The sequence below is a fragment of the Ranitomeya variabilis genome, chromosome 1 (assembly GCF_051348905.1).
Source record: "Ranitomeya variabilis isolate aRanVar5 chromosome 1, aRanVar5.hap1, whole genome shotgun sequence".
Taxonomy (NCBI): Eukaryota; Metazoa; Chordata; class Amphibia; order Anura; family Dendrobatidae; genus Ranitomeya; species Ranitomeya variabilis.
Genome location: NC_135232.1, coordinates 638,541,796 through 638,685,974, shown reverse-complemented (window position 1 = coordinate 638,685,974; position 144,179 = coordinate 638,541,796). Strand labels below are relative to the sequence as shown.

At 45.4% G+C, this 144,179-nt stretch overlaps 2 protein-coding genes across 4 annotated transcripts; one reads left to right on the top strand and one right to left on the bottom strand.

Annotated features, from left to right (window-relative positions):
• Positions 1-80,934: 80,934 nt before the first annotated feature.
• Positions 80,935-109,316, bottom strand: NUBPL (NUBP iron-sulfur cluster assembly factor, mitochondrial). Of its 3 annotated transcripts, none has more exons than XM_077261067.1 (11): positions 109,119-109,316; positions 106,023-106,170; positions 105,105-105,139; positions 103,251-103,341; positions 101,472-101,511; positions 100,318-100,408; positions 100,126-100,219; positions 88,782-88,867; positions 87,376-87,496; positions 82,257-82,339; positions 80,935-81,902 (listed from the first exon to the last, which is right to left on the bottom strand). In XM_077261067.1, exons 1-11 carry the CDS (start codon positions 109,224-109,226, stop codon positions 81,849-81,851), a joined length of 951 nt encoding a protein of 316 aa, XP_077117182.1. In that variant the 5' UTR covers positions 109,227-109,316; the 3' UTR covers positions 80,935-81,848. The 3 variants fall into 3 exon arrangements, with proteins under 3 accessions (XP_077117182.1, XP_077117185.1, XP_077117190.1); XM_077261070.1 differs by having other exon boundaries at positions 81,715-81,902; positions 106,023-106,166; positions 109,119-109,244; XM_077261075.1 differs by lacking the exons at positions 101,472-101,511; positions 103,251-103,341; positions 105,105-105,139; positions 106,023-106,170; positions 109,119-109,316 and having other exon boundaries at positions 81,715-81,902; positions 100,126-100,243.
• DTD2 (D-aminoacyl-tRNA deacylase 2) lies at positions 109,311-121,323 on the top strand. Its single transcript, XM_077261085.1, has 4 exons — positions 109,311-109,360; positions 111,187-111,297; positions 115,772-115,841; positions 119,380-121,323. The coding sequence occupies exons 2-4, from the start codon at positions 111,187-111,189 to the stop codon at positions 119,703-119,705; spliced, it is 507 nt and encodes a 168-aa protein (XP_077117200.1). The 5' UTR covers positions 109,311-109,360; the 3' UTR covers positions 119,706-121,323.
• The last annotated feature ends 22,856 nt before the right edge of the window (positions 121,324-144,179 follow it).

Genomic DNA, 144,179 nt, shown 5'->3' with positions numbered 1-144,179 from the left:
GAGCTCTATGCAAACTGATGAATGTTACCTTGGATTTCTCTACAGCTTATCATCCTCAGACCAATGGACAAGCAGAGCGCACAAACAAAATACTGATGACTTATCTCCATCATTTTTCCAACGGTCATCAAAATGACTGGTCTGATTTGCTTCCGAGGGCTGAGTTTGCGTACAATAACCACATCAATGAGTCTTCTTCCAAATCTCCCTTCTTCATCGTCTATGGGCAACATCCTGGTACCCCTCTACCGGTACTTACTGTCTCGGGTGTGCCAGCGGCTGATCTTCTGTCCGAGGAGTTCTCCAGGGTCTGGCAGGAGACCAAAATTGCCTTGGAACGGGCAAAGGCCAGGATTAAGAGACATGCCGATAAGAGACGTCTGGATCCTCCCTTATACCGGCCAGGTGATAAGGTGTGGCTGTCCTCCAGGTTTATTCGTTTAAAGATCCCCTCGTATAAATTGGGTCCACAGTACGTAGGTCCTTTCAAGGTTTTGTCTCGTATCAATGATGTTGCTTACAAACTGAAATTGCCCGCTTCTCTTCGCATACCTAACTCTTTTCACGTTTCCCTTTTGAAACCAGTCATCTTCAATCAGTTCCATGTTTCTCCTGCTCAAACTCCTTTACCTGTCTCCGACCCAGATGTCTTTGAGTTTAAGGACATTCTTGCCATGAAAAAGTCTCGAGGTAAAACTCTTTTTGGTTGATTGGAAGGGTTTTGGTCCCGAAGAGAGGTCCTGGGAGCCCCGTAAGAACATACAAGCTCCTCAGATTTTATCCAGATTTCTGTCTGGTCTTAGAAAGGAGGGGAGTAAGGGGAGGGGTACTGTCACGGCCACTCCTTCTGCGGCCATGCCTGCTGCCGGGACCACCGCCGCTCCCTCGCTCATACTTACCCGCTGCGGCGCGCTCCTCCTGCAGGTGCGCGTCCTCTCATTCATTCTTCTCCGCTCCCTGGTTCTCGTCGGGTGCACGTGCGCACCGCCCACTCCAGCCCTTCCTCTTTCTGATTTACAGGTGCTCTGTATCTCCTCTCTGTGATCATGGAGGACCGAGACCCGGAAGTCCTTCAGCACTCCATGTATTTAAGGCGATTCCTTCCTCTGTTCCTTGCCTGTCTGTCATTTGTGCTTCTGTGACTCAGTTCCACCTTTGTCTTTGCACTGCCTGTTCTGAGTCTCCGCTTTCTCCAGCCAGTTCAGCTTCTCTGCCTTTCCCAGGCTTCCTTGTCTCCTCGTCCAGTCCAGCCTTCCTAGTGTCCGCTCCGTACTCTGTTAGTCTGGTGTCTCTGTCCTGTTCTGCTTCCTTTGTGTCTTCCCATTCCCAGTGCTCCTTGTACTCAGCTCTTACCACACTGTACTTCATCTTACCTCGCTCTGTCCGTCCTACTCCCAGCTTCTCTATTTTGTACCTCCTACTACCTGTCTCCGGGTTCCAGCTTCTGCGGCAATAGTCTGCCCCTAACGCTCCCTGTATCCCTACCTGGTCAGCTCACCCTTGGAAGGTTCCCTGTCGTGGATCTGCGGGTCCACTCCAAGTGTTCCAAAAGATCTCACAACTGGGAACGGGAGCTGCTGGCAGCATCGCGGGCATCGGGAAGGCTGCGGGGTACACCGGAAGGTAAGAATATCACTTTTTAATTTTTTTTATTATGTTTAACATTATATCATAGGCAGCATCAATAGTAAAAAGAGGGAGAGCGAGAGATCCTGCGTCCATAGGCTTCCATTATAGCCAATGACGGGCAGCGCAGGATCTGTCGCTGAGCGATTTTCCGACGTACAGAAAAAACGTTCCTCTGTGCGTTGTCTCCGCCCGACGGACAGCAATTTTACGACGGATCCAGTTCACAACGGATGAAACGGAAGGCCATCCGTCAAATCCGTCACTAATACAAGTCTATGAGAAAAAAAACAGATCCAGCAGAAACATTTGCTGGATCCATTTTTTTTCACAAAACGAAGCATTGTGATGGAAAAAGAAAGACGGAAGTGTGAAAGAGGCCTAAGCTGGCCTAAAAATCATCACATTTATCATTCGCTTTTTGATTTGTTGGTGGATAGTCAGGCAAGGAAACTGTCTGTGATAATTACCATGGAAGGAAATGGTTCAGTGAGCTATTAAGGTAAAAATGCTGATGCTGGAAGGACAAACATCCTTGGAAGGCAGTGACATTTTAAGTGCTCTTTCATGGTAGAGCACTAAACACCTCATTTGAGTGTGATTTAAATTGCTAATTACTCAGGGATGCAGCAACAGATAGAAGAATAAAGGTGTCAATGGATTTATGTTTCAAGGACTTAAATGGCCATACATGGTTTCATTAGCCGAGAACGGAGCTGTTAAACTGTTAAATTCACTGTTAATCTCTGACATTTAACACATGCTGACAAGGGTGCACGTTTTTCTATACTTCAATCGGCGCGGATGTGACGTTATTGCAGGGCGCCAATGGGTTGTCATGCCAGCCCAGGGTCTGCTGAAGACCTGTTCAGAATACATATCCAGTGAGATGACTGCAGATTCATTTAAAATTCATCTGTTTCCATGTAATTATTGCAGGTAAGTAGGATTGTTCCTGTTTATGGATTTGCAATTTAGGTAAAAACAATTCATTATCAGTAGTGTTCTGTCTTCATACACGTTGATACGGTGTGTGATCCAACATACAGCATAAACCACTTCTGTCTTCCAAAGTAAGCAGACTGTTTTCTGTAGTCTAACTTGTTTATTGGTAACAGGTATTGAAATGCGGTAAAACTATAAGAATACAAATGATTTGAGTAAGTATTGGGCACATAACAGCACAACTGATACTATAACTAGCAGAGAAAGCATGCAGGATGATGCAACTTCTACATGCAACTACATACAGTAACTCACAGATAATAGATTTCCCGGGTACTAGTTGCTATACAGTAATCACATTCTATAGAACACTATATTACAAGAACAAGGATAGCAATCTTACCGGATAAACTAACCAGGGTGGCAGGTAAATGAAGTAGTTCCAACACAGCTGAATAACACGAGTGAACAGGAAAATTCACAGAGAGAGAAAATGGGGAATTCCCCTGTCCCATGATGCTTTGGTGCAATCCCCAGGGGCGTAACTACCGCGGTCGCAGCGGTCGCCATTGCGACCGGGCCCCGCAGGTCAGGGGCCCCGGCAGGCTCGGACTGGCCCACCGGGGAGGGCCCCCACTGCTCCGGGGGCCCCCCTGGCCGCCCCCCACCCACCCTCCTTGAAGACGATACTCACCCTGCTGCCTGCTCCAGCGATGGTCTCGGCGTCTGCTCTGCACTGCATCTTCTTCCTGCTTGTGCGGTCACGTGGTACCGCTTCATTAAGGCCATGAATATGCGCATATTCATGACTTTAATCAGTATCACATGACCGCACCAGCACAAGCAGGAAGAAGATGCAGTGCAGAGCAGATGCCGAGACCATCGCTGGAGCAGGCAGCAGGGTGAGTATCGTCTTCAAGGAGGGTGGCGGCCGGGGGGCCCCCGGAGCGGCGGGTGCCCCTGGAGCAGTGGGGGACACTGGGGGGGGGGGCAGAATGCTGGAGACACACACTGGGGCAGAATGCTGGAGACACACACTGGGGCAGAATGCTGGAGACACACACTGGGGCAGAATGCTGGAGACACACACTGGGGCAGAATGCTGGAGACACACACTGGGGCAGAATGCTGGAGACACACACTGGGGCAGAATGCTGGAGACACACACTGGGGCAGAATGCTGGAGACACACACTGGGGCAGAACGCTGGACAGACTGGGGGCAGAACGCTGGACAGACTGGGGGCAGAACGCTAGACAGACTGGGGGCAGATTGTTGGACACACGGGGGTAATATGCTGGACACACTGGGGCAGATTGCTGGACACACTGGGGCAGATTGCCAGACATACTGGGGCAGATTGCTGGATACACTGTCTGGAGGCAATGCTGGACACACTGGGGCAGATTGCTGGACACACTGGGGGCAGGACTGGAGGCATGGGCAGAATGTAGATACAGGGCATGATTGGAGACACGGGGCAGAATGAAAGACATGGGGCAGGATTGGATCATGGGCCAGGATGGATACGATGGGGCAGGATGGGGAGATCATACTGTCAGCTAATTTTCCTTACAATCTTTTCTTTTTAGGGGATGCAACATGAAAGTTCATCTTTTGAGGGTAAGCTGTTGTTTACAACACTTTTTTCTTATCTTTCGGAAATGTTTTTTTTGCAATAGATATTTACTTCTTAGTTTAACATTGTATGCGTGTGTCTGTATATCATTTTTTTTTTTGGGGGGGGGGGGGGGGCCCCATTCAAAAGTTCGCACCGGGGCCCGCAGGACTGTTGTTACGCCCCTGGCAATCCCATAATGCAACACTCTAGTAAACACTAAGAAAAACACAGGTAATAAATTTATCCACCACTGGGTGGTGCTATAACACAGCAAAACCAAAACTATGATAATAGTGAAACTTTTAATGCTGGACGAACCCCTGTCCTCCATTAGGAAGGGCAGAACACTCCCCGCTTGGCATCAACCGATGCCACCTACAGGTTCTTTTGGCGAAAACAGTAAGACAAGTTCCGCCACTGGTCTGAGGAATAGTTTGCTTTCCCCGGACTTGCCTACTTTGACCTCAACCTTACGGATCTTCCCATCTTTGCTTGGGAATACTTTAGTGATGAGGCCTAGTGGCCACTCGTTACGGTGTGACTGGGTGTCTTTCATGAGAACGACATCACCGGTTTTGATGTTTGGTTTGTCGGTCTGCCACTTCTTCCTTGGTTGTAAGGTGGAGAGGCACTGCTTCCTCCATCTGTCCCAGAAGGTATTGGAGAGACTTTGGACTTGTCTCCACTGTCATCTGTAGAGGTCCTTGTTGCTAAATTCTCCAGGTGGAGCGCTGAGAACGCTGGCTTTCTGAGTAAGTAACATGGCAGGAGTGAGAATGGTCGGATCCTCAGAGTCACTAGAAAGTGAAGTCAATGGTCTGGCATTAATGATGGCCGAAACTTCTGCTAGGAATGTGGTCAAACTTTCATGTGTGAGTCTTGCACTACCTGCTTGCAAGAAAATGGAGTCAAGGATTCTGCGTGCTATTCCTATCATCCTCTCCCAAGCACCTCCCATGTGAGAAGAGTGTGGTAGATTGAAAGTCCAGGTACATCCCTGCTCACTCAGGTATCTTTCCACACCGGTGGTGTCTAGGTTGGAAGGAATTTGAAGTTCTTTCACTGCTCCTACAAAGTTGGTACCTCTATTGGAGCGTATGTGCTTCACGGGACCTCTGATGGCGATGAAACGTCGGAGTGCATTTATAAACCCTGAAGTGTCCATGGACTCAATTACTTCAATGTGGACTGCTCTAACGGACATACAGGTGAACATAACCGCCCAGCGTTTGGCGTTGGCCTGGACTCTTCTAGTGTTCCGTGCAACCACAGACCATGGCCCGAATACGTCCAGTCCGACGTTGGTAAAGGGAGGTTCTGTACTAAGTCTGTCTGGTGGGAGATTGGCCATCTTCGGCTTTTGAGTCCCGCCACGGAGTTTGCGACAAATCACGCAATTGTAAATGAGTTTACTCACGCATCGCTTTGCTCCGACTATCCATAGTCCGGCAGTTCGTAGATTTCCTTCGGTGAACAGTCGGCCCTGATGTTTCACCAAGACGTGGTGATGTTGCACAAGCAGGGTCGTGACATGATGATGTCCAGGAATTATTATAGGGTGTTTCTCCCCAAATTCCACTTCAGCTTCTTTGAAGACGACCTCTGTCATGATCTCTGCAGGCAGAGATCATAGCAAGCCTATAGAGGGACAAGCTCTCGGAAGATGGAACTATACTGACCATGAACTAAGCCTGCCGCGCAACTAGAAATAGCCAGGTAGCATTTCCTATTTAACGCTAGATGCCCAGCTCTGGCCTAAGACCTAAATAGCTAGCAGAGGGAAATATAAGACCTGGCTCACCTCTAGAGAAATATTCCAAAGAAGACAGTAGCCCCCCACATATAATGACGGTGAGTTCAGATGAAACAACAAACGCAGCAGGAAAATAGTCTTAGCAAATTTGAGGTCCGCTTACTAGATAGCAGAAGACAGATAGTATACTTTCATGGTCAGCAGAAAAACACTAACAAAACACCATCCAGAGATTACCTTAAACTCTGGCATTAACTCATAACGCCAGAGTAGCAATCCCTGATCAACGAGAGCTTTCCAGACACAGTAACAAAACTTCAGCTGTGAACTGGAACAAATAGGCAAAACCAAACATGGACAAAAGTCCAACTTATCTAGTAGTTGTCTAGAAGCAGGAACAAGCACTGAGAGGCATCAGATAACATTGTTGACCGGCAAGAAACCACCAGAGAAATGAGCTTAAATAGCGACACCCACTACTGATGGAACCAGGTGAAACAGGAAAGAGGATGACAAGTCCAATTCCACAAGCGGCCACCGGGGGAGCCCAGAATCCAAATTCACAACAGTACCCCCCCCTCAAGGAGGGGGCACCGAACCCTCACCAGATCCACCAGGGCGACCAGGATGAGCCCTATGGAAGGCACGAACAAGATCAGAAGCATGAACATCAGATGCATTGACCCAAGAATTATCCTCCTGGCCGTAACCCTTCCAGTTGACCAGATACTGGAGTTTCCGTCTGGAAACACGAGAGTCCAAAATTTTCTCCACAACGTACTCCAACTCACCCTCAACCAACACCGGAGCAGGAGGCTCAACTGAAGGTACAACAGGTACCTCATACCTGCGCAATAACGACCGATGAAAAACGTTATGAATGGAAAAGGACGCAGGGAGGTCCAAACGGAAAGAAACAGGATTAAGAATCTCCAATATTCTATAAGGGCCGATGAACCGAGGTTTAAACTTAGGAGAAGAGACCCTCATAGGGACAAAACGAGAAGACAACCACACTAAATCTCCAACACAAAGCCGAGAACCAACACGACGATGACGGTTGGCAAAACGCTGAGTCTTCTCCTGGGACAACTTCAAATTGTCCATAACCTGCCCCCAGATGTGATGCAATCTCTCCACCACCGCATCCACTCCAGGACAATCCGAGGATTCCACCTGACCGGAGGAAAATCGAGGGTGAAACCCCGAATTACAGAAAAACGGGGACACCAAGGTGGAAGAACTGGCCCGATTATTGAGGGCGAACTCTGCCAATGGCAAAAAAGCAACCCAATCATCCTGGTCAGCAGAGACAAAACACCTCAGATATGTCTCAAGGGTCTGATTAGTCCGCTCGGTCTGGCCATTAGTCTGAGGGTGAAAAGCAGATGAAAAAGACAAATCTATGCCCATCCTAGCACAGAATGCCCGCCAAAATCTAGACACAAATTGGGTACCTCTGTCAGAAACAATATTCTCAGGAATACCGTGCAATCGGACAACATTCTGAAAAAACAGAGGAACCAACTCAGAAGAAGAAGGCAACTTGGGCAGAGGAACCAAATGGACCATTTTAGAGAAACGGTCACAGACCACCCAGATGACAGACATCTTCTGGGAAACAGGCAGATCTGAAATAAAATCCATCGAGATGTGTGTCCAAGGCCTCTTAGGAATAGGCAAGGGCAACAGCAGTCCGCTAGCCCGAGAACTACAAGACTTGGCCCGAGCACAAACGTCACATGACTGCACAAAAACTCGCACATCTCGTGACAGGGAAGGCCACCAGAAGGATCTTGCCACCAAATCCCTGGTACCAAAAATTCCGGGATGACCTGCCAATGCAGAAGAATGTACCTCAGAGATGACTCTGCTGGTCCAATCATCCGGAACAAACAGTCTATCAGGCGGACAACGATCCGGTCTATCCGCCTGAAACTCTTGCAAGGACCGCCGCAGATCAGGAGAAACGGCCGACAAAATTACTCCCTCCCTAAGGATACCTGTGGGTTCAGAATTACCAGGAGAGTCCGGGTCAAAACTCCTAGAAAGGGCATCTGCCTTAACATTCTTAGAACCCGGTAGGTATGACACCACAAAATTAAAGCGAGAAAAAAATAAAGACCAGCGCGCCTGTCTAGGATTCAGGCGTCTGGCAGTCTCAAGATAAATCAAATTTTTGTGGTCAGTCAATACCACCACCTGATGCCTAGCCCCCTCGAGCCAATGGCGCCACTCCTCAAACGCCCACTTCATGGCCAAAAGCTCCCGATTCCCAACATCATAATTCCGCTCTGCGGGCGAAAATTTGCGAGAAAAGAAGGCACAAGGCCTAATGACGGAGCAGTCGGAACCTTTCTGCGACAACACTGCCCCAGCTCCGATCTCCGAAGCGTCAACCTCAACCTGAAAAGGCAGATTCACATCAGGCTGACGCAACACAGGGGCAGAGGCAAAACGGCGCTTAAGCTCCTGAAAGGCCTCTACAGCATGAGGGGACCAATTAGCAACATCAGCGCCTTGTCTGGTCAAATCAGTCAGTGGTTTAACGACATCCGAAAAACCAGCAATAAATCGGCGGTAAAAGTTGGCAAAGCCCAAAAATCTCTGAAGACCCTTAAGAGAGGAGGGCTGAGTCCAGTCACAAATAGCTTGCACCTTGACGGGATCCATCTCAATGGAAGAGGGAGAAAAAATATACCCCAAAAAGGAAATTTTCTGGACCCCAAAAACGCACTTAGACCCCTTCACACATAAAGAATTAGACCGCAGAACCTGAAAAACTCTCCTGACCTGCTGGACATGAGAGTCCCAGTCATCAGAAAAAATCAGAATATCATCCAGATATATTATCATAAATTTATCCAGAAAATCGCGGAAAATATCATGCATAAAAGACTGGAAAACTGAAGGAGCATTAGAAAGACCAAAAGGCATGACCAAATACTCAAAGTGGCCCTCGGGCGTATTAAATGCGGTCTTCCACTCATCCCCCTGCCTGATCCGCACCAAATTATACGCCCCACGAAGATCAATTTTAGAGAACCACTTAGCACCCTCTATACGAGCAAACAAATCAGTAAGCAATGGCAATGGGTATTGATACTTAACAGTGATCTTATTCAGAAGCCGATAATCAATACATGGTCTCAAAGAGCCGTCTTTTTTTGAGACAAAGAAAAACCCAGCTCCCAAGGGAGAAGAAGATGGACGAATATGTCCCTTTTCCAAAGACTCCTTTATATATTCCCGCATAGCAGCATGTTCCGGCACAGACAAATTAAACAAACGACCCTTTGGATATTTACAACCCGGTATCAAATCTATGGCACAATCGCACTCACGGTGCGGAGGTAACGACCCAAGCTTGGGTTCGTCAAAGACGTCTTGATAATCAGAGAGGAACTCAGGGACTTCAGAGGGAATGGACGACGAAATAGAAACCAAAGGTACGTCCCCATGAATACCCTTACATCCCCAGCTCAACACAGACATTGCTCTCCAGTCCAAGACTGGGTTGTGAGACTGCAACCATGGCAATCCCAGTACCAAATCGTCATGTAAATTAAACAGCACCAGGAAACGAATAATCTCCTGGTGATCCGGATTGATACGCATGGTTACTTGTGTCCAGTATTGTGGTTTATTATTAGCCAATGGGGTGGAGTCAATCCCCTTCAGAGGAATAAGAGTCTCCAAAGGCTCTAAATCAAAACCACAACGATTGGCAAAGGACCAATCCATAAGACTCAGAGCGGCGCCAGAGTCAACATAGGCGTCCGTGGCAATGGATGACAAAGAGCAAATCAGGGTTACAGACAAAATAAACTTAGACTGAATGGTGCCAATGGAAACAGACTTATCAAGCTTCTTTGTACGCCTAGAGCATGCTGATATAACATGAGTAGAATCCCCACAATAGAAACACAATCCATTCTTCCGTCTAAAATTCTGTCGCTCGCTCCTGGACAGAATTCTATCACAATGCATACTTTCTGGCGTCTTTTCCATAGACACCGCCAGATGGTGCACCGGTTTGCGCTCCCGCAGACGCCTATCAATCTGAATAGCCATTGTCATGGACTCATTCAGACCTGCAGGCAAAGGGAACCCCACCATAACATCCTTAACGGCATCAGAGAGACCTTCTCTGAAAGTTGCCGCCAAGGCGCACTCATTCCACTGAGTAAGCACAGACCATTTACGGAATTTTTGGCAGAAAACTTCAGCTTCGTCTTGCCCCTGAGATAGTGCCATCAAAGTTTTTTCTGCCTGAAGTTCCAAATGAGGTTCCTCATAAAGCAAGCCCAAGGCCAGAAAAAACGCATCCACATCGCGTAACGCAGGATCCCCTGCTGGCAATGAGAAGGCCCAATCTTGAGGGTCACCCCTGAGCAAGGAAATCACAATCCTAACCTGCTGAGCAGGGTCTCCAGCTGAACAAGACTTCAGGGACAAATAAAGCTTACAATTATTTCGGAAATTCTGGAAGCTAGCTCTATTCCCTGTGAAGAACTCCGGCAAAGGAATTCTCGGTTCAGATACCGGAGCATGTACCACAAAATCTTGTAAATTTTGTACTTTCGTGATGAGATTATTCAAACCCGCAGTTACACTCTGGAGATCCATTATTGTCAGGTGCACACAGAGCATACAGAGATTAGGAGGAGAGAGAGAAAAAAGACTGCAGCAAGGCAGACTGGAGGAAAAAAAAAAAAAAAAAAATTCCAGCAGACTTCTTATAACTCTCCTTTCTCAACCTGGGTCTTTAACACTTTATTGGCCGGTCAAACTGTCATGATCTCTGCAGGCAGAGATCATAGCAAGCCTATAGAGGGACAAGCTCTCGGAAGATGGAACTATACTGACCATGAACTAAGCCTGCCGCGCAACTAGAAATAGCCAGGTAGCATTTCCTATTTAACGCTAGATGCCCAGCTCTGGCCTAAGACCTAAATAGCTAGCAGAGGGAAATATAAGACCTGGCTCACCTCTAGAGAAATATTCCAAAGAAGACAGTAGCCCCCCACATATAATGACGGTGAGTTCAGATGAAACAACAAACGCAGCAGGAAAATAGTCTTAGCAAATTTGAGGTCCGCTTACTAGATAGCAGAAGACAGATAGTATACTTTCATGGTCAGCAGAAAAACACTAACAAAACACCATCCAGAGATTACCTTAAACTCTGGCATTAACTCATAACGCCAGAGTAGCAATCCCTGATCAACGAGAGCTTTCCAGACACAGTAACAAAACTTCAGCTGTGAACTGGAACAAATAGGCAAAACCAAACATGGACAAAAGTCCAACTTATCTAGTAGTTGTCTAGAAGCAGGAACAAGCACTGAGAGGCATCAGATAACATTGTTGACCGGCAAGAAACCACCAGAGAAATGAGCTTAAATAGCGACACCCACTACTGATGGAACCAGGTGAAACAGGAAAGAGGATGACAAGTCCAATTCCACAAGCGGCCACCGGGGGAGCCCAGAATCCAAATTCACAACAGACCTCCAATTCTTAACAGCCCATCCTGGTCAATGATTGGATCGAGTTTCTTCAAGACACTATCTTTAGAAACAGGTTGGCCTTTATCGAGGTTATCTATTTCTTTGGCGTAGCATTCACGTTGTATGGTACGGATTATAAAGTTCTTGGCATTTTCCATGCTTGGAACGGTAAAGGCAAGCTTGCAGTGGTGCCAACCTTTGCAAGGTTTCTGGATGGCGGGTGACGTTGACTTGTAGGATCGAGCCACATGAATTAAACAAACGAGGGCACGAACAAGTGAGTCCCAAGTTGAGAACCTGTTGAAGCGGTGGGATTTGAGGTGATTGTCTTTAGTCACCGTATGTAGAACGGATACCTGAGGGCGGATTTCCTCATCTGCCTCTGGATCCACCAGTTCAAAGATGTTTGACTCGTCCACATGTGGCGTCGAACGGTATAAGAATGTAGGGCCGGTGAACCAGGTTATGTCCTTAAGGTGTCTTGCTTCAACGGATCTGGTTGCGTGGTCCGCCGGATTGTGGTGCGTGGACACATAGTGCCACTGTTTAGGTTCGGTGGATCTCCTGATCCTTAGCACCCGATTGCTGACATAGACATAGAAGCGACGAGTTTCATTGCAAATGTACCCCAGCACTACCTTGCTGTCAGTGTAGAACTCGACTTCTTTGACTTCCAGGTCCATTTCTGTCGAGATAAGCTCAGCTAACTCTACTGCCAGCACAGCTGCACAGAGTTCCAGTCTGGGTACTGTGTGTTCACGGAGTGGGGCCAATTTTGTCCGGCTCATAACAAGCCTTATGTGGCATTGTTCATTGATGTCAGTTTTCAAATACGCCACTGCTGCAATTGCCTTGGTTGAAGCATCGCAGAAGATACAAAGCCTTTGCACCTTGATTTCTGATGAAGGCACAGAAGCATATGGTCGTGCCACGTAGAGACTCGACAGGGCTTCTAAAGAATTTTTCCATCTTTCCCACAATTCTCTTTTATCGCTGGGAAGCGGATCATCCCAATCGGATGTCTCTTGGGTGAAGTCTCTCAACATCATTTTACCTTGGATAGTTACAAGGGTTACAAATCCCAGAGGATCGTACAAGCTGTTCACATCGGACAGGACGCCTCTACGCGTGAAGGGTTTCTCTTCTTCGCTGATCTGGAAGGTGAATGCATCCTTTTTCAAATCCCAGAGTAGACCGAGGCTCCGCTGCATGGGAAGGGAGTCCGTGCTTAAATCCAAGTCTTTTAAATCGGTTGAGTAATCTTGAGAGGGAAAGGCTGCCATTAGTTTCTGGCTGTTGGAAGCAATTTTGTGCAACCTCAAATTGGATGAAGCGAGCATTTCTTGTGCCCTTTTTAGGAGACTGACTGCCGACTCCTCTGTGGGTGTGGATTTCAGGCAGTCATCTACGTAGAAATCCTTTTCCACAAAAGATCTTACATCCGATCCATACTGCATTTCACCTTCTCTGGCTGAATGTCTAAGGCCATAGATAGCGACAGCAGGGGAAGGGCTGTTCCGGAAGATGTGAACCTTCATACGATATTCCACGATGTCCTTGTAGGGGTCATTATTGCGGTACCAGAAGAACCTCAAGTAGTTTCTGTGTTCTTCTTTAACAAGGAAGCAGTGAAACATCTGTTGTATGTCGGCCATAAATGCTACTGCGTCTTTGCGGAAACGAAGAAGTACTCCCAGAAGTCTGTTGTTGAGGTCTGGACAAGACAGGAAGACGTCGTTTAAAGAAACACCTTCGTATCTGGCACTTGAGTCAAATACCACTCTTATCTGACCTGGTTTCTTCGGATGATACACGCCGAAAATAGGTAAGTACCAACATTCCTCGGAATCTTGAAGTACAGGTGCAATTTCCGCGTGGCCACTCTGGAATATTCTCTCCATGAAGGTAAAGAAGTGTTGTTTTGTTTCTGGTGCCTTCTGCAGTTTGCGCGTAAGGGAGACAAATCGACTGTAGACAAGTTCTCTGTTGTTGGGTAAGCGTTGCCTCTGTGGTTTGAATGGTAAAGGTGCGACCCAACTCTTTGATTCATCTCTTACTATCTCTCGCTCCATGATGTCCAAGAACAGTCTGTCCTCTATGGACATTGCTACCTGGTTGTCTTCCCTTGTCCTGTGGAAAACTGTGCACCCTATATGATCTTGCTCACCGTCGCATGCATGGTCTTCACAGGAAGGATCAGCTAACGGACAAGGTGGAGGGGTGTGGTGTGGCAATTCTTTAATCAGGAAACTGCTCTCGCATGGCTGGAAGAGAGACGGGCGTCCATTCTCGAGGGTATTGGTGAGCATGCTGTTGACTGATGTCGGCCTGTGTGCTCCACCCAAACAGACATCTCCCACAATGACCCATCCTAGGTCAAGTCTCTGAGCATATGGGGCGTTTTGTGGGCCGTTGATCTGTCCTCTAGCCTTGTGGACCCGTAGTATGTCTCTTCCGAGAAGTAAGACCATAGGAGCTCCTTGGTCGAGCTCTGGTATCAGGTGAGCTATACATCTCAAGTGGGTGTGATGAGCTGCTACCTCTGGTGTAGGTATCTCAGACCTGTTGTCTGGAATCTGGTTGCACTCCAGTATTGATGGCAAGGATAAGCAGGTTTGACCGTCTATAGACTCTACTTTGAATCCAGTTGCTCTCCTCCCCGCCATCTCGACAGTACCTGCACATGTCTTCAAGGAGTACGGAGAGCCGGGACCAGCAATGTTGAAGGTGTCGAAGAGAAAGGATTTAGCTAGAGACCTGTTGCTCTGATCATCCAAGATTGCATATACCTTGATCGCCTTATCCCGTTGGCTCGCTGGGAATACTCTGACAAGACAGATCTTTGAGCAGGATCTTCCTGCTACGAGTTCCTTGCAGATTTCTGTGCACCGAGAAGTGACCACTGGGGTGTCCACGTCGGGGTCCATCTGTTTTTCGGCAGACTCTTCTACTTGCGACGATACCCCTGAGGGTGGTCCAGGATGTAAGGCCGTGTTGTGCTCCACACTACTACATTCTGTGCATTTCACACTGGTTTCACAGTTCTTGGCGAAGTGTGAGGTTGTCGCGCAGCATCTGAAGCATATCTTGTTTTCCTTTAGGAAACTCTTACGGTCTTCTAGAGACTTCTCCCTGAAGGCTCTACATTTTAGTAGAGGATGAGGTTTCTTGTGTAGGGGGCAGTATTTGCTGAGATCCTGCGGTTTGTCCTCTTCTGGAGAGGACTTACTTGCCCTGTAAGGAAAACCTGTGGAGGTAACATTAGTTTTGTGGACTGCCACTGGTGTTTTACTGGGTTTTACACCAGAGGCAGCGGTACATGACATAGTGAAATCGAAACTAGGGTCATTTCTAACTTTAGCCTGCTGAGCGACAAAGTCTACAAACACCCCAAAGGGAGGAAATGGTACCTTATGAGCCTGTTTGTAACGGGACCCGTGACTGACCCACTTTTCTTGTAAGTTGTAAGGGAGCTTTTGGACAATCGGGTTGACACCTCTGGCAGTGTCCAGGAATGCCAACCCTGGTAGGTCACCTTCTGCCTGAGCAGCATGTACCTCCATTAACAAGTCGCTCAGTTCCCTGAGCTTTTGATAACCCTTATTTGCTATCTTGGGGAAATCATCAATTCTTTTATACAAAGCATTTTCTATAGCTTCTATTGACCCATAACATTCTTCGAGTCTCTCCCACACCATACGAAGTCCTGTGTGTGGGTACTTTATGTTAATGTTCCTGATTCTTTTGGCATGTTCAGCTGACTCGCTCCCAAGCCACTTAACCAACAGATCTAACTCTTCACTACTGGAAAGATGCAAGTCTCTGATGGCATTCTGAAAAGAGGCTCGCCATGCTCTGTAGCTTTCAGTTCGATCAGTGAACTTTACAAGTCCCTTGGTCACCAGCTCCCGGCGGGTAAAGAACCTTGCAAAGTTCATAGTGGCTGAGTCTGTGCCGACGTGAGCTGGTGTGCTGTTGTTATGCAGTGTTTGTGGTGCATCCTCATACCTGGTAGGAGCTTCTGGCATAGGAAAGTCTGTATAAACCCGTTCAGTGGCGAAGGGTGTCCCTGTCAGTCTGGGCGGAGGCCATACCTTCTGTTCCGTAGGACGGTAGTGGTGATCAATGTCGTTTCGCAGTATACTTTCCTGCTTCCAGTACGGTGTTTGGAGGAAAGATCTCTGGTAATCTGTACAGGCTGGTTGGTGTAACGGATCAGAGTTGTCTTCCACTTTGGGATGTTGGCGGACATATTCTGAGACGCGTTGAGCAGGGTCCTGATGATCAAGGTCTGGTCCGCGTATGTCGCTGCCTCGCTCGGATTCAGGAAATTCCACGGCTTCTAAAAACTCAGCTTTGGCTATTGCGGCTGCTGCTTCTTTTTCAGCGGAAAGCCTTTCTAAGGTCGCTTGCAGGCGGGCTCTTTCTGCTTCTTGCTCTGCTCGCAGGCGGGCTCTTTCTTCTTCTTGGCGGGCTCTTTCTGCTTCTTGCTCTGCTTGCAGGCGGGCTCTTTCTGCTTCTTGGTGGGCTCTTTCTGCTTCTTGGCGGGCTCTTTCTGCTTCTTGCTCTGCTTGCAGGCGAGCTCTTTCTGCTTCTTGGTCTGCTTGCCTTAACTTTAACTGCATCTCTTGTGCAGCGAAGGAGGATCTCACTTTCGCCGCCTCAGCTTCTGCTCGGGCGAGGGTGGCAGACCTTTTCGAGGAAGACTTGCTAGAGCGGCTTGTTTGGGACCTCGTCCTGAGTGAAGATGTTTGACTTGCAGACATTTTATGTCCGTTTGCAGGCTGTAGGACGTCTCAGAGCGGGTAGGGGTGGCTTCAGCGTGGACTGAGACGTGTGGTGCTTGGTGGGCTGCACTCTCGGTACTTGTGACTGTATGGCGGCCGCTGCGGTATCTGCAGGTAGTGCGGTGTGGTACAAGCGGCTGCGTAGGTGGTATTTGCTATCGCTGGCGTCTAGCCTCCCTTTACTGTAATCCCAGCGCCTAGCTTCCGTTTTACTGGCCTCCGCTGGTATTTAGCCTCCGTTTTACTGTTCTGTCTTCATACACGTTGATACGGTGTGTGATCCAACATACAGCATAAACCACTTCTGTCTTCCAAAGTAAGCAGACTGTTTTCTGTAGTCTAACTTGTTTATTGGTAACAGGTATTGAAATGCGGTAAAACTATAAGAATACAAATGATTTGAGTAAGTATTGGGCACATAACAGCACAACTGATACTATAACTAGCAGAGAAAGCATGCAGGATGATGCAACTTCTACATGCAACTACATACAGTAACTCACAGATAATAGATTTCCCGGGTACTAGTTGCTATACAGTAATCACATTCTATAGAACACTATATTACAAGAACAAGGATAGCAATCTTACCGGATAAACTAACCAGGGTGGCAGGTAAATGAAGTAGTTCCAACACAGCTGAATAACACGAGTGAACAGGAAAATTCACAGAGAGAGAAAATGGGGAATTCCCCTGTCCCATGATGCTTTGGTGCAATCCCATAATGCAACACTCTAGTAAACACTAAGAAAAACACAGGTAATAAATTTATCCACCACTGGGTGGTGCTATAACACAGCAAAACCAAAACTATGATAATAGTGAAACTTTTAATGCTGGACGAACCCCTGTCCTCCATTAGGAAGGGCAGAACAAGTAGTTCCTTTGCTTGAGGCACTATATATCATGTCATACAATGTCAAGTAGAAAGTCAATCACTGGGGACAGATGTCCATTTAGCATTTTATAGCATATTGAGGCTCTCAGACACTCACTGAGCAAAAAAAAGTCACAGCACTAACACTGCAACCCCTTCATTCTAAGGATTGTGGAGGTCTCAGAAATCAGACTCCGATCAGGTATTAGATGACAGCATGTCCTAGCAGAATGTCAACTTACTGTTGAAAGAAAACCCACTATCTCTGAGGAGGTCACAAAACATAATTGTTATATACAGGGATGTTGTGAACTCTGTTTTCGGGCTCCCTCTTGTGGTCACAGGTGGTATTATGTGAGTTTTGTTTTTGGGCTCCCCCTGGTGGCTTTGTTTGTTATCCTGCGCATCTGTGGCTGGATCAGCTGCCTCGTTATGCACTAGGGAGTTTCCAATATAGCTCTGCTTCACCTCCACTTGTTGCCGGCTGTCGATGTATTCAGTACTATTCTGATCTCCCCTGATTATCTTCGTTTTCAGTCTCTTCTGGAGAAGCTAAGTTTCTGTTTGATTATTTTTTGCTCATCTGTCTGCAATATGATTTCAGTGTATGATGAGTTTAGTCCAGCTTGCTAATATGTGAGTTCTTGCTGCTGGTAAGCTCTGGGGTACGGAGTTGCTTTCCCCGCACCGTTAGTTGGTGCGGGGGCTCGAGCAATCTCTGCGTGGATATTTTGCTTAGGGTTTTCTATTGACCGCACAGCTCCCTTCCTATTTTCTGCTATCTAGTGTTAGCGGGCCTCATTTGCTAAATCTATTTCATCTCTGCGTTTGTGCTTTCCCCTTAACTCACCATTAATATTTGTGGGGGGCTTTTCTATATCTTTGGGGTCATTTCTCTGAGGCAAGTAAGGACTTAACTTTCCCTCTAGGAATAGGTAGTTTCTCAGGCCGTGAAGAGACGTCTAGGATTTCCAGGTAACATTCCACGGCTGCCTATAGTTGTTTGCGGATAGGATCAGGTTGCGGTCAATCCAGATACCACTTCCCCAGAGCTGGTCGTCGGTTTAGTTTCTTAGCTAGTCAAACTTGCGATCCTTGCCACTAGGATCACAACACTACAGCCGGCCATAAAGTGTTAATTGCATGGCAGAAGCAGGAGAAGAGAAGCCTTGAGGAATTTTTTTTTTTTTTTTGCTGCCGTGTGTCTAGCTGCTGTGTGTCTAGCTTCTCTCCTCCTCTTAATCTTGGTGTGGCTCTGAGTTCAGCTGCTGACATGGATATCCAGAGTTTGGCCTCCAGTGTAGATCATCTTGCTGCAAGGGTACAAAGTATTCAGGATTTTGTTGTTCACAGTCCTATGTCAGAGCCTAGAATACCTATTCCGGAGTTGTTTTCTGGAGATAGATCTAGGTTCCTGAATTTTAAGAACAATTGCAAATTGTTTCTTTCTTTGAAACCTAGTTCCTCTGGTGATTCCGTTCAGCAAGTTAAGATTATTATTTCTTTCTTGCGCGGCGACCCTCAAGATTGGGCCTTCGCATTGGCGCCAGGGGATCCTGCATTGCTCAGTGTGGATGCGTTTTTTCTGGCCCTTGGATTGTTCTATGAGGAACCTAATCTTGAGGACCAGGCTGAAAAAGCTTTGTTGGCCCTCTCTCAGGGGCAAGATGAAGCAGAGGTGTATTGCCAGAAATTTCGGAAATGGTCGGTGCTTACTCAATGGAATGAGTGTGCCCTGGCTGCAAATTTCAGAAAGGGTCTTTCTGAAGCCATTAAGAATGTCATGGTGGGGTTCCCTACGCCTGCAGGTCTGAATGAGTCAATGACTCTGGCCATTCAGATTGATCGGCGTTTGCGGGAGCACAAACCTGCGCACCATTTGGCGGTGTCTTCTGAACAGACACCTGAGTCTATGCAATGTGATAGAATTCTGACCAGAAGTGAACGGCAAAATTATAGACGGCAAAATGGGTTGTGCTTTTACTGTGGTGACCAGCTCATGTTATCTCAGCATGCTCTAAGCGCACAAAAAAGATTGATAAATCTGTCACCATCGGTACTTTACAGCCTAAGTTCATTTTGTCTGTTACCCTGATTTGTTCCCTGTCATCTTACCCGGTTATGGCTTTTGTAGATTCAGGTGCTGCCCTGAGCCTGATGGATTTGTCATTTGCCCGGCGCTGTGGTTTTGTTTTGGAGCCTTTAAAATTCCCTATTCCACTAAGGGGTATTGATGCTACACCATTGGCTATGAATAAACCTCAGTACTGGACGCAAGTGACCATGTGCATGACTCCTGTTCATCAGGAGGTGATTCGCTTTCTTGTTCTGCATAATTTGCATGATGTTGTCGTGTTGGGTCTGCCATGGTTGCAGACTCATAATCCAGTCCTGGATTGGAAAGCAATGTCTGTGTCAAGTTGGGGTTGCCAGGGAATTCATGGCGACGCTCCTGTGGTGTCAATTGCTTCATCCACTCCTTCTGAAGTCCCTGCGTTTTTGTCGGACTACCAGGATGTATTTGATGAGCCCAAACTCAGTTCTCTACCTCCTCATAGGGATTGTGATTGTGCTATAAATTTGATTCCTGGTAGTAAGTTTCCTAAGGGACGACTTTTCAATTTGTCAGTGCCGGAGCATGCTGCTATGCGGAGTTATATAAAGGAGTATTTGGAGAAAGGACTTATTCGCCCCTCCTCCTCCCCTCTGGGTGCGGGATTCTTTTTTGTGGCTAAGAAGGATGGTTCCCTGAGACCTTGTATTGATTATCGCCTTCTAAATAAAATCACGGTCAAGTTTCAGTATCCTTTGCCATTGTTATCTGATCTGTTTGCTCGCATTAGGGGGTCTAGTTGGTTCACCAAGATAGATCTTCGTGGTGCGTATAACCTTGTGCGTATTAAGCAGGGTGATGAATGGAAAACTGCATTTAATACGCCCGAAGGCCGTTTTGAGTACTTGGTGATGCCTTTTGGACTTTCTAATGCTCCTTCTGTCTTTCAGTCCTTCATGCACGACATCTTCCGCGAGTATCTGGATAAATTTATGATTGTGTATCTGGATGATATTCTGTTTTTTTCTGATGATTGGGAGTCCCATGTTAAGCAGGTCAGGATGGTGTTTCAGGTCCTGCGTGCCAATGCTTTATTTATGAAGGCTCAAAATGTCTTTTTGGAGTCCAGAAGGTTTCTTTTTTGGGTTTCATTTTTTCCCCTTCTACTATTGAGATGGACCCAGTCAAGGTTCAGGCTATTCATGACTGGACTCAGCCTACATCTGTTAAGAGTCTTCAGAAGTTCTTGGGTTTTGCTAATTTTTACCGTCGCTTCATCACTAATTTTTCTGGTGTTGTTAAGCCTTTGACGGATTTGACCAAGAAGGGTTCTGATGTTACCAATTGGTCTCCTGCGGCTGTGGAGGCCTTTCGGGAGCTGAAGCGCCGGTTTTCCTCGGCTCCAGTCTTATGTCAGCCAGATGTCTCTCTTCCTTTCCAGGTCGAGGTTGATGCTTCTGAGATTGGAACGGGGGCTGTTTTGTCGCAGAGAAGCTCTGATGGCTCTGTGATGAAGCCATGTGCTTTCTTTTCAAGAAAGTTTTCGCCTGCCGAGCGGAATTATGATGTCGGTAATCGGGAATTGTTGGCTATGAAGTGGGCATTTGAGGAGTGGCGGCATTGGCTCGAGGGAGCTAAGCATCGTGTGGTGGTCTTGACTGATCACAAAAATCTGATTTATCTCGAGTCGGCCAAGCGGCTGAATCCTAGACAGGCTCGTTGGTCTTTGTTTTTCTCTCGTTTTGATTTCGTGGTCTCGTACCTGCCTGGTTCGAAGAATGTGAAGGCTGATGCTCTTTCTAGGAGTTTTGTGCCTGACTCTCCTGGAGATTCTGAGCCGGCTGGTATCCTCAGAGACAGGGTGATTTTGTCTGCCATCTCCCCAGATTTGCGACGAGTGCTGCAGGAGTTTCAGGCGGATAGACCTGACCGTTGTCCACCGGAGAGACTGTTTGTCCCAGATAGATGGACCAACAGAGTTATTTCCGAGGTTCATTCTTCGGTGTTGGCAGGCCATCCTGGAATATTTGGTACCAGAGATTTGGTGGCAGGTCCTTTTGGTGGACTTCCTTGTCGCAGGATGTGCGTTCCTTTGTGCAGTCTTGTGGAATTTGTGTTCGGGCTAAGCCTTGCTGTTCTCGTACCAGTGGTTTGCTGTTACCTTTGCCTGTCCCAAAGAGGCCTTGGACGCACATTTCCATGGATTTTATTTCAGATCTCCCTGTCTCTCAGAGAATGTCTGTCATCTGGGTGGTGTGTGATCGTTTTTCTAAGATGGTCCATTTGGTGCCCTTGCCTAAGTTGCCTTCCTCCTCCGAGTTGGTTCCGCTGTTTTTTCAAAATGTGGTTCGTTTGCATGGGATCCCTGAGAATATTGTTTCCGACAGAGGATCCCAGTTTGTGTCTAGATTTTGGCGGACCTTTTGTGCTAAGATGGGCATTGATTTGTCTTTTTCGTCGGCCTTCCATCCTCAGACGAATGGCCAGACCGAGCGAACTAATCAGACCTTGGAAACCTATTTAAGATGTTTTGTTTCTGCTGATCAGGACGACTGGGTGGCTTTTTTGCCATTGGCCGAATTTGCCCTTAATAATCGTGCTAGTTCTGCTACTTTGGTTTCGCCTTTTTTTTGTAATTCGGGGTTTCATCCTCGTTTTTCCTTGGGTCAGGTGGAGCCTTCTGACTGTCCTGGAGTGGATCTTGTGGTGGATAGGTTGCATCAGATTTGGGATCATGTGGTGGACAATTTGAAGCTGTCACAAGAGAAGGCTCAGCGCTTTGCCAACCGTCGTCGCTGTGTGGGTCCCCGACTTCGCGTTGGGGACTTGGTGTGGTTGTCTTCTCGCTTTGTTCCTATGAAGGTCTCCTCTCCCAAGTTCAAGCCTCGGTTTATCGGTCCTTATAAGATTTTGGAAGTCCTTAACCCTGTGTCATTTCGTTTGGACCTCCCAGCATCGTTTGCTATTCATAATGTGTTCCATCGGTCGTTGTTGCGGAGGTAAGTGGTGCCTGTGGTTCCTTCGGTTGAGCCTCCTGCCCCTGTGCTGGTTGAGGGAGAATTGGAATACGTGGTGGAGAAGATCTTGGATTCTCGTATTTCTAGACGGAGGCTTCAGTATTTGGTTAAGTGGAAGGGCTATGGTCAGGAGGATAATTCCTGGGTTGTCGCCTCTGATGTTCATGCGGCTGATTTGGTTTGTGCCTTCCATGTGGCTCACCCTGATCGCCCTGGGGTTTTTTGATGAGGGTTCGGTGACCCCTCCTCAAGGGGGGGGGGTACTGTTGTGAACTCTGTTTTCGGGCTCCCTCTTGTGGTCACAGGTGGTATTGTGTGAGTTTTGTTTTTGGGCTCCCCCTGGTGGCTTTGTTTGTTATCCTGTGCATCTGTGGCTGGATCAGCTGCCTCGTTATGCACTAGGGAGTTTCCTATTTAGCTCTGCTTCACCTCCACTTGTTGCCGGCTGTCGATGTATTCAGTGCTATTCTGATCTCCCCTGATTATCTTCATTTTCAGTCTCTTCTGGAGAAGCTAAGTTTCTGTTTGATTATTTTTTGCTCATCTGTCTGCAATATGATTTCAGTGTATGATGAGTTTAGTCCAGCTTGCTAATATGCGAGTTCTTGCTGCTGGTAAGCTCTGGGGTACGGAGTTGCTTCCCCCGCACCGTTAGTTGGTGCGGGGGCTCGAGCAATCTCTGCGTGGATATTTTGCTTAGGGTTTTCTATTGACCGCACAGCTCCCTTCCTATTTTCTGCTATCTAGTTAGCGGGCCTCATTTGCTAAATCTATTTCATCTCTGCGTTTGTGCTTTCCCCTTAACTCACTGTTAATATTTGTGGGGAGCTTTTCTATATCTTTGGGGTCATTTCTCTGAGGCAAGTAAGGACTTAACTTTCCCTCTAGGAATAGGTAGTTTCTCAGGCCGTGAAGAGACGTCTAGGATTTCCAGGTAACGTTCCACGGCTGCCTATAGTTGTTTGCGGATAGGATCAGGTTGCGGTCAATCCAGATACCACTTCCCCAGAGCTGGTCGTCGGTTTAGTTTCTTAGCTAGTCAAACTTGCGATCCTTGCCACTAGGATCACAACACAGGGATATGCATATTATTGCTTTTTTTTTTCTTCTGTGCTCATGTCAGTTGTCGATTTGACTTTAAAAGGAGTTTTCGGCACTTTTTAAAAAATATTTAGAAAGTGAGCAAACATGCAATTAATTCACTTACTTATATATAAATCATTATCTGAGGAGCACTGATGCCCTAATTTGCAAAACGGCAACTTGCTTGTTGAGTACAGTCTTCAGTACAAAACATGGTTGCTGATGAATGATGGAAGGGCATGAGGTCCATTAGCGGCATCCAATATCAATGGTCAAAGTAGGTGACTAACAGGAGTGACCCCATGCCACTCCATCGGTGGCTATGTTTCAGATGGGAGCATCGAATTGCCTAGTAGAAACATTATACTAGTAGATGAATGATATAGTTGTTTCCTACACAGTTGTGAAAATAATTAGGAAGTGTTAAGTCATGCAGATGAGCATTTTTCTTTGTATATCAGCACTCGGCTCGCTCTCGAGCCAGAGACTTAATGGATGAACAATCTGTAGGAAGCCTAGATAGGTCCACCAAGGTCTTCTCCTTCATTATCTTGATAGTATCACGCTATCGGGTTGTTGGTCTTCCATTTTTGCCTTGTTCCTTCTATTATTCTGACCATGATGCCCTTCTCCAGTGATTACACTTTTTGTATGATATGTCTAAATTAGGCAAGTGGTAGATTGGTGATCTTTGCTTCGAGTGACATGTCTGGCTTGATTTGTTCCAAAATTGATTTGCTGTTCTTCTTGCCATCCATGGTATTGATAACATCCTTCTCCAGCACCACATTTCAAAGGTGTTGATTCTTCTCCTATCTTTAACGTCCAGGTTTTGCATCCGTATGTTATTACAGAAAAGACAAAATTATGTATAAGCCGTCTTCATCACCAGTGGAATGTTCCTCAATTTGAAGACCTTGTCCAGTGACTTCTGTTATGACCTGGTGGTTAAGAGGCCACACTGATATGACCTGGTGGCTAAAACGCAACATGGGACGAGCTCTGAGAAGGTGGTATCTCTGCTGACCGCAGTCCCTAATCCTAACAACAACACTAGTAATAGCCGTGGGATGTTCCTGACTCTCCCTAGACACCTCTTCACAGCCTAAGAACTAACTACCCCTAAAGAAGGAAATAGAAAGCTATCTTGCCTCAGAGAAAACCCCAAAAGGAAAGACAGCCCCCCACAAATATTGACTGTGAGTGAAGAGGGAAATGACGTACACAGAAATGAAATCAGATTTCAGCAAAGGAGGCCAATACTAAACTTGATAGACAGAGAGAAAAGGATACTGTGCGGTCAGTATTAAAAACTACAAAATCCATGCAGAGTTTACAAAAATGAACTCCACACCGACTCACGGTGTGGAGGGGCAAATCTGCTTTCCCAGAGCTTCCAGCTAGCCTGAATATGACATAGTGACAAGCTGGACAAAAAGAGACATATTTGCAGAGCAATAGAGTCCAGGCAAATGGACAAACAAAAACTTAACAAAAACTTATCTTTTGCAGACAAGGACAGGCCATATGAGAAATCCAAGGAGAGAACCAAATCCAACCAAGAACATTGACAGCTGGCATGAACTAAAGCCCAGAGCAGGTTTAAATAACAAACCCAGGCAAGGCGATTAGTGAAGGCAGCTGCCACAGCTACCTAAAGGAGCAGCAGTTCCACTCGAAACCACCAGAGGGAGCCCAAGGGCAGAACTCACAAAAATACCATTAGCAACCACAGGAGGGAGCTCCAGAACAGAATTCACAACAGACTTCACTGTTAATTTGCCCATATCTGTTCTCCTATTGACTTCTGGTGTCGTTGCTGCATCTTGAATTATCATTGATCCATCAGGTTGAAGTCATTTACAACTACCAGTTCATCGCCATACATCTCAAATGTCTCCCAGTTTTACCTGGCCATAGTCAATATCTTTGTCTTCTTTGTGTCGAGTAGCAGTCTCATGTTTAAGGTTTCCATTTTGACACTCCGTAATAAGTCCTTCATTCCATGTACGCTTGTTGCTATCAATGTTAAGCAGGAGGAGCAGGTATGGCCAGCTAAATGATAGGTTGGTCATCATGCAACTGTACCACTGGCAAAGATTTTTTTTTCAAGAATTTTAATACAATAAGGTCTTGAGGAATGCTGAAATTTGGCTTAGTAGAGGAATTGAATCCAGAAAAGTGAACAAATTACTAAAGTCTACAAGGCCCCCATAGCAAGAAGCCTTTTTCCTACCAGGCCTTAAATCATATCATTTAATAAATATTTACATAAAAATTAGTTATAAAGGCTCTAAATAATGGATTGAAACTATACACTGTGCCGGGAGTATCTTCATCTGTATATTGTGACATATTTGTGTCCCATTCGCCTAATAATGCTGCCAAACAGGTGAAACATTTTGGAGAGACACAAATGTAGTGCTGCTTTTTAAAGTTTTAACCCCTTAACGAACGCCTATAGGCGTTTAAACTGCGGCCGCTAAGGGGCCTTATTTCCTCATTGCCGTTTTAAAACCATGATCAAGAATAAGGGTATAGCTTGTCCCAGAGTCAGAAAATCTCCAGATTCTCGGCTACTGGGGGTAGCGGAGACCATGGAGAATATGATCAGGGCTGAATTTTCTAGTTCCCGATCATGTGATCGCCGTTATTCAGTGAATAACGGCAATCACAGAAAAAAACAACTGTGGCCACTAATACAAATGATTTCTCTCACTTCTGACATGATATATATGTCAGATGAGAGAGAAATGAGACCCCCCCGCGAGTCCCTCCCCCCTCCGAGTACCCAAGCTCCATGCATCATCTTCCTGGAAAAAAATGCACCCACCTAGATCTGATGGCTGGTATCCAGCAACAAAAGGCAATTTTTCCTATTGGTTCCTTTTGATAACTGTGATAGACCCTATCACAGTGATCAAAAAATTAGTAAATCAAATTTTGCTCGCTACCCAAGTTTGCATTGGGTGCTCAGGTATGCGTGGAGTATCGCAAATCCTCCCTTGTTTTTTGGGGGTGTCTAACAGCCACAAAACATGCGAGGCAGGGACTTGAACATGTCGCTCGAGCACCTGCGATGCTTGATGTATACCCAATCACCTTATGCAAACTGTAGTAGCGAGTACTTGTGCTCAACACTAATGACACTTTCAATATGACGACCTAATGTTATCAAGTTCTGTGTGGTTCCTATGGGTTAAAAATCCTCACTATTCCCCTAGTTAAAATCCTTGAGGAGTGTATTTTCCAAAATGGGGTCACTTGTGGGGGGTTTCCATGTTTAGGCACGTCAGGGGGTTTCCAAATGCGACATGGCGCCCGCTATCGATTCCAGCCAATTTTGCGTTCAAAAAGTCAAACCATGCTCCTTCCCTTACGAGAAGTTAAATTTTCATTTTTCCTTCCACATTGCTTCAGTTTCTGTGAAGCAACTGAAGGGCTAATAAACTTCTTTAATGTGGCTTTGAGCACCTTGAGGGCTTCAGTTTTTATGATGGTGTCACTTTTGGGTACTTTGTCATATAGGCTCCTTAAAATCACTTAAAATGTGATGTGGTCCCTAAAAAAAAATGGTTTTGTAAATTTTGTTGGAAAAATTAGAAATCGATGGTCAACTTTTAACCCTTATAACTTCCTAACAAAAAAATTATTTCCAAAATTGTGCTGATGTCAAGTAGACATGTTGGAAATGTTATTTATTAATTGTTTTTTTGCGACATATCTCTTTGATTTAAGGGAATACTTTTTTTTTTTTTTTTAAAGTTTGAAAATTGCTACATTTTTGAAAAATGTCCATTTTTTTCCATAAATAAATGCGTCATATCAAATAAATGTTACCAGTGTCACGAAGTACAATATCATGAAAAAACAATCTCTCAATCAGTAAGATCCATTAAAGTGTTCTAGAGTTATTGCCACATAAAGTGACAGTGGTCAGAATTGTAAAATTTAGATTGGTTATTAAGGTCAAAAATGACTCGGTCACTAAGCCGTTAAACATCAGAGTTTGCTTGGCAAATAGAATACTAAAGACAGTATTTAGGACTCCTGTCTGGTTATAGCATCCGTCTGGTTATAGCATCTGTGGACATAGGGGTTGATTCAGTAAAGACCTGTGTTGTGTACACCAGTCATAATGAAGGACTCACTGGAGTACAATGAGCCAAATTCATTACGAGGTGAATGCCACTTAATAAATCTGGCGCATTATCACTGTGGCATTCACTTGTGTAGAGCCAAAAGGGAAAAATTGTAATCAGCTCACCCTCCAATGGTATCAATGGTGAAAAAGGAGATCCATAGAAATTCTAAAATATCAAGCCCTTAGGTAATGACTAGTGATGAGCGAATATGCTCGTTACTCGAGACTTCCCGAGCATGTTCGGGGGTCCTCCGAGTATTTTTAGTGCTCGGAGATTTAGTTTTTATTGCCGCAGCTGAATGATTTACACCTGTTAGCCAACATAAGTACATGTGGGGATTCCTTAACAACCAGGCAACCCCCACATGTACTTATGCTGGCTAACAGATGTAAATCATTCAGCTGCGGCAAGAAAAACTAAATCTCCGAGCACTAAAAAATACTCGGAGGACACCCGAGCATGCTCAGGAAATCTCGAGTAACGAGTATATTCGCTCATCAGTAGTAATGACCACGGGCAGTCAGGGTGTAGTGCAGGGAGTGTAGGAAACACACCAAACTGGCTTCCAAGTGAAAATGAAAAGAAAATCCAATAAAAACAGAATCTCCAGTACCAGAAGAAAAAAATTAAAACACAACATTTACTCTGTGCAATAAAAACACGATGAAGGAATAAGAATGTTTAGAAAAGATCATTAAAACCTGAAATGCAGAAAAAAGATTTCTAATCCAAAACGAGTAAGTTTAGTGATCCTATTCTTTTTTTTTTTTTTAAACTTTCTTATACCTTCATGTTTATATTGCACAGAGAAAAAATTATATTTTAATTTTGTTTTTTTCTGGTGTAGGAGTTTCCGTTTTCAAAGGATTTTCTTTTCATGCGCCTGTATGTGCCTTGCCAGAAGCACTACTCCAGCTGGAGTAGCATTTCAGCCATGAGAAACGCCGTCAGTTTCAATACATTTTACAGATAGTCGTAGCCACAATATTTCCGTAATTTTGCGACTTTTAAAATTGTTTTACTCCAGTAAACTGGAGTAAACACACTTTAATGAACCAGCCCCATTGCGCTTTACTTCTGGCATACTGTGTATAAATGTAATCCATTGTTTGGACCCTTTCATATAATAAAGAATGTTTAAAAAAATATATGTAAATAAAAGTAATATTTTATGGCTGCTTAGAAAAAGGCTGCTTTGCCAGTGGGGATTTATAGCCCTTTTAGCAATTTATTTAGATTTTTTTTCTGGGAATCAATATAGGCCAATAAGCTCTTCCCTATAGAAGCGTTAGTTGATGGATTTAATTATATATTGCAGTTTAAAATAAGTGAAAAGAGTGAAGTGAAGATTCCAAATGCCGTCACTTAAATCATTTCAGGACATCAATAACTAATCAAGTAATTATCCTGTATCAGCAAGTGTCAGACAAATACATCTCCATTGCAATCAATGTAAAGTGTAAAAAATAAAAACCAAGGTAAGTTTTCAGATATGTATTGATAACAGTTACAAGGTTGCACTATGTGCCAGAAATAGTTTTTCTATACCAAGAAAGCACCACCTTAAAAGCTGTAGCTTATTTTTATAAAAATCAGATTTATTTATAAAAATCAGTTATTTTTTTTTACAAATTTTACAGATTTTTTAAAATTGTTTTTCAAATATAAAACAATACAAACATAAGAAAACAACAACCAATTCTCCACCCCCAAACCCAGACTATAATTTACATGTCCTATGCATTTTGTGCACCAGATTACAGAAAAAGATGCTAATCAGTTTAAATCAAGCGCAATAAAAAAAAAGTCATTTATAGAATCTGTCAAACGCCCTCATCTCAATCTAAGCCATATCTCATATGATACAAAACATTGCACTGCAAACCAACAAAAGCCCATTTCTCAGAATTTGGCACTCTCTTTAAATAAAAGCAATCCCACAAAATATTTTGCTCACTAGGAAACTTGTAAAATTCAATTTGACGAATCACAATCTCTACCTGCAATTGGAAGAACTCTTGATTATATCCCATGACACAATCAATGAATTCCACTCTGCTCCCAACCATCAAAGCCTTCCTTCTAAATGCAACAGAATGGCCAGCAAGGAAGTTTCCCATTTTGTTGAAAATTGTGCAACTCCTTATAGTTTCTGTAAATCTCTCACTTTGCACCATACTTTTGAATTTGTGTTAAAGTGGGAGTCCTGCATGAAATTTATGAGCCTCTAGTACTTCATATAGCCAGATTATATCAAGGTGGTGTTGAAATAAAATACACTGCATCTTTCCCTTCAGGATCATCCACACCACATATGTGCTGAGCTGGGTCATCATATAATAAACCCGTTGGGTTGGGGACTGCCAAATCCTCATCCATCTATTTATTTTCTGTCTACAGTCCCACAATGAGCTTTTGGTGAGTTTTTGATGTTGCAGATTTACTGCACCATTTCTGCACCCATTAAGTAACATAGGTTACTTGAATTTTTTTCACAAATCTGCAGCATCAAAAACTCACCCAATACTCATCGTGGGAACGTAGCCTTTAGGTCTCCAGTTTAATGTGTGGAATCTGCCTCACCCAAATCTGTTTCATAAAGGGGCCATTGATTTTAAAGAAGTATCACAGGAGTATCCACATAGGGGAATGTTTTTACAACCGCATTTGGGGGTCCAAACCATTTTAACAAAATTTGTATGCCCGACTGCCAACAAAGGCAATGTAGCCAATGATTCTAGCTTGAGTTTGAACTTTCTAAGTTTCAGTCACTCACAGTCTACTACCTTCATGGTTACATTTACCACCAGATATTTACATTGGGAATACTTGCAGTCTTGACCTGGCATTATTATGTAGTATATTATCTCTAATTTCCACTTGGAGCAAGACTAATTTAGTCCAGTTAATGACCAACCCAAAGTATTGGCCAAATGTTTAAATATCCTCCATACTGTATTTTGTGAACACATCGTGGATGTGTGGTTTGTTTGGCTATTTTCTTGCTGAAGGGGGAAAGTTTACCTTTCAAATGGTGTATCATTTGTGTGTGTAAGTGCAGTATGAACGGAGATACAAAGTAATCACCAAAAAAAGTGTTTAGAAATAATATATAAGGATAAATACCTGTTTGTGTTCATCATGTCATTAAATACATTTACATTTGACCAGCTTGCTTTTTCGGAAATTGCCTGAGCCCCCGGAGACCAATGTGCGAAAATTTCACACGGGCCAGCTAGTCTCAGTAAATTAGACTAATGAAAAAAAAACACCTGCAAAGGCTTCCTAAGTATTTAAAAAGGTCCCTTAGTCTGTTTCAGTAGGCTCCACAATCATGGGGAAGACTACCTACTTCACAGATTTCCAGAAGGCAGTCATTGACACACTCCACAAGGAGGGTAAGCCACAAAAGTTCATTGCTAATGAAGCTTGCTGTTCACAGAGTGCTGGATCCAAGCATATCAATGGAAAGTTGAGCGGAAGGAAAAAGTGTGGTAGAAAAAGGTGCACAAGCAACCGGGATAACCGCAGCCTTGAAAGGAATGTTAAGAAAAGTCCATTCAAAAATTTGGGGAGATTCACAAGGAGTGGACTGCTGCTGGAGTCACTGTTTCAATAGCCACAACATACAGACGTATCCAGGACATGGGCTACAAGTGTTGCACACCTTGTGTCAAGCCACTCATGACCAATAGACAACGCCAGAATTGTCTTACCTGGGCCAAGGAGAAAAAGAACTGGACTGTTGCTCAGTGATCCAAGCTGTTGCTTTCAGATGAAAGTAAATTTTGCATTTCATTTGGAAATCAAGGTCCCAGAGTCTAAAGGAAGAGTGGAGAGGCACAAAATCCAAGCTGCTTGAGGTCTAGTAAGAAGTTTCTACAATCAGTGATGGTTTGGGGAGCCATGTCATCTGCTGGTGTAGGTGCACTGTGTTTTATCAAGACCAAAGTCAGTGCAGCCGTCTACCAGGACATTTTAGAGCACTTCATGCTTCCCTCTGCTGACAAGCTTTTCTAGATGGAAATTTCATTCTCCAGCGGGACTTGGCACCTGTCCACACGGTCAAAAGTATCAACAACTGGTTTAAAAACAACAGTATCACTGTGCTTGATTGGCCAGCAAACTCTCCTGACCTTGTATTGTCAAAGAGGAAGCTGAGACACCAGAACCAACAATGCAGACGAGCTGAAGGCTGCTATCAAAACAACCTGGGCTTCCATACCACCTCAGCAGTGCCACAGGCTGATCGTCTCCATGCCATGCCACATTGATGCAGTAATTGATGCAAAAGGAGCCCCGACTAAGTATTGAGTGCATTTACTGAACCAACATTTTGGAATTTAAAATAATTTTTCAAGCTGGTGTTATAATGTATTCTAATTTACTGAGATAATGACTTTTGGGTTTTCATTGGCTGTAAGCCATAATCATCAACATTAACAGAAATAAACACTTGAAATAGATCACTCTGTTTGTAATGACTCTATATTATATAACATTTTTGTATTGAAGAACTGAAATAAACTTTTTGATGATATTCTAATTTAGTGAGAAGCACCTGTATTTATTTGACCGCAGAATCAGAGTACACATACTCCTTAAAGTATTCATGCCAAACACTGAACAATTTTCAATAACACTTAATGTCAAGGTGAATCTAGATTCTTTTCAGCCCTTAATGCTACCTTTGTTAATGCTTTAATGGACTTTGGCTTAACAGTTTTGTGTCACTTTCAATATACTGTACAAAGCTTTTAACAGATTAGTCTTAGAGCCAAATTCTGTACAAAACTGCACTAAAGTGTATTCGAGGATTGTTGCATGGAAGAAAGACATCCCATCCTCAGTACAATTCTGACATTTCACAATGGTAACACATTATTAAAATCACAACTAATTACAACTTGGATTTTATGACTATGTTCTTTTCCATTAGGTCTCCATTGCTATTTGAGGGTCAGAATAATGTAAGACACTGTGATATCCAATCCAGTCAAAAAAACAGACATCTGTCATATTCCAATTCAATGGATCACCATCTTTAATGGCTCCTGTAAAAACTGAAGCCTTGGTGATATTAACAGAGTGGTCATATGCATGAGACAGAGGTAGGTTGATGGTTTAACAACCAATGAACTAACAATCTCTGGTGAGCGATTGCTTTGATGAGGCAGTCATACATATTTTGGGCCATACCTGGTGCTACAATCATTCGATCTGTTCAGTCATGTTCAATGATACTGTAGACAATGGATCTTTAGAAAAAGGTTAAATATTTAGTTCACTCACTTACTGTATATAGTGCCATTAATTCTACAGCGCTTTACAGACATCATCACCTTCCCCATTGGGCTCACAATCTAGATTCCCCATCAGTTTGTCTTTGGAGTGTGGGAAGAATCCAGAGAACCCGGAGGAAACCCATGCAAACATGGGGACAACATACAAACTACTTGCAGATGTTGTCCTTAGTTGGATTTGAACACAAGACATCCGACTATGTACAGTAGTGTTCAAACTAATAGCAGTGTGTTCAAAAACATGAGTTAATGACAAAATCTTTATACTAGTTTTTATTTCCAGCATTGGGAACATTGCACATTGTTTTTTAATTCAAAGCACGAAGAGAAATATATATAATTTTTAACTTCTTTACAGAAAATAACAAAAAATGAACATCGGGCAATATTGCCTTGCGCTGGCGTGTACTCCGGAGGACAGAGAATGAACTTCAATCCAATATTGCGGCCAGCATGCAGCCAGCGGGTAAGGAAAGGGTGAATCAAACACCCGAAAACCCCGCCCATATGACCTAAAACCGGTCCCGCCAAATTGAGGTGACAGGTTCCCTTTAATTATGCTAATACACGAACTCAGAAACCTGCAGATCATGAATGCAGTGTTGGTTTTCTGAGAATCTACTGCACCAACTGGTAAATTGTTTGACATGTGGTAATATAATTTATACCAAACCCAGTGATTATTCATAGTTAGTCATATTGGACTGCTAGTATTTTGAACACTATTGTAGGATAAAAATGGAAACTGTATCTACTTTTTTCCTGATGTCATAGGTTGGTTAAAATAATCAGTTAAATTTCACTTTGGGAACAATCGTATGGTTGATCTCATACATAAACCTCAAAGGAAACCTGGCATGTCGTAAAATGCTCTAAACCTGTAGATATGGGGCTAATCTATAGTTTAATAGCATTCTAAAGCCATGCTGCCACCGCACTGAAAGCCTGGCTATTGGGAGGAGATAAACTTTATTCCTCCCTGCAGCCTTGAGCTTTCAGTCAGAGTCACTCCTTCAGTCAGCGGCCAGCAGCTGTAACATCGCCCTGGCACGGATAGCCAGCTCAGCATTGATACATAGCTTTAGAATGCTATTAACCCGAATATTAACCCCATATCTGCAGGTTAATAGTGTTTTGGGACATGACAGGTTTCAATTTAAGCCGGCCATACACATTAGATAGTGGTTGGCTGAATGAAACTCTGGCAGATCATTAATTCAACAGCCATCTAATCCGGCTCTCCCATATGTAGCGCCCCCACTGCCGCAGGGCCGAGGGGTACCCGGTACCAGGCCTCTGAGTCTCTGCTCTGGGGTTGTCACGGTGGCTAGGCCCGGTCCGTGACCCTGCTGAGGGGCGTACAGTAATAGATGTGGATAGTGGTGGTGCGGTGCAGTAAATAACGAGGACACCAGGTTGCAGTCTCTTTACCTCTTTACTGAAGATCTCTGGGTCCTCAATCCGGAATACGGTTAACCAGGCTGCGCAAGTCCGGCCGGTCCAATGGCACTTCCAGAGTTCTCTTTGCAGGTGGAAATCTGTGCCTTCCTGCTAGCGCTATGTGTTGTGATCCTTCCCTGCTGTGCTTACGGAAAGTCCCCACAACTGTTGTGTCTGTTTCTTAAGTTCCCTCACAACTCGATTAGATGATGTTCTGCTAATCTTCCGTCCCTCCCTGATGTTACGGTTAGGACGGCACCCGTATGACGGGTAGGCTCGGAGCTCTTCCGGGACCCTAGAGTCGCCCCTCTCCACAAGTTGCCCCCTATGTCTTCGTAGGTGATTTAGGTGAGACAGCCCGCCTATGACTGACTGTCCTGCCGTTGGTTTGAAGTATTGCTTGAAGCTAGATGTATGAATACTTCCTCGGCGTTCCGGCCGCCGGTTGTGCGCCTCAGTAGGATGTTGCCTCGGTCTCACAGCACGACTCCTACTGGTATTCTCCTTATTGCCTTGATCTCGTTTCTCACTCAGCACAATCTATCTCGCTTCTAATCCTTCCTTGGGCACCGCCGCTATGCTGAGCAGGCACGGTCCCGTGACGTTCTCTCAAGTTGCCAGGCCTCTGTCAGGATCCCACCCCCGACAGGGGCCCTACCGAATCTTCCCCCACAACACCCTCTGCCACAAGGTGTTGCCTGGTTCCAACCCAGTCAGCTTTCTCTCTAACTTCCTGCCTGACCCCCAGTTTTACCAGTATGTGAGGAGTGGCCTAATGAATAGAACCCTTAGCTCCCCCTGGAGGCCCGACTGTGAAATGTATTGGTGTCTGTGATACCTGGTCAGATGAACTCCTTCAGTGCCATCAGACGTACCATAGCTCCCCTTAGTGGCGGAGCCACAGTACTGCAACGACCAGGACTCTGGGGCGCTGCACTCCCCCCGGTTAAATCCAGTACTCCTGGACTGGGAAGAAAACAACAATACAGGTTAGCAAAAAGACATACAATTTTGAAAATGCAATAACAATAAGTAAGCTTGAACAGAGCTTCCCTTTATGGGAGGTGAGGACACTTGAACGTTACAAACATGGTTAAACATTATAAATTGCAGGCTGTAAACAACTCCTGTTACCCAACCGGGTATTCTACTCAGTGCAAACTTTTGAATAATAAGTTGACATTGCCTTTAAGGACGTATACTCCCTATCCACTAAAGACTTACTTATAAAACATTATGAAACTGACTTCTTCTTTAAGGGCGTGCAAGCTGACCCACTAAAGAATTTTTCTGAACATTATAATATTAATTAACTCTTTCTCTTTCATTCTCCTTCGTTGAATCTGCAGGACCGCCTGTCCTAACTGCTCCAGGCCTACTGCCTCTCCTTTCTTTACAGGACCGCCCCTTTCAGCCCGGGCCTACTGCCTTTTCAACTACTATACACAGTATAGAACATAACATTTACTTTCAGTTTGAAATCACTGAGCCATCCCTATATGGCTCCAAAGAGGACTCGCTGACTAACCCCGTACGGGTTCACTTTCTGTCCTCATTCTTCTATCAACATTATCAAACATTCCTTACAATCAACTAATTGGATACATATAACTTTTACATGTAAGCATCATCATCACTTTCCTTTTTATCAAAACATTATTGCTATCTATCTGTCGTAAAGCAATACCATTCTTTAAGTGCAACAAGTGAACATCCCCTTTAAGAGGGGACCAAGTCTTTATGAGGTAGCACATCTTCTCAAGCTACCAGTCCATACTCAGCAAAGGCTCCGGTGCGGTATCTTCACAAAGAGTCCTTCTTTAAGTAAAACCAGTAGGGAGCACCTTTAAGAAGGTGCAAACTATTTACAAGCAGTTTGTATCATGCACTGTTCATGATTGCGGCAGTTCTTGATAACAAAGAAGAGAATAGAAATAACCAAAAAGCAATAGGGATCCCGGGTCAACAAAGGGATCCCTTTAAGAGTTAACCCTAACCGGGTTTAGCAGCAAAACAGTAGAACAGTAACTATTTACATTCTCATGGTATCGAGGTTTATCCTCATAGTAGAGTGCACGACATCAGCCGAAAGTGGACACCTCCTGACTGCGCAGGCCCCTGGTCCACGACTGATGCGGTGCCAGTGTCAATAGTTGGTCCCTCGGGTGCAGTCAGACCACCTGATGTCTGGATTTGAAGGCGGACTCTAGCCGCCAGCTCAGTTGCTGCAATAAGACGTACGGTGGCAATAGTAGTAAGGTCTGTCACGTCTGGTTCAATCCCAGTTGAAGTAACAGATGACGCCCCCTCAGGTTCACAGCGGTGAACGTTCTGAGCGTACCATCCTTGCGCATTCCGATGACGGGTGTAGGTCACCTGATCCCCCTTTTGCAACGGGTCACCATCTCGGCTGCAGCAGGGAGTTTTCACGTTGTGACTAGTAACGAAGACGTCAGTTGGTAGCCCCGGTTCCTGTTTGGAGCCCCATCCCCTCTTCGGGTGGAAGGCCAACACAGTTCCCCGCTTTACCACGTCTTTCCTACCATGCGCAAGAGGTGGTCGTTGTACTCTCGGTGGGTCAGTTAATTCTGCCTCTTTTTGTCTTTTCCAATGTAGGATCAAACATTGTTTGTATTGTTCCCAGGTAAGCACAGCAAGGGTGAAACCTTCCTCCCGAGCTCCATCTGGCCCAATCCAGGGGGTGTCCCACTGGAGAATCACCCCGTCTGGGCCCACGTCTATGGGTTCTCCCATCCGGGTCGGCAGCGGTGGTACCAGCTTCCCCATTGTGTCGGGGGATAACACCACTAGCTCTGCCGAGAGGAGGCGGCTTTTACTGGGATGAGGGTCGGTCACGAGAGCGGGATCGAGCGGGGGAGCAGGGGCGTCTTCCATACCTGCGCCTGATGTGATTCCACCGATGTCGATCCGGTCCACTAACGAGGACACTGGAGTCGGCTGCAGCCCGGACCGCGGCTCCTCCAATGTGGTCTCCGGATGCGGCTCCGCCCTCCATGGTTCCTCCTCCGCTGGCTCCGAGGTCGGGATGGGTAGGCTCAGCTCCGTTACCGGTTCCAAGGAATTCAGGTCCTTCCGCTGCGGTGGACGTGGGTCCACCTCTAGTGGATGAGGGCAAGCCGGATTGCTCCTTCCTCGTTCAGGCACTTGCTGTTCATCATCGCTGTCTGATAGTCGGTGGCAGTGCATGCATCTGACTCCGCCATTTCTCTGGGGCCGAGCTTCTCCGTCACCCACTTCCCGGCGTTGCAAATCAAGGGGTGGTCCTCTGCTTTGAGGCAGGTCCTCGCTTTGCAGCAAGAGGCGCAGGGGGCGGTCACCGCTTCTGGCGCCACTTTGGTAGTCTCCTCCCATGGCACGCCCTCCTTCTTCTTTGGTGTAGCAATGGCGGCGATTTTTGGCGGGAACTCTGGCGGCAAGTGGCAATACACAGTCTTTGCAATAAGTCACAGTCCAAGCACAATAAATCACAGTTCCAAGGCACACATGACCTGATTCTTCAGGCTTAAGTAGATCCTGTTCGTGACGCCAAATTGTAGCGCCCCCACTGCCGCAGGGCCGAGGGGTACCCGGTACCGGGCCTCTGAGTCTCTGCTCTGGGGTTGTCACGGTGGCTAGGCCCGGTCCGTGACCCTGCTGAGGGGCGTACAGTAATAGATGTGGATAGTGGTGGTGCGGTGCAGTAAATAACGAGGACACCAGGTTGCAGTCTCTTTACCTCTTTACTGAAGATCTCTGGGTCCTCAATCCAGAATACGGTTAACCAGGCTGCGCAAGTCCAGCCGGTCCAATGGCACTTCCAGAGTTCTCTTTGCAGGTGGAAATCTGTGCCTTCCTGCTAGCGCTATGTGTTGTGATCCTTCCCTGCTGTGCTTACGGAAAGTCCCCACAACTGTTGTGTCTGTTTCTTAAGTTCCCTCACAACTCGATTAGATGATGTTCTGCTAATCTTCCGTCCCTCCCTGATGTTACGGTTAGGACGGCACCCGTATGACGGGTAGGCTCGGAGCTCTTCCGGGACCCTAGAGTCGCCCCTCTCCACAAGTTGCCCCCTATGTCTTCGTAGGTGATTTAGGTGAGACAGCCCGCCTATGACTGACTGTCCTGCCTTTGGTTTGAAGTATTGCTTGAAGCTAGATGTATGAATACTTCCTCGGCGTTCCGGCCGCCGGTTGTGCGCCTCAGTAGGATGTTGCCTCGGTCTCACAGCACGACTCCTACTGGTATTCTCCTTATTGCCTTGATCTCGTTTCTCACTCAGCACAATCTATCTCGCTTCTAATCCTTCCTTGGGCACCGCCGCTATGCTGAGCAGGCACGGTCCCGTGACGTTCTCTCAAGTTGCCAGGCCTCTGTCAGGATCCCACCCCCGACAGGGGCCCTACCGAATCTTCCCCCACAACACCCTCTGCCACAAGGTGTTGCCTGGTTCCAACCCAGTCAGCTTTCTCTCTAACTTCCTGCCTGACCCCCAGTTTTACCAGTATGTGAGGAGTGGCCTAATGAATAGAACCCTTAGCTCCCCCTGGAGGCCCGACTGTGAAATGTATTGGTGTCTGTGATACCTGGTCAGATGAACTCCTTCAGTGCCATCAGACGTACCATAGCTCCCCTTAGTGGCGGAGCCACAGTACTGCAACGACCAGGACTCTGGGGCGCTGCACTCCCCCCGGTTAAATCCAGTACTCCTGGACTGGGAAGAAAACCACAATACAGGTTAGCAAAAAGACATACAATTTTGAAAATGCAATAACAATAAGTAAGCTTGAACAGAGCTTCCCTTTATGGGAGGTGAGGACACTTGAACGTTACAAACATGGTTAAACATTATAAATTGCAGGCTGTAAACAACTCCTGTTACCCAACCGGGTATTCTACTCAGTGCAAACTTTTGAATAATAAGTTGACATTGCCTTTAAGGACGTATACTCCCTATCCACTAAATACTTACTTATAAAACATTATGAAACTGACTTCTTCTTTAAGGGCGTGCAAGCTGACCCACTAAAGAATTTTTCTGAACATTATAATATTAATTAACTCTTTCTCTTTCATTCTCCTTCGTTGAATCTGCAGGACCGCCTGTCCTAACTGCTCCAGGCCTACTGCCTCTCCTTTCTTTACAGGACCGCCCCTTTCAGCCCGGGCCTACTGCCTTTTCAACTACTATACACAGTATAGAACATAACATTTACTTTCAGTTTGAAATCACTGAGCCATCCCTATATGGCTCCAAAGAGGACTCGCTGACTAACCCCGTACGGGTTCACTTTCTGTCCTCATTCTTCTATCAACATTATCAAACATTCCTTACAATCAACTAATTGGATACATATAACTTTTACATGTAAGCATCATCATCACTTTCCTTTTTATCAAAACATTATTGCTATCTATCTGTCGTAAAGCAATACCATTCTTTAAGTGCAACAAGTGAACATCCCCTTTAAGAGGGGACCAAGTCTTTATGAGGTAGCACATCTTCTCAAGCTACCAGTCCAAACTCAGCAAAGGCTCCGGTGCGGTATCTTCACAAAGAGTCCTTCTTTAAGTAAAACCAGTAGGGAGCACCTTTAAGAAGGTGCAAACTATTTACAAGCAGTTTGTATCATGCACTGTTCATGATTGCGGCAGTTCTTGATAACAAAGAAGAGAATAGAAATAACCAAAAAGCAATAGGGATCCCGGGTCAACAAAGGGATCCCTTTAAGAGTTAACCCTAACCGGGTTTAGCAGCAAAACAGTAGAACAGTAACTATTTACATTCTCATGGTATCGAGGTTTATCCTCATAGTAGAGTGCACGACATCAGCCGAAAGTGGACACCTCCTGACTGCGCAGGCCCCTGGTCCACGACTGATGCGGTGCCAGTGTCAATAGTTGGTCCCTCGGGTGCAGTCAGACCACCTGATGTCTGGATTTGAAGGCGGACTCTAGCCGCCAGCTCAGTTGCTGCAATAAGACGTACGGTGGCAATAGTAGTAAGGTCTGTCACGTCTGGTTCAATCCCAGTTGAAGTAACAGATGACGCCCCCTCAGGTTCACAGCGGTGAACGTTCTGAGCGTACCATCCTTGCGCATTCCGATGACGGGTGTAGGTCACCTGATCCCCCTTTTGCAACGGGTCACCATCTCGGCTGCAGCAGGGAGTTTTCACGTTGTGACTAGTAACGAAGACGTCAGTTGGTAGCCCCGGTTCCTGTTTGGAGCCCCATCCCCTCTTCGGGTGGAAGGCCAACACAGTTCCCCGCTTTACCACGTCTTTCCTACCATGCGCAAGAGGTGGTCGTTGTACTCTCGGTGGGTCAGTTAATTCTGCCTCTTTTTGTCTTTTCCAATGTAGGATCAAACATTGTTTGTATTGTTCCCAGGTAAGCACAGCAAGGGTGAAACCTTCCTCCCGAGCTCCATCTGGCCCAATCCAGGGGGTGTCCCACTGGAGAATCACCCCGTCTGGGCCCACGTCTATGGGTTCTCCCATCCGGGTCGGCAGCGGTGGTACCAGCTTCCCCATTGCGTCGGGGGATAACACCACTAGCTCTGCCGAGAGGAGGCGGCTTTTACTGGGATGAGGGTCGGTCGCGAGAGCGGGATCGAGCGGGGGAGCAGGGGCGTCTTCCATACCTGCGCCTGATGTGATTCCACCGATGTCGATCCGGTCCACTAACGAGGACACTGGAGTCGGCTGCAGCCCGGACCGCAGCTCCTCCAATGTGGTCTCCGGATGCGGCTCCGCCCTCCATGGTTCCTCCTCCGCTGGCTCCGAGGTCGGGATGGGTAGGCTCAGCTCCATTACCGGTTCCAAGGAATTCAGGTCCTTCCGCTGCGGTGGACGTGGGTCCACCTCTAGTGGATGAGGGCAAGCCGGGATTGCTCCTTCCTCGTTCAGGCACTTGCTGTTCATCATCGCTGTCTGATAGTCGGTGGCAGTGCATGCATCTGACTCCGCCATTTCTCTGGGGCCGAGCTTCTCCGTCACCCACTTCCCGGCATTGCAAATCAAGGGGTGGTCCTCTGCTTTGAGGCAGGTCCTCGCTTTGCAGCAAGAGGCGCAGGGGGCGGTCACCGCTTCTGGCGCCACTTTGGTAGTCTCCTCCCATGGCACGCCCTCCTTCTTCTTTGGTGTAGCAATGGCGGCGATTTTTGGCGGGAACTCTGGCGGCAAGTGGCAATACACAGTCTTTGCAATAAGCCACAGTCCAAGCACAATAAATCACAGTTCCAAGGCACACATGACCTGATTCTTCAGGCTTAAGTAGATCCTGTTCGTGACGCCAAATTGTAGCGCCCGCACTGCCGCAGGGCCGAGGGGTACCCGGTACCGGGCCTCTGAGTCTCTGCTCTGGGGTTGTCACGGTGGCTAGGCCCGGTCCGTGACCCTGCTGAGGGGCGTACAGTAATAGATGTGGATAGTGGTGGTGCGGTGCAGTAAATAACGAGGACACCAGGTTGCAGTCTCTTTACCTCTTTACTGAAGATCTCTGGGTCCTCAATCCAGAATACGGTTAACCAGGCTGCGCAAGTCCAGCCGGTCCAATGGCACTTCCAGAGTTCTCTTTGCAGGTGGAAATCTGTGCCTTCCTGCTAGCGCTATGTGTTGTGATCCTTCCCTGCTGTGCTTACGGAAAGTCCCCACAACTGTTGTGTCTGTTTCTTAAGTTCCCTCACAACTCGATTAGATGATGTTCTGCTAATCTTCCGTCCCTCCCTGATGTTACGGTTAGGACGGCACCCGTATGACGGGTAGGCTCGGAGCTCTTCCGGGACCCTAGAGTCGCCCCTCTCCACAAGTTGCTCCCTATGTCTTCGTAGGTGATTTAGGTGAGACAGCCCGCCTATGACTGACTGTCCTGCCGTTGGTTTGAAGTATTGCTTGAAGCTAGATGTATGAATACTTCCTCGGCGTTCCGGCCGCCGGTTGTGCGCCTCAGTAGGATGTTGCCTCGGTCTCACAGCACGACTCCTACTGGTATTCTCCTTATTGCCTTGATCTCGTTTCTCACTCAGCACAATCTATCTCGCTTCTAATCCTTCCTTGGGCACCGCCGCTATGCTGAGCAGGCACGGTCCCGTGACGTTCTCTCAAGTTGCCAGGCCTCTGTCAGGATCCCACCTCCGACAGGGGCCCTACCGAATCTTCCCCCACAACACCCTCTGCCACAAGGTGTTGCCTGGTTCCAACCCAGTCAGCTTTCTCTCTAACTTCCTGCCTGACCCCCAGTTTTACCAGTATGTGAGGAGTGGCCTAATGAATAGAACCCTTAGCTCCCCCTGGAGGCCCGACTGTGAAATGTATTGGTGTCTGTGATACCTGGTCAGATGAACTCCTTCAGTGCAATCAGACGTACCATAGCTCCCCTTAGTGGCGGAGCCACAGTACTGCAACGACCAGGACTCTGGGGCGCTGCATATACATAGCAACCGAGCACTCCTGTGTTCTCTATGAGACCAATACGTTGTCAGAAATTGGACAAGGCTGATTGACATCTTCCCTGACAATCAGTTGTCCAGGGACTCCATACACAGTAGTGATGGATGAACCTGTCCATATGTAATAATTAGAGTTGAGCGACTTTCATTTTTTTAAGATCGAGTCGGGTTTTGTGAAACCCGATTTTGTCCAGAGTCGAGTCGAGTGCAGTCGGCCGATTATCGCTAAAAGTCGGGGATCGACCGAAACACGAAACCCAATGCAAGTCAATGGGGAAGTATAGTCGGCAGTGAGTGGAGGCCAGGAAAACACCTACAGTGCCCATTTTAATGCCAAAAACATCCATTCTTGTTTCTGAAGCTTGTCAATCTTAATTAACTTTATAATAATAGTTGGGCATAGGGAATTGGGGGTCATTTGGCAAAAGTTGTGGGGGGAGTAGGGCTGGCTCAAGTTTTTCGTGGGCCCAGGAAATGCGGACTACGTCACGGCAGTGTTGCAGGGAAAGGTAAGTATTTCAACGTTGCAAGTGCTGTGATCCTGAGCAAGCAGGGGGGGCCCACTCGTTCGCATTGGCACTGGCACAGGGCCCCTCAAAGTACGGCGGTGTGTTTGCATGGCGGGGGCGCCTCCCACCAGCAGCGACACTTTTGCGTACTCTGAGGGGCCCTGTGCCAGTGACGTCGCCAACGAGTATGCCCCCCCACCTGATGAAGGAACCTGCACTTTCATCTGCACCTTCCTCTCTGTCCCTGTGTAAGGTGGTATAACATGCGGGAAGGGGAACCTTACTTTCAGCAGGGTCAGATTCTGGCTGTGTAGAGTATAAGGGGAATGTAGTGGTCTAGGTCAATGTACCAGCAGACTCATCTAGCAGTGGCTGGGCAATGGGCAGGATGAGGAGGAAACAGATATAGGGCCAAAGAATAAAGTAGGCTAAATGCAGTTCAAAATTGGTAACAGGACTAAACAGGCGGCATTGCTTTGTTCAGTGGAGTAGCAAACCCAAGAGCAGCAGACACTGTTTCAAGGGCCTAACCACACTAGTAGGCCAAATGCAGTTTAATATCTGATAGTATAGGGCGAAAGCCAGAATGTGGAAGCTCAGCTTTGTTCAGTTGAGGACAACACCAGGCAGGGGCAGACAGACACCTTTAGTAGGCCGGAACAGCCAATTTTTTAAAAAAACAGCAGTTAATAAGAGGCAGAAGGTAGAAGCTCAGCTTTATTCAGTTGAGGACAACACCAGGCAGGGGCAGACAGACACCTTTAGTAGGCCGGAACAGCCAATTGCATTTTTAAAAATGGTAATTTGGAACTGAAGGTTGAAGCTCAGCTTTATTCAGTTGAGGACAACACCAGGCAGGGGCAGACAGACACCTTTAGTAGGCCGGAACAGCCAATTGCATTTTTAAAAATGGTAATTTGGAACAGAAGGTTGAAGCACAGCTTTATTCAGTTGCAGCTTCTTGGCAATAATATAAAGAAGACGAGACAGGACAACACTCGTTGGATGCCATATCTGTGTTTTCACTGGAAAAAAAACTGTCAGTTAACTACTTGTAGGAGAAAGTTTTTGTAGCTGGAGGCCACTTTTTGTATTGTACCAGTTTTTTGTTGTATGTTTGGAACTGAAGGTTGAAGCTCAGCTTTATTCAGTTGAGGACAACACCAGGCAGGGGCAGACAGACACCTTTAGTAGGCCGGAACAGCCAATTGCATTTTTAAAAATGGTAATTTGGAACTGAAGGTTGAAGCTCAGCTTTATTCAGTTGAGGACAACACCAGGCAGGGGCAGACAGACACCTTTATTAGGCCGGAACAACCAATTGCATTTTTAAAAATGGTAATTTGGAACTGAAGGTTGAAGCTCAGCTTTATTCAGTTGAGGACAACACCAGGCAGGGGCAGACAGACACCTTTAGTAGGCCGGAACAGCCAATTGCATTTTTAAAAATGGTAATTTGGAACTGAAGGTTGAAGCTCAGCTTTATTCAGTTGAGGACAACACCAGGCAGGGGCAGACAGACACCTTTAGTAGGCCGGAACAGCCAATTGCATTTTTAAAAATGGTAATTTGGAACTGAAGGTTGAAGCTCAGCTTTATTCAGTTGAGGACAACACCAGGCAGGGGCAGACAGACACCTTTAGTAGGCCGGAACAGCCAATTGCATTTTTAAAAATGGTAATTTGGAACTGAAGGTTGAAGCTCAGCTTTATTCAGTTGAGGACAACACCAGGCAGGGGCAGACAGACACCTTTAGTAGGCCGGAACAGCCAATTGCATTTTTAAAAATGGTAATTTGGAACAGAAGGTGGAAGCACAGCTTTATTCAGTTGCAGCTTCTTGGCAATAATATAAAGAAGACGAGACAGGACAACACTCGTTGGATGCCATATCTGTGTTTTCACTGGAAAAAAAACTGTCAGTTAACTACTTGTAGGAGAAAGTTTTTGTAGCTGGAGGCCACTTTTTGTATTGTACCAGTTTTTTGTTGTATGTTTGGAACTGAAGGTTGAAGCACAGCTTTATTCAGTTGAGGACAACACCAGGCAGGGGCAGACCCCTTTAGTAGGCCGGAACAGCCAATTGCATTTTTAAAAATGGTAATTTGGAACTGAAGGTTGAAGCTCAGCTTTATTCAGTTGAGGACAACACCAGGCAGGGGCAGACAGACACCTTTAGTAGGCCGGAACAGCCAATTGCATTTTTAAAAATGGTAATTTGGAACAGAAGGTTGAAGCACAGCTTTATTCAGTTGCAGCTTCTTGGCAATAATATAAAGAAGACGAGACAGGACAACACTCGTTGGATGCCATATCTGTGTTTTCACTGGAAAAAAAACTTTCAGTTAACTACTTGTAGGAGAAAGTTTTTGTAGCTGGAGGCCACTTTTTGTATTGTACCAGTTTTTTGTTGTATGTTTGGAACTGAAGGTTGAAGCACAGCTTTATTCAGTTGAGGACAACACCAGGCAGGGGCAGACAGACACCTTTAGTAGGCCGGAACAGCCAATTGCATTTTTAAAAATGGTAATTTGGAACTGAAGGTTGAAGCTCAGCTTTATTCAGTTGAGGACAACACCAGGCAGGGGCAGACAGACACCTTTAGTAGGCCGGAACAGCCAATTGCATTTTTAAAAATGGTAATTTGGAACAGAAGGTTGAAGCACAGCTTTATTCAGTTGCAGCTTCTTGGCAATAATATAAAGAAGACGAGACAGGACAACACTCGTTGGATGCCATATCTGTGTTTTCACTGGAAAAAAAACTGTCAGTTAACTACTTGTAGGAGAAAGTTTTTGTAGCTGGAGGCCACTTTTTGTATTGTACCAGTTTTTTGTTGTATGTTTGGAACTGAAGGTTGAAGCTCAGCTTTATTCAGTTGAGGACAACACCAGGCAGGGGCAGACACCTTTAGAAGGACGGAAAAGCCAATTTTTTTAAAAACAGCAGTTAATCAGAGCCAGAAGGTAGAAGCTCAGCTTTATTCAGTTGAGGCCAACTTGAATTAGGGACTGCAGACAGACTTTGCAGGCTGTCCCCTGTGTGGACCATGCATCCAATACATTAACCCATTGAGCCACAAAGGACACGTAACCTTCCGTGGCCAGGCCTACAGGTCCATGTGTCTGTTGTCAGGTATACCTTTGGACTGACAAATTGACAGAATGCAAGGACGATGCGGTCTTTAACATGCAGGTGGAGGGGTGGGATGGCTTTTCTCGCAAAAGAATTGTCAACTGGGTAGCTCATAGCGTGGTATATCGTAGTTCATCCTGGCTTTATTAATATTAAATTAAATTAAAAAATAGGCTCTATGCACTTTATAATTGGTTCCAGGGGTACACGGGCAGCAGTGGTCTGGTCAGTGGAGGCCTAGTGGAAGGAGGGAGCGCAGAAAGGCTTCGAAGGCCTAACATAATTAAATTGGGCTGGCTGTAGGCACTTTATTATTAGTTACAGGGGTACACGGGCAGCAGTGGTCTGGTCAGTGGAGGCCTAGTGGAAGGAGGGACTGCAGACAGGCTTCAAAGGCCTAACATAATTAAATTGGGCTGGCTGTAGGCACTTTATTATTAGTTACAGGGGTACACGGGCAGCAGTGGTCTGGTCAGTGGAGGCCTAGTGGAAGGAGGGACCGCAGACAGGCTTCTAAGGCCTAATATAATTAAATTGGGCTGGCTGTAGGCACTTTATTATTAGTTACAGGGGTACACGGGCAGCAGTGGTCTGGTCAGTGGAGGCCTAGTGGAAGGAGGGACCGCAGACAGGCTTCGAAGGCCTAATATAATTAAATTGGGCTGGCTGTAGGCACTTTATTATTAGTTACAGGGGTACACGGGCAGCAGTGGTCTGGTCAGTGGAGGCCTAGTGGAAGGAGGGACCGCAGACAGGCTTCGAAGGCCTAACATAATTAAATTGGGCTGGCTGTAGGCACTTTATTATTAGTTACAGGGGTACACGGGCAGCAGTGGTCTGGTCAGTGGAGGCCTAATGGAAGGAGGGACCGCAGACAGGCTTCGAAGGCCTAACATAATTAAATTGGGCTGGCTGTAGGCACTTTATTATTATTACAGGGGTACACGGGCAGCAGTGGTCTGGTCAGTGGAGGCCTAGTGGAAGGAGGGACCGCAGACAGGCTTCGAAGGCCTAATATAATTATATTGGGCTGGCTGTAGGCACTTTATTATTAGTTACAGGGGTACACGGGCAGCAGTGGTCTGGTCAGTGGAGGCCTAGTGGAAGGAGGGAGCGCAGAAAGGCTTCGAAGGCCTAACATAATTAAATTGGGCTGGCTGTAGGCACTTTATTATTAGCTACAGGGGTACACGGGCAGCAGTGGTCTGGTCAGTGGAGGCCTAGTGGAAGGAGGGACCGCAGACAGGCTTCGAAGGCCTAATATAATTAAATTGGGCTGGCTGTAGGCACTTTATTATTAGTTACAGGGGTACACGGGCAGCAGTGGTCTGGTCAACGGAGGCCAATTGTAATGAGTGTCTGCCAGTTAGTAGTCCAAAACAACAACTAAATGTGAATGTCTCGCATTAAAACAAAACAAAAACACTAAAGGGTGCAATCATTAGGTTCAGGGGTGGGATCCTCTGCGTTGTTTCAGACCTACTAATTTTGCGCAAAGTATTTACTGTGGTAAATAGAGGACACTGCCCCTGACTATGTTAAGTACCATCATACATGTCAACACAATGGTATTGTCAGTGGCAGGTATGGAAGGATGTCAGCGCATAGACTTAACATTGGTGGAAGTGTGAGAGATAACTGTGGAAGTGGTAGAGCAATGTTTGACCTGGGGGTGGGTGAACTCTCTTGTGGCTGGCGTTACAGGCCCAAGGCCCCTCATGTTACAACAGTGTGTCTGACGTTGGGTGCGCACCACCACCGCCAGAGACACTTTATTGTACTATGAGGAACCCAGTAGCAATGCCGTCGACCAAAAGCGAGTACACCCACCTCTTCAGACAAACAGCAGTCTCACGGGTGCTTGCGCCAAGTCGCGATACCACGGCCCCGTGTGGGGAGTTTGGCCATTTAGGGAGGTGTAAACATGTCGTATGCTGGACAATCAGCTGCAGCAAATTAGATATTAGAAAAGTAATTCACAGTAGTCCACAGGCAAGAGCTTTTCATAGGAAAGCTAGGTGTCGGCCGGGCAAGGTGGGGCAAAAGATTTCGAAATCCAGTTGTGGTTCATTTTAATGAATGTTAGATCGTCAACATTTTGGGTAGCCAGACGAGTCCTTTTTTTGGTTAATATTGAACCTGCAGCACTGAATACTCTTTCTGATAGGACACTTGCTGCCGGGCAAGCAAGCTCCTGCAATGCATATTCTGCCAATTCTGGCCAGGTGTCTAATTTTGATGCCCAGTAATCAAATGGGAATGACGGTTGAGGGAGAACATCGATAAGGGATGAAAAATAGTTAGTAACCATACTGGACAAATGTTGTCTCCTGTCACTTTCAATTGATGCAGCAGTACCTGTCCTGTCTGCGGTCATAGCAAAATCACTCCACAACCTGGTCAGAAAACCCCTCTGTCCAACGCCACTTCTGATGTGTGCACCCCTAACACTCCTAGTCTGTTGCCCCCTTGAGCTCGTGTGAGAACGATCACGTGCGCTGTGTGCTGGGAATGCCTGAAGCAAACGGTCATCAAGAGTTGATTGTTTGGTTGCTAATATTAGTTCCAAGTTCTCATGTGGCATAATATTTTGCAATTTGCCTTTATAGCGTGGATCAAGGAGGCAGGCCAACCAGTAATCGTCATCGTTCATCATTTTCGTAATGCGTGTGTCCCTTTTTAGGATACGTAAGGCATAATCCGCCATGTGGGCCAAAGTTCCAGTTGTCAAATCTCCGGTTGTGATTGGGTGAGGGGCAGTTGCAGGCAAATCTACGTCACTTGTGTCCCTCAAAAAACCAGAACCCGGCCTTGACAAGCAACCAATTTCCAGTGCCCCCGGGAAAGGTTCCGCATTAAAAATATACTCATCCCCATCATCCTCCTCGTCCTCCACCTCCTCTTCGCCCGCTACCTCGTCCTGTACACTGCCCTGACCAGACAATGGCTGACTGTCATCAAGGCTTTCCTCTTCCTCTGGTGCAGACGCCTGCTCCTTTATGTGCGTCAAACTTTGCATCAGCAGACGCATTAGGGGGATGCTCATGCTTATTACGGCGTTGTCTGCACTAACCAGCCGTGTGCATTCCTCAAAACACTGAAGGACTTGACACATGTCTTGTATCTTCGACCACTGCACACCTGACAACTCCATGTCTGCCATCCTACTGCCTGCCCGTGTATGTGTATCCTCCCACAAAAACATAACAGCCCGCCTCTGTTGGCACAGTCTCTGAAGCATGTGCAGTGTTGAGTTCCACCTTGTTGCAACGTCTATGATTAGGCGATGCTGGGGAAGGTTCAAAGACCGCTGATAGGTCTGCATACGGCTGGCGTGTACAGGCGAACGTCGGATATGTGAGCAAAGTCCACGCACTTTGAGGAGCAGGTCGGAGAACCCAGGATAAGTTTTCAATAAGCACTGCACCACCAGGTTTAAGGTGTGAGCCAGGCAAGGAATGTGTTTCAGTTGGGAAAGGGAGATGGCAGCCATGAAATTCCTTCCGTTATCACTAACTACCTTGCCTGCCTCAAGATCTACTGTGCCCAGCCACGACTGCGTTTCTTGTTGCAAGAACTCGGACAGAACTTCCGCGGTGTGTCTGTTGTCGCCCAAACACTTCATAGCCAATACAGCCTGCTGACGCTTGCCAGTAGCTGGCCCATAATGGGACAACTGGTGTGCAACAGTGTCATCTGCCGATGGAGTGGTTGGCCGACTGCGGTCTGTGGAAGAGCTGTAGCTTCTGCAGGAGGACGAGGAGGAGGAGGAGGAGGGGGTGCGAACGCCTACAGCCAACTGTTTCCTAGACCGTGGGCTAGGCACAACTGTCCCTAAATTGATGTCCCCTGTGGACCCTGCATCCACCACATTCACCCAGTGTGCCGTGATGGACACATAACGTCCCTGGCCATGCCTACTGGTCCATGCATCTGTAGTCAGGTGCACCTTTGTACTCACAGATTGCCTGAGTGCATGGACGATGCGCTGTTTAACATGCTGGTGCAGGGCTGGGATGGCTTTTCTGGAAAAAAAGTGTCGACTGGGTAGCTCGTATCGTGGTTCAGCGTACTCCATCAGGGCTTTGAAAGCTTCGCTTTCAACTAACCGGTAGGGCATCATCTCTAACGAGATTAGTCTAGCTATGTGGGCGTTAAAACCCTGTGTACGCGGATGCGAGGATAAGTACTTCCTTTTTCTAACCAGAGTCTCATGTAGTGTGAGCTGAACTGGAGAGATGGAGATCGTGGAACTTGCGGGTGTGCCGGTGGACATGGCAGACTGAGAGACGGTTGGAGACGGTATTGTTTCCGCCGGTGCCCTAGATGCAATATTTCCGCCTACAAAACTGGTGATTCCCTGACCCTGACTGCTTTTGGCTGGCAAAGAAACCTGCACAGATACTGCCGGTGGTGCGGAAAATGGTGGCCTTACAGTGACGGAAGGGATGTTGCGTTGATGACTATCTTCATTGGCCGAGGGTGCTACAACCTTAAGGGACGTTTGGTAGTTAGTCCAGGCTTGAAAATGCATGGTGGTTAAGTGTCTATGCATGCAACTAGTATTGAGACTTTTCAGATTCTGACCTCTGCTTAAGCTAGTAGAACATTTTTGACAGATGACTTTGCGCTGATCAATTGGATGTTGTTTAAAAAAATGCCAGACTGCACTCTTCCTAGCATCGGATCCCTTTTCAGGGATTGCAGACTGAGCTTTAACCGGATGGCAACGCTGTGCTCCAACAGGTTTTGGCTTTGACACGCGTTTTGGGCCAGATAGGGGCCCGGCAGATGGAACCTGTTGCGATGTTGATGCCTGCTGCGGCCCCTCCTCCACCTCCGCTTCTGAACTACTGCTGCCTGCACCCTGTTCCCCCAATGGCTGCCAATCGGGGTCAACAACCGGGTCATCTATTACCTCCTCTTCGAGCTCGTGTGCAACTTCGTCTGTGTCACTGTGTCGGTCTGTGGTATAGCGTTCGTGGCGGGGCAACATAGTCTCATCAGGGTCTGATTGTGGATCTGTACCCTGAGAGGGCAATGTGGTGGTCTGAGTCAAAGGAGCAGCATAGTACTCTGGCTGTGGCTGTGCATCAGTGCACTCCATGTCAGAATCTACTTGTAATGGGCATGGCCTGTTAAGTGTTTCACTTTCTAAGCCAGGGACGGTATGTGTAAAGAGCTCCATGGAGTGACCCGTTGTGTCGCCTGCTGCATCCTTCTCTCTTGTTGTAGTTTTTGCTGAGGAGGACAAGGAAGCGACTTGTCCCTGACCGTGAACATCCACAAGCGACGCGCTACTTTTACATTTACCAGTTTCAGAAGAGGAGGCAAAAGAGCTAGAGGCTGAGTCTGCAATGTAAGCCAAAACTTGCTGTTGCTGCTCCGGCTTTAAAAGCGTTTTTCCTACTCCCAGAAAAGAGAGCGTTCGAGGCCTTGTGTAGCCAGACGACGAAACTGGCTCCACAGCTCCAGACTTAGGTGGAATATTTTTATCCCCACGACCACCTGATGCTCCACTACCACTACCATCATTACCAGCTGACAATGAACGCCCACGGCCACGACCTCTTGCACCAGACTTCCTCATTGTTTTAAAAAATTAACCAAAGTAACTTTATTTGTTGCTGTCAAACAACTTACACGGTGAGCTATAACTTCAGTATGATTTCTATATCCCTTAACAGGTTGGTGAGACCACAAGGAAAATCAGGCACAATGTTACACACTCTGTTTTCTGTGGCACAAAATCACAGAGATGACACACACGCAGGACTGTCACTCAAGCACTAATGTCAATATTATTCTCCCACCTAATTTTTATTTTTTTTTCTCAGGGAGACTTTAGAAACCAAATAAGATAAAATGTTTTTTTTCAGGGACAATTTAGAAACCAAATACTAATAAAAAAAAAAAAAAGCCTTTCTATGGCCCACAATTAGAGAGAGAGAGGTGGCACACCCAGGAGTCAAGACTGGCACACAAGCTGAAGGGGCAATATTACTCTCCCACTGTTTTTTTATGTATTTTTTTTTTTTTTCACGGAGACTTTAGAAACCCAATAATATTAAAAAAAACCAAAAAAATAAATAGGCTTTCTATGGCCCACAATTAGAGAGAGAGAGGTGGCACACCCAGGAGTCAAGACTGGCACACAAGCTGAAAGGGCAATATTACTCTCCCACTGTTTTTTTATGTATTTTTTTTTTTCAGGGAGACTTTAGAAACCCAATAATATTAAAAAAAGCAAAAAAAATAAATAGGCTTTCTATGGCCCACAATTAGAGAGAGAGAGGTGGCACACCCAGGAGTCAAGACTGGCACACAAGCTGAAAGGGCAATATTACTCTCCCACTGTTTTTTTATTTATTTTATTTTTTTTCAGGGAGACTTTAGAAACCCAATAATATTAAAAAAAAAATAAAATAAATAGGCTTTGTATGGCCCACTGAATGAGAGATGGCACACACAGGAGTGGCACACAAGCCCTGACTGAGGCCAATATTTTTCTCCCACTGATTGATGTAGTGTTTTTGTGTTGAGGTAGATTTTAGAACACAAATCTAGGAAAAAAATAAATAGGCTTTCTATGGCCCACAATTAGAGAGAGAGAGGTGGCACACCCAGGAGTCAAGACTGGCACACAAGCTGAAAGGGCAATATTACTCTCCCACTGTTTTTTTATGTTTTTTTTTTTTTCAGGGAGACTTTAGAAACCAAATAATATTAAAAAAAGCAAAAAAATAAATAGGCTTTCTATGGCCCACAATTAGAGAGAGAGAGGTGGCACACCCAGGAGTCAAGACTGGCACACAAGCTGAAAGGGCAATATTACTCTCCCACTGTTTTTTTATGTATTTTTTTTTTCAGGGAGACTTTAGAAACCAAATAATATTAAAAAAAGCAAAAAAATAAATAGGCTTTCTATGGCCCACAATTAGAGAGAGAGAGGTGGCACACCCAGGAGTCAAGACTGGCACACAAGCTGAAAGGGCAATATTACTCTCCCACTGTTTTTTTATGTATTTTTTTTTTCAGGGAGACTTTAGAAACCCAATAATATTAAAAAAAGCAAAAAAATAAATAGGCTTTCTATGGCCCACAATTAGAGAGAGAGAGGTGGCACACCCAGGAGTCAAGACTGGCACACAAGCTGAAAGGGCAATATTACTCTCCCACTGTTTTTTTATTTATTTATTTATTTTTTCAGGGAGACTTTAGAAACCCAATAATATTAAAAAAAACAAAAAAATAAATAGGCTTTGTATGGCCCACTGAATGAGAGATGGCACACACAGGAGTGGCACACAAGCCCTGACTGAGGCCAATATTTTTCTCCCACTGATTGATGTAGTGTTTTTGTGTTGAGGTAGATTTTAGAACACAAATCTAGGAAAAAAATAAATAGGCTTTCTATGGCCCACAATTAGAGAGAGAGAGGTGGCACACCCAGGAGTCAAGACTGGCACACAAGCTGAAAGGGCAATATTACTCTCCCACTGTTTTTTTATGTTTTTGTTTTTTTTTCAGGCAGACTTTAGAAACCAAATAATATTTAAAAAAGCAAAAAAATAAATAGGCTTTCTATGGCCCACAATTAGAGAGAGAGAGGTGGCACACCCAGGAGTCAAGACTGGCACACAAGCTGAAAGGGCAATATTACTCTCCCACTGTTTTTTTATGTATTTTTTTTTTTCAGGGAGACTTTAGAAACCCAATAATATTAAAAAAAAACAAAAAAATAAATAGGCTTTGTATGGCACCCCGAAATGAGAGATGGCACACACAGGAGTGGCACACAAGCCCTGACTGAGGCCAATATTTTTCTCCCACTGATTGATGTAGTGTTTTTGTGTTGAGGTAGATTTTAGAACACAAATCTAGGAAAAAAATAAATAGGCTTTCTATGGCCCACAATTAGAGAGAGAGAGGTGGCACACCCAGGAGTCAAGACTGGCACACAAGCTGAAAGGGCAATATTACTCTCCCACTGTTTTTTTATGTATTTTTTTTTTCAGGGAGACTTTAGAAACCAAATAATATTAAAAAAAGCAAAAAAATAAATAGGCTTTCTATGGCCCACAATTAGAGAGAGAGAATGGTGGCACACCCAGGAGTCAAGACTGGCACACAAGCTGAAAGGGCAATATTACTCTCCCACTGTTTTTTTATGTATTTTTTTTTTTCAGGGAGACTTTAGAAACCCAATAATATAAAAAAAAACAAAAAAATAAATAGGCTTTGTATGGCCCACTGAATGAGAGATGGCACACACAGGAGTGGCACACAAGCCCTGACTGAGGCCAATATTTTTCTCCCACTGATTGATGTAGTGTTTTTGTGTTGAGGTAGATTTTAGAACACAAATCAAGGAAAAAAATAAATAGGCTTTCTATGGCCCACTCAGTGAGAGATGGCACACACAGGGATGGCACTGTAGCAGAAATGCCAATCTTAATCTTCCACAAAAATAAAAAAAAAAAAAAAAAAAAAACTGTCACTACAATTACTATCTCCCTGCAGTAATGTAAGCCAGGTATGGCAGGCAGCAATAGGAGTGGACTGATGCACAAATTAAATAAAAAGTGTGGACAAACAAAAAAGATAGCTGTGCAGAAAGGAAGGAACAAGAGGATATGTGCTTTGAAAAAAGCAGTTGGTTTCCACAGTGGCGTACACACAGCAATACAGCTATCACGGAGCCTTCTAGGGCAGCCCAATGAGCTACAGCGCTGAGGGAAAAAAAAAAAAAAAATAGCTTCCACTGTCCCTGCACACCGAAGGTGGTGTTGGACAGTGGAAATCGCTACAGCACAAGCGGTTTGGTGGTTAGTGGACCCTGCCTAACGCTATCCCTGCTTCTGACGAAGCGGCAGCAACCTCTCCCTAAGCTCAGATCAGCAGCAGTAAGATGGCGGTCGGCGGGAACGCCCCTTTATAGCCCCTGTGACGCCGCAGACAGCAAGCCAATCACTGCAATGCCCTTCTCTAAGATGGTGGGGACCAGGACCTATGTCATCACGCTGCCCACACTCTGCGTTCACCTTCATTGGCTGAGAAATGGCGCTTTTCGCGTCATTGAAACGTGACTTTGGCGCGAAAGTCGCGTACCGCATGGCCGACAAGCACAGGGGTCGGATCGGGTTTCATGAGACGCCGACTTAGCCAAAAGTCGGCGACTTTTGAAAATGAACGACCCGTTTCGCTCAACCCTAGTAATAATTATAGGGGATAACTCAGGAGACTCTTTGCGTGGAACAAGACAACTACAGGACACAGTTTTATAAGTGGTAAAGTCTATATTATCACACGGTGATTCAAACAGGTGCAGAGAGAAACTCAAGTCCACAACACTTGGTGCAAATATCAAATGCTGCTCAGCAGTCTATAGGAAACTTCAGAGGAAAATGCAATCACGCAGAAAGTCTATGAAGCACAATTATTCTTGAGGATACTTGACACGAATAAGTCCTTGCTTAGTCCAAAACACAGATAGATATGCTTATAAGGCAGTTCAAATAATGTCTTAGCTCAACCAGGGAGGTCTGGGTAATAGTCTCAGGTTCTTGCAGAGCAGCCAACAGCTTACATGTCCAGCAAATGCAGATGGAAGCAAACAGGAGCAGCAGATGAAGGAGGATAACTGGAACTGGTGTATGCAGCAGGAACTCAGAGCAGAGTAGCAGGATAACCCCACAGGTTCATAGGAGCAGGTATATAGCCAGGGAGTCACCAGAGATCAGGAGCTGGATGCAAGGCAGAATACTCTAGCACAGACTGAAGGCTGGGGTGGAGTTTTATAGCAGGAAGACACTGCACATGAGACCAAAGACGCCATCTTGGAAAAGGGCAGTAATGCACAAAAAGGTAATCAAAAATGTTCAGAGTCCTGACACCATATAGGCGGGTTTGGTTGACGTTAGTCTTATGTGTATCCTCATAACAGTTTGATCATGAGTTTATAGTAAACATTCAGAATCTGAAACAGGCAATTTGTGAAGAGAGACTCTTTTCTAAATTGTTAGCGGACCCTCATGGGGCTACCTTCAAAATTCCCAAACTATTGTCTTTTGTCAGAAACTGTAGCATTACAATTATATGAGGACTGGCTGTAGCGGCCTGGGTGGTGCAGGGGCGTGACTAGGAGTCTCATCAAATCCGACCACGGACATGCAGCAGCTAGCGAAACAACAGTCCGTAGAGAGACAGGGAGGTGATCCAGGTGCTACTCCAGGACTGACCTTGGGTAGATGGCGGCTGACCACTAGGAACAGATAGCTGGAATGGCCTGGGGGAATGTACAAAAGATGCAGGCTGGCAGAGATGACAAGAACCGCAGGTGCAGACATGACAGTCTGACGGAGAAATGAGCACTGGCAGGTGTCGTTGAGGTGAGCACTGGTGGGTGCAGCTGGCTTGGCTGCCGTTGAGGTAAGCACTGGCTGGTGCAGCTGAATCTGCTACCGTTGAAGGAAGCACTGGCGGGTGCAGCAGACTGAGATGCTAGTCCTGGGACCTGAGAACTAACAAGTGTGTAAGGCTGGGTTCATATTGCGTTATGGCAGTCAGTTAGACGGACTGCGTTACACCGCGGCATAATGCGGTGTAACGCAGTCCGTTAACGCTGCCATTAACCCCTATTATTGGGGGCGCATCGCCAACAAATGCCATAATGGCATATGCTAGCGATGTGCCGTCATTCTGTGATGGACCCTCGGACACAGGCTGCAGTGTTTCCGGGTCTGTCACTGCTAGCACAGATAGAGCATCTGCTCCGTTTAACGCAAGCGTTGAACGGACTGCAGTAACGCAATGTGAACCCAGCCTTAGGAACAAACTCACAACATTGCACAGGCACCTCCATGTTGGGGGAGGCGGTTTATATAGAAAGAGACCTCCAACTACAGTATTGGCCGGGGACACTTTAGACAAACGCGCAAGGCCCCTTTAAGAAAGATGAAGTGTGCGCGCGCTCTAAGCACAGTGCCTGGAGACCTGCTAGGACTGCGTGCACCCCGGGCAGCAGCAGACCCGGAAGGAGCAGGACGGAAGCCTTGGCAGTGAGTACGCTTATGTCTTTGCAGGGAGATAGGGACTGCAGGCAGAGATGCGGGTGCTACACTGGCCAGTTCGACAACAGATAAAGACAATCTATGTGAACAGCGCTCAACTTCCAATCAGGATCCTTGTTTGGAATATTTTATGCAGTTATTGCCATGTCTGGCTCAGGATAGGAGTTGCCCTGGAGGATCACATCTGCATATGAACCTTTAAAGGGAATCTGTCACAACATTTGACCAATCTAAACTATTAATATGGTCATATAGGTTATAGACTGCTGACAAAAGTCCTACCTGTGTGTCTCCTATGAGATGTCTTGTTGATAAATCAGCTTTTATCACTTTATACAACCAAAAACATGATACACAAGCAAGGATTTATCTGAATATTATACATTGTATTTCAATAATACAAAGCATTAAAAAGGGAAATTAACCCAAGTGGAACAAAACAAAACAGGGGTGTATGTGGGATATGTAGGTATATAAGCAAATTGGCTGTTCTTAATGAAATAAGAGCCAGATATATATTGATAATATGATACACTCTACCTTCCCCAATAGGCCAATATACAGTACAGATGAAAAGTTTGGACACACCTTCTCATTTAAAGATTTTTCTGCATTTTCATGACTATGAAAATTGTACATTCACACTGAAGGCATCAAAACTATGAATTAACACATGTGGAATTATATACTTAACAAAAAAGTGTGAAACAACTGAAATTATGTCTTATATTCTAGGTTCTTCAAAGTAGCCACCTTTTGCTTTGTTGACTGCTTTGCACACTCTGGGCATTCTCTTGATGAGCTTCAAGAGGTAGACACCGGGAATGGTTTTCACTTCACAGGTTTGCCCTGTGGTCTTCTAACAATCTTGAAGGAGTTCCCAGAGATGCTTAGCACTTGTTGGCCCTTTTGGCCTTCACTCTGCGGTCCAGCTCACCCCAAACCATCTCGATTGGGTTCAGGTCTGGTGACTGTGGAGGCCAGGTCATCTGGTGTAGCACCCCATCACTCTCCTTCTTGGTCAAATAGCCCTTACACAGTCTGGAGGCGTGTTTGGGGTCATTGTCCTGTTGAAAAATAAATGATGGTCCAACTAAACGCAAACCGGATGGAAAAGCATGCCGCTGCAAGATGCTGTGGTAGCCATGCTGGTTCAGTATGCCTTCAATTTTGAATAAATCCCCAACAGTGTCACCTGCAAAGCACCCCCACACCTCCTCCTCCATGCTTCACGGTGGGAACCAGGCATGTAGAGTCCATCCGTTCACCTTTTCTGCATCGCACGAAGACACGGTGGTTGGAACCAAAGATCTCAAATTTGGATTCATCAAACCAAAGCATAGATTTCCACTGGTCTAATGTCCATTCCTTGTGTTCTTTAGCCCAAACAAGTCTCTTCTGCTTGTTGCCTGTCCTTAGCAGTGGTTTCCTAGCAGCTATTTTCCATGAAGGCCTGCTGCACAAAGTCTCTTCTTAACAGTTGTTGTAGAGATGTGTCTGCTGCTAGAACTGGTCTCTAATCTGAGCTGCTGTTAACCTGCGATTTCTGAGGCTGGTGACTCGGATAAACTTATCCTCAGAAGCAGACGTGCAAAATGCAAATTTATGTAATTTATACAATGTGATTTTCTGGATTTTATTTTTGATATTCTATCTCTCAATATTAAAATTAATCTACCCTTAAAATTATAGACTGTTAATGTATTTGACAGTGGGCAAACTTACAAAATCAGAAAGGGATCAAATAATTATTTCCTTCACTGTAGATAGTACAGTAATAAGGTGCTGCTGCGTAAACAATAGTACTGCCATATAGAAACAGCGAGTGATTAAATAATGAATAAACAAGCCCCATACAGGCACACTCTGCACCTGCTGTTGTGAATTTGCTTTTTGCTCCCTCTAGTGGTTACTAGTTTTTTGACTCTGGTTTTTCTGTCATTCCTTTTATCCGCACCTGGGTCGTTAGTTAGGGGTGTTGCTATATAAGCTCCCTGGACCTTCAGTTCTATGCCTGGCAACGTAGTTATCAGAGCTAGTCTGCTGTGCTCTTGTCTACTGATCCTGGTTCCAGTTATATCAGCTAAGTCTGCCTTTTGCTTTTTGCTATTTGTTTTGGTTTTGTATTTTTGTCCAGCTTGTTCCAAATCTATATCCTGACCTTTGCTGGAAGCTCTAGGGGGGCTGGTGTTCTCCCCTCGGACCGTTAGACGGTTCGGGGGTTCTTGAATTTCCAGTGTGGATTTTGATAGGGTTTTTGTTGACCATATAAGTTACCTTTCTTTATTCTGCTATTAGTAAGCGGGCCTCTCTGTGCTAAACCTGGTTCATTTCTGTGTTTGTCATTTCCTCTTACCTCACCGTCATTATTTGTGGGGGGCTTCTATCCAGCTTTGGGGTCCCCTTCTCTGGAGGCAAGAAAGGTCTTTGTTTTCCTCTACTAGGGGTAGCTAGATTCTCCGGCTGGCGCGTGTCATCTAGAATCAACGTAGGAATGATCCCCGGCTACTTCTAGTGTTGGCGTTAGGAGTAGATATATGGTCAACCCAGTTACCACTGCCCTATGAGCTGGATTTTTGTATTCTGCAGACTTCCACGTTCCTCTGAGACCCTCGCCATTGGGGTCATAACAGTTTGCCAGGCCAGTATTAAATGTTTAATGCATTGCAGAAGAGGGATTATAAGAAAGAAGATTCTGAGTTTGTTTTTTTTTTTCTTTTTCCCCTTTACCTCAGAGTGGCTATGCTTGCTGCAGACATGAATGTCCAGACCTTGATTACAAGTGTGGACCAGCTGGCTACTCGTGTGCAGGGCATACAAGATTATGTTATCAGAAATCCTAGGTCAGAACCTAAAATACCGATTCCTGAACTGTTTTCCGGAGACAGGTTTAAGTTTAGGAATTTCGTGAATAATTGTAAATTGTTTTTGTCCCTGAGACCCTGTTCATCTGGAGATTCTGCTCAGCAAGTAAAAATTGTTATTTCGTTCTTACGGGGCGACCCTCAGGATTGGGCTTTTTCGCTGGCGCCAGGAGATCCGGCATTGGCTGATCTTGATGCGTTTTTTCTGGCGCTCGGTTTACTTTATGAGGAACCCAATCTTGAGATTCAGGCAGAAAAGGCCTTGCTGGCTATGTCTCAGGGGCAGGACGAGGCTGAAGTGTATTGCCAAAAATTTCGGAAATGGTCCGTGCTGACACATTGGAACGAGTGTGCACTGGCCGCTAATTTTAGAAATGGCCTTTCTGAAGCCATTAAGAATGTTATGGTGGGTTTTCCCATTCCCACAGGTCTGAATGATACTATGGCACTGGCTATTCAAATTGACCGGCGGTTGCGGGAGCGCAAAACCGCAAATTCCCTCATGGTGTTGTCTGAACAGACACCTAATTCGGTGCAATGTGATAGAAAAACCGCAAATTCCCTCATGGTGTTGTCTGAACAGACACCTGATTTAATGCAATGTGATAGAATCCTGACTAGAAATGAGCGGAAAATTCATAGACGCCGGAATGGCTTGTGCTACTACTGTGGTGATTCTACACATGTTATCTCAGCATGCTCTAAACGTATAGCTAAGGTTGTTAGTCCTGTCACCGTTGGTAATTTGCAACCTAAATTTATTCTGTCTGTAACTTTGATTTGCTCACTGTCATCTTATCCTGTCATGGCGTTTGTAGATTCAGGTGCTGCCCTGAGACTCATGGATCTCTCATTTGCTAAGCGCTGTGGTTTTACTCTTGAACCATTAGAAAATCCTATTCCTCTTAGGGGTATTGATGCTACACCATTGGCAGCAAATAAACCGCAGTATTGGACACAGGTTACCATGTGCATGACTCCTGAACACCGCGAGGTGATACGTTTCCTGGTTTTACATAAAATGCATGATTTGGTTGTTTTAGGGCTGCCATGGTTACAGACCCATAATCCAGTCCTGGACTGGAAGGCTATGTCAGTCTCAAGTTGGGGCTGTCGTGGTATTCATGGGGATTCCCTGCCTGTGTCTATTGCTTCCTCTACGCCTTCGGAAGTTCCGGAGTATTTGTCTGATTATCAGGATGTCTTCAGTGAGTCTGAGTCCAGTGCACTGCCTCCTCATAGGGACTGTGACTGTGCTATAGATTTGATCCCAGGCAGTAAATTTCCTAAGGGAAGACTGTTTAATCTGTCGGTACCTGAACATACCGCTATGCGTTCATATATCAAGGAGTCTCTGGAGAAAGGACATATTCGTCCGTCTTCTTCCCCTCTTGGTGCGGGATTCTTTTTTGTGGCAAAAAAGGACGGATCTTTGAGACCTTGTATTGATTATCGGCTTTTAAATAAGATCACTGTCAAGTTTCAGTATCCTTTACCGCTGTTGTCTGACTTGTTTGCCCGGATTAAGGGTGCCAAGTGGTTCACCAAGATAGACCTTCGTGGTGCGTACAACCTTGTGCGCATTAAGCAAGGCGATGAATGGAAAACCGCATTCAATACGCCCGAAGGTCATTTTGAGTACTTGGTGATGCCTTTTGGGCTCTCCAATGCGCCTTCAGTTTTTCAGTCCTTTATGCATGACATTTTCCGGAAGTATCTGGATAAATTTTTGATTGTTTATCTGGATGATATTTTGGTTTTTTCTGATAATTGGGATTCGCATGTGGAGCAGGTCAGGTTGGTCTTTAAAATTTTGCGTGAAAATTCTTTGTTTGTCAAGGGCTCAAAGTGTCTCTTTGGTGTACAGAAGGTTCCCTTTTTGGGGTTCATTTTTTCCCCTTCTGCTGTGGAGATGGACCCAGTCAAGGTCCGAGCTATTCTTGATTGGACTCAGCCCTCGTCAGTTAAGAGTCTTCAGAAGTTCTTGGGCTTCGCTAACTTCTACCGTCGTTTTATCGCTAATTTTTCTAGCATTGTGAAACCTTTGACGGATATGACCAAGAAGGGCTCCGATGTAGCTAACTGGGCTCCTGCTGCCGTGGAGGCTTTCCAGGAGTTGAAACGCCGGTTTACTTCGGCGCCTGTTTTGTGCCAGCCTGACGTCTCACTTCCCTTTCAGGTTGAGGTGGATGCTTCGGAGATTGGGGCAGGGGCCGTTTTGTCGCAGAGAGGCCCTGGTTGCTCTGTTATGAAACCTTGTGCCTTTTTCTCTAGGAAGTTTTCGCCTGCCGAGCGAAATTATGATGTGGGCAATCGGGAGTTGTTGGCCATGAAATGGGCATTTGAGGAGTGGCGTCATTGGCTCGAGGGTGCTAAGCATCGTGTGGTGGTCTTGACTGATCACAAAAATCTGATGTATCTCGAGTCTGCTAAACGCCTTAATCCGAGACAGGCCCGCTGGTCATTGTTTTTCTCCCGCTTTGATTTTGTTGTCTCGTATTTACCAGGTTCAAAGAATGTGAAGGCCGATGCTCTTTCTAGGAGCTTTGTGCCTGATGCTCCTGGAGTCGCTGATCCTGTTGGTATTCTTAAAGATGGAGTTATCTTGTCAGCTATTTCTCCGGATCTGCGACGTGTGTTGCAGAGATTTCAGGCTGATAGGCCTGAGTCTTGTCCACCTGACAGACTGTTTGTCCCGGATAAGTGGACCAGCAGAGTCATTTCCGAGGTTCATTCCTCGGTGTTGGCAGGTCACCCGGGAATTTTTGGCACCAGAGATCTGGTGGCCAGGTCCTTTTGGTGGCCTTCCTTGTCAAGGGATGTGCGGTCATTTGTGCAGTCCTGTGGGACTTGTGCTCGAGCTAAGCCTTGCTGTTCTCGTGCCAGCGGTTTGCTCTTGCCCTTGCCTGTCCCAAAGAGACCTTGGACACATATCTCCATGGATTTCATTTCTGATCTTCCGCTATCTCAGGGCATGTCCGTTATCTGGGTGATATGTGATCGCTTTTCCAAGATGGTCCATTTGGTTCCTTTGCCTAAGCTGCCTTCCTCTTCCGATCTGGTTCCTGTGTTTTTTCAGAACGTGGTTCGTTTGCACGGCATCCCTGAGAATATTGTGTCAGACAGAGGATCCCAGTTCGTTTCCAGGTTCTGGCGATCCTTTTGTAGTAGGATGGGCATTGATTTGTCGTTTTCGTCTGCTTTCCATCCTCAGACTAATGGACAGACGGAGCGAACTAATCAGACTTTGGAGGCTTATTTGAGGTGTTTTGTCTCTGCTGATCAGGACGATTGGGTGACATTCTTGCCGTTGGCTGAGTTTGCCCTTAATAATCGGGCTAGTTCCGCCACCTTGGTTTCGCCTTTTTTCTGCAACTCTGGTTTCCATCCTCGTTTTTCTTCGGGTCATGTGGAGCCTTCTGACTGTCCTGGGGTGGATTCTGTGGTGGATAGGTTGCAGCAGATCTGGAATCATGTGGTGGACAACTTGAAGTTGTCACAGGAGAAGGCTCAGCGCTTTGCCAACCGCCGCCGCGGTGTGGGTCCCCGACTACGCGTTGGGGATTTGGTATGGCTTTCTTCCCGCTTTGTTCCTATGAAGGTCTCCTCTCCCAAATTTAAACCTCGTTTTATTGGGCCTTACAAGATATTGGAAATCCTTAATCCTGTATCTTTTCGTCTGGATCTTCCTGTGTCGTTTGCTATTCACAATGTATTTCATAGGTCCTTGTTGCGGCGGTACATTGTGCCTGTAGTTCCTTCTGCTGAGCCTCCTGCTCCGGTGTTGGTTGAGGGCGAGTTGGAGTACGTGGTGGAGAAGATCTTGGATTCTCGCCTCTCCAGGCGGAGGCTTCAGTACCTGATCAAGTGGAAGGGCTATGGTCAGGAGGATAATTCCTGGGTGGTCGCCTCTGATGTTCATGCGACCGATTTAGTTCGTGCCTTTCATGCCGCTCATCCTGATCGCCCTGGTGGTCGTGGTGAGGGTTCGGTGACCCCTCACTAAGGGGGGGGTACTGTTGTGAATTTGCTTTTTGCTCCCTCTAGTGGTTACTAGTTTTTTGACTCTGGTTTTTCTGTCATTCCTTTTATCCGCACCTGGGTCGTTAGTTAGGGGTGTTGCTATATAAGCTCCCTGGACCTTCAGTTCTATGCCTGGCAACGTAGTTATCAGAGCTAGTCTGCTGTGCTCTTGTCTACTGATCCTGGTTCCAGTTATATCAGCTAAGTCTGCCTTTTGCTTTTTGCTATTTGTTTTGGTTTTGTATTTTTGTCCAGCTTGTTCCAAATCTATATCCTGACCTTTGCTGGAAGCTCTAGGGGGGCTGGTGTTCTCCCCTCGGACCGTTAGACGGTTCGGGGGTTCTTGAATTTCCAGTGTGGATTTTGATAGGGTTTTTGTTGACCATATAAGTTACCTTTCTTTATTCTGCTATTAGTAAGCGGGCCTCTCTGTGCTAAACCTGGTTCATTTCTGTGTTTGTCATTTCCTCTTACCTCACCGTCATTATTTGTGGGGGCCTTCTATCCAGCTTTGGGGTCCCCTTCTCTGGAGGCAAGAAAGGTCTTTGTTTTCCTCTACTAGGGGTAGCTAGATTCTCCGGCTGGCGCGTGTCATCTAGAATCAACGTAGGAATGATCCCCGGCTACTTCTAGTGTTGGCGTTAGGAGTAGATATATGGTCAACCCAGTTACCACTGCCCTATGAGCTGGATTTTTGTATTCTGCAGACTTCCACGTTCCTCTGAGACCCTCGCCATTGGGGTCATAACAACCTGCCCAACGAGCATTTCGCTTGAGCTTTGAAGAGGGAATGAAGTGATGGTAAGCCTCAAGGCATTTAAGCCGGAAGTGCATCATGGAGAGCATCACACGAGCGGAAGGAACGGTGGCATGCGCTTCACGCTGGAACGCAGGAAGTGTACAAGTAGCGTTCCACGTTGGAATGCAAGGACGTAATAGCTCATGTAAGTGGGAAGCTTGTAAATGATTTTTGTAGCCAGCCAAGAGTTTTTCAACTCCTGTTGGAGGGATTTTCATTAATTCCTTCTTGGAAATTTCTTCCAGTTCTGTGAGATTCCTGGGCTGTCTTGCATGCACTGCTATGTTGAGGTCTAGCCACAGATTTTCAATGATGTTCAGATCAGGGGACTGTGAGAGCCACTGTAAAATCTTTACCTTTCACGTTTGAGGTTGTCTATTGTGGATTTTTATGTGTATTTAGGATCATTATCCATTTGTAGAAGCCATACGCGTTTCAACTTCAGCTGTTTTACAGATGGTATGTTTGCATGCATAATTTGTTGAAATTTCATTGAATCCATTCTTCCCTCTGCCCAAGAAATGTTCCCCGTGTCATTGGCTGCAGCACAACCCCAAAGAATCATTGATCCACTCTCATGCTTAATGGTTGGCAATATGTTCTTCTCCTGAAATTCTGTGCTGTTTCTCTACACATACCTTTTATGATTGGGGCCAAAGTGTTCTATTTTAATCTCAACGGTCCACAGGACTTGTTTCAAAAAACATTAGGCTTGTTTACATGTTCTTTTCCATACTTCTGTAGCTGAATTTTATGGTGAGGATGCAGGAGAGATTTTGTTCTCTTGACTCTTCCAAGAAGGCCATGTTTATGCAGGTGTCTCTGAACAGTAGAACAATGTACCACAACTCCAGAATCTGCTAAATCTCTGGTATTTTGCAGTCAAGCGGGGGTTCTGATTTGCCTCTCTAGTAATCCCACGAGCAGCTCTCACTGAAATTTTGCTTCAATTGCTCAAATTGGCAGGATATGTAAATGCCTTTTTTCCGGTCCAATGGGCGGCATTTCGTCTTCATTTCTCCACCCCATCCGTCCCTGTTGTCCGCAATGTTTGAGAATTAGAGCACTTGTCCTACATAGTTCGCACGTGCGCAATGCAATCTTCACGCGTGCACGTGCAGTATGCTTTGCCCAGCTGCGGGCAAAGCCGAAAAGCATTACTGCGCATGCGCCCGCGCACTGTGTCCCAGAACACAGCTAAATACTTCCGGGACATAGTGTCGCCCCAGTCTTTAGTATGGTCCTCGAAAGAAATAAGTCAAGCACCAGTCCTTTGTACTGGCCACACATACATGTAAATTAGATCTCCCCTGAGGCGTCTTTTTTTTGCAGCTAAACAAGAACAACTTTTTCGACCTATCATTATATGAGAGGCCTTCTATACCTTGTAATAATCTAGTTGCTCGCCTTTGAACTCATTTCTGAATGTCCTTTTTTCAATGTGGAGCCCAAAACTGGATCCCACATTCTAGATGTGGCCTCACAAGTGATTTATTGTTGTGAACTGTGTTTCTGGGCTCCCTCTTGTGGTCACTAATGGTATTGTATGAGTCATGTCTTCTGCAGGCCTGGGCTTCAGCTGTTTCATTAAGCTGTGGGTGTTCCCTATTTAGTCCTCCTTAGGACTCAGTCTCTTGCCTGGTATCGATGTATTCAGTCCAATTTGGTCTCCTCCTGATTCCTTGCCATCTGTCTTATGCAAGAAAAGCTAAGTCCTGTTTGCATATTTTGGATCATTTGCATTATCAGTGTTTTTGTCCAGCTTGCTCAAAATGTGATTTTCTAGCTCGCTGGAAGCTCTAGGGTGCTGATATTCTCCCCTCACACCGTCAGTCGGTGCGGGGGTTCTTGAATATTCAGCGTGGATGTTTTTGCAGGGTTTTCTGCTGACCGCATAGTTCACTTTCTATTTTCTGCCTATCTAGATTAGTGGGCCTCACTTTGCTGAATCTAGTTCATCTCTACGTTTGTGTTTTCCTCTTGCCTCACCGTTATTATTTGTTGGGGGCTTTCTATATCTTTGGGGTTAATTTCTCTGGAGGCAAGTGAGGTCTTATTTTCCCTCTAGGGGTAGTCAGTTCTCCGGCTGGCTCGAGACGTCTAGAAACAACGTAGGCACGTTCACCGGCTACTTCTAGTTGTGTGTTAGGATCAGTTATGCGGTTAGCCCAGTTTCCACCTCCCTAGAGCAGTTCCTATGTTTTTGTAGACTTAGCCGGAATACCAGAGATCCTCTACCACTAGGATCATAACAATTTATAAAGGGATAACAAGACGTTGGGATCACGGGATTTTATTTCGCTTTTATACACCCTAAAATCTTGTTTGCTTTTGCAGCTGCTGCTTGACATGGAGTACCGCTGCTCAGCTTACTTGTAACCAGAATACCCAAGTCCTTCTCCTGTTCTGCAGTCCCGAGTATACTCCCATTTAATGTATATGCAGCAATAGGATTACTCCATCCTAGGTGCTTTACTCTACATTTATCTACAGTATATACTCGAGTATAAGCCGAGATTTTCAGCCCATTTTTTTGGGTTGAAAGTCCCCCTCTCGGCTTATACTCGTCATACCCAGGGGTCGGCAGGGGAGGGGGGGCAGCAGTTGTCTATTTATACTCACCTGCTCCTGGTGCGGTCCCTGCTTCCCAGCGCCCCAGCTTCTTCCTGTACTGAGTGGTCACATGGTACCGCTCATTACAGTAATGAATATGCGGCTCCACCTCCCATAGGGGTGGAGACGCATATTCATTACTGTAGTGAGCGGTAATGAGCGGTAATGGTGACAGCTCAGTAAAGCAAAAAGCAGTGGCACCGGTAAGCAGGGACTGCACCGCGCCAGGAGCAGGTGAGTATAACGGGGAGGGGAGCGCTGCGTGATATTCACCTGCTCCCCGGTCCGGTGCCACTCCATCTTCAGCGTCTTCTGCAGTGACGTTCAGGTCAGAGGGCGCGATGACGTGGTTAGTGTGCGCCTTCTGCCTGAACGTCAGTGCAGAAGACGCTGAAGATGGAGCGGCGCCGGACCGAGGAGCAGGTGAATATTGAAAGTGCCTGGGGCCTGAGCGAGTATGTGATTTTTTTTTTCATCGCAGCAACAGCAAATGGAGCATCTTATGGGGCCATAACGTTTGTGCAGTACTATATGGGGCAAGTGTCTGTATGGATCATCTTATGGGGCCATAACGTTTGTGCAGCACTATATGGGGCAAGTGTCTGTATGGGGCCATAACGTTTGTGCAGCACTATATAGGGCAAATGTCTGTATGGAGCATCTTATGGGGCCATAATTAACGTTTGTGCAGCATTATATGGGGCAAATGTCTGTATGGAGTATCTTATGGGGCCATAACGTTTGTGCAGTACTGTTGTGAATTCTGCTCTTGGGCTCCCTCCGGTGGTTGTTGGTGGTAGTGCAGTTGTCTTGGGGTTGTAATCTGGGCAGGTGTTTCTGCTGATTGCAGCTCTATTAGGTATTTAGGTGTGCAGGCTCCATGAGTCAGTGCCAGTTGTCCATTGTACTTGGAGGGATTGCATCTCTCTCTGGCTCCTCATGCCATGCTGCCAATTCAGATAAGTGTCTGTTTTTTTGTCTCTGTGCACACATGCAGTGTGCTTTGCAATTCAGTGCAATTTATTGTGTTTTTGTCCAGCTTAGACTTTGTTTGGATTTTTCAGTCATGCTGGATTTTCAGGAGATGCAGATATACTTTCTATGTCTTTAGTTAGATGTGGAATATTTGTATTATCTGCTGTGGATATTTTTAGGATTTTAATACTGACCACTTAGAATTCTGTCCTATCCTTTTCTGTTTAGCTAGAAGTGCCTCTTTTGCTAAGTCCTGTTTTTCTGCCTGCGTGTGTCTTTCCTCTTATACTCACAGTCAATATTTGTGGGGGGCTGCCTATCCTTTGGGGTTCTGCTCTGAGGCAAGATAGAATTCCCATTTCCATCTATAGGGGTATTTAGTTCTCCGGCTGTGTCGAGGTGTCTAGGACGTGTTAGGTACATCCCACAGCTACTTCTAGTTGCGGTGTTAGTTTAGGGTTTGCGGTCAGTACAGGTACCACCTACTCCTGAGAAAGTCTCTCATGCGGCTCCACGGTCACCAGATCATAACAGTACAACTGGCCAACAATGAGTTAAATGCATCTCAGAAGAAGGGAAGAAAGAGCCATTTTTTTCTGTAGTCTGCTTTGGCTTTTCTTCCCTCTTTTCCTCTGGGTGACTGAGGAGTCTTGTGCTAGCATGGATGTTCAGGGATTAGTTTCTCGTGTAGACCAGCTTGCTGCTAGGGTACAGGGTATTTCTGATTATATTGCTCAGACTCCGATTTTAGAGCCTAGGATTCCTACTCCTGATTTGTTTTTTGGGGACAGGTCCAAATTTTTGAGTTTTAAAAACAATTGTAAACTGTTTTTTGCTCTGAAGCCTCGTTCCTCTGGTGATCCCATTCAGCAGGTTAAGATTGTCATATCCCTGCTGCGTCTCGACCCTCAGGATTGGGCATTTTCCCTGGAATCTGGGAATCCGGCCTTGTTTAATGTAGATGCCTTTTTCCAGGCTCTAGGATTATTATATGATGAACCAAATTCTGTGGATCAAGCGGAGAAGACCTTGTTGGCCCTGTCTCAGGGTCAAGAAGCGGCAGAATTGTATTGTCAGAAATTTAGAAAATGGTCTGTGCTGACTAAATGGAATGAGGATGCTTTGGCGGCAATTTTCAGAAAGGGTCTTTCTGAATCTGTCAAAGATGTTATGGTGGGGTTTCCCACGCCTGTTGGTCTGAGTGATTCTAGGTCTCTGGCCATTCAGATCGATCGGCGCTTGCGAGAGCGCAGAACTGTGCGCGCTTTGGCGTTGTCCTCAGAGCAGATGCCTGAGCCTATGCAGTGTGATAGGATTCTGTCTAGAACGGAACAACAAGGATTCAGACGTCGGAATAGGTTGTGTTTTCATTGTGGCGATGCTTCTCATGTCATTTCAGTCTGCCCAAAGCATACAAAGAGAATCGCTAGTTCAGTTACCATCGGAACTGTACAACCTAAATTTCTGTTATTTGTGACCTTGATCTGCTCATTGTCATCATTTTCTGTCATGGCGTTTGTGGATTCAGGCGCCGCTTTGAACTTAATGGACTTTGAATTTGCCAGGCGTTGTGGTTTCCCCTTGCAGTCTTTGCAGAACCCTATTCCTTTAAGGGGCATTGATGCTACACCTTTGGCTAAAAATAAACCCCAGTTTTGGACACAGGTGACCATGTGCATGGCGCCAGCCCATCAGGAAGATTGTCGTTTTCTGGTGTTGCATAATTTGCATGATGCTATTGTGCTGGGTTTTCCATGGTTGCAGATACATAATCCTGTGTTGGATTGAAAGTCTATGTCTGTGACTAGTTGGGGTTGTCAGGGGGTTCATAATGACGTTCCTGTGATGTCAATCTCCTCTTCCTCCTCTTCTGAAGTTCCAGAGTTTTTGTCTGATTTTCAGGATGTATTCGATGAGCCCAAGTCCAGTTCCCTTCCACCGCATAGGGACTGTGATTGTGCTATTGACTTGATTCCAGGCTGTAAGTTTCCTAAGGGCTGTCTTTTCAACCTGTCTGTGCCGGAACATACCGCCATGCGGAGTTATGTTAAGGAGTCTTTGGAGAAGGGGCATATTCGGCCATCTTCTTCACCGTTGGGAGCGGGATTTTTTTGTTGCTAAGAAGGATGGCTCCTTGAGACCCTGTATTGATTATCGCCTCTTGAATAAGATCACTGTCAAGTTTCAATACCCTTTACCTTTGCTTTCCGATTTGTTTCCCAGGATTAAGGGGGCTAGTTGGTTTACTAAAATTGACCTTCGGGGGGCATATAATCTTGTTCGTATTAAGCAGGGTGACGAATGGAAAACTGCGTTTAATACGCCCGAAGGCCATTTTGAATATCTTGTGATGCCATTCGGGCTCTCTAATGCTCCATCTGTTTTTCAGTCCTTCATGCATGATATCTTCCGGAATTATCTTGATAAATTCATGATTGTATATTTGGATGACATCTTAATTTTTTCCGATGATTGGGAGTCTCATGTGAAACAGTTTAGGATGGTATTTCAGATCCTTCGTGATAATGCTTTGTTTGTGAAGGGGTCTAAGTGTCTCTTTGGAGTGCAGGTTTCTTTTTTGGGCTTCATTTTTTCTCCCTCATCTATAGAGATGGATCCGGTTAAGGTTCAGGCCATTCATGATTGGATTCAGCCCACATCCGTGAAGAGCATTCAGAAATTTTTGGGCTTTGCTAATTTTTATCGCCATTTCATTGCTAACTTCTCCAGTGTGGTTAAGCCCCTGACCGATTTGACGAAGAAGGGCGCTGATGTGACGAATTGGTCCTCTGTGGCTGTCTCTGCCTTTCAGGAGCTTAAACGCCGTTTTACTTCTGCCCCGGTGTTGCGTCAGCCAGATGTTTCTCTTCCGTTTCAGGTTGAGGTTGACGCTTCTGAGATTGGGGCAGGGGCCGTTTTGTCTCAGAGGAATTCTGATGGTTCCTTGATGAAACCGTGTGCCTTCTTTTCCCGTAAGTTTTCGCCTGCTGAACGCAATTATGATGTCGGCAATCGGGAGTTGTTGGCTATGAAGTGGGCGTTTGAGGAATGGCGACATTGGCTTGAGGGAGCCAAGCACCGTATTGTGGTCTTGACCGATCATAAAAATCTGATTTACCTCGAATCTGCCAAACGGCTGAATCCTAGACAGGCTCGATGGTCCCGGTTTTTCTCCCGTTTTGATTTCGTGGTTTCGTATCTTCCGGGTTCTAAGAATATTAAGGCTGATGCCCTCTCTTGGAGTTTTTTGCCTGATTCTCCTGAGGTACTTGAGCCGGTCGGCATTCTGAAGGGGTGGTCCTTTCTGCCATTTCCCGATTTGCGATGGGTTCTGCAGGAATTTCAGGCTGACAAACCTGACCGCTGTCCAGTGGGGAAACTGTTTGTTCCTGATAAATGGACGAGTAGAGTGATTTCTGAGGTTCATTGTTCTGTGTTGGCTGGCCATCCTGGTATTTTTGGTACCAGAGATTTGGTTGGTAGGTCCTTTTGGTGGCCTTCTTTGTCGCGTGATGTGCGTTCTTTTGTGCAGTCCTGAGGGACTTGTGCGCGGGCCAAGCCTTGTTGTTCCTGTGCTAGTGGGTTGCTTTTGCCTTTGCCAGTCCCTGAGAGGCCCTGGACGCATATTTCTATGGATTTTATTTCAGATCTTCCGGTTTCCCAGAGGATGTCGGTTATCTGGGTGGTTTGTGACCGGTTTTCTAAGATGGTTCATTTGGTGCCTTTGCCTAAATTGCCTTCCTCTTCTGGTTTGGTTCCGTTGTTTTTTCAGCATGTGGTTCGTTTGCATGGTATTCCGGAGAACATTGTGTCCAATAGAGGTTCCCAGTTTGTTTCTAAGTTTTGGCGGGCCTTTTGTGCTAGACTGGGCATTGATTTGTCTTTTTCTTCCGCATTTCATCCTCAGACAAATGGCCAGACCGAGCGAACTAATCAGACTTTGGAAACTTATTTGAGATGCTTTGTGTCTGCAGATCAGGATGATTGGGTGGCTTTCTTGCCATTGGCCGAGTTTGCCCCTAATAATCGGGCTAGTTCGGCTACCTTGGTTTCGCCCTTCTTTTGTAATTTTGGTTTTCACCCTCGTTTTTCTTCGGGGCAAGTTGAACCTTCTGATTGTCCTGGTGTGGATTCTGTGGTTGACCGGTGGCAGCAGATTTGGGCTCATGTGGTGGACAATTTGGTGTTGTCTCAGGAGGAGGCTCAGCGTTTTGCTAACTGTCGTCGGTGTGTTGGTTCCCGGCTTCGGGTTGGAGATTTGGCCTGGTTGTCTTCCCATCATGTTCCTATGAAGGTTTCTTCCCCTAAGTTTAAGCCTCGGTTTATTGATCCTTATAGGATTTCTGAGATTATTATTCCGGCCTCTTTTGCCATCCATAATGTTTTCCATAGATCTTTATTGTGGAAATATGTGGTGCCCGTTGTTCCCTCTGTTGATCCTCCTGCTCCTGTGTTGGTTGATGGGGAGTTGGAGTATGTTGTTGAGAAGATTTTGGATTCTCGCTTTTCGAGGCGGAGGCTTCAGTACCTTGTCAAATGGAAGGGTTATGGCCAGGAGGATAATTCTTGGGTTTTTGCTTCTGATGTCCATGCTGCTGATTTGGTCCGTGCCTTTCATCTGGCTCGTCCTGATCGGCCTGGGGGCTCTGGTGAGGGTTCGGTGACCCCTCTTTAAGGGGGGGGTACTGTTGTGAATTCTGCTCTTGGGCTCCCTCCAGTGGTTGTTGGTGGTAGTGCAGTTGTCTTGGGGTTGTAATCTGGGCAGGTGTTTCTGCTGATTGCAGCTCTATTAGGTATTTAGGTGTGCAGGCTCCATGAGTCAGTGCCAGTTGTCCATTGTACTTGGAGGGATTGCATCTCTCTCTGGCTCCTCATGCCATGCTGCCAATTCAGATAAGTGTCTGTTTTTTTGTCTCTGTGCACACATGCAGTGTGCTTTGCAATTCAGTGCAATTTATTGTGTTTTTGTCCAGCTTAGACTTTGTTTGGATTTTTCAGTCATGCTGGATTCTCAGGAGATGCAGATATACTTTCTATGTCTTTAGTTAGATGTGGAATATTTGTATTATCTGCTGTGGATATTTTTAGGATTTTAATACTGACCGCTTAGAATTCTGTCCTATCCTTTTCTATTTAGCTAGAAGTGCCTCTTTTGCTAAGTCCTGTTTTTCTGCCTGCGTGTGTCTTTCCTCTTATACTCACAGTCAATATTTGTGGGGGGCTGCCTATCCTTTGGGGTTCTGCTCTGAGGCAAGATAGAATTCCCATTTCCATCTATAGGGGTATTTAGTTCTCCGGCTGTGTCGAGGTGTCTAGGACGTGTTAGGTACATCCCACGGCTACTTCTAGTTGCGGTGTTAGTTTAGGGTTTGCGGTCAGTACAGGTACCACCTACTCCTGAGAAAGTCTCTCATGCGGCTCCACGGTCACCAGATCATAACACAGTACTATATGGGGCAAATATCTTTATGGAGCATCTTATGGGGCCATAATCAAGTTTTGTGCAGCACTATATGGGGCAAATATCTTTATGGAGCATCTTATGGGGCCAAAATCAACATTTGTGCAGGATTATATGGGGCATATTTTAATATGGAGCATCTTATGGGCCCATCATAAACTTTATGGAGCATTAAAGGGGGCTTCTGATTCAATATGGATATTCAAAAACACTTAACCTACTGATGTCTCAATTAATTTTACTTTTATTGGTATCCATTTTTACTTTTGACATTTACCAGTAGCTGCTGCATTTCCCACCCTAGGCTTATGCTCAAGTCATTAAGTTTTCCCAGTTTTTTTGTGGCAAAATTAGGGGGGACAGCTTATACTCGGGTTGGCTTATACTCGAGTATATACGGTACATTAAATCTCATTTGCCAAGTGTTTGCCCATTCACAAGTCTTATCCAGATCGTTTTGCAAAATTGTAATGTCAAGGTTAGATTTTAGCGTCCTACAAAGTTTGGTGTTGTCAGCAAAGACTGTGAACCATAACAAAAAATGTTTTAATGAACTCTGAAAAAAAAAAAAAAAAAGTTCAAACAACACCCCTTTTCTTTTGCCCCATTAAAAATAAACATGATAAAAAATTACACATGTGGTATTGCTGCATCCAGAATGTCTTATCTATCACAAAATGGTATCAATAAGTATGCTATCTCACTTTGCAAAAAATAAGCAGTCACACAGCTCCAATGACTAGAAAAATGGCAACACAATAAAAAAATATTGTTTTCTCAAAGTTCTGATTTGTTTTTCACCACTAAAATAATAATAAAAAAAAATTGGACAAGTTTGGTATCATACCGAAGAGGAGAATCATATTGCCACATCATTTTTGGCACATAATGTACACAGTAAAACAAATTCCCAAAAAGCATTGCAGGTTTTTTTTTCACAATTTCACTGCACTTTGGAGCTTTTTTTGTTTTCCCAGTACACTAAGTGGTAAAAAAGTGGTAAAATGAATGGTGTCATTCAAAAGTACAACTCGTCCCAGAAAAAAAAAAAAACAAGTATGTGGACAGAAAAAGGAGATTTTTGTGTACTCACCGTAAAATCCTTTTCTCCGAGCCAATCATTGGGGGACACAGGACCATGGGTGTTATGCTGCTGCCACTAGGAGGACACTAAGTAAACAGAGAAAGAATAGCTCCTCCCCTGCAGTATACACCCTCCTGCTGGCTCTCAGTGAACCAGTTCGGTAACAAAGCAGTAGGAGCTTAATATTTAACAAGGATGAACTATGTCAAAAACCAAGTTATCTCAACAAAAACCAAAGCCAATAGGCTAACAGGGTGGGTGCTGTGTCCCCCAATGATTGGCTCGGAGAAAAGGATTTTACGGTGAGTACACAAAAATCTCCTTTTCTCTTACGCCTCATTGGGGGACACAGGACCATGGGACGTCCTAAAGCAGTCCCTGGGTGGGAAACAATTAACTGCAATTGCTACTTGCACCCACAAGTTACAGATGCGGCACAGCCGCCTGCAAAATTCGTCTGCCAAAGGTCGCATCTGCCAAGGCCTGAGAGTGAATATGGTAATGTTTTGTAAAGGTATGCAGGCTGAACCAAGTCGCAGCCTTACAAACTTGTGCTGCCGAAGCTTGGTGCCGGATGGCCCAAGACGCACCCACTGATCGAGTGGAGTGAGCCTTAATCCCTGCTGGGACAGGAAGACCTCTGACTCGGTAGGACTCCTGAATAGCCGAACGGATCCATTTGGCTATTGTCGCCTTGGAAGCGGGAAACCCTTTCCTCGGTCCTTCCGGGAGCACGAATAGGGCATCTGACTTGCGGAAAGACGCTGTCCGCGAGATGTATCTCCTAAGAGCTCTCACTAAATCCAGTGTGTGAAGGGCCTTCTCGATGCGATGGACTGGTGCCGGACAGAGTGAGGGTAAGACAATCTCCTCATTGAGATGAAAAGAGGATACAACTTTCGGTAGAAAAGACGGGGATGTCCTCAAAACCACCTTATCCTGATGAAAATTCAGAAACGGAACTTGAGAGGACAGAGCCGCCAGCTCGGAGACTCGTCTGATAGAGGTGACCGCAACTAGAAAAGCAACTTTCCATGAAAGGAGAGACAGGGAAACCTCCTGTAGAGGTTCGAAAGGAGCCTGTTGCAAAACTCCCGAGGACCAGATTAAGATCCCATGGTTCCAACGGCATCCTATAGGTGGACGCCCGATGGGAGACTCCCTGAATAAACGTCTTGACCTGTAATCTGTTGGCAATAATGCGTTGGAAGAGAACAGACAGGGCTGAGATCTGCCCCTTGAGAGAACTAAGGGCGAGACCCAAGTCCAAACCCGTTTGTAAGAATTCGAGAATGGAAGGGATGGAAAAATGTAGAGGAGAACGTCCTCGGTCGCTACACCATGAAAAGAAAGTCTTCCAAGTGCGATGATAGATATGCATAGACGTAGGCTTTCTAGCGTTGATCATGGTAGCTATGACTTCTGGAGAGAAACCTGCCTGGGCTAGGACCCAGGACTCAACGGCCATGCCGTCAAACACAGGGCCTCCGAGTTCTGGTGGTAAAAGGGGCCTTGAGATAGCAGATCTGCGCAATTCGGTAATCGCCAGGGAACGTTGGCAACTAGTTGAACTAGTTCCGAGTTCTGGCGCAATCAGGATTACCGGCACCCTCTCCGCTCTGATTTTCTTGATGACTCTCGGTAGGAGAGGAAGCAGGGGAAATATGTACGGAAGCCGAAAATGATGCCACGGGAGTACAAGAGCGTCTGCCCCGATGGCTGCCGGATCGTGGGACCAAGCCAAGAAGTCGGGAACCTTGGAATTCAGCCGTGAGGCCATCAGATCCACGTACGGGGTTCCCCAATGACAGATCTGGTTGAAGATCTCCGGATGGAGAGACCACTCCCCGGAGTCGAGGCATTGCCGACTGAGGAAGTCTGCCTCCCAATTGTCCACTCCCGGGATGTGAACCGCAGAGATCATCGAGTGGTTTTTCTCGGCCCATCGGAGGATGTGGCCTACCTCTGTCATGGCCGCCCTGCTGTGGGTTCCCCCTTGGCGGTTGATGTATGCCACTGCAGTGGAGTTGTCGGACTGAATCCTGATTGGGCGACCTGCTAGGAAGGGATGGAACTGGAGAAGTGCCAGCCTGATCGCCCGGATTTCCAAGATGTTGATTGGAAGGCGTGATTCCTGGGGGGACCAGCGGCCCTGAGCAGTGTGATGAAGGAACACCGCTCCCCAGCCTAGAACACTGGCATCTGTCGTCACAACCAGCCAGTGTACTGGAAGAAAAGACTTCCCTTGATTCAGGGAGGATTTCAATGTCCACCACCTGAGAGACTGTCTGACTCGCTGGGGAAGGAGGAACCGACGGTCTAGGGAAAACGGGTTCCTGTCCCAAACAGCCAGGAGGGCATGCTGTAGAAGACAGAGGTGTAGTTGGGCAAATGGAACCGCCTCCATAGCTGCTACCATCCTGCCGAGGACTCTCATACTGAAGCGCAGAGAGTGAGAGCGAGGCTGAGAGAGCTTCTGAGCTTCTCGCTGTAAGACTGAGATCTTTTCCGGGGGAAGAAGAACCAACTCCCGGGATGAGTCGAGTATCATTCCTAGAAAGGAAATTCGCTGAGCCAGTACTGGGGAAGATTTTTTGAAGTTTATCTTCCAACCCAGGCGAGAAAGGGTATCTATTGTGATGGCCACGGCTTCCTTGCAGGAGCGGAAAGAGGGGCCTTTGATGAGGATATCGTCTAAATACGGGAGGGCCACCACTCCTCGGGTGTGGAGTATGGCCACGGCAGCCGCCATGACCTTGGTGAATACCCTGGGAGCAGTGGCGAGGCCGAAGGGCAGAGCAACGAATTGGAAGTGATCTTCCTGAACTGCGAAGCGAAGAAACCTTTGGTGAGAGGGTAAAATAGGAATGTGGAGTTATGCGTCCTGGATGTCTATAGACGCCAGGAACTCGCCTTTTTCCATGGAGGCGATGACAGAACGAAGCGATTCCATCCGGAACAGTCATACCCTGACGAACCTGTTCAGCAGTTTTAGGTCCAGTTTGGGCCGTACTGTACCGTCCTTCTTTGGAACAATGAAGAGGTTTGAATAAAAACCTTGAAACCTTTCGCTTTGAGGGACTGGAATGACTCTGTCTTTTCTCAGAGAGCTTATAGCTTTGAAGAACTCGATGCTTTTGCCCTGGGAGGAGAAGACAGGAAAAAACGGTTTGGAGGATGAGATAAGAGATCTATCTTGTATCCGGAGGACACTAGATCGCGGACCCACTCGTCGTAAACGACCGAGATCCACGCGGCACTGAAGGAAAGCAGGCGGCCGCCTACTTTGAGGGTGTCCCTGCGAATCCTGGCTGCCTTGGCCTGCCTCTCCATGAAGGGGAAGGCTTAAAAGAGGCCTGTGAACCTCTGTCTCCACATTGTGCCCGGCCGGAACCGGGAGATGTGGTAGTAGGACCAGTTTGAGTTGTAACAAAAAAAATCGGGAACGAGCCTGTAGTTGCAGGTTCCGAAAGGGCCGAGAGGGTCTCTTTTGTGGAAGAAATTTACTCTTCCCTCCAGTGGCGTCAGAAATTAACTGGTCGAGCTTTTCACCAAAAAGGCGACCGCTCTGATATGGGAGAGAAGTCAATGACTTTTTGGAAGTAGAATCCGCACGCCAGTCCCTGAGCCATAAGGACCTCCGGATGGTGATGGCATTTGCTGCTGCTTGAGAAGCGCAGTCAGCGGCATCCAGGGACGCGGTCACTACAAAATCTCCAGCTCTGGCTATCTGAGTAGCGAGGTCTGCTATCTCGGGGGGAAGATTGGTATCCAGTACTGCTGTAGACAAGACCTCAACCCAGTGGGTTATAGCCTTAGCCACCCACGTAGCGGCAAAAGATGGAAAGAGTGCGGCCGCTGAGGCTTCAAAGTCTGAACGCGCCATATTGTCGATCTGACGATCGGTCGGATTTTTGATAGAGGCGCCCTCCGAGGAGGATAAAACAGATTTGGTAGCCAGGCGCGATACCGGAGGATCTACTGGTGGAGATTGTGACCAATCTTTTCTTAGATCCTGAGCAAAGGGATATTTGGACTCCATGGGCTTCTGCCCTGTGAATCGTTTATCTGGACGGATCCTGTGAGATTCAACAATTTGCTTAAACTCGGGATGAGTGGCGAACACTCTGTGAGCTCTTTGGTCCTCTTAAAGGACACGGCATGATCCGTTTTAGGGTTCCTCCTCAAGTCTCAAAGCCTTATTCACTGACTCAATTAGAGAGTCGAGAGTCTCCTGATCGTGATGAAATTCCTGATCTAGGGACGTATCAGAATCGTCCTCTGAAACAGGTTCTCTACTAGCCCCAATGGAAGGGGAGCGAGAAATGGAGCTCTCAGAACCCGAAAACCGTTGATGGACTGGGGATATGGCATGAGTCCTTTTCCTGGAAGAGTGAGAACTCCTTGGCAAGGTACGACCCCTGGAGTACGAGGGGTTCTGACCATCGGAAGTGTCGTCCGTATTAGTGCGCTGGTTAGAGGAAGGGTCTCGGAATGAGTCTAACGCTTTTGCCAGGGATGCCATAGACCGGGTAAGGGAGGTAGCCCACTCAGGGGGACTAGGCTCACTCGGTTCAGTATCAGCAACAGGTGGTTCCTGAGCCGTCCCCGGTTCACAAGCTGTGCATAATGCAGTATTGTGACCCCGGGGTAATGATACCTTACAAGAGGTACATGCAGCAAAAAATACAGTGTGGGTTTTCCCACACTTTTTGTGAGGTAGATATTCCAGCTCCAGCAAGATGGGTACATTTTTTTATTTATTTTAGAACTCCAACATGGCAATAAAAAAAACTCCTTACATACGGCAGACCAAACAGGTGATAGTGTGGATACGGCTACGCGTTTCGACCCATATAGGTCTTACTCATGCCTAGGCATGAGTAAGACCTATATGGGTCGAAACGCGTAGCCGTATCCACACTATCACCTGTTTGGTCTGCCGTATGTAAGGAGTTTTTTTATTGCCATATTGGAGTTATAAAATAAAAAATTTTTTTTACCCATCTTGCTGGAGCTGGAATATCTACTTTTGTCTGGAGTTGCTGTTGCAGGACGTCTTGGTCGGGACGAATTTCCGTGCTCCGCACTGGATGGTCTGGTTGGTGAGCTGGCTACGGCTTTTTTAGCCGTCTTTTTCTTTTTTTTCTATTTGCATAGATGGAGGGCTACTCCATGTGGTCGCCTGCTATGGAGGGGGGATATCGGAACGCGAAGGAACAGTCGCCCGTAATGTGAGCTCAGGGCTGGCATCCAACGTTGCAGGAAAGGATGCGGGAGGAACGCTCCACGTACTTGCCTGTTGATGGTTCGGGGGAGATCGGAGCCTAGAAAGGATCCGTCGCCATCATTCGCTCCGTTAAAGGAAAAACTAGAACAAAAAATCAAAAATTAAAATAAAAACGGTGGGGTCTGAAACAGACCCAAATGCCTCCTACAGACACTAAGCAAGAACTGGTTCACAGAGCCAGCAGGAGGGTGTATACTGCAGGGGAGGAGCTATTCTTTCTGTGTTTTACTTAGTGTCCTCCTAGTGGCAGCAGCATCCCATGGTCCTGTGTCCCCCAATGAGGCGTAGGAGAAAATATAAACAAAAAAGTAATAGCTCTTGGAAGGAGAGGAAAAAATGAAAAATTAAAAAGCAGAAATTGGCCACAGAAGGAAGGGGTTAAGTATAAACCTAGGTTTTACAGAATGAAAGGAGAGCACGGCTACATCAAGATCTAGAAGAAGAAAGGGATATAGATTTTCTTTATATGTCTCTTCTTGTCACTAAAAGATCTATACTCAAGAATAATTGCTCATTTTAATAAAAATTTCTATCAGTCATACATAAAATCACAAAAATGTTTGCCTCCTCACGCTTATAAACATGGCTCTCAAATTGTCTATCTTGACCATGCCCATTTTGTCTGACAAAACCTGAAAAAGCAGGCATGGTGCAGAAGCAGGAAAGAATAGAAGCAGCATAAATATGTCAGACAATAAAGAACAGGAAAAAAAGTGCACAACATAAGGCAAAAAAAAAAAAGAAATCGCAAGAGGAATGATACATTCCCCCTAAAGTACTTTTTGCACACTGATATTTATTATTATTATTATAGCACCATTTATTCCATTGCTCGTTACATGTGAGGAGGGGTGTACATAATAAAAACAAGTACAATAATCTTAAACAATACAAGTCACAACTGGTACAGTAAGAGAGAGGACCCTGCCCACGAAGGCTCACAATCTACAAGGGATGGGTGAGGATACAGTAGGTGAGGATATTCATAAATTATTGCCTTCCTTCTACTTTATGGCCACCAACCTCACTACATGGTAGAAAGGTAGAAAAGTTGGCATCTGTGTATTTTCCCTCTGTGGTTTATCTAACAATTATAATACATGGCATCACATTATCCAAACAAATATTTTTTCATTTATTACATATAATTTTCTGAAAATTGATATTCTTGGGATAAGTATGTACATTGTACACTTAAATTTGCCCATTTGGGCCTAGAGAAAACCTTACATAGTGCACATGAGAGTGCAATACCCATAAAAGCACAACAGAATAAACACGCTCCTTCTTAGTTTTCTACATTCATTTTATGTCCTGGTCTTCATCTGCTACAGCATGATGGGTTCCCGATAAGCCTTTATTCCAGTCTTTACAAAAATAACAAAAACTTCCTTTATGTAGACATTTCACCTTCATTTGGAGATTCTGCTTATTATTTGTTGTGCAATGCCCATATATGCCTTAGCCTGCAATAAATAGAGAAAATAAAAATAAAAAAACAACACAAAAAACAGAATTTTACAAGTAAATAAGAAAAGTTTTACAAGTAAAGATTGGCGAAAGGATATGAACTATCCTGGGCGCAGCTTGGTTTTTCATGGCAGACAATATGGGACCAGTGTTCACCTCTGCACTGGTTATCCTCTTCCCATCGTCCTGGCTGCCCGTGGTGTTCCCCAGGCCCCAAGCGCAGAGTATTGTTAGCACAGTAGTGACCATAGCTTTGTCCGGCTGCCTTGGAGAACCAATCTAGACGCCGGATCAGGGTAATTTGCACATTTTTGTTCTTCTCTACTTATTGGATCTACTGCAATATTCACCTCACTGCTCTCTGGATCAGACACGACTACCGGCTTGCCCAAGTCGCAGGTCTCTCTAATATTAATATGCAGAGGGATATCACCTGTAGGAACACAGAAAAGTTTAATAAACTGTACACGGTCTTTGTGCACAAGGAAAAAGTGGAGTATAAGCAAAGATTCTAGAAGTATGTCCACCCACACATTGTATAAAACATTGCTTTACTATGTCAGACAAGTTGTATTACTGAATTGGAAGCCTATAAGAAGAGCATCTTGAAAGTCACAGATCCGAGAAATGAGGAACATACTTACTATGCATAAGCTCACATATACAGCTCAGATACATGTAAGAAAACCTGAGCAAAATGGACAGATACCCCTGCTACAAACTGAGAAATCAGTAGTTCTTGAGCTCCACACCACTGATATATGTTCTGAAATTGTTACCAGGGCAATTAAAGCTGAATTGGTTGCACCGAATGATGCTTCCTCTAACCTTTTGCCTCCCCTTATTCCCTGTTCAATTCAAGACAACACCTAGCCGACACACTATTGGGACACGTCATATATAACAACACCATTAGGGTATAGTACAGTTGTGGCCAAAAGTTGAGACACAAAGTATTTCATACGTTTTTACACTTTTATTGCCAAATATATGAAGTGTATACAAAGGTTATACAATATGTACAGGGTCAACTCTTTCTTCGTCAAGATTTCTGCACTTTGCGATAGCAGCTAGATATCAGCTTCTGGGCCAAATCCTGATTGTCGGCACCCCATTCTTGCCTAATCAGTGCTTGGAGATTATCACAATTTTTGTGGATTTGCTTGTCCACCCGCTTGAGGACTGACCACATGTTCTCAATGGAACTGAGATCTGGAGCATTTCCAGTCCATTGTCCCAAATGTCAATGTTTTGTTTCCAGTGTCTCTTAGTTCTCACTTTTGCCATGTGACATGATGTTCCATCATGTTTGGAAAATCATTGTTTATCACCAAAGTCCTACTGGTTGGTTGGGAGAAGTTGCTCTTGAGGGATGTTATGATCCCATTCTCTATTCAGGACAGTGTTCTTAGGTAAAATTGTGAGTAAGACCACTCCAACAGATGAAAAGTCCCCTCCAGGCCAACCTCCAAAAGCATTCACCTGACTGTAAGTGAAGATGCACCGACTCCTGCCTGCTGCCATTCCTGAGCAAGATCTGCACTGGTGCCGAACCATCTTTAGGAGACAGTCCTGACACTTGCTGGAATTTCTTCACAGCAATTGAACTTCCCTTGTTGAAGTTCTTAATGATTCGATAAATGTCTGATTTAGAGGCAATCTCAGGTTATGTTCACATGTTGCATTTTTGCTGCTTTTGTATGAAAAGGTAATGTTTTTTATCTAGCAACAGCAAAAGTTATGAGATTTCAGAAATCTCATTAACATGAACACACATTGTTTTTAATTTATTCCTTGACTGAACTGCCAAAGTTTTGCATTTTGAAAACTGCACCATGTCATTTCTTTCAGCATTTTCTCCCCATAGAAAGCAATAAGTGCAAAAAAAAAAAAAAAGTAAAAAAACGCAGGTATCAGGGTTTGCTGCATTTTAGTGAAAAGAAAGCAGGTACTGAAGTTTGAAACCCATTTATTTTTGTGATTTGTCAAAGTTTAAGTCCTTTTTCGTTTTTGTTTGTTTTTCGCTCACCTTCTTCCCAGAGCCATAACTTTAATTTTCCGTGAATATGGCCATGTGAGGGCTTATTTTTTGCAGGACAAGTTGTACTTTTGAATGACACCATTGGTTTTACCATGTCGTGTACTAGAAAACTGGAAAAAAATCCAAGTGCGGTGAAATTGCAAAAAAGTGAATCCCACACTTGTTTTTTTGTTTGGCTTTTTTGCTAGGTTCACTAAATGCTAAAACTGACCTGTCATTATGATTCTCCAGGTCACCAGGTCTTTTTAGGTTAGAGATGAAATTTTGAAGAAATTGTGTTTTTGTGACTGTGATTAAGTTAATTTTAAAGGAAAGGAATGATTATTTCTCATTACAATCTAAAGTTAATGCAAATTCAAACTTTAAAAATTGAAGCAATAAACTTAGTGAGAACCAATATTTGTGTCAGTCAAAACCTTTGGCCAGGACTGAATATTTTCACAGGTACCGTACTTCATTACAGTGAATGCATCCATTGGGGATCTCATGTCATTCAGAGATTTATATGGAAACCCCGATGTAAGTGCTGAATGTAGAGTGCAGGATAAATGTGATCCAAAATGTTATGTTAAATGCTCCCAAAAAAACCTTCAAGTCCATCCACAAAAAAGGCTAGTCCCCCCTCAGATCTGTCAATGGAAATATAAGGGGCTTTCACTAACTGGTAACACAAAGGCTCTGGAAAAGCACCATGGCTCCTCGCCCCCCAAAAGACATTCAAGTGAATTCTGCGCTCCCAAATCCTAATGCCCACTCCCTTCTGAGCCCCAGTGTGCCTAAACCGCAATTAGCATTAACCCTCCTAATTTATGAGGACCTTGTCTCCAGAAGTAGAAGTTGGGAACAATGTATGGGCACTATAACATACTGGGCACTACAATAGCAGATTTGCAATTTTCACTCAGCAACATGCACTGCAAATTGTGAGGTTCATTTTTTCCTGTTAGCTCTTATAGAAATAAAAAATTTGGAGCTAAAACATTTTAGTGGTAAAAATGTACTTATTTTTTTCTTCACTAATGGTAAAAAAATCTGTGAGGCACATGTGCTGTCAATATGATCATTGCATCCCTAGATTAATTCAATGAGAGGTGTAGTTTGTAAAATTGTGTCTCTTATGGGGGGTTTCTGCTGTTCTGGCACCTCAGGGGCTCTGCCAATGTAACATGGCGCCCTCATGCCAGTGCAGCAAAATCTGAACTCCAATATGGCGCTACTTCCCTTCTGAGCTTTGCACAGTGTCTCAAAGGTAGTTTTTGACCACATCTGGGGTATTGGAGTATCAGGAGACATTGCACAACAAATTGTAACATTCGTTTCCCATATTACCCATTCTGAAAATGAAAAACTTGGGGCCAAAGCAACAGTTTGGTGGGAAAAAATGGTAATTTTCCATTTAGTCAGTCCAAGGTTATACAATTCTGTGAATCGCCTGAGCTTTAAAAATGCTCACTACACCCCTAGATTAATTTATAGAGAAGTGTAGTTGCCAAATTGGGTAACTTGTGGGGGTTTCTGTTGTTTTTGACTTGTCAGAGGCTGTTCATATGTGACATGGAGTCAGCAATCTATTCCAGCCAAAATGGTGCTCTAAAATTCAAACAGTGCTCCTTCCGTCCTAAGCCCATTCGTGCGCCAAAACAGTAGTTTTCCACTAGATATGGAGTATCTGCGTACTCAGGAGAAATTGCACAACTTATTGTATGGTCCATTTTCTCCTTATACCCTTGAGAAAATGAAATTTTTATTTTTTACCAGTAAAATAATTAAAAAAAACTGGACATGTTAGGTATCGCTGTACTCATACTGATGAGGAGAACATTTCTACCACACAATATATACCAGAAAAACAATGTTAGAATTTTGTGATTTTTGCCACACACAATTTTTCTTTCTCCTTTTCCAGTTCACTATGTGGTAAAATGAAAGTACAACTCATCCTGCGAGCCCTCGTACATCCATGTGGACAGATATATCAAAAATGCCATGGACCTTGAGCGAAAGGGGCGGTTAAAAAAAAACAAAAAACGTTTGGACACGTCTGGGAAGGGATGAATACACATAAAACAACATGCACACCATTCCAAAGATAAGAGGAATCATGGAATACAAATTCTTCTGTAAGTAACAGAGTGGTGCAGCTATGGTTCTTCATCTGAGCTATTCAGATGGAGGAGAGCTCATTTCGAACATTTAAAATGTAAGCTGTAGTAAAAAGGTCTGTCCAGAGGTAGCAGAGCTGTATTTATCAGTGCAGCAGAGTTGAATGCGACAAATCAACTCGGCTACATCTGTTGTACATAGAGCTGTGGAGATTTTGTGTTGGAGAAGTCAGGGTCCTGTGACAGTGCTAGGTGCAAAAGACTGAGGAGCAGAGAGCTGCGACAGCCGCCTTCCTTGCTCTCTCTTTTCAAATTAGCACTTCCCTCAGTCTGAGGAAGGAGGCGCTCATTAGACATTCCCTTTTGCCCCTAGCCTTGTCACAGCGAACAGCTGATTGGACAGCTTGATCCAATCAGCTGTGCTGCCTCGCACTAAGCTACAGTGTGCAAGTATTGGGAGTCTCTGCATAAATACTAGAATTGCTTCCAGCGCTTGCGCAGAGGAAGCAAGAGGTGGGTCTGGCAGAGAATGGGAGTGGTGTCTGTTGTGACATTACGTCCAGTCTCTGCCAGACAGGAAAACTCTAGAGAGAGTGTGAGCAGCTCCTCCAGAATCAGGAGCGCTGGTCACCTGCTGAAGTGTGGTATCTAGGCAACAGTGCAGAATGCTGACAGGGAGTATATTACACACTGTCAGCATTTCACAGCCTAGGTACAAATGTGCCATATTAAAAAAAGCCAGGACAACCTCTTTAATGTACAAGGACCTATTCATAACCTATATAAAAATTACATAGCTACAACAATAAAGTAAAACGCCAATGTTTTTTTCTCATTTCCCCATCTATTAGCTATCAAAAATGTTTCTTCAGGGTATGCATTAAAATAATTACCAGTGACCGCTTTCTGCCATTTCCAGTGCGCACCACTATGTGACCACAGCTCTCTCTTCCTCCTTTGCTCCTTAATGTAAGTCTATAAGATCCTCATTCTGAATCTCACAGAATTACACTGAGCAATTGACTTCTGGTCCACACTGAAACGTTATGTGAGCCATTCACACGGTGAAGAAGAGTGATTGGAGCAGCGCTGGAAACGGTAGAAGACAACAACCGGTAAGTATTATAATGCATACACTGAATATACAATACTGATAACTAACAGATGGGGAAGATAATAAACACATCATTTTTCTTCTGCATGGACACGTTTACTTAATGAAATTCAGGTCTATGTGTAACCTGATCATACAGTTGCATTACTACACCCTAGCAAGATGAATGGGCAGAGGGTGGCAACTGATGATCACAGATGAAAACTTTGTACCTAAAATATCAAGTCCCATAGCAGTAGCAAGTTGCTGTGCCCCATCTGCTCCAAAGATATGGGATTTATGGTCACATTTTGGACAACGGAAAACACTCATGTTCTGCACTAAGCCCAGCACCTAACAAACAGAATAAAACATAAGAAGATTGTTAGTTACCGTAATATAGCTATGGCTGCTTTCACACTAGCGTCAGTACGGGGCCGTCGCGCTGCGGCGGCCCGACGTACCGACGCATACTGTGAAGAAAATGCCCGACGTTGGCAGCGGAAGCTAATAAAAGTCAATGGAGAAAAAACGCATCCTGCAGACAACTTTGCAGGATGCGTTTTTTATCTACAACAACGCATTGCGACGTGCAGTGCACGACACCAGTGTGAAAGAGGCCTTACACTGAGGGTAGTACACTACACTGCAGAATTTGAATAAAGAAAAATATACTTCAAAATTGCTGTGTTGTGGAAATGATGAAGATTTTCTGCCACTTTTACCCTTTGAGGGATGAAACTGTAGTATAAATTAGGAAGGTCAATTTACACGTCACATTTTATTTTAAGCGGTTTGATGACCCTTCTTAAAGTCTCATTTATATTAATGTTATTCTAGTGCACAATGAAATCTGCTCATGAAATTCGGACAGAAAATCCGTTGCTTATATATTCTGTGTGCGCATACTTATAAATGGCTTGTCTGGGACTTCAACACTGATGGCATATCTTTAGGATAAGCTCATCAATATCTGATAGGCCAGAACTGGTCATTTGTGAAGCTGCACAGCTCCGTCGACAGAATAGTGGACACGGCTGGGTACTGCACATCAGCCCCTATTGATTTGAATATGGTGGACATGCAGTACCAGGTCGTGGCCACTATACAGTCGGCGGAGCTGTGCGGCTTCATAACTGAGCAGTTCTGGCTGACATCGGGAACAGCTGATCGGCATTGTTGCACCTCCACTGATCAGACATCGATGACCTTTCCTAAGGATAGGCCATCAAAGTTAAAGTCCCGGACAATCCATTCAAGGGAAAACTTCATCCAGACTTTAGGGTGTAGTTTCTAGTTATCTTTAAGTGTAAATGAAATTTTCACTTCAGAGGGGCTTCAACACCCTCCCGATGGCTGATCTGCACGTTGCATCTGCTTCCTTTTAAGATAAAGGCCGACAGTTACATTTTCACCTTTGAGACAGAATTTCAGTTTATGCCTGACATCATGATCTATGAATTGTAATGAACGAAGCATTTCAATAAAGAGACATTCATTTGTAAATTGATGGTTTCACTTTAAAGTTACTGTTGGAAAATCATGGATGTGAGAAATACTAATGAATGTTATAACAGTTGGAACCAATCATTCTTGATAAGATAAGAAGCATGCTTGGCTTAACAGAGCTGGAACTTACAGGAACGTTGACTTTCTGAAACATTTCGGCCCCTCTGCGAGCATCCAGCAGTGCGATGTCCTGAGGAGTTGAGACTATCACGGCCCCTGGGAAGATGAATCATTTGGTTAATCTGCTCCCACTCACTGACTGGAACAAGACTCTGCTCCCACTGCCTCCTGCCGAGAACATAAAATGACCAACACTACAGGCCAGGGCTGGGGAAGACAGTCAACTTTTTAACTCACTATGTACTGTAGTGATCCATGAGAATACACAGATGGCATTGAAATGCCAAATATTATAATATAACATGTCATACTGGCGCTTCTCACAAAATTAGAATATCATCAAAAAGTTAATTTATTTCAGTTCTTCAATACAAAAAGTGAAACTCATATTATATACAGTCATTACAGAGTGATCTATTTCAAGCGTTTATTTCTGTTAATGTTGATGATTATGGCTTTCAGCCAATGAAAACCCAAAAGTCATTATCTCAGTAAATTAGAATAATTAACAAAAAACACCTGCAAAGGCTTCCTAAGCGTTTACAAAGGTCCCTTAGGCCGGGATCACACATGCGAGAAATACGCCCAAGTATCTAGTATTTTTCTTTGCACCATATACCATGGTACGTATATAGTAGCTTAGTGTTAATATGTGAACAACAAACATAACTTTGAAATAGATTGGCTTATGATATGCTCCGGCTTTTCTAATGGATTATATTTTTTTATTAAATTACCATTACCCATTTACACTCCTTGGAATAACTTGATCATAAATGATCTTTGTGTAATATGCGCACCTTATCTGTTAATCTTGGGATTTACCTATAACTCATATTTATTATTATTTTTGATTAGATAGCTATACTCTGTGATTGCAGTTGTTTTTGTACATGTATCTCCATATTTTTTAATGTGTATTGTATTATATGTTTATGTTTAATAAAATATGATTAGTCTTTTGAAAATTGGCATATGCTTCCGTTGTTTGTAGAATTACTAATTTTGGAAGTGCCAGCAAACTAGGCCTATTGGTTACAAACTAATGGAAAGTTGAGTGGAAGGAAAAAGTGTAGTAGAAATAGGTGCACAAGCAACCGGGATAACCACAGCCTTGAAAGGATTGTTAAGAAAAGGCCATTCACAAATTTGGGGGGAGATTCACAAGGAGTGGATTGCTGCTCGAGTCATTGCTTCAAGAGCCACCACACACAGATGTATCCAGGACATGGGCTACAAGTGTCACATTCCTTGTGTCAAGCCACTCATGTCCAATAGATAACGCCAGAAGGTCTTATCTGGGCCAAGGAGAAAAAGAACTGGACTGTTGCTCAGTGGTCCAAGGTGTTGTTTTCAGATGAAAGTAAATGTTGCATTTCATTTGGAAATCCAGGTCCCAGAGTCTGGAGGAAGAGTGGAGAGGCACACAATCCAAGCTGCTTGAGGTCTAGTGTGAAGTTTCCAATCAGTGATGGTTTGGGGAGCCATGTCATCTGCTGGTGTAGGTCCACTGTGATTTATCAAGACCAAAGTTTTAGAGCACTTCATTCTTCCCTCTGCTGACAAGCTTTTCTAGATGGAAATTTCATTCTCCAGCAGGACTTGGCACCTGCCCACACTGCCAAAACTACCAATACCTGGTTTAAAAACAACAGTATCATTGTGCTTGATTGGCCAGCAAACTCGCCTGACCTTAACCCCATATAGAGAATCTACGGGGTTTAGTCAAGAGGAAAATGAGAGACACCAGACCCAACAATGCAGATGAGCTGAAGGCTGCAATCAAAGCAACCTGGGCTTCCATAACACCTCAGCATTGCCACAAGCTGATCGCCTCAATGCCACGCCATTGATGCAGTAATTGATGCAAAAGGAGCCCCGACCAAGTATTGAGTGCATTTACTGAACATACATTTCAGTAGGCCAACATTTCAGATTTTAAAATCATTTTTTCAAGCTGGTGTTATAAAGTATTCTAATTTACTGAGATAATGACTTTTGGGTTTTCACTGGCCGTAAGCCATAATCATAATCATTAACAGAAATAAACACTTGAAATAGATCACTCTGTTTGTAATGACTCTATATAATGAGTTTAACTTTTTGTATTGTTCCTGCAATAGCAAGGGTATATAACAAATTGCCATTACTTTTTGTATTAGCTACCACTTAATTGACAGATGCCAATTTAGTACCAAAAACTAACTATTATGGTTGTACATGTATATTTAAAAATTAACCTTTATTAACTCCAATAAAATGAGACAGCAAAAGACAAAAAAACATATAGCCCAAGGGAATATGAACAATAGCTAAAACCATGCAGACACAAGCCACCAAACTATTGTATATGGCAACTTAGATATTAATATTGCTTTGAATCTCTCGGTGCACACAAATCACAAAGATTGATATTTGAAACAGATAGAAAGGAGACTTGTCAGCTATTTGCCTAATACCTAGGAGACAGTATATAATATTGCCAATACCAATAATTGGAACACTCAGCATGTTATTGGGTGCACCCCTCCCGACGGATCCCATTCATGTGGGTAAATACTCAGCCCCTCTATTTATGGTTTGAGGTTCCAGTACAATGGATGCTCTCAATTTCTCGCGACGCGTTTCATCATGACGGGAATCATCAAGAGAGTTTAGCCAGGTGAAGGAGTCCCATATCTCGTTCCAGCACCTCTGATTTTGTCTGGCTGGACAGTGATGACAGCCTGCGCTGCCATCGCTTATAATTTCCTGCGTCTCAGGCCTCAATGAGTCTCATTTCCGGTGTCCTCCATACACTTCCGATGCTCGGAGTGCATCGGAAACTGGTGACAGGCATAGACACATCCGGCTCCCTATCAGCTGTAAACAGGTTCCGGTGCGTGGAACGCACAGGCCGGGATGACATCATCCATCATCTGCGTTTCCTGTGCACATCTACACAGACTTACGGTAATAGGATCTGTTAGCACCAAATCTGTTAGTGTGATCACAAACACTAGTGCTGTATTTAATCCCCCATCCTATTAGGCACTTAAAGATATTCTGTGCAGGTAAGAGCTCCACCGCTCTAACAGTTAACCATATATATGGCTCCAAGGAGAAATTAAAAAAATCTACCACCACGTATATAGTTCCCCATGGGAATCGACAGGAAATGATCAGAAATGTTAATCAAACTGAACCCTATAGGGTAACATACAGCTATGGGTTAGGAAAACAGGACCCCTTTTCCACATACTAAAGTATACTATTCAGCCTCTACACAGAAGAATATAATATAAAATATAAAGACAAGACAATTATTGCCCAAATTGCAGTCTGTGTGGTTTTAGCTATTGTTCATATTCCCTTGGGCTATAGGTTTTTGTTTTTTGTCTTTTGCGGTCTCATTCTAATGGAGTTATTAAAGGTTAATTTTTAAAGATCTATGTACAACCGTAATAGTTTTGGTACTAAATTGGCATCTGTCAATTAAGCTGCAGCTAATACAAAAAGTAGTGACAATTTGTTACATACCCTTGCTATTGCACTCACTTTTTGTATTGAATAACTGAAATAAATTAACTTTTTGATGATATTCTAATTTTGTGAGAAGCAACTATACATATCTTATATCATTTATATTGTTTTGTTATCATCAGTAACCCCTGCGGAGGTTTTTTTAATTGCCAGACGCAAGTGCCGAAAAACAGTGAAGACGCCGTTGGGTGATTATATGACCAGGGACAGCGGACTTGAATTCAAAGCGCCACTTGGTGCGCTGAAAAAGCAAAAATAAAAAATGCTCAAGTAGTGCTTTCAACTGATGGATGTTTGTTAACATGTCGAAATGAGACCATCTGAATGATAGTTAGATAAAATGTAAATAAAATGACTAAGTCATGTTGTAACCGTGACCAATGTTTAGGCTGCAGTCGGACCACCTGGAAAAGCTATGGCGACCCAAAACTTTAGGAACAACTGGAATTTGCAGGGGATTTACTTTAACTGCAGTTGTATATACATGGCAGCAATACTAATGTGATTAGATCTTAAAGTGGATGTCCTCTTTCTCAAAACTTTTTCCTACAAAATGCTTTGTAGCTAAAAAAAAAAGGAGATTTTTGTGTACTCACCGTAAAATCTTTTTCTCCGAGCCAATCATTGGGGGACACAGGACCATGGGTGTTATGCTGCTTGCCACTAGGAGGGCACTAAGTAAACACAAAGAGTTAACTCCTCCTCTGCAGTATACACCCCTTGACTGGCCAGTAACGACCCAGTTCGGTAGTAAAGCAGTAGGAGTAAAACCAAGACAAGTAAACTACCGTGTTTCCTCGAAAGTAAGACATCCCCGATAGTAAGACGTAGCGGGGGTTTTAGCGGGGTCGGCTAATGTAAGACGCACCCCGAAAGTAAGACATAGCAAACTGTACGTTGGAAAAATATAAGCCATAGTACCGGTACCTTTTGCTGCATTACCGTATTTTTCCGCTGCCCGGAATCAGAGCTGGGAAACCATGTGGTCCCGATGATTAAGTGCAGTGAATATTCATTAGCGGCTCCCCGCCCACCAATCAGCTGAGCGGTGAGCCGGGAGCAGCAAATGAATGCTGCACTTAAGCAGGGACACACATGGCTTCCTCAGCTGCTGATTCCTGCAGCAGCTGGGGAGAGCCGTGTGTCCGGGGGAGGAGGAGGCAGCACCAGCAGGGGCCAGGAGATCGCTGTATACCTGCCTGCCATGCTTGGAGGCCGAGTGTTGTGCACAAACAGGACCTGTGATGATGTCAGAAGTGGGCAGGCTGGAGCATCACATGGCAGCTCAGAGCCCTCCCTCTTCCTGACATCATCACAGGTCCTTCAGGCTCCCCACTAGAATCTGCAGCTTCCTCATAACCTGTGCTGTGGAGAGGCAACAAGAGAGAGGTGAGTATATCCATATTTTTTATTTTAATTCTTTATTTTTTACATGAATATGGATCCCAGGGCCTGAAGGAGAGTTTCCTCTCCTTCAGACCCTGGGAACCATCCAGGATACCTTCCGATACTTGTGTCCCATTGACTTGTATTGGTATCGGGTATCGGTATCGGTGATATCCGATACTTTTTGGATATCGGCCGATACCATCCGATACCTTTGAGTATCAGAAGGTATCGCTCAACACTACTTACGGCGCAATCGCAATATATGGCGCAATTTTCCAATATAAGACATACCCCGAAAGTAAGACATAGTGGGACTTTTGAGTGGTAAAAGAATGTAGGACACTGTCTTACTTTCGGGGAAACACGGTATGTCCAAAACTAAGTAACAAAATACCAACAACAACCAGCCAATAGGCTAACAGGGTGGGTGCTGTGTCCCCCAATGATTGGCTCGGAGAAAAAGATTTTACGGTGAGTACACAAAAATCTCCTTTTCTCCTACGCCTCATTGGGGGACACAGGACCATGGGACGTCCAAAAGCAGTCCCTGGGGGGGGAGCAATTGCACTGCTAAAACCCCATGTACCACTGGCTTACTGAGGTACCGCTGTCTGCAGAATGCGCCTGCCGAGGGCAGCGTCTGCCGAAGCCTGGGTATGGATGTGATAGTGCTTCATGAAGGTATGCAGACTGGACCAAGTCGCAGCTTTACAAAGCTGTTGTGCGGATGCCTGGTGCCGAATGGCCCAAGAAGCACCGACCGACCGAGTCGAATGCGCCGTAATCCCTGCTGGGACAGGAGTGTTCCTGGCACGATAGGAGTCCTGAATGGTGGAACGAATCCACTTGGCTAGAGTGGCCTTTGAGACAGGTAGACCTTTCCTATGTTCTTCCGGAAGCACGAACAGGACATCCGACTTACGGAAGGGAGCCGTGCGAGATATGTACCGCCGAAGGGCTCTAACCACATCCAGAGTATGGAGAGCCTTCTCGATACGATGGGTTGGTGTCCTCATTTAGATGAAAGGAGGAGACGACCTTCGGTAGGAAAGAGGGAGAGGTCCTCAAAACTACCTTGTCTGAGTGGAAAATCAGGAAGGGGGGTCGGCAAGAGAGCCGCCAACTCAGAAACTCTCCTGATTGACGTAATCGCCACGAGAAAGACCACCTTCCATGAAAGGAGGGTGAGCGAGATGTCCTGCAATGGTTCGAAAGGGGCCTCCTGAAGAACTCCGAGAACCAAGTTAAGATCCCATGACGCCAAAGGCATTCTATAGGGAGGGACCACCTGGGAGACTCCTTGGATGAACGTCTTAACCGGCAGTTTGGAAGCGATCTTTCGTTGGAAAAGAACAGACAATGCGGACACTTGTCCCTTGAGCGAGCTTAGGGCGAGGCCTGACTCTAGACCTGCTTGGAGAAACTCCAGAATGGACGGAATGGAAAAGACCAAGGGAGAACGTCCATGGGTATTGCACCATGAGAAGAAGATGCGCTAGGTGCGATGATAAATGCGCATGGATACGGGTTTCCTAGCGCGAATCATGGTAGAAGAAACCCCTGGAGAGAATCCGGCTTGGGCTAAAATCCAGGATTCAATGGCCACGCCGTCAAAGACAGGGCCCCGGAGTTCTGGTGGTAAAACGGGCCCTGTGAGAGAAGGTCTGTGCGATCTGGAAGGCGCCAGGGGGTGTCGGCGACCATTTGGACAAGTTCCGCGTACCAAGCTCGGCGCGGCTAGTCGGGCACGACGAGAATCACTGGTCTCCCCTCTGCTCTGATCTTCTTGATGACTCTCGGGAGCAGAGGAAGAGGCGGAAATATGTATGGCAGCTGGAACCGATACCACGACAGGACCAGGGCATCTACCCTGACGGCGCAAGGATCGTGGGAACGAGCAATGAACTGGGGAACCTGGTTGTTGAACCTCGAGGCCATGAGATCCACATCCGGCGTCCCCCAGCGAAGGCAAATCTGCTGGAAGACTTCCGGATGAAGGGACCACTCACCCGAGGCAAGACCTTGGCGACTGAGGAAGTCCGCTTCCCAATTCTCCACGCCTGGTATGTGGATCGCCGAGATGAGCGAGTGATTGGTCTCGGCCCAGCGCAGGATGTGGGAGACTTCGAGCATGGCTGCTGTGCTGCGGGTTCCCCCTTGTCGGTTGATGTACACCACGGGTGTGACGTTGTCGGATTGGATTCTGATGGGATGGCCTGCGAGAAGGTGGTGAAAGTTGCGTAAGGCAAGAGCGATCGCTCGAATTTCCAAGATATTGATTGGGAGACGCGACTCTCTTGGGGACCAACGACGGTGTGCCGTGTGGTGAATGAAAACTGCGCCCCAGCCCAAGAGGCTGGCATCGGTGGTCACCACTAACCAACGCACAGGAAGAAAGGACTTCCCTTGGTTCAGGGAGGACTGTAGCGTCCACCACCTGAGGGTCTGCGTGACCTGTGGGGGCAGGCGAAAACGACGGTCGAGGGAAGTCGGGCTCCTGTCCCATGCTAACAGGAGCGCCTGTTGCAAAGGACGGAGATGGAACTGCGCAAATGGAACAGCTTCCATCGCCGCAACCATTTTCCCCAGGATGCGCATCACGAAGCGAATGGAGTGAGGGACTGGGCGGGAGAGCTTGCGCGCTCCTTGTTGTAAGGATAAAACCTTCTCTGGAGGGAGAATGACCAACCCGCGGGAAGAGTCCAAAATCATGCCCAGGAAGCAGATTTGCTGAGCCGGCACTGGAGATGATTTCTCGAAGTTGATCTTCCAACCCAGGCGAGAAAGAGAATCCACGGTGATGCTGACAGACTCCTTGCAGGCAGACTGGGACGGACCTTTGATTAATAGGTCGTCTAGATAGGGCAGGACTACAACTCCCCGAGCGTGAAGAATGGCCATGACAGCCGCCATGACCTTTGTGAAGACTCTGGGGGCGGTGGCAAGTCCGAAGGGCAAGGCCACAAACTGGAAGTGTTCTTCTTGGACTGCGAAGCGCAGAAACTGCTGATGAGAGGGAAAAATTGGAATGTGTAGATAAGCATCCTTGATGTCTATGGATGCAAGGAACTCTCCTTTTTCCAGGGACGCGACAACAGAACGGAGCAAGTCCATCCTGAAGTGTCGGACCCGTACGAACTTGTTCAGCAGTTTGAGGTCCAGTATGGGCCGTAGAGTCCCGTCCTTCTTTGGGACAACGAAAAGGTTGGAGTAAAACCCCTTGAACCTTTGGTCTCGAGGGACCGGAGCGATGACACCGTCCCTTTGAAGCGCCTGTATGGCCTGAAGGAGATGTGACGCCCTTGATTTGGGGGGAGAAGACTGGAAGAAATGCGGAGGAGGGATGGAGGAAAACTCGATTTTGTATCCGGAAGACACGAGCTCTCTGACCCACTCGTCGTGAACGACCGAGAGCCAATTTTGACACAACGAAAGAAGGCGTCCGCCTACTCTGTCGGTGTCCACCGGACACGCCAACAAGTCATTGTGTAGAAGGTTTGAGGGGTGCGGACGGCTTAGGGGCAGACGGTCTCGGTCTGGGTTTCCAGGAAGGATTTGGTCTGTATGAGACCTGGGAAGTTCTGTTGTCCCGTCGTCCCGAACCAGGGGAAGAGGAGGACCAACCGGAGTTGTTACGAAAGGACCGGAATCGAAACTGCTGTTGATTCCGAAAAGGCCGGGCCGGTTTTTGCTGAGGAAGAAATTTACTCTTCCCTCCGGTAGCGTCAGAAATGATTTGGTCTAGTTTCTCCCCGAATAAACGACCCGCTTGGTAAGGTAGAGAAGTCAGCGACTTTTTAGAAGCAGAATCTGCTCGCCAATCGCGGAGCCATAAGGCCCTCCTGATGGAAATCGCGTTTGCAGCTGCTTGCGCTGCGCAATTAGCCGCATCTATGGAAGCGTTAACAATGAAGTCTCCGGCCTGAGCTATCTGGTTAGCTAGTCTGGCCGCCTCTGGGGGAAGATTACTGCCGTGGACGGTAGAGATTAACACCTCTGCCCAGGCCACCATAGCCTTAGCTACCCAGGTAGCTGCAAAGGATGGAAGAAGAGCTGCTCCTGAGACTTCAAAGACTGAGCGAGCCAAATAATCAATTTGACGGTCAGAAGGATTTTTGAGTGATGAACCGTCTGACAGGGATACGACCGTTTTGGACGCGAGTCGCGATACGGCCGGATCCACAGAAGGAGAGAGAAGCAACCCCTTCACCAGATCCTTTGAGAAAGGATATTTAGCTTCCGTGGCTTTTTGAGCCGTGAAACGCTTCTCGGGGTGCTCCCTGTGTTTTTGGATAATGTCCTGAAACTCAGGGTGATTAGCAAATATCTTTTGGACGCGTTTAGTCTTTTTAAAAGATACGACATGTTCCTGAGAGGAAGCAGATTCGTCGTCCACCATTAATGTTTTGTTGACTGCCTCAATAAGGGAGTCAAGTGTCTCCTGACCAATAGAGGAGTCTTGGGTTAAAGATTCCTCCGACTCATATACTGAGTCCTGTACGCTGCGACCCTCAGGGGAGGGGGAATCGAGAAGATGAGCTCGCAGAAGCTGAAGCTCGAACGTGTACGGGAGATGAGGGAAGGGTCCTTTTTCTAGAACCCCGGGAGTCCCGTAGAACGGTACGCCCCCTGTGGTCGGACGGCCCTGCACTGTCACCAGATTCCATCGCAGCCGACGGAGGTGAGTTCTGGCTCAAGGAGGACCCACGGAAAGAGTCCAATGCCTTGACTAAGGATTCCATTGAACGTGACAGGGACGCGGCCCAGACAGGAGGGTTAGGCTCGGCGGGATCGGTGGCGACATTGGAGGTAGCGGCAGAAGGCAGCTGCGCACAGGCCGGGTCACAGTTCTGGCACAAGGGGGTACTGTGGGCACGTGGCAAAGAAGAATTGCAAGTGGCACATATGGTAAAAAAGACAGTGTGCTTTTTGTTGCCCCTTTTTGCCTCCTTAGACTGAGACATAGCTGTATGTCTGTGCCTCCAAAATACTGCACTAGCCTGGGATGTGGATGCAGAGAAGGGGTTAAGCATTTCCCTATAGGAAGGGGCAGCTTACCCACGGTCCTGTGCCGGTGTCCCCAGGGAGGAAGAGGAAGCGTTTTCTGCAGAATCCCAATATGGCGGCCGAGATCTGCAGGGCTGTTCTCGTTCAGAACGAGAAGCGCCTGAGCGGTGGGCGGGAATTACAAACGCGGCCTAGTCCGGCTGAAAAGCCGGGGACTACATTTTCTCAGGCTGCCGGCGGCATGCACCTGCGGGCGCGGTGTAGCGCCTAACGATCGCCGCTGCACCAACAGCGGCGCCTCTCCCCAGGGACCCGGACCGCGTCCTCCAACGCCGCAGCGTGAGGAGGGGAATACTCACGGAGCCTCGGTGCGGCCTCCAGCTCAATCTGTCCTCCCTGCGTCGGGGGATGAGAGCATCGTATGTGCCTGCCTCAGGGGACTTATGGCTGTGCCACCGTGAAGATGTGCCTGCCGCAGGGGACTTACGGCTACCGTGGGGACTACAAGACGCCGAGGTGAGGGCTTGAGTGCGGTGGAGCCTGGGAGATGCACATGAGAGGTATACTCTATGTGCTCGCCCTCCTATAATGGGGGAGATCGGGACCGAGTAGGAACCGTCGCCCTGGGTTTAGGTTATGCGTGCCCCATACGTCGCAGGAGAGGAACGGGGAGGTACTGTATGCTCGCCTGTTGATGGTTCGGGGGAGAGCGGACCCTGGAAGGAGTCCGTCGCCCCCTTCACTCCGTTAGATAAAAAATAAAAATTTACAGAAAATAAAAATAAAATAATAAATGGTGGGGTCTGAACAGACCCAATTGCCTCCTACAGACACTAAGCAAGAACTGGGTCGTTACTGGCCAGTCAAGGGGTGTATACTGCAGAGGAGGAGTTAACTCTTTGTGTTTACTTAGTGTCCTCCTAGTGGCAAGCAGCATAACACCCATGGTCCTGTGTCCCCAATGAGGCATAGGAGAAAAACAACACAATACTATGTGATGTGACAATCTAATAACTTATAATATAAAGCTACATAGTTGTGCGTGGCCGTGCATCCCTCCACCCAACGTGCGTTTCGCACTTCTTCATCAGGAGGCACCTAGAAACTACTGATACTTTGTATATGAATTATTCACTTTGATTTATAATACCTCACTGATTGGCTTCTACGTTGTGCCAGACACAAGTGACGCAACAGACAAGACTCAGCACTGGTTCCAGGCAGGATAGGTAAAGCACAATATTATTTTTTTTAGTTACTAAGCATTTTATAGGAAACACTTTTCAGAAAGGGACAACCCTTTAAAGATCTATTCACATTAGTATTGCAGCCATGTATTTCATAGCTAATACCAGAACTGATCCACAAGACAAAGCAGACCATAGGATTATTTTTCTAGGTCAGACGGTACAGAATAGGGGGTGTTTTGCCAATACCAGAGATAGGGATGTTCTGAGAGATCGACAGCTGCACATCTCCAGTTCCAGGTGGCATGTCTATAACCAGGTAATCCAACTCCCCCCAATCGACCTGCACAAAGACACCGCAACATTACTACAAGACAGAATTTAGAGAAGATCTCTTTATCCATCACAATCATTAGTCATGACGTATTTTCATTAACCCACCTGTCTTAGTAATCGTTCAATAGCAGACATGACCATCAGCCCTCTCCATACTATTGGCGCTGTCTCTTCCACAAGGAAACCCATGGACATGCTGGCATAAAACACAGAAGCGTCAGCTGAACAAACAGACATCAGGCCCATGAGTCAGTCTATGTGTATAGTCATAAATCTCTGACAACATCATATTGAGGGCATCTGTTCCGCCAATGTGTGGCGGTGATACATTGTGTGCATATTGGACTCAATGAATCATTACGCTTACTCACAACTAAACAAGTGTCATTTACTGGTTCACGAGAAGAACAATATTAAGTGGGTCCCCCCTGCACATGGGAGGGATATGAGTGGCTCTCTTCTCCAGTTCAATTGGCTTTTACTTTTATAGAAGAAGTTAGGACAAGGAAGACAAACATAAGGGCATTAAAGAGCTTGTCCATACAGTGGCATTTGTGATATTTGCTCAAAGTGTAGAGTAAGTGGCTTTACTTAAAAAACAAACAAAACCCCCCCAAAAAACTGTTGTATAGACAATTGAACTGTGGAACGCTTGCGGGACCACCACTCCATTTAAATGGAGAACTCAGAAGCCACATTCGCAGGAACCTAGTGGTGGAACAACTGGCAATGGGCAAATGATTACCTATCATGTGATAAGGGAATAAATGCATTAATACAAGTTAACATGAAATAACATTGGATCATCACTGTGGTGGCGACCGCATATGGAGGGAGCTGACAATGATACAATTGTTTCACTGCATTGGTTTTTTTTTTACCTCTTATTCAATAAATAATATGGTAAAATGAATGAAGCTATTCAAAAGTACAACTCCTCACGCCAAAAACAAGCCTTCATACAGCTACGTAGACACAAAAAAAGTTACGAAAAACAATTGGATTGGGAGGGAAGAGTCTGGCGCATTTTTTATTTGATTTCGGAGCAGAATCCGCACCAAAATCCTTGCCATGAAACATCATGGTATCTGTACCATTCAAAAAAGTTTTGCTAACGTCATATAAATGGGACTTGACTACCAATTTGAGCAATATTTTATCCTTTCTGTTGGGATAAATGATAAAGTAAAAAGTATGTTGATGACAGACTGGCTTTAACCCATTGTGTCTTGAAGTCAATCATCATTTTTCAGCCTTACCACTGAATTCCATAGTTGACGAGAGGAATCAACAAATTCTCTGTAATAAGGAAACAAAGAGGGGAATGTTGGAAGTCAGTATTGCTCGACACTGCACAAGGTTTGATATATTTGGTGCATCTTTAAATATAACACTTCTGTCTTAAGATGTTAAGTAAAGGTACCTTCACTCTAAGCGACTTTGCAGCGAGAACGACGACGATCCGTGACGTTGCAGCGTCCTGGATAGCGATCTCGTTGTGTTTAACACGCAGCAGCGATCTGGATCCCGCTGTGATATCGCTGGTCGGAGCTAGAAGTCCAGAACTTTATTTCGTCGCTGATCACCCGCTGTCATCGCTGGATCGGTGTGTGTGACACCGATCCAGCGATGTGTTCACTTGTAACCAGGGTAAATATCGGGTTACTAAGCGCAGGGCCGCGCTTAGTAACCCAATATTTACCCTGGTTACCATTGTAAAAGAAAAAAAAAAACACTACATACTCACCTTCTGATGTCTGTCACGTCCCCCGCCGGCGGCTTCCCTGCACTGAATGTGTCAGCGCCGGCAGCAGCGGTGACGTCACCGCTGTGCTCTGCTTTACGGCCGGCCGGCGCTGACACATTCAGTGCAGGGAAGCCGCCGGCGGGGGACGTGACAGACATCAGAAGGTGAGTATGTAGTGGTTTTTTTTTACTTTTACAATGGTAACCAGGGTAAATATCGGGTTACTAAGCGCGGCCCTGCGCTTAGTAACCCAATGTTTACCCTGGTTACCCGGGTGCTGCAGGGGGACTTCGGCATCGTTGAAGACAGTTTCAACGATGCCGAAGTCGTTCCCCTGATCGTTGGTTGCTGGAGAGAGCTGTCTGTGTGACAGCTCCCCAGCGACCACACAACGACTTACCAACGATCGCATCGCTGGTCGTGATCGTTGGTAAGTCGTTTAGTGTAACGGTACCTTAAGGTTTTACTCCCCCCTACTGAAGTCAGAAATGCAACTACTCTTTAATTTTTCATCTGCATTGCTAACCACAACCATTGTCACACCCACATTCAAAAAGTTGCAAGATGGTAAAATTACAAAGATCTCGATTCATCATGACTGGCATTTTTTTACGTTGGTCTTGATGAAGTGACAAACTGGAGTCAGATGCTCCGTATTCATTAGGAAGCGGATGCCTCTTAATTAAACGCAGGGTGGCTTGCACTTCGCCCCAAATCTTACTCCAGTCGGTGACTGAAGTAAGACTAGAGGCATAAGGAATGCTGCCACTGGCCATGAATTTGACTAGTGGGGATTGCCACCCCAACTCCGCACACCTTGCTAAATTTTAGTGCAGCCTTGTGTTGAGCCAACATTCTCTAACTTTTCAAAGCTTTTACTAGTAAAAGCTTTGATGAACTGGACTCCAAAGACTCAAAAATTATTCCACAAAAACATGACCAAATGTATGACTTTTTGATGCCAGAAAACTGTCACAAAAGCCTAAATAAAAGTAAAATCCTCCCCATTATTGAGAGATGTTTTCTACTGAATAATAGTCCAATGTTTCTCATTGTTCCTAAGCCATGTACCCCTCTAAATACAGTAGATGGTCAGCTGAATTGTCCACTGTGCTGCCGAATGAAATGCCAGCATAGTGACAGTGACGGTACCCACTATAGACCTGGCATGTAACCTTCTTGGTTTCCAGGTTGACATCCTTGGAACAGTCAATGTGAAACAATCCCTGCTCTAAAATAGAGCTGTGCATATAAAATAAACGGTAGAAACTGGTTAAAAGAAATCACCTACTGTCTGACACCTCTGGATTTCCCTTCAGATTCATCATTCGGGGGATAGATGGTCCATACACATCGGCATCCAGTAGACCCACTGCTTTTACCTGGATTTGTAGACACAATGGTTCTCAAGATTTATACAACACTCATGTAATTAAGTATTAACCATGAATGATTCTTAAGAAAACATTTAAGGGGGTTCTGCGTCTCTTTCTGGGGATCATCAGCTGGTCTAGTCAGATATCTGGATAATATTTACCGTATATACTCGAGTATAAGCCGAGACCCCTAATTTTGCAACCAAAAACTGGGAAACTCTATGACTCGAGTATAAGCCTAGGGTGGAAAATGCAGCAGCTACCAGTAAATGTCAAAAATAAAAATAGATACCAATAAAAGTAAAATTAATTGAGACATCAGTAGGTTAAGTGTTTTTGAATATCCATATTGAATCAGGAGCCACATATAATGTTCTATATAGTTCATGATGGCCCCATAAGATGCTCCATCCAAAATACGCCCCATATAATGCTCCATAAAATTTATGATGGGCCCCATAAGATGGTCCATATTAAAATATGCCCCATGCTGCACAAATGTTGATTATGGCCCCATAAGATACTCCATAGACTATTATGCCCCATATACCGTAATGCTGCACAAATGCTGATTATGGCCCCATAGATGCTCCATATACAAATATGCCCCATATAATGCTCCATGCAGTTCATTCTGGCCCCATAAGATGCTCCATATAACAATGTGCCACATATAATGCTCCATACAGTTCACTATGGCCCCATAGATGCTCCATATACAAATATGCCCCATATAATGCTCCACGCAGTTCATTATGGCCCCATAAGATGCTCCATATAACAATGTGCCACATATAATGCTCCATACAGTTCATTATGGCCCCATAGATGCTCCATATAACAATGTGACACATATAATGCTCCATACAGTTCATTATGGCCCCATAGATGCTCCGTTTTACAATGTGCCACATATAATGCTCCTTGCAGTTCATTATGGCCCCATAAGATGCTCCATATAACAATGTGCCACATGTAATGCTGCTGCTGCTGCTGCTGCAATAAAAAAAAAATAATAATAATAAAAAAAAATGACATACTCACCTCTCGTCGCTGCTCCTCAGCGTCCCGTCTCTCTGCAGTGACTGCTCAGGCAGAGGGCGATGCACACACTAATATGTCATCGCGCCCTCTGACATGAACAGTCACTGCAGAGGACGCGGAAGACGAGGCGGCGCTGGTACGAGGAAAGGTGAATATGACATACTCACCTGCTCCCGGCGAGGTCCCTGGCAGCTTCTCCTGGACAGATGGTGTCCGTGAGCCGCCTCTTCTTCCTCTGTTCAGCAGTCACTGGTACAGCTCATTACAGTAATGAATATGCGGCTCCACCCCTATGGGAATGGAGTCCACAGTCATTACTTTAATGAGCGGTACCACGTGACCGCTGAACAGAGGAAGAAGGTGTCGGCGCCGGAGACCATGGGACACGCAGGGACCGCATCAGGAGCGCCAGGAGCAGGTGAGTATGTGACCGTCGTCGCTCCCCCTCACCTGCCAACCCCCCCGCCTTCCATGACTCGAGTATAAGCTGAGAGGGGCACTTTCATCCCATTTTTTTGGGCTGAAAATCTCGGCTTATATGTTTTTCTAAATATTTCTGGTGTGCACATTATTATGTAGTTCTGTCCTTCTCTTTTTTACATAGGTAATCCTTACTACAAGCCTCAAAATTTCTTCAGCGACCTTGAAGCATTTTCGGACCCCATCACAGCTGTCAATGAATGTGAAGACCCTCTATACTTTATGTTGGATATTACGGTACTTACATGATCACTTGCTGCAATTCCCAGCGCCAAGTTGACTGTTGGAGGGAAAATGGCAGCAGAAAAAGACATATTAGATACATTACAGGAACATACATAGAGATCTACAATTACATTTTAAAAAGGTGAAAAGTTGTCATTTCAGCAGTATCGATCTCATATTTATGGGGCTGCCAGATGCTGTGGTCAATTGCTCCTTCAGGAGATTAGGCCCTGGCAGAGGTGTGTGCATGTGGCTCATCCTCAAAGTAATAAACCATGCTCAGCCATTTTCATGCGTGGGTGTGGGTGTGGGTGTGGGTGTGGGTGTGTGTGTGTGTGTGTGTGTGTGTGTGTGTGTGTGTGTGTGTGTGTGTGCAAAAAGTTCTGCGCTAGGTGGCTTCTCGGCATCCCTTTGGCTGCACGCACACTCGGAGCTCGAAGTTCCTTCTTTCCTTAGGTTATTAATTGTAAAAAGGTTGGATAACTTTTATGCCCCAAAAAGTCAAAAGTACTCTAGGAGTTATACTTTTATTGGCTAAGCAGAAAAATAATATTTGCAGGCCAACAAGCACAATATAATTTTTTACTGTGTATCAAAAAAATGGGATAGAAACCCAGTTTAGGTTAGAGGGGACACAGTCTTACTTTTGGCAATTAAAAATTCAAGGGTTTGTCAAGAAATTTGATACTGATGACCAAACCTTAGGATTTATCATTAATATCTGACAGGTGGGGTTCAGACACTTGACAACGTCAATGATCAGCTGCTGGTCACTAGGAGGCTCCGGCAGAACCTGCCCTTCAATGTACTGCATGGACACCATGAAGCACTACATTTTCCCAGAAACAGTCGCTGCAAGTGAAATGTACAGCCAACTGTCATTCTCAGACTGCTTTTCCCTACATGGATACATGGTAATAGAGATGTGTCTATCATACCTGCAGTGGTTGATTTGCCCACACCTCCTTTGCCAGAAGCAACCACCAAGACATGCTTTACACCAGGAATGGGCTTCAGCTTTGGCAAACCACGTGCCATCATCTCAGCTTGTCTACTCTTCACCTTTTCTTCACGAGATCCAGCTGCCTTGAAGACAAAATTTACATATAACTCTTAAATCGTAATACACCATTTGATTACAAAGTAGAAAACGGCAAGATTATTAAAGGGGTTTTCTAGTTTCAAGAAATTCCAGTCCCCAGGTGCAGTTTGTTTAAAAAAAACAACCCAAAACACTTATCTCTTAACCCTTACCCAGGTCCAGAGTTGAGCTCTGCCACTGCTCCCGGTATCCGTTATGATCTGCAGTGCTGATGTCACAGCTCCCTGTATCTGTTATGGTCTTCAATGCGGACTTCACCGCTCCCGGTATCCGTTATGATCTGCAGTGCTGACGTCACTGCTCCCGATATAAGTTATGAGCTGCAGTGCTGACGTCACTGCTCCCAGTACCCGTTATGATCTGCAGCAATGACGTCACTGCTCCCGGTATCAGTTATGGTCTGCAGGGCTGACATTACTGCTCCCACTGCTCACAGATTCATCTCATCTAAGACTCTACAGCACTGGTCACTAATAAGTATGTACATAAAGTGCAGCACAGATTCATCTCATCTACGACTCCACAGCACTGGTCACTACTGAGCATGTACATAAAGTGCAGCACAGATTCATCTCATCTACGACTCCACAGCACTGGTCACTACTGAGCATGTACATAAAGTGCAGCACAGATTCATCTCATCTACGACTCCACAGCACTGGTCACTACTGAGCATGTACATAAAGTGCAGCACAGATTCATCTCATCTATGACTCCACAGCACTGGTCACTACTGAGCATGTACATAAAGTGCAGCACAGATTCATCTCATCTATGACTCCACAGCACTAGTCACTACTGAGCATGTACATAAAGTGCAGCACAGATTCATCTCATCTACGACTCCACAGTGGTCACTACTGAGCATGATTTTATGCATAGATTTAGCAGCTCCCATTTATAGGATTAGTAGGCTTTAAGCCTTTATTAGATTATTGACATACATTTTGTATGCTGTTTATCAGATTTATATAAGAGACATTTAGTCTTTAGGCGCATTTACATCCCTATCATACATGTAGGTCACTCTTGTGTTGAAAGGCTTGTGTAGCTTTCTGGGTACATATTAAGGAACTGGTATGTGCCTCTGGTAGGCAGTATGTTTGTAATTGTGTCTCTAATTTTATTTTACTTGAATTTTATAATTATTTGTGAATAAAGAATTTTGTATTTTATTACATTTTGGCTTATGCTTCCCTGTTTTGTTTTGGGTTATTGTATTTGGAAGTGCCATGTATTTAGCAGCTCTCTTGTAGGTTGTCCAATTATTATATATTTTAGGAGTCCGAGTTGGTCCATTTTATAAAGACTCCACAAAAATGGACTCCGAATCAGACTGCACAGCCCTGGCCAGCATGGTCTTCAGATTTTTCTTTTATCGACTACGTATGGGACCTCATTGGATGGAAATTGCAAGGGAAGCTGACAGCAGTGGATTTTGATAATTTGCTCAAGATTCAGCGTGGCAGAACATTCCTCAGACAACCAATAAAGGAGTTGTCCTCTACTAAGACACCCTCTTCTGAAATCCTTATGTTTTCCCCTTGTATAATAAACTAGTGATGAGCGAATATACTTGTTACTCGAGATTTCTCGAGCACGCTCGGGGGTCCTCCGAGTATTTTTTAGTGCTCGGAGATTTAGTTTTTCTTGCCGCAGCTGAATGATTTACATCTGTTAGCCAGCTTGATTACATGTGGGGATTCCCTAGCAACCAGGCAAGCCCCACATGTACTTATGCTGGCTACCAGATGTAAATCATTCAACTGCGGCAAGAAAAACGAAATCTCCGAGCACTAAAAAATACTCGGAGGACCCCCGAGCGTGCTCGAGAAATCTCGAGTAACAAGAATATTCGCTCATCACTAATAATAACACCACTTATACCAACTTCTAGTACCGGCATTGTTTCAGCAGTGATCCTCCAGAGATCGTGTGACATTGTAGTGTCACACAATCCGAGCGGTCAATCACCGCTGGCTTCACACTCTACTCCTTTGGACAAATCACATACATCTGGAGGAAGTGGAAGCTGCTGCTCTTTCAATACGTGATACAGTTGAAGGAGGGGAGAGCGAAGTGGCTGCTGACTTGCCGCAGGAGCGTGTGCTGGTACAATCTCAAGCTATCCCAGTAGCTCCACCGTTGGAACGACGTCAATACCGGAGGTGAGTATAAGTGTTATTATTTTACAATGGGAAAACTGGGATTCAGAAGGGGTGGTCTGAGTAGTGGACAACCCCTGTAAAACCTCACTGATAGCAGCCAGTGCTGTAAGTGCAGGGATTACTGTGAATAGCGCTTACACTAAATAAATAGTGGTTTTCGAAAAAAAGAAGTTTAAACGTTGTCATCACTTGTCATTAGTAACACGTGTATCCATCCTGCGATCTCCATCATTCTGTGACTTTTCCTTCCTGTTGTAGTTTCATTGTTGAGGAGTGACAGATATATTTGATAGAAGACGGGGGTATGCGAGGTGTGGATGAGACCACTACTATGCGGACAGAAGGGCGGTGACGTGATCTCTGCAGACCTCCCCTGTACGTGCCACGGAGGCCACCACCGCGCTTTCATGTGAAGGCCGGGACGCATGGTAGAAGAAAACCGGTTAATGGCCAACGCATATATAGAATAACGGCCAACGCGTACGTACCAATAACAGCCAACACATAGAAAAGCATTTCCGGCAACAGGTCGCCCACAGAGAAAACTGCCACTTACACAAATAAAGTGTGCCCTGTAGTGCCAGTCTCACAGAGGGTCCCATACATGAGCCCACCGTGCTCACACTGTGTCCAATCACACGAGTGTACCCATTATATTGGGGGCACACAGCACTTTGGGACTTATTTGTAGTGGCGCACATGCTGTACACAGGAGACACGTGGGAGTCCTCCCAGGACCATGGTGGTCACATCCGGACACCCACCGAGCTGAAGGAGACCGCAGACACCGCATCTCGCCGGCACCGCTGCAAACACGTCCTGACCCGCACAGCATTCAGCCCGGACATCACTAGGCCCCTGGCGGCCGCCATCACAGTCTCCTAGCAACCATAGACGATAGCGGAAGTGTGCGTTCCACGCCTCTCTCCTGTCCTGCACTAGCTGGCACAGCGGCCCGCAGCAGGAAGTGTCACGTGACTGCAGGCTGCTGCTGGAGCAGTGACAGGTACACGTGATGGCGCCTCTCTGTCTGTTCTACTTATCATCAGTGCTAGATATTATGGATGGTCACTGATTTGCAAGCTTTGGCGTCTTTCTGAGAGTTGTAGTGCCACAGGGAGCAGCACTGCTATCCCAGGAGTGAGAGTCTGGCCATTATTCAGGATCATAGCTCTTGATTGTGATAATGCAGATCTTCACTGGCTCTTACATTAAGGCCTGCGTTTTGCACATACCTGTTCTATATGTGATTGTCAGCCCCAATGGGGACAGAGATGATTAATGGCACTAAATAAATAATAAGACACAAACCCATTATATCCTATGTTGCTGTTCACATGACCGTAAATAATCAGAATCATGTATGTGTTTGATTAAAGTTAGGGATCAAAGTCACCCATACAAGTATATGGGATGGAAATTGTTCTGTTTGTGACATATGATAAAAAAAAAATACTGACATCTGAACAAGGCCTAATTAGTAAGACGTGCAAGAGTGATGCTGGCTCACACATGGTTAAAGGGAATCTGTCAGCAGTGCTAGCTATATAATATGACAGCAGCATACTACACTCCTGATTGGCAGCTTTCTGTGTACACTGCATAGCGACAGAGAGCTGCTAATTACTGATGTGCGAGTATGCTCAGATGGGCATGCGCGAGTAATAGGCTATGTGCACACGTCAGGATTTTGTCAGGATTGCATCAGGATTTTGTCAGGATTTTTCCTCAGGATTTGTAGCCAAAACCAGGAGTGGAACAATTAGAGGAAAAGTATAATAGAAACATATGCACCACTTCTGCATTTATCACCCACTCCTGGTTTTGGCTACAAAACCTGATGAAAAAGCCTGACCAAATCCTGACAAAATCCTGACAAAGTGCTGACGTGTGCACATAGCCATAATGTTCAAGTCCCCACAGTTGCATGTGTCACGTGTAACATGTGGGGATTCTCTAACAAACAGGCAATCCCCGTATGTGACCAGACTGTGTAACAGCCACAAATCATGCAGCCGCAGGGACTCGAGCATAATATATGAGCACTCCCAGGCACTTGGACAACATTATATCCAATCATGCTCGCTCATCACTACTGCAAATCAGTTACAGGTTGCAGTTATACACAGTAGTTGACTAGGAGGCACGAGGCATCTAGTCCTCTAGTGATAATCTGCTGATGAAACACTGATTTAATTAAAAGAGCAAGCAGATCATTAAGTGACACAGCACTGGAATCTGGGTCTCTGTCCCTACTTTATGCTGCCGTAACATTACATATGAAAAATAAAAAAACCTGTTGTCAGATTGCCTTTGAGTGGTTTAAAGGGAACCTGTCACCCCGTTTTTTCTAGATGAAATAAAAATAGCGTTAAATAGGGGCAGAGCTGGACTTTACATTCGTGTATTTTTGTGCCTTTATTCCCCACCTATGCTGCCGAAATACCTTTGTAAAGTCGCCGTTTTGTGCTGTCACTCACTCTGGTCTGGTCATATGGGCGTGGTGACATCACTGTTTCTCCCCCAGATCCTGCTCATCTTTCCGTTGGTGGTGTGCGCCTGCCCAACAGGCGAATCCACTGCGCAGTTGAAGGAAAAGAGCGCGATTTGCGCTATTCAGCGGTTTATCGGTGGGCGCGGCCATCTTCCTGAGGCCGCGCGTGCGCAGATGGTAGTGCTCGGCTTCCCTACAGAATGCTGCAGATAAGCCCCTGATGTCGGTGGGCTTTGCTCATCTTCGATTTTGGGGGTGACAGGTTCCCTTTAAGGCAGCTCCCCTGACAATAAGTTTGATATGTCAGTGTCTTTTTGCTCCTTTCCATATTGTTACAGATGGCGACGTTAGACAGGGAGGTGGCTGCCCGGGTGGTGCTTCAGCAATGTTTAAATGCCAAGTTGCAAGTGAAACCTCAGGATGAAGACTCTGATGCTGAATGGGTGGAGGTATGTGGTGGGTGCAAAACCATTGATGGCATGGATCAATTTACCATTGAGTGATAAGGACCCTGTCCTGACCACCCACCTGAAAAGTGGGATAGATTCATGACTTCTATATTATTTTTGATGTTGATATATTTGGTTTCTAAAAGAAGATGTCTATCCTAATATTAACCCTCATGGGGTGTCTGTAGCAAGCTCAGGAGCTGAGTCCACTAAATTAGGTAGCAGGCATCTGTGCACAAAGGCCCGTTCAAATGACAGTGACATCGGTCTGAGCATGGACAGCTAGTGCATGGACTCTCCTGACCCGAGCGTGACAGCCTTGTAGAAAGCTGCAAGAACGAACAATAAGAAGCCCACCAAACATCATATCTATCCCAAAATGGTATCAATAAAACCAACAGCTCACCGCATTAAAAATAAGCCTTCATAAAATGTTAGGGGTCTCAGAAAATTACAGCTATTTTTTGTTTTATTCTGGATTTTATTATCACCACTTAAATTAAAAAAAATCCATGCAAGAGTGTTAGTGTTGTAATTTTACTGACCTGTAGAATAATGAATAAGCCAAAAACGCTATGGCAGAATTGTATTTCTTTTATTCCCAATTTCACCCCAATTTGAATTCTTTTCCTGTTTTCCAGTACATAATTTGTGAAAGTAAATGTTGTCAATCAAAACCTGCAACTTGTCCCACAAAAACAAGCCGTTATAAGTAGAGTTGAGTAAATTTTGCAAAATTCGGTTCAGATTACGATCAGCGGCGAAGCCCAGCCACAGGCTGTTTCAACGGAGCTCCATGATGGCAGACACGAGGGTCTTTAGTAGACTCACAGCTGCCAGGACAACCCATCAATGACCCTTGATTATGTTGCATGGCGGCTGATGTGTGCATCAAATGACGCGCTCCCATGTCGGCGTACTGTTAATGCTACTGCCAGAGATTGAGATTGGCAACGGCATTTAACAGGCTAACAGTCATGGTCGGAGCTCGGCCGTATCCGCAGCTGTTATAGACTGTTCCTGCTTGTGACATGCAGCAATTATCTGATACGTATGAAGCTTTTAGGAACTGTAGCAGCTTAGCTGCGCAATGGCAGAACATGCAAAGATACAGGGTTGCCAAGTGCTGAGGAGCAGTATTCATGAAAGTCACCAACTTTTTGCTAAATAAATGCAAAGCTACAAAATACTCTGGAATAAAAATCACAAAAAAAAACTGTGTCGAGAGCTTCGTGGCCTAGGTTTCTACGGCTGAGCAGCTGCATGCAAGCCTTACATCACCAAGCACAATGCTAAGTGTCAGATGGAGTTATTTAAAGACCCTACTGGGATCTGGAGCTGTAAAAATGTGGAGTGGCAAATTGCTTTTTTCTATCTGACAGTCAAATGGACGAGTCTCAGTGTGGTAAATGTCAGTACGTTACCTGCTTGACTGCACTGTGCCAACTACACTGCTCAAAAAAATAAAGGGAACACTAAAATCCCACATCCTAGATATCACTGAATGAAATATTCCAGTTGTAAATTGTATTCATTACATAGTGGAATGTGTTGAGAACAATAAAAACTAAAAATTATCAACGTAAATCACAACTAATATCCCACGGAGGTCTGGAGTTGGAATGATGCTCAAAATCAAAGTGGAAAATGAAGGTACAGGCTGATCCAACTTCAGTGGAAATGCCTCAAGACAAGGAAATGATGCTCAGTAGTGTGTGGCCTCCATGTGCCTGTATGATCTCCCTACAACGCCTGGGCATGCTCCTAATGAGGCGGTGGATGGTCTCCTGAGGGATCTCCTCCCAGACCTGCACTAAAGCATCCGCCAACTCCTGGACAGTCTGTGGTGCAACATGACGTTGGTGGATGGTGCGAGACATGATGTCCCAGATGTGTTCAATCGGATTCAGGTCTGGGGAATGGGCGAGCCAGTCCATAGCTTCAATGCCTTCATCTTGCAGGAACTGCTGACACACTCGAGCCACATGAGGTCTGGCATTGTCCTGCATCAGGAGGAACCCAGGGCCAACCGCACCAGCATATGGTCTCACAAGGGGTCTGAGGATCTCATCTCGGTACCTAATGGCAGTCAGGTTACCTCTGGCGAGCAGATGGAGGGCTGTGCGGCCCTCCAAAGAAATACGACCCAACACCATTACTGACCCACTGCCAAACCGGTCATGCTGAAGGATGTTGCAGGCAGCAGATCGCTCTCCACGGCGTCTCCAGACTCTGTCACATGTGCTCAGTGTGAACCTGCTTTCTTCTGTGAAGAGCACAGGGCGCCAGTGGCGAATTTGCCAATCCTGGTGTTCTGTGGCAAATGCCAAGCGTCCTGCACGGTGTTGGGCTGTGAGCACAACCCCCATCTGTGGACGTCGGGCACTCAGACCATCCTCATGGAGTCGGTTTCTAACCATTTGTGCAGACACATGCGCATTTGTGGCCTGCTGGAGGTCATTTTGCAGGGCTCTGGCAGTACTCCTCCTGTTCCTCCTTGCACAAAGGCTGAGGTTGCGGTCCTGCTGCTGGGTTGTTGCCATCCTCCTGCCCCCTCCACATCTCCTTGTGTACTGGCCTGTCTCCTGGTAGCACCTCCAGCCTCTGGACACTACGCTGACAGACACAGCAAACCTTCTTGCCACAGCTCGCATTGATGTGCCATACTGGATGAGCTGCACTACCTGAGCCACTTGTGTGGGTTGTAGAGTCCGTCTCCTGCTACCACAAGTGTGAAAGCACAACCAACATTCAAAAGTGACCAAACCATCAGCCAGAAAGCATTGGTACTGAGATGTGGTCTGTGGTCCCCACCTGCAGAACAACTCCATTATTGAATGTGTCTTGATAATTGCCAATAATTTCCATCTGTTGTCTATTCCATTTGCACAACAGCATGTGAAATTGATTGTCAAACAGTGTTGCTTCCTAAGTGGACAGTTTGATTTCACAGGAGTTTGATTTACTTGCAGTTATATTCTGTTGTTTAAGTGTTCTCTTTATTTTTTTGAGCAGTGTATAAAGTGTGTTGGAGGAGGGGTAATGTTATGGGGTTGGTTTTCAGCTGTTGATCTAAGGCTATTTTCACACTAGCGTTTTGAGGAGCTGCGGAGGGCTGCAGTCTTCCTCCGTGAAGCCCCGCCCTTGGCCGCTAGCTCCGCTTACTTCTGCATGCGGCCAGCGTACCTATCTTTAACATTAGGTACGCAGGTCGTGCCGCTGTATTCGGATGCTTCCGCATGTGTTGTTTTGACGATGCAGAGGAAAAAAAAATTGCTACTAGCTGCATTCTACGCTGGTCGCCGACGCATGCGGAAGCATCCGCACGACCTGCGTACCTAATGTTAAAGATGGGAACGCAGGCCACATGCAGAAGTAGGCGGAGCTATTGGCAGAGGTGTGGCCGAGGGCGGGGCTTCACAGAGGAAGGCCGCAGCTCCTCAAAATGCTAGTGTGAAACTAGCCTAAGACTTTCGGTTCCAGTGAAGAGAAATACTAGTGCTTCAACATAACAAGACATCTTGGACAATTGTATGCATCCAACTTTGTGGGAACAATTTGGGGAAAGACCTTTTCTATTCCAGCATGACTATCCCCATTGCACAAAGCAAGTTCCTGAAAGGCATGGTTGGGGAAGTTTGGTGTGGAAGAACAGGACTAGCCGCACAGAGCTCTGATCTCAACTTCATCAAACAAATTTTGGGATAAACTAAAATGGAGATTGTGAGCCCGGCCTTATGGTCCTACATAAGTTTCTGACCTCACAAGTGCTTTTCTAGATAAATAGGAAAAAATTCCCACAGACATAATCCTAACTCTTGAAGAAAGCCTTCCCAGAAGAATGGAAACTATTACAGCTTCAAAAAGGGACAACTGTATATTGAAGGGGTTTTCCAAGATTGAGACCATCCTAGTCATGTGTCAGTAGGGGCTGCAGCCTGGAGACATACAGCTCCCGAGACCTGTGTCTCAACGGACGACCTGTATCACACATATACACTGTTGGTGGTCAGGAGCACGGCTGTGATATGTGAAGAAATATGTTTGAACCCATGTTGTGCTCTTGAAGGAGGTTTCCAGCTGGAGATAACCCCGTTTGCTCAGTGAGGAAGACATATTTAATCACAGATGACAACTGTGCTCCCGATTGTTGACTGAGGTATGCGCGATACAACTCTTGTCGGTTGAGACACAGGTCTCGGGGGCTTCATGTCTTCAGCCTGTCATGTTACGTGACTAGGATTGCTGCAGCTTGAATTATATCAGGGACGCCGTGTTATCTCATTTTCGGAGAACCCCTTTAATGTGTATGGATTTAGTATTTTATATCTTAAAAGCTCCTGTAGGTGTGATGTGTTGGTGTGTCTATAACTTTGTCCATACAGTGTACCGAAAATATTAAATTTTGCCATTGTTCTTGTGACATACACATATCTAATGCACATATTCACCATATATTCTTATTTCATCCCAGATACAAAGGGGCATGGTCATCTATGTTTGCTTTTTTAAAGGATCATCAAAAGATTTAATTTCTAAAATGGGTAAGTTACAATGTGTATTTGTGGCTGTTTTCTGTATAAGACGTTGAACTCAGAATAAAAAAAAAACATATTTAGTGGAATTGTCCATAATGTATGTGTGAGTATATGTAATAAAACCCACTGAATCATCCAAAGCAGCTAATGCATAATTACTGTTCTTATTTTTCTTGGCAGCAGTAATAATGAGAATTAATAGTAATAATTTTATTTCCACAGCGCCAGCGTATTCTGTAGCACTTCACAATTCAGAGGGGATATGTGCAAACAAAATAAAACATTACAGAGTAACATATAATTTAACAATAATTGTACCCTACACATCCTACCTAAGAGCACTTTAGTTTCAGCAGTATTATGAATGTAGGAAGCATTTTGCTAATCTGATATTATCAACAGAATTAAGGCCCAAAAAATAATCCGGTCTGATTTAGACTAGGTAAAACCTTTCCCCACCACGAATTTCAGAAGTAATTAGATAATAAAAAAATCTTATTTCTCTCCACCCAGAGGCAGATTAAGAGTAGCCAGTGCCCTGGGCAGTTTAGAAGACGTGGGCCCACCACAGGCACCCAACATATCACATTACCCCCTTTTAATAGATCATACAATAAGTCACATGATTCACACATGGGTGCTCTGGTGCATATCTGTAGATGCGAAATAAGAGAGATTTGTTTCACTTATGTACAGCGGTATATAATAATAGAGCAGGGGTGGGCAATTCATTTTCCAGAGGAGACACATTCAAGACCGTGCCTGTCGAGGAGAGACGAACCAAAAGGCTGAAATTAATTCTGCTCAGTATTAGTGTTAATTAATATTTTATATTAATTCAATCACTTAATACTGAGCAGAATGAAGTATGCTGTCATCCTCCTATATACAGCATGAGCCCCCACAAATCACCTATATACAGCATGAGCCCCCATATAACCTTCTATATACAGTATGAGTCACCACACAGCTCCCTATATAGTATGACCCACAAATAGCCTCCTCTATACACAGTATGAGCCGTTACATAACCTCCTATATACATTATGAACCCCCACATAGCGTTCTATATACAGGATAAGCGCCCACATAGCCTCCTATATACAGTATGAACCCCCACATAGCCTCCCATATACAGTATGAACCCCCGTATAGCCTCCTATATACAGGATGAGCCCCCGTATAGCCTCCTATATACAGGATGAGCCCTTGCATAGCCTCCTATATACAGTATGAGCACTCATAGCATTGTATATACAGTATGAGCCCTACATTGCCTCCCATATACAGAATGAACCCCCACATAACCTCCCATATACAGTATGAACCCCCACATAGCCTCCTATATAGAGGATGAACCCCCACATAGCCTCCTATATAGAGGATGAACCCCCACATAGCCTCCTATATACAGGATGAACCCCCACATAGCATCCTATATACAGGATGAGCCCTCACATAGCCTCCTATATGCAAGATAAACCCTCACAGCCTCCTATGTATGGGATGGCCCTCACATATCCTCCTATATACAGGATGAGCTCTCACATAACCCCCTATTTACAGGCACACATCCCATACAGTATGAGCCCTCACATAGTCTCCTATATACAGGATGAGCCTTCACATAGCCTCCTATTTACAGGCAAACATCCCATACAGGATAAGCCCTCACATAGCCTCCTATATACAGAATGAACCCTCACAGCCTCTTATGTACTGGATGAGCCCTCACATAGTCTCCTATATACAGGATAAGCCCTCACATAGCCTCCTATATACAGGATGAACCCTCACAGCCTCTTATGTACTGGATGAGCCCTCACATAGTCTCCTATATACAGGATGAGCCTTCACATAGCCTCCTATTTACAGGCAAACATCCCATACAGGATAAGCCCTCACATAGCCTCCTATATACAGGATGAACCCTCACAGCCTCTTATGTACTGGATGAGCCCTCACATAGTCTCCTATATACAGGATGAGCCTTCACATAGCCTCCTATTTACAGGCAAACATCCCATACAGGATAAGCCCTCACATAGCCTCCTATATACAGGATGAACCCTCACAGCCTCTTATGTACTGGATGAGCCCTCACATAGTCTCCTATATACAGGATGAGCCTTCACATAGCCTCCTATATACGGGATGAGCCCTCACATAGCCTCTTATATACAGGATGAGCCCTCACATAGCCTCCTATATACAGGATGAACACTCACATAACCTCCTATAGACATGAAAACATCCAATACACATTAAATAAAGCAAAACATAATACATACTAACTTTGCTCCTGTTCCCCAGTGGCCCCACTTTGGTCCCTGGGACTCTACTTATTGTGGCCAGTGCATACATGCATTGCGCTGCTGCAGGTTGATAACCTAATTGTGTCGGCATGTCAGAGAAGAGGCGATGGGAGATCCCCTGGATTTGCGCTGTCATTTAGTATTGCCAGCAGCAGAGCTCCAGATTGCTTGCTTGTCCAAAGATGTGCGTCACGAATGGTGACTCAGAAAACATAATCGGGGAAATATTGTCATGTGCACTACCACAGGACTCGTCCATAAGCCCAAATTGCCCTCATTATATTCTAGCTATGCCCCCACCCTCTCCCATCACCTATATATATTGAGAGCATGTACCTGGTACACATGTAAGTCTACCACCCTGCATTTATTTCTGGCTTCCTTTATGCAGTGTTGTGGGTACATTGAAATGTTATGGAAAGAAAAAATGTCATTTCACGAAAGTAATCCATCCAGTATAAAATCTATAACACTTTATTACTCCAGGCGCAAAGAGAAAAAATCTTAGGTTTTAAATGTTTAATGGAATAGCACTGCACAACTCCCCACAGTATGTAGCGGCCTCTGCTGGGTGCATGAGAATAGGAGCTGATCTGCAGCAGCTGCTGTATACTGACTGGAGCTGTGCAGCACCGCTCTGTACACTGTCATCATTTGGAATCCGCCACAGCAATTAACTGCTGATCAGTGGCAGAGCTGAGCGACGGACCCCCACCTATCTGATATTAAAATGTGACCAGAGGACCCCTTTAATCATAACATGCCTTTCAATGCTCATACTTATATATATTCAGATTAGTGGATCACAATCGGTTGCATAAATGTTCTCTATAACAGGATATGCAAATTGCCTCTTAAGAGCAAAAGAGGACTTGAACTCTATAGCGCCACCTGTTGGAAGTAGCGATCCTACAAGTCACAATCAACCCTTTGAGTCTTGTAATATGACTTAGGATAACAGCCAAATCAGTATCTCAATTTGCAGACGCGGTGTTTCGAGCTGTTGTCCCTCATCAGTGCAAAGCCTCCTTACCTTGACAAGCCAGAGCTGGTATGTCACTCTCCACAAGGAGAAAGCTTACCCCTTAGACCTCTATAACAGGATGCATTTGTACTTTTCTGCTCGTCATACTTTGTCACTATGCGCCTGCTGATCCCCATACTGTACCATCTGTGCCCAATTGTCAGTAAAAGTTGTTCAGCCAAGTCCATTTATTCCTGTTTTGCAGTGAGCTCTCTACTTAATGTCAAATTAAGTGAATCAGATTCTGGAAAACACGTGGCCATCACTGAACTCCCGGGAGATATTCTTATTGTTCCTCAGGCCACGCTTGGAGGAAAGTCAAAGGGCCGCTGCATGCAGTACCATTCAAATGCAGGCAAGGAGCAGGGCATGGAGTTATATGCACTTTTCACAGCCCAGTGCCAGAAGGAACTAGAGGCTCATGCTCAGTGGTCGGAGTCCGGGGCCGTGCTACGCTATGGCACCTATGGAAACAGACAGGTGTTGACGCTTGACACTAATGGACCATATACACACCTGCTGGAATTCTGAACTCAATGCAGAACATTCAGCCTTTTTCTATTTAGCACACTTTTGTAATTAGAAGATTGATGGTTATGAATCAAATACGTAATTAAATAAATCTAACTTATTTTCCAGGAACTTAACATACCTAAAGTCTGCTGTGAATTCTAATGATCCTATATATGATTGTTTATTGGGGTTTCCAGGAATTAGAATATGGGATTCCTGGCAGTGATAGAATGAAGGATCTCTGAAGTGCATGAGAATGAGCTGCATCACCAGACTCCGCCACACTGGTACATAGAGCTCACACCAAGCTGGTACATGTAGCGCTCAGCCTCACTGGTACATGTAGCGCTCAGCCTCACTGGTACATGTAGCGCTCAGCCTCACTGGTACATCTAGCGCTCAGCCTCACTGGTACATGTAGCGCTCAGCCTCACTGGTACATGTAGCGCTCAGCCTCACTGGTACATGTAGCGCTCAGCCTCACTGGTACATGTAGCGCTCAGCCTCACTGGTACATGTAGCGCTCAGCCTCACTGGTACATGTAGCGCTCAGCCTCACTGGTACATCTAGCGCTCAGCCTCACTGGTACATGCCGTGCTCAGCCTCACTGGTAAATGTTAGATTTAAAAAAAAAAAAAAAAAAACGTTTCTGGGTACTTACCCCAGTCGGGTGTAACAGATAGTGAAGGTCAGATAGCCTGAAAGCATTGAAAAAAGGTTAGAACACATAGAACCAACAGGTCAGCCCGTTACACACCTAACCGCCAATAAAGTAATTGATAAGGTATATGGCATAATCATGGAAATGTACATACATTCAAAAAGACCTAGACTGTATAGTTCAATAAAGCAGGAAGCCAAGGGACCACGGACCACTCTCAGAAAACTAGGTCAAGTTCCCAGTTCAGGCCTTTAGGTGTAAGGGTTTGCAGAGTGTATATCCAGTGCGATTCCCGTTTTCTTAATAATTTAATATGATTACCACCCCTGCGTGGTCTCTCAACCTGCTCGAGTACCTGGAAACGTAGTTGGGAGACGGAATGATTGGCAGATGCAAAATGATGTGGAAGGGGAAGCCACGTTTTTTACACCGTATGGTGGATTTGTGGGAAGCAATCCTATCACGGATGTGTTGTGTCGTCTCGCCAACGTAAAGCAGGCCACAGGGGCATTTTATCACGTACACAACATTGTTAGAATCACACGTGAAGAGTCCCTTGATCTTATACTATTTGCCAGAGTGGGGATGGGTAATCGAACTGGATTTAATGACATTTGAGCAGCATGCACAACCTAGGCAGGGAAACGTGCCACTCCTTTCAGTGCCAAGGAAAGTTTATATTGTATATATAGACTATGTATATATGTCACGGTATAATACTTCACATGCACTCTTGTGTTAATATTGGATCTTATTTCCATCTGCTCGGCATTGTGATACTTGTATATAGTTTCTGCACGGCATGCTACACTTGTTTATAGCATCTAATGTACTGTGTCTCTATTGTTTCTTCCAGCGAGGTTTGACAAAGGCCCATTACGGGGTCGAAACGTTACCTCAACAACCCTTGTTTCTTTCTACTATTTTTTTATACTGTGGTGAATAAAATTATTCAATTTTTGCATTTGAAAATCTACATTGAGTGCGGCTGTTGTTTTACAAATCTATGGTTTAACTGGACTATATCCAGGTTCAGCCTGCACCTGTGCCTCTCTCTTGTCAGAGTGCACGCCATTCTACTTCAATCACTGGTAAATGTAGCGCTCAGCGTCACTGGTACATACCACGCTCATCCTCACTGGTACATACAGATCTCAGCCACACTGGTACATACCGCTAACATCCTCACTGGTATATACTGCGCTCATCCTCGCTGGTACATACCGCGCTCATCCTCACTGGTACATACCGCGCTCATTCTCACTGGTACATACAGATCTCAGCCACACTGGTACATACCGCTAACATCCTCACTGGTATATACTGCGCTCATCCTCGCTGGTACATACCGCGCTCATCCTCACTGGTACATACCGCGCTCATTCTCACTGGTACATACAGATCTCAGCCACACTGGTACATACTGCGCTCATCCTCACTGGTACATACTGCGCTCATCCTCACTGGTACATACCGCGCTCATTCTCACTGGTACATACAGATCTCAGCCACACTGGTAAATACCGCGCTCATCTTCACTGGTACATACCGCGCTCAGCCTCACTGGTACATGCCGCGCTCAGCCACATTGGTACATACAGAGCTCAGCCTCACTGGTACATACCGCGCTCAGCCACACTGGTACATACCACGCTCAGCCACACTGGTACATATGTGAAGGAACAAATTAAGAAAGATTCTCCATTTTGTGCTTTTGACTCCATTTTCTTGTTGCTTAAAGATAAATTCTGTTATTTAATTAGGTAAAAGGTTATAGCTGCCATGAAGTAACTTTATCTTGTTGTTTACAAGTCTGTTATTAATAATATAATAATAATAATGATTTTTATTTATATAGCGCCAACATATTCCGCATCGCTTTACAACTTATTGAGGGGACTTGTACAGACAATAGACATTACAGCATAACAGAAATCACAGTTCAAAATAGATACCAGGAGGAATGAGGGCCCTGCTCGCAAGCTTACAGACTATGAGGAAAAGGGGAGACACGAGAGGTGGATGGTAACAATTGCTTTAGTTATTTGGACCAGCCATAGTGTAAGGCTCGGGTGTTCATGTAAAGCTGCATGAACCAGTTAACTGCCTAAGTATGTAGCAGTACAGACACAGAGGGCTATTAACTGCATAAAGTGTACGAGAACATGATGCGAGGAACCTGATTATGTTTTTTTTGTTTTTTTTTTTAAATAGGCCACACAGGGATAGTTAGGTTAATGCGTTGAGGCGGTAGGCCAATCTGAACAAATGAGTTTTTAGGGCACGCGTAAAACTGTGGGGATTAGGGATTAATTGTATTAACCTAGGTAGTGCATTCCAAAGAATCGGCGCAGCACGTGTAAAGTCTTGGAGACGAGAGTGGGAGGTTCTGATTATTGAGGATGCTAACCTGAGGTCATTAGCGGAGCGGAGGGCACGGGTAGGGTGGTAGACTGAGACCAGAGAGGAGATGTAGGGTGGTGCTGAGCCATGGAGTGCTTTGTGGATGAAGGTAGTAGTTTTGTACTGGATTCTGGAGTGGATGGGTAGCCAGTGTAATGACTGGCACAAGGTAGAGGCATCGGTGTAACGGTTGGTGAGGAATATGATCCTGGCTGCAGCATTCAGGACAGATTGGAGCGGGGAGAGTTTGGTAAGAGGGAGGCCGATTAGTAGAGAGTTACAATAGTCCAGACGAGAATGAATAAGTGAAACAGTAAGAGTTTTTGCAGAGTCGAAAGTAAGAAAATGGCGAATTCTAGAAATGTTTTTGAGATGCAGATAACTAGGCTAGTTATTCAACTAGGCTATTGTTTATGTTCTGCTACAAGGCCAGAGTGTTCTCTTGAACCGGATAATGGACTCGGGGGTGTATCGCTATACAGGACTCTGAGGCACCTGTTGGTATTCTTTTTCTATGCCAAGAAGACACAAAGATTATACCGTATTTTTCGCTTTGTAAGACGCTCCGGATTATAAGACGCATCCCAAATTTTGAGGAGAAAAATAGGAAAAAAAACTTTTTTTAATAAATTGGTGGTGCTTCTTATAATCCATGTGTCTTATTGCTTACCGGGGTGGTGGCTGCATTGAAGCGGGGTCGCTGCTGTAGGAGGCAGGAGTGGAGCGTTGCTGCAGGCTGGGATGAGGGGGTGTGCAGGTATCCTGTGCTGTGGGGGTGCTCATGTGCTGCGGGGGTGTCTCCGGTGATGCTGACATCTCCAGTGCTGTAGGGGGGCTCTGCTGACATTTTGTGAAAGGCTAGAGCCCCCGGGAGTTCGTCCATGCTTTCCTGTGTGGTGGACTTCGGGAAAATGGCCGCCTGAAGGCAGCGCATGTGCAGATGGAGGTTTCTGGACCAAGATCTCGAGAGATGAGATCTCAGTGCTGAAATCTAATTTCCCGAGATCTTGGTGCCAAGATCTCTATCTGCGCATGCGCCACCTCCCGGAGGCCATTTTCCCGAAGTCCGTTGCACAGGAATGCATGGACGAACTGCTGGGGGGCTCTGGCCTTTCACAAAATGTCGGCAGAGCCCCCCGCAGCAGCGGAGATGCCAGCATCAGCATCACCCTGCGCAGTGTCGGATACCCTGGGCAATGGCAGACACCCTGGGCAGCGCCGGCGGGCACCCCCTCATTCCAGCCTGCAACAGTATCGGTAAGCAGTATATCCACTTTGTATTATGCACCCCCATTTCCCCCACTTATTTTTGGGGGAAATAGAGTGCTTCTTACAAAGCGAAAAATACGGTATGTAGTTTCTGTTTTTTCTGCATCCTCATGGGTTAAGTTTTTCCTGCATTCTTATAGGTTAAGAACTGTGAGCGTGTTCTTATACTGATTGGTTGAAGTATAATTTCTATGATTATGAAAAGTGATACACAATAAACGGGGGCCAGAGATCTGCTCGATCCCCCCAAACAGAGACACACGTCTCCGTCTGGTCATTTTCAGTTGCCGGCAACGCCCTGTAGATTAACTTGGTTAACTTGGAAATCACTGAGTCAACTGTGAAAGATCAATTTAGATCCTCCCTCAACACATAAAGCCCTGAGCCTCACTGGTACATACCGCTCTCAGCCTCACTGGTAAATACCGCGCTCAGCCTCACTGGTACATACCGTGCTCAGTCACACTGGTACATAAAGCCCTGAGCCTCACTGGTACATACAGAGCCCAGTCTCACTGGTAAATACCGCGCTCAGCCTCACTGGTAAATACCGCGGTCAGCCTCACTGGAACATACTTCGCTCAGCCACACTGGTACATACAGAGCTCATCCTCACTGGTACATACAGATCTCAGCCTCACTGGTACATACCGCACTCAGCCTCACTGGTACATGCCGCGCTCATCCTCACTGGTACATACCGCGCTCATCCTCACTGGTACATGCTGCGCTCAGCCACACTGGTACATACAGAGCTCAGCCTCACTGTTACATACCGCGCTCAGCCACACTGGTACATAAAGCCCTGAGCCTCACTGGTACATACCGCTCTCAGCCTCACTGGTACATACCGCTCTCAGCCTCACTGGTACATACCGCGCTCAGCCACACTGGTACATATTTATTTATTATGCTTTGCTTATATAGCGCTAACATATTCCGCAGCGCTTTACAGACATTATCATTGCTGTCTCCTTTGGGGCTCACAATCTAAATTCCCTATCAGTATGTCTTTGGGGTGTGGAAGGAAACTTGAGGAAACCCACGCAAACACGGGGAGAATATACAAAACTCCTTGCAGATGTTGTCCTTAGTGGGTTGAATTCCTTTTGTCTATTCCTAAAATGGAACTCTAAAACATTAATGTGAGCAGAGAGAAACCGTGACTGTTGTGGAGGTCCGAACCAATAGGCTGAAATTAATTTGGCTCAATATTTATTATTATTATTATTATTATTATTTATTGTTATAGCACCATTTATTCCATGGCGCTTTACATGTGAGGAGGGGTATACATAATAAAAACAAGTACAATAACCTTAAACATTACAAGTCACAACTGGTACAGGAGGAGAGAGGACCCTGCCCATGAGGGCTCAGAATCTAAAAGGGATTGGTGAGAATACAGTAAGCGAGGGTAGAGCTGGTCGTGCAGTGGTTTGGTCGATCGGTGGTTACTGCAGGTTGTAGGCTTGTCGGAAGAGGTAGGTCTTCAGGTTCTTTTTGAAGGTTTCGATGGTAGGCGAGAGTTTGATATGTTGTGGTAGAGGTTTCCAGAGTAGAGGTGATGCGCGAGAGAAATCTTGTATACGATTGTGGGAAGAGGAGATAAGAGGGGAGTAGAGAAGGAGATCTTGTGAGGATCGGAGGTTGCGTGCTGGAGTCTCTGGGCAATGGGGAGCCAGTGAAGGGATTGACAGAAGGGAGAGGCCGGGGAATAGCGGGGGGACAGGTGGATTAGTCGGGCAGCAGAGTTTAGAATAGATTGGAGGGGTGCGATAGTGTTAGAGGGGAGGCCACAGAGTAGGAGGTTGCAGTAGTCAAGGCGAGAGATGATGAGGGCATGGACTAGGGTTTTTGCAGATTCTTGGTTGATGAATGTACGGATCTGTGAAATATTTTTGAGTTGAAGTCGGCAGGAAGTGGAAAGGGCTTGAATATGTGGTTTGAAGGAGAGATCAGTGTCAAGGATTACCCTGAGGCAGCGAGCTTGTGGGACTGGGAAGAGTGGGCAGCTGTTTACTGTAATGGATAGGTTCGTTGGGGGGGTCGCGTGAGATGGGGGAAAGATGATGAATTCTGTTTTGTTCATGTTAAGTTTCAGAAATCTAGCAGAGAAGAAGGATGAAATAGTGGACAGACATTGAGGGTTTCTGGTTATTTGGGAGGTGATATCTGGTCCAGAGATGTAGATCTGTGTGTCATCAGCATAGAGGTGATACTGAAAGCCAGGAGATTCTATGAGCTGTCCCAGGCCAAAGGTGTAAATGGAGAAGAGAAGGTGCCCTAGGACTGAACCTTGCGGGAGGTGGTGTGTGAGTGGGAGACGCTGAATGTCCGGTCTGTTAGGTATGACGAGATCCAGGATAGGGCCAAGTCTGTGATGCCAAGGGATAAAAGGGTCTGTAGTAATAGGGAATGGTCCACTGTGTCAAAGGCAGAGGACAGGTCCAGGAGGAGGAGGACAGAGTAGTGTCGCTTGCTCTTGGCGGTTAATAGGTCATTGGTGAGTTTAGTTAGGGCAGTTTCAGTGGAGTGGTGTGACCGGAAGCCAGATTGTAAGCGGGAGAGGGAAGCTAGAAGAGAGATGGAAGGACAGTTCAAGATAGACATGTTGTTCCAGTAGTTTGGAGGCATAGGGGAGAAGTGATATAGGGCAATAGCTAGATACAGAGGATGGGTCAAGAGAGGGCTGTTTGAGGATAGGTGTGATTGAGGCATGTTTAAAGCTTGAGGGGAAAACACCAGTTGTTAGTGATAGGTTGAAGAGATGGGTTAGGGTTGGGATGAAGACCGTGGTGAGGTTTGGGATGAAGTGGGATGGGTTCGGGTCAAGTGCACAGGTGGTGAGACGCGATCTTGAGAGTAGAGTGGAGAGTCGATCTTCTGTAATATTAATATTAACATTAATTATAACTTATATTAATATTAATTGTATAACTTCATATTAAGCAGAATTGTTTGCTGTTATCCCCCTATGTACCGTTTGAGCCCACACACTACCCCTTCTACATACTGTAAGAGACATCACACAGCTCCTCCATATACAGAATGAGCCCCACATAGCCTCCCCACATACAGCATTAACCCCGCATAGCTGCCCCATGTCCATAAGGAGATCCCTATAGCCTTCCCATGTCCAGCAGGAGACCCCTATAGCCTCCCCATGTCCAGCAGGGGATCCCCATAACCTCCCCATGTCCAGTAGGAGACCCCCATAGCCTCCCCATGTCCAACCAAACATCATATACACATAAAAAAGCACACCACATACCTCACTCCAGTTCCCCCGCTGCTCTGCTACTGTCTTCAGTGCACTGATTCTCAGCAGTGCACAGCTGACATGATGAAATTATGTCATGGCATCAGCTGTTTTACACTCTGGTGGAAGAAGGAGCTGGCGGTCCCTCCTCCAATGCATTCACAGCAGAGACAGCAGGTGGTCTGGTAGGGAAGTGCGCAGAGCGGCCGGTGGGCCACTATTTTCAGTCCCTCAACTGTCTCGATCCAAGGCCGGGCAGGAACAGCCATAAGGCTGGATGTGGCCCACGGTCCTCATATTGCCCAGTTATGCATTAGACCAGGGGTCCCCAACCTGTAGCTCGGGAGCCACATGTGGCTCGTGGTCCCATGAATTGTGGCTCGCGACTGTCTGCCAACTTGGTGCATTAGCTCCAGGTCTAGCAAACGGGTATGAAGAGCACATCTCAAAATGGTGAATTTTTGAGTAGCCCTGCACAGAAAAGCAGATCTGGTTTCTCATATACTGGTCTTAGGGGTTTAGAGATGTTTTAGGTATGGAGGATTTTATTACCTGTTAGAGGAGGTTCTTGAAGCTGGATGCGACAGTGTGTTGGGAGTCCTTGATGGGAGAATACTGAATTGGGGCATTGTGGTAACCCCTGGATCTTAGTGTACTGCTTTGGAGTGATTTCTGTGGAAAAGCTTCGGTTATCATTATACCCGTAAAGGGGGCTTTGGTTGACACTACGTTGAGGGGGACAGGAGCAGGATGTTGCTCGTGACCCCCTCTCAGAGCTGAATGTGGCTCGTGACCCTCTCTCAGTGCTGAATGTGGCTATCTAGGTCAAAAAGGTTGGGGATCGCTGCATTAGACTATCAACAGCCAAACCCGCCAATACCGACAGGCTGAGCCAACAATCTAATGTTTATGGGAGCTTCCTGACTCTTCCCATACAGATAATGACAGGGATGGAAGGATCCGACATGTCTGATTGTAGACCGCTAATCCTTACAGTATGTATGTGGTGCGATAAGAAGAGTCGGAGAGCATCGGAGCCCGCAGCAGAGAGAGTTGCTGGACGAAAGAACAGATAGACCACCGTTCATCCGACATCAATCTGTTGTTTACGGGGCGTCTTGGCTGTGAGGGAAAATGTGTTCATTATGGGCAAAATTACCCGTAAAAGAGAGAGAACATGGTGACGTCCTGTCCTTCTTTCTTCTACAGTTGATCTCTAGTTATATTTTACTTTTGCATAAGGTTTTTATACCTCAGTTGTAAACCTCTAGCGCTGACATTTTCCTTTCTTATCTAATCTCGCCCTTTATTGAACTGTAGTACAGTTAAATGTCACATGATTTCTGCCTATTATTTCTTATCGGCTACATCTTACATCTCCGCATTGCAGCAGTGGAGGCATCTGACGTTACAATGAAGTGCAATACAGTTAATTTAAGAAAATTTTAAATATGAACCTTATAAAACTTAAATTCCTGTACCCACAACATTCTTCTGATTGAAGATGATGTACTGTCATCTTTTTTGAACCCACTGTCCTCCCTAAACTGAAGAGTAAAGCTAGGGAAAATTAGGATAGTTGTCTGTAAAGCCAAACAAAGTCTATAGGAAACAACCTTTAATAAAATCAATTATTTTAAAAATAAAAAAGTGATTAGTATAACTATTACCTTAATATGTTTGCTTCTATTGATCTACCCTAATTTTATACAGAGCACTAATGAATTCCAAATTTCATTTTATTAAATGTTAGCATATATCTTAGCGCTTACAGAGACTGATGCATTTTTTATTTGTAGATATATTCAAAGAAATATTAAATATATAAAAATGTATATGTGTATATATACAAATAATAATGATATATATACAGTACTTTGCAAAAGTTTTAGGTCCGTGTGGAAGATTTGCTGAAAAGTAAGAATGATTTAAAAATGGAAGTTCTAACAGTTTATTTTTATCAATTAACAATATGAAAAGTGAAGGAACAAAAGAGAAATCTAAATCAAATCAATATTTGGGGTGACCATCGTATGCCTACAAAACAGCATCAGTTCTTCTAGGTACTTGGACACAGTTGTAGAAGGAGCTCAGCAGGGAGGTTGCCCCAAACATCTTGGAGAACTAACCGCAGATCTTCTGTGGATGTCACTTGTGCCAATCCTTCATGTGATCCCACATTCTGGATGATATGAGATCAGGGCTCTGTGGGGTTGGATCATCACTTCCAGGGCTCCTTGTTTTTCTTTCCATTGTAGACTGATCTTGATGACATTGGCTGGATGTTTGGCATCGTTGTTCTGTTGCAGAATAAATCTGGAGCCGATCAGATGCCTCCCTGATGGTTTTACATGGTGGATAATTATCTGCCTGTATTTCTCAGCCTGGAGCTGTGTTTTCGGTCATTGTCCTGTTGCAGCACAAATAATTGTCCTACTAAACATAAACCAGATGGGATGGCATGACGTTGCGCAATATTGTGGTGGCCATGCAGGGTAAATGTGCTTTGATTTTGGAATAAATCACCAACAGTGTCACCAGCAAAACACCCCTACATCATAGGGAAAATGTTGCAAAATGATCTAGCTTAACTAGTGTGCAATAAAAAAACGAACATGTTTGAAACATCACAATATGACCAAGAGTAAGACCGCTTTGAGGTTTTAAACGCATTGTTTTATTTTGTTATAATTACGCACTGTATCCTTATGTTTTAATGGTACTAATAAACTATGGATTTTAACTACTAAAGTTTATAGATCTGTAGCTGCAAAAAATTCCCTATTGTTTGTGCAAATTTGATTCACATTCACCTGGAATAGGTGAGCTGGTGTTTCATATTACCATTACACCTCCCCCTCCATGCGTCACGGTGGACACCACATTTATAGAAACTATCTGCTTATCTTTTTGGCTTCTCACAAACACATGGTGATTGATATAAAAAATCTCATTTTGACTCATTAGACCACAGTACAGATTTTCACATATCTAATTCAGTCCATGTGTTGTTTGGCCTCCAACAAGTCTGTTCTTGTTTCCAGTCCTCAATAGTGGCTTCTTTGCTCCTCGGCACAGATGATTTTGAGATGTGTCTGCTACTTGATGTTTGTGCAGCATTTATGAGGGCTGTTATCTGAGGTTCTGTCAGTTTGCAGTTCATGAAGCTGTTAATTCTTGGTCTTCAATTTCTGAGATGGTCCACAATCTCTTAAGGCTGTGTAAACACGTTCTGGATTTTTTGCATTTTTTTCGCTATAAAAACGCAATAAAACCACGAAAAAAACGCATCCATTAAGCATCCTGTTAATAGAATGCAATCCACAATTTTTGTGCACATGTTGCATTTTTTTCCGCAAAAAAAAACGCAGCATGTTCATTAATTTTGCGGATTTCCTGCTATTTAATGCATTGGGAAGCTCCGGAAAAAAACATGAAATATCCGTGCAAAAAACACGAAAAAAACGCATGCGGATTTCCTGCAGAAAAAGTTTGGTTTTGTTCAGGAAATTTCTGCAAAGAATCCTGACGTGTGCACATAGCCTTATAGTAATTGATGGTTTTCATGATTGCGTTTTAAGGTTCTAGCAATTTTCCAGAATGACAGACCTTCATGTCTTAAAGTAATGAATGACTGGTGTTTCTGTTTACTTATGTGAGTGGTTCTTGCCCTATTCTGGCTTAGAACATTTGTGGGATAAGGATTAACACTTTAGGCTACTTTCACACTAGCGTCGTGCACTGCACGTCGCTATGCGTCGTTTTGCAAAAAAAACGCATCCTGCAAAATTGCTTGCAGGATGCGTTTTTTCTCCATAGACTTTTATTAGCGACTCAGTGCGACGCATTGCTACACGTCGCAACCGTCAGGCGACGGTTGCGTCGGACCGTCGCCACCAAAAAACGTTGCATGTAACGTTTTTTGGTGCGTCGTCTGCAGCATTTCCGACCGCGCATACGCGGCTGGAACTCCGCCCCCGCCTCCCCGCACCTCACAATGGGGCAGCGGATGCGTTGAAAAACAGCATCCGCTGCCCCCGTTGTGCGGCGCTTCCACATTATGCGTCGGTATGCCGCAACGTCGCATTGCGACGTGCAGTGCACGATGCTAATGTGAAAGTAGCCTTAAGGAACTGTGTCCCAATAATGCCTCTGCAACACACACCTGATGGTTGCAAACACTTTCTGAAGGCATGAACTCTAGGCATACTGCTTCATCAGAAGCCATTACCAGGTGACTACCTGATGCAACAGCTTTTGATAATGCCAATGGGACGTAAAGAATTAATCTAAGTATAAGGAGGTACTTTGAGGAAACTAAGGTTCTTCACATATTATGGTTTGTTTTGTTAGTGTTTTTTATCCCTTGTTTCTACTAAGTGCACATTCCCAAAAGAGCAAGGAAAATCAGTGCACAAACAGGGGTCCAAACTTTTTGACTGGTACTGTATACAGTGCTCAACATTGAAATACCAAGAAGGAAATGTTGTTGAATATTGAAAAGCAAAGAATCAATAGACTAGACTAGAATAGAATGTTAATTTGAATGAAATGATGATAATTTTTTCAATTTTTTCAAAATAACTCGATTTATTGAGTAAAATCGCAATGTGCAGATAATCTCTCCCTTACAATCTTTGGCTGCTATAAATTAGGTTATTAGTGGTTGTCTGATGAATATACTGCTACGCGGTATGCATTTGGGCATGTAAGTCATCAAGATCCACTGCTGGCAGCACTCTCTGTGCAATAGTCGACCAAAAACGTCCCAGATGTGCTCTATGGGAGACAAGCCCAAAAATGCTTCAGGCTATGGTAGCACGTTCAGGCCGCTCTCACTAGCACGAGCAACATGTGGTTTGATGTTGTGTTGAAAAACGGCTTCTGAGTGTAGCTCATTCACACTGGTTGTTGCCAGTTCTGATCTAATAGCACAACTGCATATGTTCTGACTTGGAAGGGAGGTAAGCATGATGTGTCTTAAATCTGCTGCACTAAATTTCCTTGGCCGACCATTGTGTCTACGTTTTTCAATATTGCACATTTCTTGCTTTGTTTTCAAAAGAGTTGGAACAGCAAATCTTTAAACCCCAGTCTGGCCTGAGAGAGACCTTGATGGTGCAGTATAACTACCTTGTGTCTTGTTGTTGCACTCAGTCTTGCCATGCTGTATGACCCATGTCTAGTGATGGGCGAACCCGAACAGTAAAGCTCGATGTCCATACTGAACACCTATTGTTCGTGCACGGACTTCTCCAGGAAGTTCATGTTACTGTTCGGCACCTCGAACACTGGCTGTTTCCCATGTCATCATCAAGAATCATCAGAAACCAGAATGGTATTGTAGAGTCTTAGTAGAAGAAAACCAAAAAGAGAAAGAAACCCCTTAAAAAATAACTTTTATTGGTATATGTTAAAAATATGGTATTTTTTAGCGTATAACAATAAAAGTTATTTTTTTTTTTTTAAATTCGTTTATTAAAACACTTAATTCGCATGAACATACACAATTTACATATTTCCATGTCCGTGCAGGTACAGCATACAGATAGATTCATCAACATAATACTTTATACACCGATCGAGTCATGCAAATTTGAAATATAATAGTATGTCACATATACTGAAAATCCTAAAACTCAAACTATCTTACTGCCTAAACAAAACAAAACAGTCTCCACCACCTTAGCATGGCAGTTTTAAAGCTCAGCGTGAGACACTCTGTTTCTCAAGTCTTTACTATACATAATCTAGGCTCTTAACTACGTGATGACACAGTGAGGTATGACGAGTTCCACAAGTCCCAGATTTTATTAAATTTATCCAAACAGCCTCTATTTTGGTATAAGGTCCGTTCATATGGCACGACTAGATTTACCAACTCTATCCAGGCCCTAAGAGACGGATGTGAAGTGCCCATCCAACGCAAGGCAATCAATTTTCTTGCCAGAAAAAGTGTCTCTCTCAAAAAAATTTGAACATGGTGACCCCACATCTCCTCCTCCAGTATCCCAAAAAAACACACTGATGGGGTCAGGGGAACAGGAATTTGTACAAGGGAAGTCAACAACGAGGTCACCTCTGTCCAATATAAAGAAAAACCTTGCACTCAACTTAAATGCTCTTGGTGAATTTAATGTAGTACAACAAAACGTTTCGGTCCAACAATACCGGACCTTCATCAGTTACGTACTGTGAGGGACATAGAAGAGACAATGGTGTCTCTAGGCACACTGGACATAGTGTCCTGTTATAGGAATGCTGAGCCCGGGAAAATCCCACTGGTATTAGTGAAGGAGAAACGTGCCAGAATGCAGACGCAGAATCCTCTGCTCGAGCAGAGGATTCTGCGTCTGCATTCTGGCACGTTTCTCCTTCACTAATACCAGTGGGATTTTCCCGGGCTCAGCATTCCTATAACAGGACACTATGTCCAGTGTGCCTAGAGACACCATTGTCTCTTCTATGTCCCTCACAGTACGTAACTGATGAAGGTCCGGTATTGTTGGACCGAAACGTTTTGTTGTACTACATTAAATTCACCAAGAGCATTTAAGTTGAGTGCAAGGTTTTTCTTTATATACTACAAGGTGTGGGAACCTACCTTTTGCACCATCAGCAGTTGTGCACACGTGTTTTTCTCTATATATACCTCTGTCCAATATGTCATAATAACTGGACATTCCCATATCATGTGTATAAAATCCGCCTCCTCCATATGACATCTAATACATTCTGAAGACCGGGACAACCCAATTTTAAATAGTCGCAGAGGGGTTAGATATGATTGATGCAGAATATATAACTGTATCATTTTATTGTTAGCCGAGGGTGACACCCTGGTTGGGGACTCAAGGGCCATCTCCCAGTCCTCACCCTGCAGATCGGGTATCAGGACCCTCCACTTTTCCCTTATCGGCAGTAAGGTAGCATCAGCACCTACGGACAACATATAAGTATACAGTACGGAGATAAGACCCCGGGGTCCCTGTGACTTGAAGATCCCTATCAATGGGAAAGAGGACATTATTTGTGCCATTTCCACGCTATGAAACTGTGACTGAATCGCTGATCTGAGTTGAAGATATCGGAAGAACTGAGGTCTCGGTATATCATATTTATGCTGCATTTGTTCAAAGGACATTAGGGTTCCTTGTTCATAAAGATCATTAAGCGACGAAACACCATGCAATGTCCAGAATTGAGCGGAGGGGTGATTCAGCAAGCTCGGGAAATATTCATTATCCCATAATGGCAGTTCAGCTACAATGCCATCAAAATGAATTACCCTTTTCACTTGTCGCCAAATCAATCTTGCCAGCCGAAGCAATGGCAGTAATCTAGATACAGAGGGTTTGTTCACCTCCAAGAAACCCAACGGGCAGTTGATCTTGGCAGCCTGAGCCAGATGGTGTTCTGAGTTCGGTAAATCCCCCCCCCGGCATCCATTTTCCCAGAGCTCTAAGTTGTCCAGCTAAGTAGTATAAGAAGAAATCTGGCAACGCCGCCCCTCCCATCTGTTTAGATCTATGCAAGGTGGATAATTTAAGTTTGGGTCTAGCCCTTCCCCAAATAAAAGATGTAGTTAATGAGTTCAAGTTGGCAAAAAAGGATTTGGGGACCGGTACTGCACTATGTTGGAGAGAATAATTAAGCTTCGGGAGAAGTATCATTTTTATCAAATTTATGCGGCCCGAGACAGATAAAGGTAGTTTACTCCATATTGCAAATTTATGTTTAACAAGCTCCAGCAACGGGAAGACATTAAGCTGTAGATCAAGTCTGCTATATCTTGGTATAATTATTCCTAGGTATTTAAAGCTAGTAACAACCGGTAATGGGGATAAAGTATTGAGGTGTGTCACCGAGCCTTGAAAAAGAGGCATCAAGGCAGATTTGTCCCAATTAATATATAATCCTGAACGCCTACCGAATCCCTCTATGGTGTTAATCACATGTGGCAGGGTCTCCTCCACCTCATCAAGAAATACCACCATATCATCCGCATATAGACCAATAGTATCCGTGCGGTCTGCTATCGTAATACCCCTAATAAGTGGGGAGGACCTCATCCGAATCGCCAACGCCTCTATCGCTAGGGCAAACAAGGCCGGAGATAGAGGACATCCCTGGCGAGTCCCTCTCTCTAAGGGGAATGATTCAGAAATAGAATTATTAATAATTATCCGAGCTCTTGGCTTCAAATATAGTGCTGCAATCCATTTTTGGAATTTAGGACCAAATTGAAATCGTTGTAAACATGCAGATAGGAAGGGCCATTCAAGAGAATCAAATGCCTTAGCCGCGTCCAGCGAGGCCATGGCCCATTTATTCTCAGGTACCAACGTACTATATTGAGCTATTGACTGAACCCTCCTGATGTTAATAGAAGTACTCTTGCCCGGCATAAAACCCGTCTGGTCCGGATGTATTATATCTAATATTACCGTATTTAACCTAGTAGCTAGAATTTTAGTGAATATCTTATAGTCCACATTAACTAATGAAATAGGGCGATAAGATCCACAGTCTAGGGGGTCCTTCCCTTCCTTTTTTAAGACTATGATATTTGCTTCATAATAAGAATCCGGCAAGGAACCACCCTCCCAAATCCCCTGAAACACTTTCAAAAGAATTGGAACTAGAGCATCTCTATATTTTCTATATACTTCTATAGGGAAGCCATCCGGGCCCGGTGCCTTGCCAGAAGCCATATCTGTTATGGCCCTGTTTACCTCGTCAAGAGTAAAGTCTGCGTCTAAAAAGGCTTGCTGTGCAGCATTCAACGTAGGGAATACTAAGTCTGATAGATAATTTAGGCATTCCAAGATATCAGAATCTCCTTTGGAACTATATAGTTTTTTATAATAATCACAAAAACATTGGAGTATGTCATCTGTCGAGGTCACTACAGAGTCGTCTGACTTCCGGATTTTAAGTATGGTGTTGGATGTATTGTGCTGACATACCATATATGCTAGGAGTTTACTGGACTGGTTTCCCAGTTCAAAGTAAGTCTGCTTAGTAAAAAATAATTTACGCTTGGATTTAGTGTCCGTATATTGACTATGAAGTCTGTGCAAGTGTAACCACTCCGTCCTGTTCTCACTTGTCTGATTAGCTATATAGGCCGCCTCCGAGTCTCTCAAACGCCTATCCATGTCATCGTCTTCCTTTGAGGTCTGTCGCTTAATATACGAGATGGTAGAAGACAAACAACCCCTCAGATATGCTTTGAGGGTATCCCAAAGAATAGTAATATTTTGCGGCATAGGGTGGGATGTAATGAAACAGTCCAGTTGGTCAACAGTCCGGTCTTCCGGGCCTATTAGCTTCAGCCAGAATGGATTCACTTTCCAATTTATAATGTTCCTCACCCGACTCAGCTTAAGTTTAAGAATCACTGGACTATGGTCTGAGACACCTCTATTCCCATGACACACCTCTCCCACCCGTACCGCCAGGCTACTAGAGCCAAATATATAGTCTAAGCGAGATAAAGTGCATCTGACAGATGAGTGACAAGTAAACTCCCTTACGTCGGCGTGGCATGTTCTCCAGAGATCTAACCAACCGGTACCTTCCATGAATATTGACAATCGAGATGGTGAAGGATTTACATCTGTGGCCTTCCCATCAAGCCGAAGTCTATCCATACATTCATCCATTAGCATATTGAAGTCTCCCATACACAAAACATGCGCATCTGGATAATTTAAGGCAAAGTCAACCGCCTTCTTGACAACCGACATCTTAGCAGGGGGAGGGTTATATATACATATTATAACATAGTCCTCTGAATTCACATTCGCGTACACAAACACAAAACGACCTTCCGGATCTCTCCGAACCTCTCTGACCTCCCATCTGATATCCTTATGAATTAACAGAGATACTCCTCTAGAGTAACTAGTGTGGAACGCATGCACAGACCATTGTACCCAAGGTTTTTGCACATAGCGGGCTGAGTCCCTAGTCAGATGTGTTTCGACCAAAGCTACTATATGAGGGTGATAACGTCGTATCTGAGAAAATACTTTGACTCTCTTACGAGGCGACCCAAGGCCCCTTACATTCCACGTCATGCATGTTATGTCAGACGCCATATCTCATCAGACTAGAATGTATAGTGTCACGTCGAACTTCTGCTACACCTGTTGTGGAGAAAAACATGGCAGTAATTTCTAAGTAGCTAACAATAAACAAAACCAAAACATTGAAAAGCAAGAAGTGCTTCATAAGGGAGCAAAAATCCATGCTCCACATAACCCAGTTCAAAAAAGGGGATACCATCTCTGAACGCAGAGTTCGGTAAAGTTGTTTCCCAGGACGCTGGCAAAGGAGCTCCCCTCACCGTTAAGGAAAATCCGGCGAGAGAGTTCCAAATTCTAGATAAATGAAGACAGCGGTCCTCTTAGGATTTCTCTCCTCCCCCGCCCGCCCCCACACACGACCGCATCCACTCCTCAGCCTCGGTTGGAGTTGCAAAAAAGGAAGAAGAGCCATGGTATACCACTCTGAGCCTGGCAGGGTAGAGCATTGAATATAAGATATTTTTCTCTCTGAGCCGTTTTTTAATCTCCATAAATTGAGAGCGTTGTTTTTGCAATTCCATGGAGAAATCTAGAAACACAGAGATAGTGGCATTGTTATACTTGATAGGGCTTTTTTGTCTAGCCAAGCGAAGGACAGTGTCTCTGTCCTTGCAATTAAGAAGACGTGCCAGAAAGGGTCTCGGTGGAGCGCCGGGAATGGGAGGCTTTGTCGGCACTCTATGGGCTCTTTCCACAGAAAAGGTGGCGGAGAATCCATCTCCCAAAGTATCCTTAAGCCAATCCTCCAGGAATGTTTCGGGGTGTTGACCCTCCGACCGCTCCGGCAGGCCAATTATTACGAGCAGGAACGAAACAAGAGTGGACCCTCTGGACCGTGGGGGAACTACCCCTGGGCGAGCGGACCTAGATAGGAAACCAACCCCTATACAGGGATCGTTTAGGAGCAAGCCCAGAGGTCTCTTACCCACGGTGGAGTACCAAGAGGGACGGCTCCAGGAAGGAAGACGGAAGAGGCTGGAGGAGAACAAGGCTGAAGGTGTTTTGAAAGGCTGGAAACCGGAGCAGGGAAACTGATGGAAAGAAACAAAGGAACAAAGACAAGGGAAGGAAGGAGCGGGTACTGGAAGGGAAAGGTGGGCAATGGTGAGACTAGACAAGGAACCAAACGGAGTAGGTACACAGCACAGTAGCGGAAGGGGCCAGACGCACAAGCAAAAGCTAATGACAATCAGGCACAGAGGAACAGGTGAAGCAGCCTTTTGTAGCAGGAGCAAGAACAGGATAGGATGAGAGAGACCCCATGACCTCAGGGGGCGGTGGCCGAGAGGCTGTACCTGCGTCCAGGAGGGAAGCTAGAGCGCCTGCATTGAGACAGGACACCAGCCGAGGACCTGGAGACCGGAAGTGCCGGGAAGGCAGAGGAGCGTGCAAACCGGGACGCAGCAGAGGTGGAATGAGAACGCAGGAGAGTGGCGGTTGTAACAGGCGCAACGCTGGAGAGGTGAGAACCGCGCCGCAGGAGAGTGGCGGTTGTAACACCAATGATGCGAATATTATTCCGTCGTAGTCTGTTTTCAAGATCGTCCGCCTTCTGTTTCCATGCATTTATAGAGCCAGCTACCTTTGTCAATTTAGTCTCCATAGGCCCATAATTATCTTCCAAGCAAGATACACGTGATTCAACCTCTGTAATACGTCCTCCCATGGTCTGCATGTCCTGTCTGAGGCGCCCCACTTCAGAGTGCACCTCCTCTATCTTCCCCGATAGTGATGTCCTCGTCAGTGATATAGCTTGCATCAATTGCTCGGACGCCTGTTTCAGTGTCAAGTCCTCCTGATCTCCATTCTCCTCACCATCAGAGGCATAGTTTTTTGATTGGTTTTCAAGTTTACTCACAGGCGAAGGAGAAGTTTTTTTTGAACGTATACTATCAGGTGGATCCATTCGTGCAAACTTTTTAAGTTTATCAGCTGTGCCCGAGTTTTTAGAGCGGCTCATAATGAGTGTTAAGGATTAGAATATCACTGCAGTAGAATATGACTTAGTTAACAAGCCACCAAGTCACAATGCACAGCCTGCAGGGTCTTCCCTGTGCAACCTCGCCAAAGCAGCAGTATAGTGCAGAGTTCACCACTATGAATGCAAAGGAGGGGAGAGTCCCAGGAGCAGCCCCCACCACAGATAAGGCTCAGTTTCTTATATTAGTTGTAGGCTCTGTCTCCCAGAGCGCAAGTTATAGGGTCGGCCGTCCGGGGATCACGGGAGATTTATGACTCCTGTCTGGGTAGCCGTGCAGGGGAGAGGTTTTAATGTTATGGGCGGCACCGGAGCCAGCCGGCTCTGTATAATATAGTGCGGCTGCAACAAGGGGGAGTACGGGGTCCGTCTTCCAGGACTCACACCGCACAATTCCCCTCAGTACCTCCGTTAGTTGTGGCAAGTTTCAGCCGGCTCCCTCCTGAGCCGCGTGCTGCAAGGAAAATGGCCGCCGCCCCCTGTCCTCTCTGTCCTCCGTCCGCGCGCCTCGGGGATCTCACCCGACCGAAGCCGCACCTCGCGCCCTCTCTGAAGCCGGGGACCCCCAGGCACCCAGAGGATTCCAGCGGTGCTCACCGAATCCCTCCGGGGTGAGTATATAATGCAGGATTCTGCAGGATTATGGGAGCTCCAGCCTGACGCGTCTGTTCAGCTCCGTTACATCGCCACGCCCCCATAAAAGTTATTTTTTAAGAGAGTTTCATTATCTTTTTGGTTTTCTTCTACTAAGACATTGGATATTATGGATATTGGCCCCAACCTAAAAATAGCAGGCACATGTATGATGATGATATTATTACTTGGTGCGGTGGCAAGTGGTGTAATATTTGTGAGGTTGATGTCAGCTGTTTTATAGCCTCTGACATTAAACCCAGAGAGGTTAGTAATGGAGAGGCATTTAGAAGACGCCCCCATTACTAACTCCATAGTCATATTGTAATTAAATAAACACCCCAAATAAAGTCCATTAATTGAAATAAAGAAACTGTCACCTTTTTTTAATTTAAAATAAAAAAACTACATTATACTCACCGTGACGCCTAGTCCATTGATGCCCATGTCCCCTGTAAAAGAATTAAAATATACAACCATATCCCTCACCTGTCCGACATGAATATAATCGTCCGATGCCCATGTTCCCTGTAAAAGAGTAAAAAAAAAAACACGAGACGAGAACATACCGTATTTTTCGGACTATAAAGCGCACTTTTTCCCCAAAAAAATTGTGAGGAAAGTGGGGGGTGCATCATAGTTCGAATGCAGGCTTACCGGTTGGTTTGTAGTGCTGTTTGTATGGTGGGGGCAGAGGTGCGGTGATGCTGAGGTGCGGTGGGCGGTACGGCTTGCACCTGAACAGGGTCCCATCCTCAGGTGAGGTGATGCCATGGCTCGGTGTCCACAGAGAGCAGAGCCTGGTGAATCACGGGTTTCTCGGGGGCGGCGGACATCTTCCTGAGGCCACCGCCACCGAGAAACCCGTGGTTAACTCGGCTCTGCTGCTCACCTTGGATACCGGGCCCCGGTGTTACCTCACCTGAGGAAGGGACCCTGCTCAGGTGCAGGCCATACCGCCCACCACGCCTCAGCATCACCACACCTCTGCCGCTGCCACACAACTGCCGCAACCCCCCGTGGACACCAGGCCGCGGCGTCGCCCACCTTAGCAGGAAGGGACCCTGCTAAGGTGCACTCCCCACAACCCACACCGAACATCAGCACCGCCGACACCGGACCGGACTTATCCTGAGGAAGGGACCATGCCTCCTGTGACCCTGCTAAACCACCGCCAACCCTCAGGTAAGATACCTTAAATTCGGACAATAAGACGGACCTACATCTTATAAAAATCTTTTTTCTTCTATTTTCACCCCAAAATTTGCGGTGCGTCTTATGGTCCGGTGCGTCTAATAGTCCGAAAAATGCGGTAATACATTTGTCTCTTGAAGAGTCTAGCTCTACTAGATCTAGATGCCAGGCTGAACGCTGGCATGATGTGAGCTTTCAGCCTTCCATCCAGCAGAGACACTGAGCTGCACCTCATAGCTCAGCATCAGTGCCGCGCGATGTCATGAGAAAGTTGATCGGAGTTCATAGCCAATTAACTCCATTCATCTCAATGACATCACCATCAGCGTGAGACCTTTCATTGGCAAAGAACTCCACTAACCTTACATCGCCGGGAGACACTGATGGTGCGGTATTATGCATAGCTCAATGTGTCTGCTGGATGGCAGGCTGAACGCTCGCATCTCTCAGTCTGTTTAGCCTTTGCTTGTTTGAATTTTTTGGGGTGGTGCCACTTCATTTTTTTCTGGGGTCTCCCTGTAAAATAACCAGTAAAGGCTAAGCAAACAGCTGTGAGCTGATGTTAATAGCCTGCAAACCTTTAGGGATATTGTCCCCTTTCCCAGATTATTAACATCAGCCCTCAGCGGTTGTATTTCCCTCAGCTGTTTCTGAAAATTACCGGGGACCCTACGCCTCTTTTTTAATTTGTTTTTTATTTATTAACATGTAAAATACACACCAAAGGTAACCTTAATTCACAGCCTCCAGGTGTTCCAGCAACTGGAAACTTAAATAACCTTTAAAATGTCCCTCAAAAAGTCTCATGAGGTTTCCGGGCCTCGCAGCTGCCGGGAGACCCGGCGGCTGTGACCTCTGGTATTTTGAAGGTTACTTAAGTTCAAGCCACGGGGTCTTACGGTAACTAGAGTGCTGGACTGTTGAATGCTGGAGTGCCATCTGCCTGACTTGCGTGCGCTCATCAGTCCGGCACTGGTACTTGCAATGTAAGATAAATAACTGCTATGAACTGCTGGTGACCTTACTGTTCTTGTTAACAAATAAAAAAATAATTGAAAAAAAACAACAACCTGTGGGTCCCCTGTAATTTTCATAATCTGCAGAGGAAAATCTGTGGGCTGATGTTAATATTCTGGGAAGGAGACAATATCATAAAGGTTCCCAGGCTATTCATATCAGCTCACATCTGTTTGCTTGTCCGTTACTGGTAATAATAGGGGAGATACTCAATAACCAGCAAAGACTAAACAGACAGCTGCAGGCTAATATTAATGGCCTAGGAAAGGGCCATGGATATTGGACCCCTCCCAGACTAAAAACATCAGCCCTTAGCTGCCCCAGAAATGGTGCATCCATAAGATGCGCCAAATCTGGCGTTTAGCCTCACTCTTCTGACTTGCCCTGTGGCAGCAAGTAGTGTATTGGGAGTTGGGGTTGATGTCAGATTTGTATTGTCATCTGACATCAAGCCCAGGGTTTAATAATGGAGAGGCATCTATAAGACACCCCCTTTACTAACCCCATAGTAAGTTTTGGAAAAAAAAAATGAAAATAATAAACCGCAATATTCCTTACCTGTCTGACGTGAAGATAATCCATATCTTTTCCACGAAGATCTAGATGATTTGGAGAGCAGTCAAATCAGTTTGGCTCATCAGCTAGATTTGTATGCTGGAACAGACTCCGTGTAACAATTATGTAGGTACTAAGGAATCTGATAGCGTGGGATAAAACCAGTCTGAGAGCAAAGCTGCAGTAAATTATGTATTTTAACAAAACAGAAATGCAAACAGAACTAACACAGATATTCCTGCAATTGTAACGAGATAGTGAATCACAGCACACTGAATAGCGGGACGCGACCACTAATATGAACCAGTCCAGCAAGGATATGGCGGGGGAGCAAACAAGACAGTTAAACGAGGAAGTCCAGTAGGTTATTAGTGTGAATGCACACAGTACTTAACCCCTTTCTGTCATTGGACGTACTATTCCGTCCATGTGGGGTGGGCCCTACTTCCCAAGGACGGAATAGTATGTCCAGCGCGATCGGCCGCGCTCACAGGGGGAGCGCGATCGGCCACGCTCACGGGGGGAGCGCGGCCGATCACGGCCGGGTGTCAGCTGCCTATCGCAGCTGACATCCGGCGCTATGTGCCAGGAGCGGTCACGGACCGCCCCCGGCACATTAACCCCCGGCACACCGCGATCAAACATGATCGCGGTGTGCCGGCGGTATAGGGAAGCATCGCGCAGGGAGGGGGCTCCCTGCGGGCTTCCCTGAGACCCCCGCAGCAACGCGATGTGATCGCGTTGCTCCGAGGGTCTCCTACCTCCTTCCTCGCTGCAGGTCCCGGATCCAAGATGGCCGCGGCATCCGGGTCCTGCAGGGAGGGAGGTGGCTTACCGAGTGCCTGCTCAGAGCAGGCGCTTGGTAAGCCTGCAGTGCTCAAAGTCAGATCGGTGATCTGACAGAGTGCTGTGCAAACTGTCAGATCACCGATCTGTGATGTCCCCCCCTGGGACAAAGTAAAAAAGTTTAACAAAAAATTTCCACATGTGTAAAAAAAAAATAAAAAAAAAAAAATTCCTAAATAAAGAAAAATATATATATATTATTCCCATAAATACATTTCTTTATCTAAATAAAAAAACAAACAATAAAAGTACACATATTTAGTATCGCCGCGTCCGTAACGACCCAACCTATAAAACTGTCCCACTAGTTAACCCCTTCAGTAAACACCGTAAAAAAAAAAAAAAAAAACGAGGCAAAAAACAACGCTTTATTATCATACCGCCGAATAAAAAGTGGAATAAAATGCGATCAAAAAGACAGATATAAATAACCATGGAACCGCTGAAAGCATCATTTTGTCCCGCAAAAAAAGAGCCGCCATACAGCATCATCAGCAAAAAAATAAAAAAGTTATAGTCCTCAGAATATAGCGATGCCAAAATAATTATTTTTTCTATAAAATAGTTTTAATCGTATAA

What these genes read in the sequence shown, in the direction of transcription:
- NUBPL (XM_077261067.1), bottom strand. Translation starts at nt 109,226, where the DNA reads ATGGCGGCCGCCAGGGGCCTAGTGATGTCCGGGCTGAATGCTGTGCGG. An exon ending in GAATTGCAGCAAGTGATCAT is followed by an intron (nt 103,342 to 105,104) that starts GTAAGTACCGTA and finishes CTACAAATCCAG; the next exon opens with GTAAAAGCAGTGGGTCTACT. An exon ending in AAATCCAGAGGTGTCAGACA is followed by an intron (nt 101,512 to 103,250) that starts GTAGGTGATTTC and finishes TCCTTATTACAG; the next exon opens with AGAATTTGTTGATTCCTCTC.
- DTD2 (XM_077261085.1), top strand. Translation starts at nt 111,187, where the DNA reads ATGGCGACGTTAGACAGGGAGGTGGCTGCCCGGGTGGTGCTTCAGCAA. An exon ending in CTGATGCTGAATGGGTGGAG is followed by an intron (nt 111,298 to 115,771) that starts GTATGTGGTGGG and finishes ATTTCATCCCAG; the next exon opens with ATACAAAGGGGCATGGTCAT. An exon ending in AGATTTAATTTCTAAAATGG is followed by an intron (nt 115,842 to 119,379) that starts GTAAGTTACAAT and finishes CCTGTTTTGCAG; the next exon opens with TGAGCTCTCTACTTAATGTC.